Source organism: Lissotriton vulgaris, chromosome 8 (genome assembly GCF_964263255.1).
Source record: "Lissotriton vulgaris chromosome 8, aLisVul1.2, whole genome shotgun sequence".
NCBI lineage: Eukaryota > Metazoa > Chordata > Amphibia > Caudata > Salamandridae > Lissotriton > Lissotriton vulgaris.
This window is the reverse complement of record NC_141696.1, coordinates 441,616,011-441,760,189: the sequence shown is the minus strand read 5'-3', so window position 1 is coordinate 441,760,189 and position 144,179 is coordinate 441,616,011. Positions and strand designations below refer to the sequence as shown.

At 47.2% G+C, this 144,179-nt stretch overlaps 1 protein-coding gene across 2 annotated transcripts; it reads right to left on the bottom strand.

Annotated features, from left to right (window-relative positions):
• Positions 1-70,288: 70,288 nt before the first annotated feature.
• LIPT1 (lipoyltransferase 1) lies at positions 70,289-102,636 on the bottom strand. 2 transcript variants are annotated; one of them, XM_086934228.1, is made up of 2 exons: positions 102,473-102,636; positions 70,289-71,436 (listed from the first exon to the last, which is right to left on the bottom strand). In XM_086934228.1, exon 2 carries the CDS (start codon positions 71,433-71,435, stop codon positions 70,314-70,316), a length of 1,122 nt encoding a protein of 373 aa, XP_086790354.1. In that variant the 5' UTR covers position 71,436; positions 102,473-102,636; the 3' UTR covers positions 70,289-70,313. The 2 variants fall into 2 exon arrangements, with proteins under 2 accessions (XP_086790354.1, XP_086790355.1); XM_086934229.1 differs by having other exon boundaries at positions 102,477-102,636.
• Positions 102,637-144,179: the final 41,543 nt, after the last annotated feature.

Below are 144,179 nucleotides of genomic sequence, written 5' to 3'. Positions count from 1 at the left end.
TATCCTGTAACAAAAGAGGAACAAGCATCTATCATCACAAAGTAAGGAACCTCTACAAGCACGTAAAGTAGCCCCACCAGTGCCGAACACACCAGGCAGCCCTGGCAAAAGCGTGCTGACAAGTCATCTTTAACAAGGTTTCTGGGTAGAAAATCTTCACTCAAGCTACCTAAGTGACGCAGATGAAACAACGTCTAACATAGTGCCTTGTAAGCAACAATCTATGTCTACTGAAGCAAGCAGTTTCAGCAAAGAACTTGTCCTTGAAACCAAGGTAATTGGTTATTTTCTGATTTAAGAGACTAGTGCTTTCAAAAGACTTTCTTTTTACTCCAAAAGACTTTCATTTACCTCAAGATGTTGGGTGTGTTACCATCTTCGTGTGCGAGTTCTTGTCTGTACTAGCGCTGACTGTCGCAGCAATTTGAACTGTGTGCCAGCACCCCTGCCGTTTCAAGAAATAAGCTATTTCTTGTGGAAAATGACTGTCTCTTTCAGTGGCCGTATTTGTTTGCTCAGCGGTAGAAAAGCGTAATATATTTTCAAGAGTGACGCTTTAAATATCGTGTATTGAGCTTGTACATGTTTCAGTCAGGCGGCTAACTGTTTTCTTTGAGCCGGTATTTCCGTTGCTGAGGAGCTCCTTTCTTCTCCTCTGACAGCTCGTAATGGTGACGCAATCGAACCTTGCAGGAGGGTTCAGTGAAGGGGATGCGTCATGTTTTCACGTCAGCACAGCAGCATGTTTCCACCGTGAGCCACTCGGAGCTACGTGATGAGCGTGCCGCCATCTTTACATTGGCAACGTAGTCTGTACTTTGAAATCGTCTCGGCACTGAGTGGAAGAGGCTGTTCTCACCGATCTTGCACGAGCGGGCTCACAACGTGTGGTGTTTTTGGTAATCGCTTTTCATTTTGGTGACAAGCTCTTCATTCTGCAGCTCTGGATTCTCCGCTTATTTCTGATGCGGTATTGACGGTCACGAATGGGAGCTTATGTCAAGTGTTTTCCTCACGATTTCAACTGCAGCGTTAGTAGGTCATCCCATGATGACCAGATGGATTATCTTGCTGAGGTTAGTGTTTGCTACCATCCGATGTCATATTGTACTTTTGGACATAATGAAGGAGTTTATGGAAGGTATTTATCGTTTGACAAAATACATTTTTGACGTTGTGAAGCTTTTTGGAGCCGATGTCATTTTTACATGTACTAAATTTCATTATTTCGATGCTCTTCACAATGGTTAAGTTGCCATCTAGTGTCCAAAGTTGGAATTTTTCTTTTGATTTTGTGATAATTTATCTTCTGTAGCTTTATTTCATCAGAGTTTCTCTCCTGCACTTCTTCAAGAAATGTTTCAAGCCACGCCTGTCTATCATCGCGGTGACAGGCACACCTATGACTGTGGTTAATTGACAAGCATATTTTTAACTTACAGTAAGTTCATTTTAGTAATGTGTAAGAAATGTGTCACTTTTCTTATGTTATGTTCTCTCACCCTCATGTCTACACTACAGATAACGCTGGTGTCACTTTTCTTATGTTGGGTTCTCTCACCCTCATGTCTGCACTACGGTTCATTTCTGTGCTTAAGTTTGGTACATGAGTTCTTATACTCATGTTTGTGCAACATGTTTTGTTTAAGGGTTCTCTCACCCTCATTTGTATCCCTGTTTATGGGATGGGTTTGGGTTGTAGTCCCATTTCCTCTTATGGTCTTTACCATTAGTTAACCCTCATGTTTGGGTTATAGGGTTAAAGTCTTTGTTTAGGACTTTATACCCTCTCTACCTGTGTTGGGCACCTTGTTGTACGTTGATTGCGTGCATGTCGCGCTGTGCGAATTTCTCTTTTGTGTCCAGTGTGTAAGACGCCCTGTGCATCACATTTTTCTCTATGTCTTGTGTAAGCTGGTTGTGCTTCACTTTTTACCTATGTGTTGGTTTGACACATTGTGCTGCACCTGTCCGTGCCGCGTGTGCGCTTGGGTCCTGTCCCTTGTTACACCTTCTTCTTTTTGGTTATGGGTAACCCCATATTTTCTCAGTTCTTTTCATGAGGAGTGGAAATTTTGCCACATTGTGTTGCACCTTCTTGTGCCGCGAGTGTTCTCAGGTCTGTCCTTTGTAACACCTTCGTCTATGGGTAGCCCCATATCTTCAGTGTTCCTCACATGAGGAGTGGAATTTTTGCCACATTGTGCTGCACTATCTTGTGCTGCGTGTGTTCTTAGGTATTTCCTCTGTTACACCTTCATTCATGGGTAGCGCCATATTTTCAGTGTTCCTCACTTGAGGAGTGGAATTGTTTTGCCACATTGTGCTGCACCTTCCCGTGCTGCGTGTGTTTTCTTGGGTTTGTCCCTCGTTACACCTTTGCTTATGGGTTAGTCCCATGTCTTCTTAGTTCCTCTCTTGAGGAGTGGCTTTTGGTTGCCACAGTCTACCTTCGTGAAGACGTTTTCTTCACGTTAGGTTTTGCTCACTTGTTGTTTGTGAGTTCGTCTTTTATTTCATTTTTCTTTTTCTTCAGTATTAAAGGAGGAGGATGGTGTCAGTGTTAGTGTTTACTGTCTCTTTCTTCCTTCTTTCTTGGCTTTTGTCTGTTTACCCTCTCGTGGTGTGTAGTCCTTCTCATCCCTGGGTTTACGGATAAATATTACGTTTGTATATTTTGATTGTGGATATTTTTCTTCTTCGCTCTCTGTTTCTCTTTTGTTTTCCAATTCGAGAGGGAGAGGATGTGTAGTATTCTGAGTTTAGTATTTATGTTACTGCACTTCTCTTCTTCTAGCTACTCAGCCCGTGTGAGTGTTCCAGTTTAGAATGTGAGTGTGATTGACATGAATGGAATGCTTGTGTGACTGGTATGAGGGTTGGCAGTTGGAGTATGGGCTGAGTAGCCAAGAGGCTGCTCCTGGTGGGGCTGCTTGTTCCTGAGTTATACTTCTTGTTAACCTAACTATGGCTGAATAAACCTACTTTACAACTCATCTACATCTGCCTCGGCTACATCATTGCATGTATGTATGGACCAACATACTACATTATTCTTGGCGACGAACTGGAGACTTTCCTGCGCAGAGCATGCCATTTAAAAGAGTTGGGAGTATCCTGTAACAAAAGAGGAACAAGCATCTATCATCACAAAGTAAGGAACCTCTACAAGCACGTAAAGTAGCCCCACCAGTGCCGAACACACCAGGCAGCCCTGGCAAAAGCGTGCTGTCAAGTCATCTTTAACAAGGTTTCTGGGTAGAAAATCTTCACTCAAGCTACCTAAGTGACGCAGATGAAACAACGTCTAACATAGTGCCTTGTAAGCAACAATCTATGTCTACTGAAGCAAGCAGTTTCAGCAAAGAACTTGTCCTTGAAACCAAGGTAATTGGTTATTTTCTGATTTAAGAGACTAGTGCTTTCAAAAGACTTTCTTTTTACTCCAAAAGACTTTCATTTACCTCAAGATGTTGGATGTGTTACCATCTTCGTGTGCGAGTTCTTGTCTGTACTAGCGCTGACTGTCGCAGAAATTTGAACTGTGTGCCAGCACCCCTGCCGTTTCAAGAAATAAGCTATTTCTTGTGGAAAATGACTGTCTCTTTCAGTGGCCGTATTTGTTTACTCAGCGGTAGAAAAGCGTAATATATTTTCAAGAGTGACGCTTTAAATATCGTGTACACAAGTATGGGAATGTCCTGCCCCATCAAGGTTTTTGTCCTTAATTTGTAATGTGACTTTTCTGTCTTTGTTCCCTTTTATTATCAGACATGGATTATTCAGGCAGCTCTAGAAAACAATTAAAAGTTATTTCTATTTCTATTTGCTGTTCAAAGTATGCACAGACAAGTGCTGAAAATTCAGCTTTAGGTGACTGCTTATATTTATATAATCTGTGACATCAAAATAATGTAGTATTCTGGGTTTAGTATTTATGTTACTGCACTTCTCTTCTTCTAGCTACTCAGCCAGTGTGAGTGTTCCAGTTTAGAATGTGAGTGTGATTGACATGAATGGAATGCTTGTGTGACTGGTATGAGGGTTGGCAGTTGGAGTATGGGCTGAGTAGACAAGAGGCTGCTCCTGGTGGGGCTGCTTGTTCCTGAGTTATACTTCTTGTTAACCTAACTATGGCTGAATAAACCTACTTTACAACTCATCTACATCTGCCTCGGCTACATCATTGCATGTATGTATGGACCAACATACTACATTATTCTTGGCGACGAACTGGAGACTTTCCTGCGCAGAGCATGCCATTTAAAAGAGTTGGGAGTATCCTGTAACAAAAGAGGAACAAGCATCTATCATCACAAAGTAAGGAACCTCTACAAGCACGTAAAGTAGCCCCACCAGTGCCGAACACACCAGGCAGCCCTGGCAAAAGCGTGCTGTCAAGTCATCTTTAACAAGGTTTCTGGGTAGAAAATCTTCACTCAAGCTACCTAAGTGACGCAGATGAAACAACGTCTAACATAGTGCCTTGTAAGCAACAATCTATGTCTACTGAAGCAAGCAGTTTCAGCAAAGAACTTGTCCTTGAAACCAAGGTAATTGGTTATTTTCTGATTTAAGAGACTAGTGCTTTCAAAAGACTTTCTTTTTACTCCAATAGACTTTCATTTACCTCAAGATGTTGGATGTGTTACTATCTTCGTGTGCGAGTTCTTGTCTGTACTAGCGCTGACTGTCGCAGAAATTTGAACTGTGTGCCAGCACCCCTGCCGTTTCAAGAAATAAGCTATTTCTTGTGGAAAATGACTGTCTCTTTCAGTGGCCGTATTTGTTTGCTCAGCGGTAGAAAAGCGTAATATATTTTCAAGAGTGACGCTTTAAATATCGTGTACACAAGTATGGGAATGTCCTGCCCCATCAAGGTTTTTGTCCTAAATTGCAAAAGGAGATATCTAAATGCAATTCAATCCAGCCTTCCAGGGGCCTCTTGATAGAGACAGTTCTGTTTTTGCCCTGATGGCCTGGAATAATTCCTAAACAGATTCTTGCAAATACTGTTTTGTTTAATTTTTTTTAATGTGATTGATGTGAGGGAGTCTAATACTATTTGCAGAGAAATGTGTTTGTTTCATGCAACAACCATAAAAAAGTTAACTATAAGAAAGTTAGATCCAAGCGGGTCCTCACATATGAGAATTTGGAGGATATAACAGATATTATTCTTTGTAAAATTAGTGGGCTGCTGCTTTGTTACAACAGTGAAAACACATCACTATCTCTGAATAATAGATGTAAGCGCTTTTAGAATTTCGACTACAGCGCCTGTGCACTGTTAGTAGCATGGCTAAATAGGGTATGGCAAAGCTGAAAGTAAATTATTTAAACTCAAATCTGTACTGAACAGGGGCCCCCAACATAGTTTTTGCCAAGGGCACCCAAAATCCCTAACAGACCAATGTTGTCTGTCAGACAACATTGGTCTGAAGTAAAATAGACAACATCATTAATTTATTATGTTTTATTTTTTTTAAACATAAGCCTGACATGTCCTAAACCCCCATTGCTTCAGGCAAGCAACTTACCATGAAGGAATTCTCAATTAGGTGTTCGTTCAGCGCCCTCTCTGCTGACTTTCAACTGTCTAGTGAAAACAATGTGGGCACAATTTATCTTGGAAAGTGGTGTGTTGAGCTGTGTAATAAGCCTCGGTCATTTCACCACACCCACTCACAAACCTGCAGTTTACTAAACACTCTCATTGTATTGAACACTATTTGCTGGATATGCCCGGAATATGCACGTGGGAGTAGATTCCAGACATTTCCGTCAGGTGGTGGGGGGCCCAACAGCTAAAAAAAATTCAGCTGGGGGGCTCAGCCTACAAAAGTTTGAAGACCTCTGGTTTAGGGGATGGACTAACTCTAAGGTCCCACCTATGGGAGGATCGGGGGAGGGGGTGGCTACACCCCTTACTCTTAGTCCAGTTTCATGCCAGAGCTGGGGCTGAGTGCCCCAGCAACCGGGTTGAACTGGGAAATGCACAGAGACACCTTGTGTGCCCCAGGCACTGTCTGAAAAGCATTCACTGAATGCACGCACCTTTCCCTAATAAACTAAAGCCCATCTGGGGAGGTGGCTACACCTCCCTGGACAGGAAACCTATTGTCCAGGCCTCCCCTACCAGAGTTTGGTCCAGCAGCAGGAGGTCAGACTCATGTCTGTGGTAGCAGCATCCATTTTGTGATGCTGGGGCTCTTTAAAACTATTAACGGGTAAGTAAAGTTGTACATGTCTTCTACCTCTAGAAGGGTGGAATTCTACCCCCGCTGCCAGGACGGGCTTGCGGGGTAGGATTCCAAAGTGTTTAACACTAAACACTACATGTTTTGATGCAGCCATTCCAAAGTTAGCATTTACAGCGAGGTCATAATGCACTTAAGTGTATATGGTATGGCTGTATCGCAGAACCACTATAAGGAAAGGATTCTGAAAGCTGCAGAGGGGCTCAGCTCATGCTTGGGCACCCTCTCACACAAAACCAAGCACTCTGCCTTCAGAACTGTGAAGGCCTGCCATAGGAGTGACTTAAAGGTTTATATGTGTCTGTATATATAGGTAGATAAAGGTATACTATATCTTTGTAAGGGGTGCTTACACCACCTTACCCAGGCTGCAGGAGCAGACCTGTGGTGCCATTTGTAAGGCTTCCCAGGGGTGGCATAATACATGCTTCAGCCTCTGGTAGGCCTCTGGGATACCTATGCTTTGGTACCCAAGGCACCATATACTAGGGACTCACAAGGGTAACCCAGTAACCAATTTGGAGTGTACCTAATGTACATGCAAGCAGGTTAGAGAGGAAGCAGCTAGGCTGGGGTCCTGGTTAGCAGGGACCCAGACAGACTGTTAGATTTGGGGGTCTAGTTGGCACAGGTAGGTACTTGTGACAAATAGGGACCCTTGCCTCTAGTCAGGGTAAGGGGGTACACTCCTAAAATAACCCCTGCTCTGCCCCTTGGTAGCTTGGCACGAGCAGACAGGCTTATCTCAGAGGCATTTGTGACCACATACAGTAACCAAGTGACAACACTACAGATGGACACCACACAGTTGTATATTAAAAATAAGTATTCTTTATATAGATTCACCACAAGACCATAAACGACAAAAATATACAATACTATACTTAAGATGGTAGTTTTAGCTTAGTTCTGTTCAGTTCTTAAGATGCAACACTTGGCGTCAATGTACCTTACGATGCGTTGCGCTTCCACAACAAGCAATGTTGCAGCGATGGAAATGCGGCAAAGTTCTGGTGCAAAGAAATAAAGACGTGAAGATCTTCCAGATGGGGCATGCTTCTCCGATGATGCAAGAAGCCTTGATTCGATGCATCAGCTGCAGCGGCGACACCCTTGTTCCGCGATGCGACGGCAATAGCTTCAGCTGTGACACTCTTCTCCGACGTTTATGAGAAGCTTCTGCATGATGGGACAACTACAGCGGCGACATCCAAGATGCGACGGCAGCAGCTCTGACGGCGGCGCGCTTCTCCGGGGGATGCGAGGCGCTTTCCTCGATGCGGTGCAATACGACATCTACAGTGTCGACATTCACGATGTGACGGCAGCAACAGCTACTATGGGCCTAAAACCTACCTTCCCGGTGTGAAGGAAACCCAAATGATGAACAGGGCGCCCAGGATCGACAACTGATGGGTATTTTTCCACACAGGAAAGATGCTCAACTTTTTGATTTAGTTCAAGCCTACCTTTGCAGACACATACTTGAGCCAACTGTTCAATAGACCCACTACTATTTTCTGTTGTAATAAGTTTGTACTAAGGGGTTATAGTAGTGTGGGGTCTTTAAACATCCCCTTGGGCCCTCCCCTCTCTCTCTTGTGTGTAACGGCAGCAACAGCGACACGCTTCTTCCTCGTTGCAAGACACTTCTCTTGACTACAGCTACAGCGGCGACACCCTCCCTTGGAGTTGTGACGGCAGCAGCAGCGACGGCGACACGCTTCCTCTTCGTTGTGAGACGCTTCTCTCGATGCGGTGCAATACGACAGCTACAGCGCCGATATTCACGATGCGACGGCAGCAGCAGCGACAGCGACACGCTTCTTCCTCGTTGAGTCGCGCTTCCAGCTCCTTGCGACACGCAGTCCCTCAGAAGGCTCAAAACAGCAGCAAGCACTTCCAAAGACCTCTGGGGAGCTGGGGGGTGAAGTCTGTTGACCCTGAGACTTCAGCAGGAGGCAAGCTCTTGGAGATGCTTCACAAGTTGAAAGCAAAGTACACAAAGTTCCTTTCTCCTTCCTTTGGCAGTCAGGCAACCACTGCAGGCCAATCCACCAAGCAGCACTTCAGCTTAGGGATAGTCTCTCCTCAGTTTCTTCAGGTTCCTCTCCTCAGCAAATGTTTCTTCTTGTTTGTCCAAAAAAGATCTAATTTCTTGGGATCAGGGTCCCAATATTTATACCCCAAAATCCTTTGTCCTCTGAGGGCAGGGGGGCCTTTGCCAAGTCCAAACCAGTTCTGGAGCACTCCGTTTACAGGACTCCCTCATTCCTTTCACAGTGCAGGGCCGAAACATCAGAAGCCCCACACGAGGTGGAGCCTGCATTGTGGAGGGAAAGCATAGCCTTGGAGCACTTTGTTGACAAGATTTTCTTCTCTTCATCCACTGTGCAGGGCAGAGACATCAGCCGCACCCCAGGAGGTAAAACCAGCATTGTGGAAGGCAGGCACAGCCCTATTCAGGTCCCAGGTGCAACCCCTCCCACCCATATAGTTTCAGATCTCTCTGCTGACCTTTTCTGTCTCTTGGAACCCCCCAGCCCTGTCACTCAAAAACACCAGACAAGGAATACACAACCTAGCAGAGGCAGGCTTTGGATAGTTAGACAAGAAAATACCTACTTTCTAAAAGTGGTATTTTCAAACACAGAATGTTAAAATCAACTTCACTAAAAGATGCATTTTATTATTCTGAGTCCAGGCATACTAAACTCGAATGTTCTCTGAGACAGTTAGTATTATATGATGTAATATTCTAACTGCCCATTCTGGCCTATGGAGAACAGGTAGCCTTACAATTGTGAAAAACGAAAATGGCTGTAATTCACTATTAGGACATTACACATACACCAGGGCATGTCCTACCTTATACTTACAATGCACCCTGCCCTTGGGCCTACCATAGTGGTGTCTGAAATGAAGAAAAGGGAAGGTGTAGGGACTGGCAAGTGGGTCCACTTGCCCAGTCAGTATGACAGTACCAGACTGCACGCAGGCTCTGCAATGGCAGGCCTTAGACACATTTTACAAGGCTGCTTCTGTGGGTGGCACAACCAGTGCTGCAGGGCCACCAGCAGCATTTGGATTTACATGGCCCGGGCACACTCAGTGGACTGTACTAGGGTCTGACAAGTAAACCAAAAAAGCCAATCATGGAATCACTAATCCATACATCAAGTTACAATAGGGAGCACTCGCACTGTGGCACTGGACAGCAGTGGCACAGTGCCCAAAGCATCTAACACCAGCGAAAACACATGAGGCAACAGCAAAAATGGAAGGGAGACCCACGCCAATGGTGCCAGGTCTAACACAGACTAAAGTCAATAAATCAGTGAAACACAGCAAAACGTGGGGGTAACCATAGTAAGCAGATCCTACTCTCCTACAAATTGTACTAATGTTAATTTTTGGATTCTTGTTGTGTGAACAGAAGTTACTAACAGATGTTGATGATCCAACAAATGCAAAGTCGGAGGAGGAGATTCGCGCGCATCCAAGATGGCTGCGTGAGCACAGGGCTCCCGAGACCCTCGTAGCCCCCCGAATAAATCCTGCCACTTATCCTGTCTGCCGTTGAATTCTCAGTGTAGCTCAACCACGGGAGAATCGAACGCTGTAACCCGTGTCCCGAACGGACCCCGGATGCCAGAGTTGTGAAGTTAGAGAGTTTGCGGCCTCTACCTCCCGGATGCCCGGCACTTGGGTTGGCAGAGTGCCCGAGGTGTAGTTCAACAACAACGGCACGGTTTACCGGAAGTGGCCGGTCTGGCTCTACTTTCGCTTTCGATTTCATTAATCGACATCGACTTTGGACCTGGGTGCATTTCACTAGCACGGACGACCCTATCGCTGTTAAAAGAGCTGGTTGACTGCACAGTCCGATGAGGGACAAATTCTTGCCTTGAGAGCTGGGTGTCTGGCCGACCATCGCTGGTGCTTTGCCTCGAGGCCTTCCTGTACCTTGCCTCTGTGGGAGCGGTGTGATCACGTTTCGCAGATCAGAAACTGAGGGATCGATCCTATCGGCTGGCGGGCATTCAGAAGTCTTAACCCCCCCCCCCCCTGAACTGTACGACAAGTTGGGGATTGTACCGAAATGGCGATCAAGCCGGAGGGGGATAAGCAGAAATTGAAGACCACTAGACGAGGTGGATACACCCAATCGAATGTTATGTACCGCTATGCCCAAGTTAAGGGATCGCCTAGTGGACCGGGTAGGTCACAGGATGAGGCGAGAGATTCCTCTGGTCTGGCAACTGAACCAACTTTACAAGATGTAATGGCCGCCATTGATGGGATCAAATACTCCCTTGGGAAGCAAATGGAGACCCTTGCTCATAAGCTGGACACAGTATCCATTGAGGTGAATTTGAGTCGCACAGGCCTCACGAAAACTAGCGAAAAGGTCAAGTCGTTGGACATTAAAACATCAAGTCTCACGGATGATGTCACATAATTGCAGACCGAGGTTCGGAATCTGAGGGCCTTGAATGACCTCGTCGTCCGTCGCCTGGAGGATATCGAATGGAGGGCCCGGAGGAACAACGTGCGCATCATCGGAGTGCCGGAAAAGGCGGAAGACCAGGCAGCAGACCTCTTTGTCGAGGATCTCATTGTCCAACATCTTGCACCCAAAGGCCTGAGCCAGTTCTTCACTGTCGAGCGGGCACCCAGGGTCCCTGGCGGGAGGCTGCGAGTGGGCGCCCCGCCTAGGCCTATGATAGCTCGGATATTTAATATTAGAGACAGAGATGCCAACCTCCAGGCCTCCCGAGCGGGTGAGCCCTTGAAGTATGAGAACTCGTCCATCAGTTTCTACCCGGATTTCACACAGACTGTTCAAAAACAGAGACTCAGTTTTCTGGGAGTGAAGAGAAGACTTCGGGACATGGGACTCAAATATGCGATGCTTTTCCCGGCTAGGCTGCGGATCGAACACAGTGAGCGGGCCTACTTCTTTGACAAGCCCGAGATCACGACTGACTGGTTGGACACTTTATCGGCCCAGCAAGAACCGGAGGGACAGAGTGGTGGTGCGGAGGGGGGGATCACAAGAGCAGCAATGAGCACTGTTGTTCTGGTATCTGGGGACACCTAGGGTGCTGATTATTGTGGTGGTTCTGATCTCATTATATTGATGCATACAGTAAGGTGGGGGTTAACGGGCAATCGGGGGGTCTCTCTCCTCCTCAGATCTACTTCTTGTAGTTTAGTTTAGATGTGGGGGCGACAGGCACGCTGCGAGTTGGGGTGGCTTTATAGTCAGAAGCAGGGGTGCAGGGAGGGGGTATTGTAACAGGAGGTTTGGGGGGTTGGGGGGGCATTGGTTCTTTGTTTTGTTCATGTTCCTGCAAGGCACCATATCGCAAGACTTTTTCATTGTTGTGCTGGACTCAGGGGAGGGTTGGGTCTTCTTTCTCTTTCATGATGGGGGTAGGGGGTTGAGGGTGATGAGCTGGAACGTAAATGGGTTGGGGGATAAGATTAAACGCAGTATAGTATTTCAACTACTTAAAAGACATTCTCCTGATGTGGTGCTGCTTCAAGAAACCCACTTGATAGGGAATACGTGCAAAGCGATGAATAGGAAGGGGTATCGCCTAGTGGCTCATGCTGGGTTTACGTCTGGATCCCGAGGAGTTGGCATCCTTCTTAAGAATTCTCTTCCATTAGAGGTGGAATCTATTGTTTTGGATGATAGGGGGCGCTATGTTGCTGTATAGGGACGCTGGGAGGGCTGTACGCTTTCTCTGGTGTCTATTTATGTTCCTCCTGGTTTGCAGTCTGTGACCTTTGCTGACCTGGGACGGGTTATACTGGATCCTCCAGGTTGTTTCTTGATCCTGGGTGGTGATTTTAATGCAGTGGTTTCCGGTGTGTTAGATAGATATCCACCTAGGGATGTCAGAAGGGCCCATGGATGGTTGCCTGACTTCATTGAGACAATGGGCCTGATGGTTGCTGGAGGTTGCTTCACTCCAATCAGCAGCAATATATATTCCTCTGGGGCGCCCATGGTAGTCTTTCGAGGATAGACTATGTTTTGGTACCTGCGGCCCAGGCGTCGTATGTCGCTGAGGTCAGGCATATGGCTAGAGGTGTCTCGGATCATTCCACGCTTTGGCTTATATTTGAACTGGCTCCTGGCTCAGGGGGGAGGATAGCCCCCATTAACCCTTGGTATCTGCGCAATCCTAAGGCTCAGAATGATTTGGTAAAAGTGTTGGAGCATTATTTCCAGGATAATGAAGGTTCAGTCTCCTCCTCGGTCTCGCTATGGGAGGCTTTTAAGACGGTGCTTAGGGGTCAGGCTTTGTCCCTTATTACAGGTGTCAAAAGGCAGAAGGAGGAAGTTGTGGTTAGGGTTGAGGCCGAAATCATCGACTTAGAATTGGAGCTTGAGCAAGAGGTGACCCATGCTAGACTACATGTCCTGCAGTTGAAGCAACTAGAATACAGAACGTTGTTTAAGAACGGGGCGAAGGCCCTTAGTCGAGAACAGCAAGGGCGTCTTTATGACGTTGGGGACAAGGCTGGTAAATTAATTGCCTGGCTGGACAAGAAAGATAGAGCTAGTCGCGTAGTTCCTGAGGTTGAGACGTGTGGTATTTGTATAACTGATCCGCAGGGGATAGTGGACTGCTCCGCCGATCACTTTTGTTCTATTTACTCTTCTGTATCTGATAGACCGGAGGAGGATTCTCGCTTATTGTTACGGGACATAGCGCTTCCGTGCCTATCTGTGGAGGATCGTGACCTCATGGACGGTAGGTTTACCGCGGATGAAGTGGCCTTAGCGGTACGCTCCCTGAACTCGGGTAAGGCGATGGGCCCCAACGGTCTCCCGATTGAACTTTACAAGCTTAGGCCAGACAAGATTGCTCCCTATCTGAGAGACATGTTCCTAGAATCTCAGGAGTGTGGTCTTCTCCCTAGAGATCAGAGACTGGCGTCGATAGTTGTGATTCATAAGGAATGAAGCCTAGGAATAGATGTGCTTCATATCGGCCGACCTCGTTGTTGGACGCGGAACCCAAGATTTTGGCTAAATTGTTAGCTACTAGATTGCTTAAGGTCATTAGTGAGCTTGTCCATCCAGATCAATCTGGCTTTATCCCGCACAGGAATACTGCATTGAATCTTAGGCGTCTGCATGTGGTTCTTGCGAGGGCCTCTACATTACGGGAGCCGGCCGTATTGGCGTCGTTAAACGCCACAATGGCTTTTGATACAGTTGAATGGCCGTATCTATGGGCAGTATTGGCTAAATTTGGTTTCGGCCTGGACTTCATCAGCTGGGTGCGTCTTCTCTATACAGCACCCCTCGCTCAAGTGGTGGTTAACGGTCGTGTTTCGGTGCCATTTTGTCTTGGGAGAGGCACCCGACAGGGCTGCCCACTTTCTCCTCTTTTGTTTTCTTTGGCCCATGAACTTTTCGCAGATTGGCTTCGCTGGGAGCCTTCGATCAAGGATATTTGATGGTCTCCGCAGTTCGAAGATCGCATTTCATTATATGCGGATGATATTTTATTGTATCTGACCTCTCCCAGGAAATCTTTGAATGTTCTCTGCGATGTGCTGGCTTCCTATGGTAGAAATTTGGGATTGATTATAAATTGGGCGAAATCTTATGTGTATGTCCTGTGTGGTGATGCACCTGTGTTGCCTCGTAATTGTCCGATTCAAATTACAAAGGACGGGTTCAAATATCTCGGGATATATGTCTCCATGGATCCCTTCGTAAGATACGAAAAGAACCTTCTCCCTCCGGTGATTCGGCTGAAGCGTGATGTTGCGTGCTGGCAGAAGATTCCGCTATCTATGTTGGGTCGGGCTGCCCTCTTTAAAATGATGTTGCTTCCTCGTTTTCTCTATGCCCTTCAAAATACTCTTGATATTGTTCCAGCTAGGTATTTTTGCGAATTGGAAGGTTTGTAACGGAAGTTGTTGTGGGATGGTAGACCGCGTATAGCGTTGGCTAAATTGACGCTCCCGTGGTATGATGGGGGGATTGCTCTCCCTGATATTAAAAGATATTATTGGGCATCGCAGTTGGGGGTTATTAATCATGGTACGCACAGGCCTGTGTCTGATCCCGGCTATGCCATGGATAGATGGATACTTCCTGGAGGCAATTGTAACAGAGCGTTGTATACTAGGTCTGTGGAGAAGAGTTTGACTGGGCCGACTAGGGCGGCAGTGCTGATATGGCATGACGCTACTAGCTCGCTTGGATGGAAAGACCGTTTGACTTTAGCGACCCCGCTTTTCGGCTCTGAAAGGTTCGGCAGACTGTGGAATACTAAGGGTTTTGACAAATGCCATCTCATTGGCATTTCCACAGTGGGCGACCTCTGCGTGAAGGGAAAGGTTAAATCATTTGTAGCCTTAGAGACTGAATACGAATTGGGAGAGACGGAATACTTTCGATATGCGCAGGTTCGTCATGCACTGACATCGGTTTTCCCGGAGGGGGTGGAGATACCGGAGCCAACCCCATTGGAGGACCGTATATTGGACGGTTATCTGCCTGACAGTACCATTTCCCTTGTCTATAAGAAGCTGATCAATTATAGAGCGAACGTTTTGACACAACTACGGGATAAGTGGACCCGAGACGGCCTAGAACTTGATGATGAGGACTGGCAATCGGCGATCTCCTCACCAAAGGAGGTCGCGATTCCTGCGCGATTGAGATTGATTCAGCTTAAAATACTACACAGTCTATGTCACGGGTCCCCGTTTGGTCCGAATGGGTTTCACGACGGAAGGTCTGTGTCCGCAGGGATGTGGTCACTTGGAGACGTTTCTGCATATCATATGGAAATTTCGATATGTGGTTGAATATTGGGGTAGGGTCCACGAGGTGATGCAGGAAGTGACAGGGGTGGCTCTCTTGCCAGAAGCTAGGCGATGTTTGTTGAATGTCTGGGAGCCGACTGATATCAATACGGCACAGACTCAATGGGTGACTTTGGGGGCCATGAATGCTAAACGAAACATAGCACAGCAGTGTGGGTCCCAGAGGACACCCGCTATTGAGGTGTGGATAGAAACATTTATTTATTTATTTTTTACATTTGTAAGGCGCACAGATACCCACAAAGGGTTTCCCGGCGCCGAGACTGTGATACTGAGCTGCACCTTTGAAGAGTGGAGGACAAACTGACAGTTATTTGTCAAAAAGCCAGGTCTTAATGCTTTTCCTGAAGCTGGAGAAATTTTCTTCCTTGCGGGTATGGGGGGGAAGAGAATTCCAAAGGGTAGGCCCCAAATAAGAAAAGGATCTTCCTCCAATTCTAGCCAATTTGAACCTGGGCACTGCAAAGTTCGCTGCAGTTAAAGATCGCAGGCTGCGTTTAGGAAGGTAGGGACTGGCAAGATCTTGTAAATATTTGGGAGCAGTGCCGGCTTTAATTTTAAACATGTAGCTCAGGGCTTTGACCCTAACTCGGTTCTCCACCCTGAGCCAATGCAGGTCCCTGAGGTGCTTTGAGATCCTTGCTGTTCTGGGGATTTTGCACAGCAACCTAGCAGCGGAATTTCAGACGAGTTGGAGTCGTCTTAACACTGCTTGGTTTGAGCCCAGGTAGAGGATGTTACCGTAGTCAAGCCAAGATGTAATAAGAGCATTGACTACGGTCTTCTCGGTGGCAGGAGGCAGCATCCATAAGATTTTACGCAACCATTTAAGAATGGTAAAACAAATGCCCGCCACTTTATTGGCCTGCTGCTTCATGGATAGTGAGTTGTCAATGGAGACCCCAAGGTTTCTGACCTGGGTAGCTGGTGTAGGAAGAGTGCCCAAAGACGGTGGCCAGTGGAGGGCACTCCAGAGGTCCTTATTCTTTCCTAGTAGGAGGATCTCCGTTTTCTCCCCATTAAGCTTCAGCTGGTTGTTTGACATCCAGCTGAAGATTTCCTGAAGACCTTGATTGAGCACAGATGGAGCTAGAGGGTCAGACTTTGAAAGTGAAAAAATAATCTGTGAATCATCTGCGTAGGTCATTAAGGCAAGACCGGATCTCTCCGCTAGATCGGCAAGTGGACGGAGATAAAGATTAAAAAACAGCGGACTCAAAATTGAGCCCTGTGGCACACCATGGGGGGAGTTAAATGTGTCAGAACAGGCCTGGGAGGAAGAAATCTGGAAGGTGTGATGGGACAGATATGACCTTATCCATTCCAGCGCTGCGCCACCGATACCATTTTCCCCCAGCCTGGCTAGCAGTCTGGAGTGAGAAATGGTATCGAAGGCCGCACTTAAGTCCAGCAAGATAAGTGCAACAGTTTGGCCATCGTCTAAGAGTTCCCCGATCTTCTCTGTTACTCCAAGAAGGGCAGTTTCTGTGGAGTACCCTGCCCTAAATCCGGACTGAGAGGAGTGGAGTAAACAGTTATTTTCTGTGAATGTTGTGAGAGCACCATGAATGTGTTTCTCGAGGATTTTAGAGAAAGCGGGAAGCAGGGAAATCGGGCGATAATTGGCCAAGACCTCCTTGTCGGCAGTGGGCTTTTTTAACAATGGACTCACAATGGCATGTTTCCATGCCGCTGGGACTGTAGCAAGTTGAATGGATGCATTGAGTGTCTCCGTGATGATTGATAAAGAAAAATCATCCATCTGATTTATGACACTCATTGGAATTGGGTCACGTGGGGAGCCTGATTTGATGGATTTCAGTAGTGGTTTCAGAGTGTCCAAGGTGATGAGGGGCCAAGATTCTAAACAATGTCCTCCTGTATTAGCTAGAGTAGTGCCTTCCTGACCATCCATAACTGTATTGTTTTTATTGATATTGGAGATAATAATTTCAATCTTATTAACAAAAAAAGAGGCCAAATCTTGGCATTTTTGAGTACTAAGAGGACAGGCCGCTGCCATAGATTTTTCCCGGCCAATTCCTTCACAGTATCAAAAAGCGCACGAGCTCTATTGGTGGCCGCATTGATGGTATCTGCAACATGGCAGGCTTTGGCTTTCATACAGGCCGAATGATAGATGTTCCTAGCCTTACGATAGGCCTCCTTTTTGCTCGGGTCATACTTTTTGCGCCATTGCCTTTCAAGTGCTTTGCATTTTGATTTTTCTAACTTCAAAGACTCGGAGTACCAAGGGGCAGGAGGGCGATGTGCCTTCCCTCTACAGCGGGATGTGGGAAGGCAAGCGTCAACTGCATCCTCAAGCCACTTATGTGTAGCGAGTGCAGTGCTTTCCATGTCTTGGTCTTGGACAGGGGGATTTTTCCTCAGTGCAGTATGCAGCTCGGTCATGTTTAATGTTTTCCAGTTCCTCATGAGGATCCCTGGGCGAACCGAGGAAGGGCGTGTGGGCTCCTTTAATGTAATACTGAAGAGTGTAAGATAATGGTCGGACCAAAAAATAGGGTCAGTCGTTAGCCATTTCAGTTCCTGCATATTAGAGATAATAGGGTCTAATAGGTGACCAGCTTTGTGTGTGGGGCCCTTATTAAGCAAAGTCATATTTGATGCTGCAAAATCCTCTAAAAGATACGTACAGGCAGTATTGGTTACATCCTCCAAATGGAGGTTGAGGTCCCCCAATACAGTAAGGTTTTGAGCATTAAGGTGGTAAGGTGAGATATGGTTAGCAAGATTTTCGGCTCATGAGGTACCAGTCCCAGGTGGCTGATAAATCAACACGCCGGAAAACGTGAAGTTGGGACTAAGAGCAATTTTGAAGAATGCCGCTTCGCAGTCGGGTATATCGACTGTTTCAATGTTGCACGTAAGCTCTCTACTATAGATAATTGCGATGCCCCCTCCCACTTGTCCCACTCGATCCCTTCTGACGATGGCATAATTCGGGGGAAAGGAGGTAGCCACATCAGGTCCTGCACTGTCATGTAGCCAAGTCTCTGTCAGGAATACAGCACTCGGCTTTTCATCTAATAAGAGGTGAAAGATATCAAGTTTGTGCTGCGGTAATGATCCGCAATTGACGGTGTAGAACCTAAATTCCTTTGGGTTCTTCTCAGGGGGGTGGGCTGTCTTACTGATACTATGCCTAACCCCAGGGTATGGCTGTAGATTGGTCAGAGTAAAAGCGCAGTGAGGGCAAGATAGCAGATCTGGGTGGGATGGGCTTAAAATAGAGCAGTTCCTATGTCTGCTGGGGCACAGAGCCCTTAGCTGGTCAGCAGATATCATACCTGCAGTGTCTTGGACTGAAATGAGCAGAGGTCCTTGCCTCGAGACCCGGCCTGGCCCGGACGGGCTGGTCTTAGGCTCGTCTTCGGCGCAGGATTGGCGGCACCCTGCGTGCCAACGCTGCGCGCTGGGGCCGACGAGGGGCTAAATAGCCCTGCAGCAGCGGAGGTCTAGAGCGCTAACCGCTCGACTCTCCGTGTGGCACCGCCTCTGCCCCGCCCTCCACACACAGTGATTGGCTGCAGTGCCGGTTTGAGTCAGGAAACAGAGAACAGCCCAGTAAAGTCTAGGATCCCTTAATGAGTGCAGGTAAGTGGTTATAATTGAACAGCGTGCATCTAAAAACACAGTTTAAAGCACAGAAGCCATATTAAAAATGGAACTACGAAATTAGTGACACAGTGAAAATATTTTTAAAACAAAACTCAAGATGCCTCGAGGAGAATCTGAATTAGCCCAGCGAGGCTGTTCAAGAGTGCAAGCTCAGCGCCAAGCGGGGAGTAGCTGCCACCAACTCTTACCAAGAGAACGCCAGCCTCCTCGCCGCCTAAATAGCCCTGCAGAAGCGGAGGTCTAGATTGCTAACCGCTCGACTCTCTGTGTGGCACCGCCTCTGCCCCGCACTCCACACACCGCGATTGGCTGCAGTGCCGGTTTGAGTCAGGAAACAGAGAACAGCCCAGTAAAGTCTAGGATCCCTTAATGAGTGCAGGTAAGTGGTTATAATTGAACACCGTGCATCTAAAAACACAGTTTAAAGCACAGAAGCAATATTAAAAACGGAACTACGAAATTAGTGACACTGTGAAAATATTTTTAAAACAAAATTCGAGATGCCTCGAGGAGAATCTGAATTAGCCCAGCGTGGCTGTTCAAGAGTGCAAGCTCAGCGCCAAGCGGGGAGTAGCTGCCACCAACTCTTATCGCAAGAACGCCAGCCTCCTCGCCGCCTAAATAGCCCTGCAGAAGCGGAGGTCTAGAGCGCTATATGGTACTAAGGTACCCAGGGCAAAGGTATACCAGAGGACTCCCATGACTGCAGCTTGTATTATGCCAGCCATGAGAGACCACTCAAACTGTGACTACATGCCTGCCATTGCAGCCAGTGTAAGCTGGTGCTAGCAACTCTTACGAAAGATATACGTTTCCTAATATCTCTGGTCACTACACTTAAAACATATAAGTCACCCCCTAGCACAGGCCTTTCAATCCTGAAGGCAAGGTGCTGGGTTATAAGTGTGAGGGCACCCTGCATGAGCAGGACACCCCGTATAAACCCTGGAGTCGATTTTCCAAGCTTTGTAAGTGCGGTCAGCCATTTTGATACATATAGTGGCCATGCATCACTACGCGATGGCTAACTATATATTAGCTGTGCTGAACCTGGGCAGGTCAAACATGTTGGAATCATACCCCAACACTATTACCGGTGTTGGAGGTATAATTCCATGCACTGTTGGGGGGGCTCCTCTGGGAAGTCCCCAGTACTCCAAATAACAGCCTTCCAGGGTCTGCCAGCAAGCTAAGGCTGCTGCCGACCCCAGGCATGAGTCTGTCTTCCCGCTGCCGAGCTGAGCTCGAGCAGGGGAGGGTAGAACATTAGGTTTCCTGGCATAGGGGGGTATGACCACCTCCCAGACAGGACTTTGTGTATTGAGGTGGGGTGGGGGCGCTTGCCAGCACCACCAGACTACTTTGAAGGGCACATTTGGTGCCTACTTACAAACTCCGGTTTTAGCCAGTTTAGGGAGCCCTTGGCTCCAGCTCTGGCATGAAACTGGATAAAGGACATGGGAGTATCTTCCCCTATGTGCTGCCCCTCCTCTGAGATGGACCCCTGAGCCATCCTAACCCCTTTCTTAGAGTACAAAAGGGCTTACCTATGGGTGGGTCCTCAGATTCGATGAAGGACAAGACTCAAGCCTGAAATGAAAGTCATTCTTCGACCATCTGGACAGTTGGACATCACTGGACTTCGCCCAGGACCGAGACTATATCAAGGAATACTCTTGCTGCTCCTGGTCTCGCTTCTCTGCAAGTCTTCGTCAACGTCTGTGTTTCATCCAGGATCTTCAACAGACCTGTGGGCATCAAGGATGCCCGAAGTAATCTCCCTTGGAGTGAAGGAGCCTCCCCTGTATCTGCAGGTACCATAAGAGGCTGACCGGTCAGCTGCTCCGGGCGTCCAAGAGGCTTGACCTGTCCTCTCTGCAATTTTGAGGCCAGTATCCTTCGTCGGAACCACTGGAACTGAACCCCTGTGCACTGCGTTGATTTGCTGTTGCCAAGGCTTGTTGACTCTGCACTCCAGAGATCTTCGGGCTACAATAAGCTTCGGCCTCCAGCATCTCTTTCTGCCAAGTTCTTCATCCTCAGCACCGTGGGCCTTCATCTTTGGTTAGCTGCTCAAGGTCCTCTTGCGACTCCTGTGCCTTTAGCCAGTGGGTCCTCTTGACTGTCTATTCTTGCTTAAGTGGGCTCCCCGGCTTGCTCTGACTCTCCCACATTTGGTGAGTCCCTTGGATCTTACTGGTCCTAATGTTGCTACTTTATCGTTTTCCACGTCTGTTCCTAAGGCATGTTGGTGCTCCCGCTGGACCTCGACCCCTTGGTTCTAAACTTTGGACGTAGGACAGCTCGTGAACAGCTCCTGGTCTTCCACAGGGTCCCCAGGTCCTCACCGCTGCAGTGTCAAAGTCACTGTCATCACTCCTGCATCTTCGTTCATCGGAGTTCATTGCTCTCCCACGCCTTCTGGTCACCTCCGAGCGGCATCTGTCCCCACTGCTTGTAGGTTCTTCTCTTCAAGAACCCACCCTAGGGGGGAGGAGCTTCGCGGGCAAGCAAGATGGCCGCGTAAGCTCGGAGCTCCGGAGACCCTCTGATCCTCCTCATAAATCCTGATGAGAATCCTGATCCACGATAGTGGAATGTTGTGGGTGAACGGTTGCTGAGGCGGGACTCGTTGTCCGATTAAAATCCGACACTCCTAGGTGGAGTTACACCGTGTAGAAGATTTGTGCCAGGGACGTGCTACTGCCCGTGCGGTGGTTGACGACGGCAACATTGTCGCACGGAAGCGGTGTGGTGTGTGAGTGACTACTCCGCTGGCCCAACGAAGCACGCGGAGTTGCGGAGTGGGACGGTGCTGATCAGCAACGGTGTTCGCGGCGCCCGATAGTCCCATCGAAGAGCCGGTGTGGCCCCGGTGTGTGATCCATTGTGCTTGTCCCCAAAACCATCATGGCGGGCAGAAGCGAGTCAGACAAGGCGAGGGTCCGTGGGAGTAGGAAAACTATGTATTCCCAATTGAACAATATGGATCGCTATGCCCAGCAGAAGAGCTCGCTGGGTGCAGCTGCCCGGCCTAAGGACTCAAATCGGGACGAGTCGCCAGACACGTCGGACCCGACACTCCGGGATGTCATGGGAGCCATTGCGGGCATCAAAACGGAGATGCATAAACAACATGAGGTCCTGATGCATAAAGTCGACACCCTGGCGATTGAGGTCAACTTGATTAGAGCCGATCTGGGCAAGACCAACGATAGGGTCAAATCGTTGGACATTAAAACCGCGAGCCTCACAACTGATGTATCGGACCTACAACAGAGGTCCAAGACTTGAGATCGGCCAACGATCTTTTCGCGAGACGGCTGGATGATTTTGAAGGACGTGCCAGGCGACAGAATGTCCGAATCATCGGCGTACCAGAAGGGGCAGAGGACTCAGCCACCGATCTTTTCGTGGAAGACCTGATACAAACTCATCTGGCCCCTGCGGGCCTCAGCCGTTTCTTCTCAGTGGAACGAGCTCATAGACTGCCAGGGGGATGCCCGAAAGTGGGTGCCCCGCCGAGGCCCATTATAGCACAGCTGTTTAACTTCAGGGATCGGGATGCTATCCTGCAGGCTTCAAGAAGAGACGGGCCGCTCAAGTTCCAAAATGCGGACATAAACTTCTATCCGGACTTTACTCCGTCGGTACAGCGGCGGCGACAAAGCTTCACGGGGGTTAAGAGGCGACTCGGAGAACTGGGAATGAAGTACTCGATGATGTTTCCCCGCGAAACTGCGCATTGAACATGATGGCCGTGCCATATTCTTTGATTTGCCTGAAGTGGTGAGCGAGTGGTTGGACACTTTGCCGCAGAGACATGATGAACGCGAGGAACAATCGGAGGGCGCCTCGGGAGGCCCTGAGCAACAGGAGTAGAGTCTATCTTCGGAACATTGTCGGACAATGGGACTGCTGGTGACAACCGGTATCACATTCTTGCACTTTATAATGAATATCCTTCACTTGGTTATGGAGGGTGGCGGGGGGCCTGTGTGATCTCCATTCTCCTCTAGGGTCTTTCTGTAGCGTAGTTTTCTGGGGCGACAGGCACACTGCTAGTTGGGGGGCTACTTAGTCTGATGCAGGGGTGCAGGGTGGGGGGTGGTTTGGTTGTTGGTTATATGTTTTCTCCTTTTTTCCCTTTCTCTTCTCCAAGGCAATGTAAAAACTGTAATTCTTCTGGTTCTGTAACTATGATGCCTGCCGGGACTAGCGAAGGCTCGCAATTCGACGAAAAGTATTGTGTTGGAATGTCAATGGGCTGGGGGATCGCATAAAGAGAGGTGTGGTTTTGCAACTGTTTAAAAGATGTATGCCCGACGTTATTTTGCTACAAGAGACACACTTGGTGGGGAACACGTGCCAAGCGCTTAACAGGAAGGGTTTCAAGATAGTGGCGCACTCAGGGTTCTCTTCGGGATCCCGGGGGGCGGGGATCATGGTGCGCGCGTCTCTCCCATTTGAGATTGACTCTAGTGTTGCCGATGAGAGGGGGCGGTACGTCGCCGTCTCGGGGAGATGGGAGGGACGGTCCCTGGTTCTGGTTTCGGTTTATGTTCCCCCTGGGTTGCAAAACAACACGTTTCAGGACATTGGGGGCGCCATTTTAGGTCTCCCTGAGGGTCTGCTTATTATAGGAGGGGATTTCAACGCAGTTTGTTCGGGGACCTGAGACAGACAGCCATCCAGAGAGCTCCGAGGTTCGCAATCCTGGCTTCCCGACTTCCTGGACACTATGAGACTTATTGACTGCTGGCGGCTCACGCACCCTACCCAGAGTCAATACTCATTCCACTCAGGGGCACAGGAAGCCTCTCCAGAATCGATTATGTTCTGGCTCTAGTGGCCCACGCGTCGGCAGTCTCTGAGGCCCGACTACTGGCGAGGGGCATCTCAGACCATTTTCCGGTCTGGGTGTCCTTTGACTTCGACATCGTGGCGACCGAGAGGGTGGTATCAGTTAATCTGTGGTACTTCCGCAACCCCAAGACTCGTGGACTCATGGCTAAGGCTATTGAGCTTTATTTCTCTGAAAACTCGGGGTCAGTTACATTGGCTATCTCCCTATGGGAGGCCTTTTAGACGGTCTTGAGGGGTGAGGCGTTCTCCCTTATAGCTGAGGTTCGGAGACGCAGGGATGCGGATGTGGTGCGGATTGAATCTGAAATTGAAGATCTGGACTCTCAATTGGAAGTCGACCCGACACCGGACTTACTCCATGTTCTCTCACTTAAACAGTCAGAGTATCGAGCTACTGTTACCGATGCTGCCAAGGTCATGGGTAGAGAGCAACAGGGTAGGATATATGATGTCGGGGACAAGGCGGGCAAACTCATTGCTTGGCTGGATAAAAAAGAGAGAGCCAGCCGTGTGGTCCCGGAGGTGCTGGGGGAGGACGGCGTGACTGTCACCGACCCGAGTGCCATAGTCATGGCATTTGCAGACTATTTCGAGACCGTTTACACCTCGGTCTCCGAAATTTCCGAGACTGACTCTGGGGAGCTCTTGGCTGAAGCGGAGCTCCCACCCCTGTCGGAAGCGGAGCGGGATGACATGGATAGGGATATTACCGCCGATGAGATTGCCCTCGCAATACGTTCCCTGAGATCTGGCAAAGCGCCCGGCCCCAATGGTATACCAGTGGAGTTTTACAAGATTAAGCCTAATGCCATCTCCCCGCCCCTGAGAAACATGTTCCTGGAGGCGCGGGAGACGGGCATGCTTCCCTTGGACCAGAGACTGGCCACCATTGTGGTCATTCATAAGGAAGGGAATCCCAGAGACATGTGTCGATCGTATCGTCCCATCTCTCTTTTGAATGCTGAACCCAAGATTTTGGCTAAACTGCTTGCCAACCGTTTGGTTGGAGCGATTAGCGACTTGGTTCACCCAGACCAGTCGGGCTTTATTCCACACCGCAACACTGCCCTTAACCTCAGGAGACTACATGGGGCCCTCGCGAGGGTCCACACGCTCAGGGAGCCTGCCGTCTTGGCGCCTTTGCATGCTACAATGGTGTTTGACTCCCTCGAGTGGAATTATCTGTGGGCAGTGTTGGCGAAGTTCGGATTTGGTCCGGAATTCATAGGATGGGTCAAGCTCCTGTACGCTAGCCCGCTTGCCAACGTAACGGTTAATGGTCGTGTATCTGCGTCCTTTGCTCTCCGCAGAGGCACCAGGCAGGGTTGCCCCCTGTCGCCCCTGTTGTTTGCATTGGCGCTTGAACCGCTGGCGGCGTGGCTGCGACTCCACCCGGATATAAACGGAATACGCTGGTCCCCTGGATTCGAGGACCGTGTGTCGCTGTATGCAGACGACATCTTGCTATATCTCACCTCTCCTTGTAAGTCACTCATCATGGTGTGTGATGTGCTACGTCTTTTTGGTCGGTACTCTGGCCTGGTTATTAATTGGTCGAAGTCACACCTATACGTGCTGAGAGGTGGGACACCTCGGCTTCCAAGGGAATGCAACATACAGGTCGCGCGGCAGGGATTCAAATAATTGGGGATCTATATCACAACGGATCCCAAGGTACGCTACATGAATAACTTGCTCCCCCCTCTCGCACGTCTCCGACGTGACGTAGAGGGATGGCGGAAGCTCCCGCTTTCCCTGCCCGGGCGTGCGGCACTGTTTAAAATGATGTCCCTGCCCAGATTCCTGTATGCTCTTCAAAATACCCAGGATCCGGTCCCATCCAGTTACTTTAGGGAGGTCGAGGGTTTGCAGCGGGCTCTTCTCCGGGATGGCAGGCCACGCATCGCTATTACGGAGCTTACGCTCCCATGGTATGACGGAGGCATAGCGTTGCCTGACATCCGGAGATATTATTGGGTTTCTCAGCTAGCGGCCCTTAATCACGGCCTCTACTGTCCAGCAGTAAGCCCAGGTTATGCCATGGATCGGTGGCTTCTGGACGATGGTAAGTATCATAGAGCGCTATACTCGAGATCTCTGGATGGTAGGATGTCGGGGCCGACGAAGACAGCTGTACATATATGGCGGGCAATCACAAAGGCACAGGGGTGGAAGGGTAGGCTTACAATGGCAACTCCTCTCTTTGAATCTGAAATACTGGGCAAATTATGGCACACGAAGGGATTCGACAGGTGGGACATGATAGGCATATCCAAGATGGAAGATATGATTGTGAAAGGGCAGATAAAGTCCTTTACTCTTTTACAGACAGAGTTCCAGTTGGGTGAAACGGAATATTTCCGGTACGCCCAACTGCGTCATGCCATTCTGGCAGTGATGCCGGAGGGCGAGAAGATCCCTGAGTCTTCCCCGTTGGAGGACAGGGTGCTGGACGGTCATATGCCGGACAGTGCCATTTCCTTAATATACAAAAAACTCATCAATGTCCGTACGGACCTCCTCCTTGGGGTGAGAGACAAGTGGGTGCGTGATGGGATTGAGCTGGATGATGAAGACTGGCAATATGCAGTGTCCTCTCCCAAGGAGGTGGCGATCCCGGCCAGGTTGCGGCTGGTTCAATTAAAGATTCTCCATAGAGTGTACGTGACGGGTCCCAGGCTGATATACATGGGTCATTCAGTGGACGGCCTCTGCAGGCATGGCTGTGGTGCATTGGCCACCTTCATGCATATTATCTGGGAGTGCCAGGTGGTCGCCTCCTACTGGAGGCGTGTACATATGATCATGAGCGAGGTGACTGGGGTAGGCGTGATGGCAGAGGCCCGGCGCTGCCTCCTGAATGTGTGGGGTCCTACTGATTATAATAGTGCACAAACACAATGGGTCACCTTGGGGAACATGGTCACGAAACGGGATATTGCTCAGATGTGGGGTGCTGTTACAGCCCCAAAGGTGGTACAGTGGAAGGCCAACATGGATTGGTGCATGTTCCGAGAAAAGACGGTGTACATGGCCAGGGTTAAACCCAAAAAGTGGCAAAAGATATGGGGGGCCTGGAACGAGTATAGGGGTGATATTTGCCTGCCGCCTGACACCGCCCCCCTGGAAGAACGAATGTCCCCGTAGCCTATGGCTCCAACATACGTCCTATTAGCTGATGTCTCCTGTATCCTCCCCCCCTCCATGGTCTTGCAATTGGTGCTGTTCACATTGTTTTTATGTTTTTGGGCCTAGCTTTTCCTATGATCGGGCTCTGTTACACAAATGTTTAATTGCCTTGTTTCCTAGCACTAGTTTGGTGCTTTTCCCTTTTTCATCTTAGTTATTTTTCAAAAAAGTTTTTAAAAAACCTTTGTACGATTTGGTAATATGCTCATTGTACACCAGCCGATTGACCGATAATATGCTGCCTAGCCTCCGGGATGTAAGGCTAAATAGCTGTGTGCACTGATTTGAAAATAAAGGTTTTCCCAAAAAAAAAAAAAAAAAAAGAACCCACCCTAGGATTCCACTGGACTCTTGCACAGTCTTCGTCAGCTGAAACTTCTGATTGTCCTCCATTGAGGTCCATAATGGTTTCCGCCTTCACTTCACACATATGCACCCGACTTCCCAGGTGTAGGTAACCTGGTTCCTGGGGTGTCCACGGGCGGGGCAACTCTCCAATATCCTGTCTTCCATGGGGTTTCTTTAAGGTCCACTGGGAAGGGTCCTTCATCTTTAAAACTGGAACCGCGACTTACCCGTTTAATTGTATTGAGCAAGCAGCTGTGTTTTCACTCTTCACACAGCCTCCGTGGAGTTCCTGGGTACTTACCTTCGGTGGTTCCTTTTGTCCCCAGCACTTCTGAGTCTCCTTGTCAAAGTCTCTACTTCGGTCCCAGTTCGCATTCCACTTTCTTAGTATATGGTTTGGTCTCCCCCCGGAGACCACTGTGTATTGTGCTTACTGACCTGTTACCAATTTAAGTATTGTGTGTATTTGTGTTAATATCTCCAGGTAGGAGATATACCAATGTGTTAATGAGTGCTGTAAAATAAATAGACATATTTTTATAAATACACTGTGTGGTTATTTTTCCTTTAATCTACACTATAGGATTAGAACTGGTAAAAAAAGCTGCTTAACACACCTTCTTTACTAAGTCTCAAGGCTGCTCTTCACAGGTACCACTTAGAGAGCTTTCTATGGTTGTCTAAGACCCCTAAAACCACCATAGGGATTGTCTGGATTAGTGCAAGGAGCTTCACTTAAATATGCGTGCACCATAAAATAAGCCAGCCTTCTATAATACACTATACCAAAGTAAGGACTAGTTTGCACAGAGTCCAGGTAATCCCTATAGGTTTAGCAGAGGCTAAATTGGAAATGTAGTAACAGGTCTCTTTGTGGTAGTGTGGGCAAGCAGTTAGGCTTATCAGGAGGGTGAGTTAAGCATTTATTGTATTTACTCAATCAAGGACTGATTACACACACTCAACCAGAATCCAGACCAATTGGGTAAGTATTGAAACTGCAATTTTTATAGATTTGTATTTGCTTTTAAAACCGTTACAAATACATAGAGATTACTATGGAATACTTTGAGATAACATCAACTACTCAGGTGATATGCCTAGATATCACACCGGTGATCCTACAATACAAATATAAGTAAGACACGTTTTGGTTTGAAGCACTGTTACTTGTCTTTCATACAAAACACAGTTCAACACAAAACAATTTTGGGAACAAAAACTCGTAACATTGGTATCTATGGGAAAAAGAGTGTTAACGGGTTACAGGTAAGTAAACAACCTGCAAGTATGGATTTTGAGGTTTATAATCAAGGTTCCCCCAGGTTCAGTTAGGCCCTCAAATTGCACAACCAGCAGGAACAGGGCAGCCGGGTGCAGAGTGTGGAGGCCCATTGTTAGCCAATGGGTCTAGGGAGCACTTCAGTTGGGGGCTGCTCATAGGCAGGCCACTCGGTCTTGGGAGCCAAGCTACTAGGGTTAAGGTCAGGACAAAGGGGGACCTAGGCTGACATGAAAACCACACCACCAGCAGCGCAGCGGCACATGGCACAGGGTGCATAGGAGGGGCGGGTGCCCCATGCAATCCTATGGAGGTTGCCGGTTTGAGATTTTGGCTGCAGGCTTGGTCAAGAAAGTCTTCCGGGAGGAACCATCAGCTGGGCAGGGAAGTTGGAGGGCTTTCGGAATGTAGGTGGACCCCAGGTCCTCTTCTCGAGGGCAGCCAGATGCAGGGGTGCCTTTTGAGGTCAGATTTCGCCTTACCGGGCCACTCTCGATTTGGGGGGGTCTCCTTGCAGAGGCTGAAGGCAACATTGGGGATTCCTGGTGGGGTCAACTCATAGTGCACTCGGACTCTGGAGCGCTGGGGGACCTTGCTGGGAATGGTGGGCTACTGGACTTGGGCAATAGGGGACGGGTGCAGTGGTGGTTCCAGGCATCAACTTTCTTCGTCCTCAGCAGGCGCAGAGTCTGTTTTTGGAGTTTTCTTCTGGGCAGACCTGCTGTTTGCAGGACCCGGCCTTTGGGGGAGGCAGTCAGTCCTCCCAGGGATTCTGGAGGTCGCTGGCTGCAAGACAAGTCGACTTTTAGGGCAGGATCTCTGGAAACCGCAGATGGACCAGTTGGGCTGCGGCCAAGTTAGTTCTTCTCTCCGGTCTCTTCTGCTGTGCGACTTCTTCCGTCCTTCTTCGTGGGTTGCAGGAATCTAAAGAGGCAAGGTTCGGGGGTTGCAGGAATCTAGAGAGGCAAGGTTCGGGGTCCCCCTAAATACTAAATGTAGAGGTGTTACAGGGATGTGCAGGTCTGGACCAATAGTTCCCTTCCTTGGGATGAGGGCAAATTGTTCTGGGCACCCCCTAACATGCCACCTTTCAGTGGGAGGGGGCATGAGCCTCTCTCTAATTGGCTGGGTTCCCTCATCTTCTAGATGGAGGGGACTGAGATGTGTGTTTTACCTCACCTCACCTCCCCTACCTGAGGGGTGGGGTTGGCAAAAGTGGGCATACCGCTCCACCTATCTTGGTTTTTCCAAAGTTCATCTCGCCCAAAGTGGGGGTCAAAACTGGTGGGAGACAGTTTCTGGGGGCAGCAAAAGGCAGGGACAGCTTACAAAGGCAGCAGGCCTTTGAAGCATCCCCTTCGCGAACCTAGCCCATCCTGGGGGAGGAGGCATGACACCTCTGCCCAGGTTGAGCTTTATTTCTGGACCCATAGAAAGGAGGCCTTCTGAGTGGCATCAGTGTGGGTTTAATGTGCAGAGACATTTGCTACAAACATCCCAGGTTTCAATAAAGCCATTATGGAGCTGTGGTGTTTGTAATGACCAGCTCCCAGACCATATACTCTTTATGGCTTTACTGCACTTTAAATGTCTAAGCATGGACTTAGACACTGTAGGGGTACAGTGCTCATGCAACTGTACACTCACCTGGGGTCTACTGCACCCTGCTAAAGGAGCAACTTACCTAGGCACCAGACAGAGGGTTGCAGGCATGGCACACAGCGAAGTGTGCAATGTCGATTCTTCACTTTTCTCTGCACCAAAACAAGCTGCCTATGGCAGTGTGTAGGTGTGAAAGTGCAAGGCCTCTAAGGGTGGAACAATAGGTGCTGTAGCCCTTAGAGGCCTTCCCTGGTCATGGTACCCATGGTACCTTTTACAAGGGGCTTACCTGTGGCCAGAGATATGCAAATTGTAGGTACAAAGGTACCGGTTTGGGAAAGAACACAGGCGCTCGGGATCTGATTGGAAGGGATCCAGGACACATCATGTCAAAGTGCATGAAGTGTCAGGCAAAAATCAGGGGGTTGGGAGGGGTGTGGCTAGCTACCGATGAAGATGGCTGCAGCTTAGGGAAGCTCCATGCTCCCCGTATCTACCCTGACGATCCGATCATAGATCCGGCAGCTCTGCTCACCCCTGACCGGGAGCTGCAGTGGCGAAAGCAACGGAGGACGGAACAAGCCGGTCCCGGGCTACGTGGAGAGGTCCCTGGGCCTGCTGTACCGTGGAAGACTCTGGGGCCTGGTACGGGACGGAGAGCTGGGGCCTCAATTTTTGTGATGACCTGGGGTCCTCCAGCTGATGTCTGGGCCGAGTACTGTTAGGTGAGCGGCGCCTGGCGATCGGTGCCCCCTGCAGCGCTGAACACGCTGCCCTGCCCTGACTCGCAACTTCACCTGTGAGCAACCGGCGGTGCCCACTACGGCTGTTCCGAGTGACCCCACACCACCGTGCCTTGACTACGGGCGCCGGCGGGACCAACACAGCGGACTGTGGCATATCCTTACATTCTGGCGCTGGGAGCCGCTGGGACGGGCACTGGCGCAGTTCTTGGTGAGAGGCTGAATACTTCGGCCCAGAGGAACGCGCATGACTCGGCTGAAAGTGCGGGAATGGTGAGGCATGATGCAGCGTGGTGAGCCGAGGACTTGAGTTTGGTGGCTGATTAGGAACCAGTGGTTTAAAGGAGCAGCTGGATTATATTAAACCATTGGGGATCAGCAGTGCACTTGATTACTGACAGTGTGGTAAATATTTCAGTAATTTACCTTGATCGGAATTTCTATAATATCAATAAGGTCAAGCATGAAGAGCACAGTCCATGGTGGTTAGAATTCAGGGTCTTTATTCAGTAACTCGAGTTAAGGGAGAGCTCCGTCACCTAAGGAGGCTCGGGAATAGGCTCTACTTTAATCAAAGAAAAAATGGTATTTATACATTCTTGACATAGAAAAGAGGAAGAAGCTTCGCTTGAGCAAATTTCAGTTATTCATGTTGTAATCATACAGAAGTCATGGCAGGAGGCAGCGTAACTGTGTCATAATCATGAGGAAGTCACGGCAGAAGCAGAGTGTTGAGAAATAACCGTAGGCTGGTTCCTTAGATGAGAGAGAGAGAGAGAAATGATCGTGACAGGATGTCTGGTGTCGTGTCTTAGCAAACAGGTGCTGGTTTCTCGGAATTGGTCGTTGTGTTTTGGCAAACGGGGGCTTATTTCTCGGAATCGGCCTGACCATAAGAGTGCGTGGTTGCAACGGGGCTCGTTTCTCGGAATCGGCTTGGACATAAGAATGGGTGGTTGCAGTTAAAGGAAGAAGTGCGTTGTGTGCAACCTTACGTTTATGTGCTCGGGTTTTCTAGTCTCCATCATGATGAGCTAGGGACGTGAAAGAGAGGGTGTATAATGGGACATAATATAACAAAAAAATATTAATTTTCCACATTCCCTCCTTGTCCCATAATATACCCCTTTAAGATTGTCTTTCTTAATCTATCTCTATGTTCATTAGGTTGTCCACTTGTTCCTGTAACATGATCTCTTCCTTCTTTTTTTTTCTAGTTTGGAGTCTGGAAATGCAGGTAGTGATACAGAAACTACAGAGTGCTGGGCCACATTGAATACAGAGGCAACAGGTGAAGAGAATGGCTAGAGAGAGACCTATGACTGTAAGTGCCTTCCATCACCATGAGGACAGGAGGCCCCTGAGCCATCCCGTCAGGGACCAGGCATCAGTGTCTGCATCTAGTTTTCTGGAAAGTATATGAAGGCAGGAAATAGCAGAATACACCGAGGGTGCATTATCTGGAATATATATACAGCAGCTGTACCCGATCAGTTCGCATACGCCACCACGGTCGGACAATAAAATATCTAGAACCATACGGTTCTGCAACGTCATGAGTCTGTTGGCAGCCATCTCAGCCGTGATGTTGCTTAATGCACTGGCGGTTTCGTTTATGGCTCCCTGGACTACACGAGTCAGTTGTCTTATGTGGCGGCTGTTGATCATAGGCCCCCAGAAAGGGATGATTCCTTTAAAGAAATTGCCAGCCTCTTGGTCCGCTGTATCTTCAGCATCTATGACCCCCCTTCGCGGTCTATTAATTACGGGCAGAAGGTCACTTAGATGGTAATCTGCTGGGGCGGTGTAGGTAGGGGGGAGGAGGAATGCAATGTAGCACTTCCCGGACCAGCCTTGAGGTAGTAAGTACGTGCGTGAGGTCCACAGATAAAATAGGTGTTGGGGGCAGTGGCCATCGTTGGGAAATTTAGGTCAGGTAGGGTGTATGTCTTATTACACTCGCTGTCTCCCATTTTCTGACCCTTGCCCTTTCCTCTTACACAAAATAGGCCCTTATGGGGCACGGCCCATCCTCCCTGTTCTGTCTGTCTTTTTTGGGATGAAAAACATCTCCCTAAAGGAGGTAGTGTCGTTAAAAAAGGAATAACTGGTATTTTCATTATTATCTGCTCATCCCCATGTCGCGGTGAAATTTATCATCTTTTCAACGGCTCGTACTGTCTTTGTTTTTATTTCGTTCCAGGTACTAGTGTTCTTGGTCTTGATCTCAGGAATGTTTCTAACAGAAGTGGAGATTATCATGGAGAATGCATAGGTAGAATCAGCATAGCCAAAAGGGAGAGGAATAAAAAGGCATTCCTCCGTGTACGGAATGTGGCATTAAACCACAGACCCAACAGTTGGTTTTATTAATAACCATTTGGTGTTGGTGGAGTGTGGAGATGAATGTGTTATTGAAAAATTCTTTACTTCTATTTTCGAGATGTGGAGGGAGATCTACATGTGAATGCATAGCTGTGTTATTGAAAAGCGTGGGGGAAGAAGGTGGGAAAGCTAGATGAAGGAACCAACCTAGGCAAGCCGTGATACAAAAAATAAGAATCATCATAGAGAGTAAAATTGAAACTTTGTTATGCAATAATTTTACGATTTTAAACATATTTTCCATGATTTGTTGCTAGTCTGAGTCAATTATGCATACGTGACTGGACACTTCCCAGCAACCGCTTCACCAAAACTGCGTTCTGGACTTAATTAGCCACCGGTAGTCGAGGTCAGATGCAATGTCTCTACCTTGTTTCCAATGGGATCGCAGCCGCGATCTGTACTCTCCTTGAGGGGAAAGTTCAGGAAGGGGTGAAATAAAGTCTGTCACTTCAGTGTCTATATTCTCGGGGTTAGCAAAAATGTCAGTAGGAGTTGGTCCCAAGAATTTCTTGCAGTGGCTAACATGGAGCCATCCTTTTCTTCCTTCGACCTTGACTGCAGTCCTCGTCGTGAGTAGCACCAACTTGGGAGACGTCCACCTTCTTTCCAGGGGACTGGCACGGTCGAAATTCCTAATGAGAACCCAGTCCCCGGGTTGGATGGCGTGTTTCTCGGGCGTTGTTTTGTCTGGAAAGGCTGCAGCCACCTGTGAATGACAAGAACTTAGTGCAGACATCAAGGAAGCTAGGTAATCCGTCAAAACATTTGAATCAATATCAGTTAACTTTCTAGGGGATGGGACGCCCAAGATATTCGGAGGTCTCCCATATGTGACTTAGAAGGGGGACAGACCCGTCCGGGAATGTGCCACCATTCGCATGTAGAAGAGAGCAACCGGAAGAGCTGTAACCCAGTCTATTTGTTTGTCAGCACATATTTTAGCTAGCTTAGTCTTTAGAGTCTGATTATGTCGTTCGAATAAGCCTGCTGCATGGGGGTGTCAAACACAGTGGAATTTCCAGGTATATCCTAACAGTAAGGAAACAGCCTCCATTAGTTTAGAGGAAAATGGTTGTCCGTTGTCAGAGTATATGACTCTTGGCAACCCATATCGGGGGAAAAATTCCCTCACCAATTGTTTAGCTGTCATTTGGGCACCGTAGTCTGGGACGGGGTATGCTTCAGTCCATCGGGTCAAGGTACAGACTACTACGAGGACATACTTATGTCCTCGACATCTCTCCATTTGTATGTAGTCCATTTGGAGGACTTCAAAGGGGTGATTTGGGGGATGGAACCCTCCTTGTTCAACCGAGACACTTTTCCCTGGATTGAACTGACAGCAAATCATACAGGTTCGTACTTTTTGTTTGGCTGCTGAGCGCAGATGCTTGTTATGCCATACCGAATTTAGGCTGTCCAACATTCCTTTTTCTCCTAGGTGTGCAGGACCATGGGCAGTTTCTATGATTACAGGAACCATTATGTCAGGGAGAAACCATTTGGATTTATCTTAAGTTACCCAGCCCTGATCTGTGTGAGAACCTCCCTCTTCTTCCCATTTCCTCTTTTCGGTCTCTGTAGCTTGGTTTTGGATGTCTACTACATCTTTGGTAGGATCGATAACTGGATAAACAGTCTTAATGGTAGTGTCAGTATTCAGTGTTCCTGTCTGAGCAGCGTGTTTAGCTGTGGCATCCGCCAGAGCATTACCTCGGGTGATGGAGTCCATGACTTTTGTGTGTGCCTTGCATTTCAGTATAGCTACTTCTGTGGGTCTGTGTATTGATTCTAGTAGCTGAAGAATAAGATCCCCATGTTGTATTTTAGTTCCATGAGAGGTCAGAAAACCTCTCTCCTTCCACAGAATTCCAAAGTTGTGGACTACCCCGAACGCATATTGCAAATCGGTGTAGATGTTAACCAGTTTCCCTTTGGACCACTTGCGTGCTTGTGTAAGGGCTATGAGTTCTGCTGCTTGGGCTGAATGCACGGGTATTCTGGCTGCTAGGAGGACCGTATTTTCTGTAGTGACAGCATAAGCTGCTGAAAGTTCACCTGTTTGGAGGCGCATGCAGGAACCATCTACGAACAGTGTGTGTTCGGGTACACTTAGAGATACGTCTACAAGATCAGACCGGAGCTTTGTGACTAGTTCGACTATCTCTAAGCAGTCGTGGGTTTGGTTGTCTTCTGGAACAGTGGGTAGCAGTGTAGCTGGGTTGAGGATATTGCATCGTTTGATGATAATGTGGGGTTGGAATAATGTGACTTCATAACCTATGAGACGAGCTATGGTCAAGTGTTGTGTCTATGTCCTATTCAAAAGTAATTCTACCGCATGTGGGACTTGTACCTCAAGAGGATGTCCTAGCACTATGGAATCACTTTGTCGAATTGCCAGAGCCGTAGCTGCAACGGATTTTAAACAGGCAGGCAAACCTTGTGCAACAGGGTCAAGAGTACTGGAGAAATAAGTTCAGGGACGACGTTTATTGGCCTGTGTTTGTGTGAGTACTGACAAGGCTGTACCTTCCCGTTCCGTGACGAAGAGGACAAAAGGTTTGACATAATCGGGTGTAGCTAGGACAGGTGCAGAGCATAATGCTTGTTCGAGAGTGTCAAAAGCAAAGGTATGGTCGGGTGTCCATGGCAATGGAGAAGAGGTGGCAAAATCGGAGGTCGTTAATTGTATCAGGGGTTTGGCCAAATAGGCGAACTGGGGAATCCACTGCCTACAATAGGAGGTGAGGCCAATAAAGGCACGGACTTCTTTCTGTGTCTTGGGGACAGGAATGTTAAAAATTAGTTGGATTCTTTCAGGTGTGAGTGCCCTACCCTCCTTTGACAGCAGGTGTCCTAAGTATGCCACCTGCTGTAAACACAATTGCAATTTAGAGGGTGAAACTTTGTGGCCATGTTTTGCAAGAAACATGAGGACTGTTCGTGAGGCTTGTTTGAATTCTGGTTCAGAACGTGCAGTGATCAGTAAGTCATCGACATATTGTAACAATGTCGTATTGGAGGGCAGAATAATGTCATCCAACTGTCTTTAAAGTGCCTGACTGTAGATACTGGGACTTTCTGTGTACCCTTGAGGAGCTCTTGTGAAACAAAAACTACGACCTTGTAGTGAAAATCCGAATAGATATTGACTGTCTGGATGAATTGCTATACTGAAGAAAGCATTTTTAAGGTCAATAACTGTAAAATGTGTGGCATCAGGATCTATAGCTGTCAGCAGAGTACTGATGTCTGAGACCACAGGGTACTGTGGTACCACACATTTATTGAGTTCACGTAAGTCAACCACAAGTCTGTAAACTGGTGGTGCACCGTCATCTGTCTTCTTTCGCACTGGTAAAACTGGTGAATTACATATGTTGGAAGGTACCTCTCTGACTACTCCTTTTTGTATCAAGCCATCGATAATCTGAATAAGGGCTTGTTCCGCATCTGGAGGTAACTTGTATTGGCGGACACGAGGTAGGACAACACCTTCCTTCAACGTGACTATGTGTGGCGTAATATCCATGAACCCTACGTCAGTTGGATCCGTAGCCCGTAATGTAGTAGGAATGTCCCTTAATCTGACATCTTACTCTCGTGTCTTGAAATGATCGTTGAAATCTCGAAGGAATAGTGGGATTCCTTCCGGAGAACAGCATATCACAGCACCCAGTTCCTTTAATGTCTGGATGCCAAGAAGATTTTCGGGACAGGACTTAGTAAGTTCCAAATCGGTGGAAGCTGTAAGAGGGCCAACCTGAAGTGATACTGGTTCAGAAACTTTGTTAATGACTGGTGTACCTGAAAAACCCAAGGAAATACTATTTGAGCCAGAGAGGGGTACCTTGGGAACTTCGTTGTGTTGTACTGTCGTCCTACTGGCCCCGGTGTCAATTAGAAATTTTGTTCTTTACCTAGGAGCTTAGCATGTACATAGGGACCCTTTTGGTCGACCGGGAACGGGATCAGTGGACAACTATCGTGTTCCTCCCAGCTGTCTCATGAAATTGTAGGGAATTCAGGATAGGATGCCACTGGATACTGATAGAGTTGTGTGGCTAATTTAGTATCAGCTGGGGAAGTTGATGTTGGAGCAGAGGGACGAGTGGTATAGGTGTGAGGCTGTGTCTTTCCAGTAGCAATATTGTGTTGTAAGACTGGACAGTCACGTACAAAATGTCCAGGCTTTTTGCAATAATTACAGGTAACCTTTTCTTGTGTTTCTGGACGTTGCTTATGAGTCTGAGGGATTGTATTGGTCTGTGCTACCAATACCTTAATTTTAGTATCTTTTGTCCTCTTTTTCTCCTGTTCCTGTTCATCTCTAATTCTGTTCTGATGGTACTGGAGCATCTGAAGTGCTTGTGAAGAGGAACTCGCTTGCCAAGTGCTTTCAATCTTTAATACCCTATCTTTGATCTGAGGTAAGGCATTTTCTACAAATTTTGAGACAAACAACCGGCTATAGGCGTCTCCACCTGAGGAGAGACCGCTATTGATAAGAAATCATTTCTCTAATCTTGTATAATAGTCCCCTATATCCTCATCTGGTTTTTGTTTGCATGCAGAGATAGCATCCCAGTCTTCCTTTTTGGTGGCCAATAACTGGGAGAGTATTTTCGGGAGAAGGCGAGGGAGTTCCAGGACTAAAGGTCCCAAGCCTTGTCCAGGAGTACTGTCTCTAAAGCTGCCCATGCTATCTTTTTCCCTTCCACCTCCCAATCTTTCCCTTTTAGTTTGTCGTATGTTCCTTGAGGCAGTAGGACTTTGAGGAGAATATTGAGGTCCTTATAAGTAAAGGAACCCATTTGAAGAATATCTTTGAGTTCCCTATGGAAACCCGTAGGATCTTTTTCATGGGAAGGGACCATTTTCTTCATTTCTAATATCTCTAGTTTTGTCAGACAAATGTTTGTTGTAGCTTTCCTGCAGAATCTACAGCGAGATGTACTTCTCGAAGAGGAAATTGACCTTGGCCTTACTGAGGGGGATTTGAGTGATAAACATTAGAAAGGTATTGGACGTAGCGTTGTCGTTGATCTAGGAAAATGTTTAGGAATGCTTGTCCCCTTGTCACCCACTTCCCTTCTAGACAGTCTCGTAAGAGAGGATGTAACATTTTGGGCGGGTAGCTAGTGTCTTCATACAATGTAATGAGGTGTTGAACCATATAGATACTGGCTAGTCTTTGAGATGTCATGGGGAGTGATAAAAACATTTGAGCGACTATGTCAGGGCCGTATATAGAGTATTGGGACACCCAATGGGTGCTTGATCGAGCGAGTTCTTTTACTTGTGTGGTGAGTGGAGGTTCGTCGTCCATCCAATCATCCAAAGCTTCTTGTGTTAGTTAGAACAATCTATCTGAAGAAGCTGGCAATTTTTTAGTCTTATTTCTGAGTTGTCCGCTACTTTGGGAACGAGGGATACGGGAACGTACTGCTCCTTGAAAAGCAGTTCCTTCTTCCCTGTCTTCGTCTGTACCCCATTCTCGGTCTCTTGGGTAGGGGCATTTTTCTGGTGAGTGTCGGAAACCTTACTGGTAAAGAGAGGGATGAAGAAATCCATTTCTTTTATTTTATTATAATTCCCCGCTACCACTGCTTGATCTAGCTGAAGTAAGTCGTCAGGAACCTTTTTTCCAGCACTTGAGATCATACGGATCAAACAGGTAATCATAAATTGTGAGAGACATTTTTTATGAGCGATATGTCTATTTTTAATAGCTTCTTGTAGGACTTCTAAATTTTCTCCTGTTAGGAGAGCTTCGTAAATTTTATTTAGGCAATTTGTGATATTTGGTACCTCCCGTATGCCTTCTAAAGCTTCCCGTAAGCGATAGGAGACATCTGCTTGTGGACCTTCCCCTTGAGTCGGGTCGTATTCACATTCTAACATAGGTAGAACACATCTGAAGTGTTAGGGATGGGTTCCGTCTGGGTAACTATCCGTCTGACTGCTGTTTGATTAGTATAAGCAGGAGGTGGTTCCATTAAATAGGTGGTAATGAAGTCTTCGGATACGGAAGGAACTTTTAGGACATGGAGGTGCTCTGGGAATGCTAGGGTCTGAACTACCATCGGACTCTGTCCTTTGTGGAAGGGCGGGATATATACCCGTCACGGAGGCTGAGACCTCCCTTTTTCTTTGTTCGAAATTAATATCATCATTCTGATCCTGTAACTTTCTCATCTTACTTTCTTCTGACATTCTGTTTGCTTTCTCTACTTTCCTTTGCTCCTTCGGTTCCCTTCGATGTGCTTCCTTTCGCCATATTTCGATACTCTCTAACAGCGAGGGTCTTGCTTTCTTTTCCCAACATTTATTTTCAACTGCCATGATACAATTTAAATCCCATGTGCCACTCTTTGGCCATCTAATCGCAATTTCTAAATCTTGAGTGTAATCTTCCCAAAGATCTAAGTTCAAAACGGCACCAATTCCATATTTCGTATATATGAAGAAACCAGGAGTATCCTTTGGGGGGACTGGTACATCTTGTTCCAGTAACCCCTTCCGGGTACCCAGTTTACATAACTTAGAGAACAAAGGCATTGCATCAACAAACAATAAAATTTACACTTGATATACCCTGAGTATCAGAGTACAAACATACCGTTTTCTAGAAACCTAGAACCCGTCTTGACCGTGCTCTGAAAAATCAGAACCCGTCTTGATACACCCCCAGCAGTACTCACCGAGGTGCAGAGAACTTGAAGACCTTGACGATCTGGACACTGGACTAGTTACCCTGCGCTCTTGATCAGGGACTTGTCGGGGTTCTGAAGACCTCGGACTCTGCAACTTCACAAGATTCGGGCTCTGGGTCGAGATTTCCGCTGTCGTCCTCACCGCCTCGTATGGATGGCTAGGCCGCGGCTTGGTCCCTCTTTGACACGAAGGAGTTCATGCAGGAACACCCTGCAGTGTGCACTTTGAAGTCCGTCGGTATCTGGAGAGACAGGTTCGGGTCTGCATCACCGACGTGTGGGGAGAAAGGGAAGACCCTGTTCGGGCGCCAATTTACTGTGGTAAATATTTTAGTAATTTACCTTGATCGGAATTTCTATAATATCAATAAGCTCAAGCATGAAGAGCAGAGTCCCTGGTGGTTAGAATTCAGGGTCTTTATTCAGTAACTCGAGTTAAGGGAGAGCTCCGTCACCTAAGGAGGCTCGGGAATAGTCTCTACTTTAATCAAAGAAAACATGGTATTTATACATTCTTGACATAGAAAAGAGGAAGGAGCTTCCCTTGAGAAAATTTCAGTTATTCGTGTTGTAATCATACAGAAGTAATGGCAGGAGGCAGAGTAACTGTGTCATAATCATGAGGAAGTCACGGCAGAAGCAGAGTGTTGAGAAATAACCCTAGGCTAGTTCCTTAGATGAGAGAGAGAGAGAAATGGTTGTGACAGGATGTCTGGTGTCGTGTCTTAGCAAACAGGCGCTGGTTTCTCTGAATTGGTCGTTGTGTCTTGGCAAACAGGGGCTTATTTCTCTGAATTGGCCTGACCATAAGAGTGTGTGGTTGCAAAGGGGCTCGTTTCTCGGAATCGGCTTGGACATAAGAATGTGTGGTTGCAGTTAGAGGAAGAAGTGCGTTGTGTGCAACCTTACGTTTATGTGCCCGGGTTTTCTAGTCTCCATCATGATGAGCTCGGGACGTGAAAGAGAGGGTGTATAATGAAACATAATATAACAAAAATATATTCATTTTCCACAACGGGGTGCTCCTGTATTGTTACGCCTGCTCTGGAGAGATAGGGGGGCCATATGTGTGGAAAGGGAAGATCAACTGCGGCACCATAGTATCACTGGGAGCGGCGCCATACTGCATGCCTGGCAGACGCTGAGGAGCAGGTGTATTGCATAAAGTTCCATTGCCCGGAGTGTGTGTTCTTCCCTGTACTTGCGGCTGGGAGCTTTACTTGATCTGCAAAATCCGCTGGCCTGGAAGAAGCCAACTGCTAGTGGACGCAGCTAGTGGCCATACCACTGGACTTGACACGGGCGCAAGTAATTTGCTACAATGAGCGGCCGGAACAGCAAGGGCTCTGCCTGCCAAAGCTGGACACGTTTGCTTATGCCAAGGAACTGACAGCAACACCAGATAAGGACACCCCCACCTTCGAAGGGCGAGACAGCCGGCGAGAAACAGGAGGTGACACTGCGCGTCATTATGGCAACACTAAACAAGGTAGACTCCCGCATTGAGACTCTTGCAGTGGACCTGTCCCTAATCCGTGCCGATTTCAGTAAAATTTTGACGAGAATGTCTGAAGTTGCATCTGTCACGGAAACACAGACAACTGATACCACCACACTTAAAAAACAGGTGAATCACCTCATGGCTGAGAACAAAATACTAGCGGCCAAGCTGGAGGACCAGGAAGGGCGATCATGTTGGAACAATATCCACCTTATTAGTATGCCGGAACGGAACCGAGGGGTACAAAAGGGGGTGGTAATGGACGGAGCATCTGAACTAATCAAACACTCACACCCAGTCAAAAGATCTGGGTTTAATCCATCACCGTTCTTTAGCCCACTCTGCCACCCCAGTTCAGACATGGCTATATGCAAATCAGTGTGACCCTGTGCCTCATGGAACGGAACGGAGGACCAGCCCTTGATTTGTTTGTGGAGGATCTGATAACGAACCATCTTCAGCCATGAGGTTTGTCCAACTATTTTTCGGTGGAAAGCGCACATCGGGTTCCTGGTAACAGCCCTAAGCCTGGGGCACTGCCGCGACCTATTCTGGCCCGTATTTTTAATTTCCGGGTTAGAGACGCAATACTGCAGGCCGCACGTGCAGACTCCCCACTGAAAATCGACAATGGGACTGTGACACTCTTCCCTGATTACACCGCAGCCATCACATAGAAACAACAAGGTTTTCTGGAGGTCAAAAAGACGTTTCGGGACCAAGGCATCAAATACTCAATGACTTTTCCAGCCAAATTAAGGGTGGAGTCCGAAGTTAAGGCGTGGTTTTTCGCCTCCCCGGACGAAGCGCAGGAATGGCTAGAGGGGTGGCGGAAGGCTGGTCGACCCAGCAGACATGGTGACAATGGCAGCTGGCGCAGAGACCGCGCGTTGAGTGAGGAACGTGAGTGACCAGAGACCCACATTGCTATCTTGGTTATTGTATAATGTGTTGGTGATGCGATGGTGTGAATACCACTGCATGGACATTGATAGGAAATGAGGACAGTTCCAAGGATATCCTTAAGAGCAAGGGGGCTCTATTGGTATTTTACACTAAATTGGCTTCAAGGCCTAGTGACTTTTGATCAGTTTCTGTTGCTATATACTTCGTTTGATATATCTCTCCTTAAGATAGCCCTGTGGCTTGGACTGGGGGGGGATGGGCAGAGGTCTGCGATCCTATTGAGTTGGGTGGGGCTGGGGTTAAAGGTTGCTATCTGTCGCCCCTGTTTTCTAAGAATTGGGATGGGGAGTAAGCACTCTAGCGGGAGGCGGGTAGTTTTAAATCCGTCAGGCAGGGATGCACGAAGGGGGTCGGGGTGAAGGTACTGTTCTTATAGGTTTGTTTGTTTCTTCTTGCACAGTTTCTAAGGGCATACAGTTTGAAACGAATGGCTGCCAAAGTACTAGGGCTGTACTGTCATGCTGAGTTAAAAGTGCTGCAACTTATCTCTGAAACCTATGTCTGCACAAAACCACAGTGACAATAATCAACACATGGCTCAGCTTTCCCCGGGGACCCCAATGACTGTGCTCACCTGGAATGTGCGGGGATTGGGCGACAAGGTGAAAAGGGGTCTTGTATTGCACTACCTGAAAAGATGCGCGCCTGTAGTGGCTCTATTACAGGAGACACACTTGACGGACTCGGCGTGTAAGGCCTTGGATAGGTGAGGCTGCAAAATGGTGACACACTCCAAATTCTTCTCTGGGTCTAGGGGTGTGGGCATATTAATCAAGAAGCAATTCCCGCTAGTAATACAGCAGACGCGAATAGACGACCAGGGCCGCTTTGTGGCTGTTACATGCCAATGGGAAGGGAAATCGTTCAATCTAGTCTCAGTCTACATGCCACTGTCCTTACATGCTGTAGCACATCCAGCACTTAATGCATTCTTGATTGCTCTCCCGGAGGCAGAGATGGTGATTGGGGCGACTTTAATGACATAGTGGACGGATCCATTGACAGATACCCCGCTAAACCAAATGCTACCAGCAGTCTCCGCATGAGCGGGTTACTAGATGCCCTAGGACACACAGATGCATGGCTTAGGGGGGGGTGGTAGAGGTAGATATTCGCCCTAGGGGTATATCAGATCACTCACCTATACTGCTGTCATATAAACGCCATCAGATCGTAAAACGCCGCATCTTCCCCATTTATCCGAGTTATTTGCTCATACCCGAGGTGTTGAAAGGGCTTACGGAAACCACAAAAAAACATTTTCAAGAAAATGAGTCATCCATACCGCACAGAGGGTGCGCCTTAAACAAAGTGAATTTGTGGCGTATCAGAGAGAGATGGTCACTGCCAGACTCCAGGCCATGCAGCACAAGGTATATGAGTTAGGGGATAAGGCGGGCAAATTACTAGCCTGGCCAGATAAAAAGGAAACAGAAGATAGAACAATTGCACAGCTGCGTACAACCACAGACTCTCTGGTGGCTGCTCCAAGTGACATTGTGGAGACCCTGGCCGACCAATTTGAGCGTGTGTACGCCTCATGGTCAGTATTCACGATTGAGGAAGCACTGGAATATATTAAAGACCTGGCTATGCCGAAACTCACATCTGAGGAAGTACTACTTTTGGAAGCCGACCTCACAGTGTAGGAACTGCGGCGGCTATTGGCTCCCTAGCATCCGGTAAGGCGGTGGGGCCGAACGGGAGCCCCTTCGAACTTTATAAACAAACTGCAGGCATGACGGCCCCTTTCCTCTTGAATATGTTTCAAGACAGTCTCGAGACTGGAGAACTGCCACGAGATCAGCGGTTGGCTACAATCATAGCGATACCTAAGCCGGGCAAGCCCCGGAGGATTGCAGTTCCTATTGCCCGATATCGTTGATCAACGCTGAAGCCAAAATATTGGCCAAGCTACTGGCGCTGCGGCTTACCCCCCATCTATCGTCTCTGATACATCCCGATCAATCCGGGTTTATACCCCAGCGGAGCACAGCATTTAACCTACGGCGATTACAGGCGGTGTTGGCTCGGAGATCATCCATTGAGGAACCCGCAGTCATTCTCTCTCTGGACGCGAGTATGGCGTTTGATGTGATGGAATGGCCGTACTTATTTGCAGCCCTGTGACGCCTGGGCTGCCGGCCCAAACCTCTGTGCCTGGATTTGTCTGCTTTATACCAACCCGCTGGCACATGTGGTGGCTAACGGACACATATCAAGGGACTTCCCGCTGTCCCAGGGAACTAGACAGGGGTCCCCACCGTCCCCCTTATTGTTCGCGTTGGCTCTAGAGCCGCTGGCGGCGTGGGTCAGATGGGAACCCTCAATCCGGGGACTCCGGTGGACTGAGGCCTGGGAAGATCGCATATCGTTATATGCAGACGATATGCTACTATATTTAACCTCCCCGAGAAAATCCATCCTAGAGCTCCTGAATGTATGCGGAACATTTAGTAGAGTGTCAGGGTTCACTATTAATTGGTCCAAACCCATGCTGTATGTGCTGAAAGGTCTGCCACTATTGTTTCCTTCGGATTGCCCATTGCGGATTACTGACGAAGCCTTCCAATACTTAGGCATTTACCCAACACCTGACACTAACGAGTTCTATGTTAAAAATCTAAAGCCTCCACTGGAATGCTTTAGGTCTGGCGTAATCTTCTCCTCACGCTGCTGGGTAAGGCAGCACTTTACAAAATGATGACACTCCCCCGTTTTCTATATGTCCTCGAAAACACACCATTCCTAGTTCCACAGGCCTTCTTCAAAACCATAGCAGTTGAAGTCTCCGGTTTACTATGGGGGAACAAACCAGCACCGATCGCCCAGGACAAGTTGGTACATAGCTGGTACGATGGGGGGATAGCGTTTCCAAACGTGCAGCTGTATTACTGGGCGGCACATCTTAAAATAATTAACTACTGGATACATGCCCCACATGACGAACCTGCGTACCAAGCAGATAGGCAGGAATTAGAGGGGGTGGATTGCTGTCAGCCCTATATAGCAAACGTAGCAACCCCGGTTTGTTTGGTCCAGCGACACACACAATTCATATATGGTACCAAGCGCAGGCTCGATTAAAATGTGCAGGACTTATCCCACAAATGACGCCACTGTGGGACTCACAAAGGCTTGGATGGCTCCGGAACAGTAAAGGGTTCCAAAACTGGGATAATATTGGTATTTCCACACTGGGGGATCTCTGGAAGAGGGGTGCGGTGGCCGAATTCACATACTTGGAAGACCAATATGGCATGGCACAGATAGAGAAGTTCAGATATCTCCAAATCCGGCATGCACTCCAGGCGATCATAGCGCCGGACACCACCCTACCAGAGGCCAATCCATTGGAGGATAGACTCCTGACGGAGCACATGACGAAAAGGACGACTTCCTTTACATACCACAAATTAGTCAACAATTTGCCAGACCAGATGACCACGTTGCGACAAAAATGGTCACGGGATGTGGGCGACTTTGAAGAGTCGGAATGGCAAGAGGCACTATCATCGGCACGTGAATCGGCCATACCCTCACGGCTCAGACTCATCAAACTCAAAATATTACATTGCACATATGACACTAGAATGACACTTTATACAATAGGGAAAGCCCAACACCAATACTGTTTACGGAATTGTGGGGAGGAGGGTACATTTTTCCACACTATCTGGGACTGTCCCCACATTGCAGCGTACTGGGCCAAGGTAATGCGCACCATATCTCAGGTGGTGGAAATCTCAATATTGCCAGACCTCACTCACCAGGAGTAGGATTGGGTGATGCTAGGTATGACTGTCGCTAAACGTAACATTGCTATGAGGTGGGGGTCGGATGAAACGCCTACGCTACAGAACTGGTGTAAGGATATGGATGAGGCAATGGTGGCCGAAAAGGCTGTTTTTATCCACTGTGGTTGTCCCCGAAAATGGGAGAAGGTATGGGGAGGATGGAACAAGTTTAGGGGATATATCTGTGACCCACCAGAACTTGCAGCAGATGCTGTGTCACCATAATAGAACTGTAATGCTATTGGGATCCGGGAGGAGGGCCAGTGTAATGCTCTTTTCAATTTATTGATTTATTGATGCGGGACTGTGTAGCGTTGATTTAATGTCTAGCCCTGATTGCAGCCTTGTGTGAATCTTTTATGAATGTAAATTTGCCCTGATTTTCAAATCAATAAAAATAAAAAAATAAAAAAAGTCAGGGGGTTAATGTAACAGAAAACCCTCTTTCCAACTGAGACCGTGCTGCGATCCTTCTTAAACAAAAAGAACAGATGATTGACGGAATGCTGAACAAATTAAATATCTCCCGTCACAGATCTGGGGTTAGTCCATTGTTCTTTGCGCTCCACGCCACCCCAGTTTAGCCCAGCAATGTGCTAATCAGTCTTGACCCTGCTCTTCATGGAAACAGTCCAGCGTAAACTGCCAGGCCAGGTCTTCCCTGGACCGGAAACAAGCATCCTGTGACTAGTTTCAAGTTATTAGCTCCTCATCAGCCAGGCTAGCTTGAATCCAGTGACATAATGAGCATGGGACACACGTCTGGGCAGAGAGATCCTTTCCACTTAGGGGGACAAAAGTAAAAAGAACAGATAATGCACAGTGTGCTGAACAAATTAAACATTCAAACCCAGTCACAGATCTGGTTTAATCCATCATTTTTTTGCTCACTACTCCACCCCAGTTTAGACCCAGTCATATGCAATTCCTTCTTGACCCTGCTCCACAAGGGAACAGCCAGCCCGAACTGCCACGCCAGTCCTTCCTAGACCAGAAACAAGCAACTTGGGACTGGTTTTGGACTATAACCCCTCATCAGTCTGACTAGGTTGAGTCCAGTGGTACAGTGAGCAAGGGGCCCACGTCTGGGCATACCCTTCCAACGTAGGGCGACAAAAGCAAAAAGAACAGATGATAGATGGAAGGCTGAACAAATTTACATTCAACCCCAGTCCCAGATATGGGTTTAAACCATTGTTTTTTTGCTCACCACGCAACCCCAGTTTGGACCCAGCCATACGCAAATCAGTTATGACCCTGCTCTCCATGGGAACAGATCAGCGCGAACTGCCAGGCCAGGTTCTCCCTTAATGGAAACAATCATTGTCGGTCTGGTTTCGTCTATCTCCCCTCCTCAACCAGGCTAGCTTGAATCCAGTAGCACAGTGAGCACAGGTCCCACAATCCTTCTTAGGCATGGCCACCTATTGCTCCAGGTACATTTGTAAATTTGACACTGCGAGTGGACCTCTAACAGATCTAACAAAGCGAGATATTCCGTTTGAATGCTCATCTTAATGTGACCAAAGTTGCCAGAAAATAAAACATGCAATTAAAAATGCAACTGAAATGGCTTACTTTGATCCGAAATTGCAGACAAAGATTATGATAGATGCAAGCCTGGTAGGGTTGGGCACAATTCCTGCCCAACACAATGGACAGCCCGATGCTCAGATACATTGCGGCCTATGTTAGACAGAGTCTAGCTCAGACTGAACGTGCTTATTCTGAACCTGAAAAAGAAAGCTTAGCTGTAGTATGGGTAGTGTGAACCCTTTCATGTGTTTCTCTACAGAAAGCATTTCCCCCTTGTTACAGATCAGGCGTTGCTCACCATTTTCAGAAATCCGAAAGCCAAGATATCCCCTCACATCAACAAGCGGGGTTGCATCTGCAGCAGTATGATTACACTAATATGCCCAAATCAGGGAAGGCTACGGCATCAAATCACAACGTCCAAAGCAGCAGAGGCCTACATCAATTTCATAGTAAAGTCAAGTGCACTTGCAGCTCTTTCTATTGAACAGATTCTGACAGCTTCTAGTACTGACAAATACATGTTCAAGCTTAATGAAATCATTGCAACACAATCAGGAAGGAAACATACTCTACCTCTTACAGATGATGTTGAGTGCCAGAAATGCAAGAATGTCCGGGAAGAACTTTCTGTTACACATGATGGTGTCATACTAAGAAGGGCAAGAAGAGTTATCCCTGAAAACCTGAGGAAACAAGTTATTGGACTGGCACATGGAGGACATTTTGGCCTTGCTGCCACTAAAAGAGCCCTCAGGGCGAAAGTGTGGTTCCTGCGCCTTGATTAGCGAGTTGAAAGGGAACTAAAAGCTTGTCATCTGTGCAACTGTCTGTCTCCCAAGACGACTCAGCACCTGCAGAACATGTCTGAACTTCCTAAGCAGGCCTGGGTGAGGATTGCAGTTGACTTCTGCGGACACCTCAATAATGGACATCATCTCATGTTAGTTGTCAATGAGTACTCACATTTTCCTCTAGTGCAAGTCTTATCTCAACCACACATGACAAAGTCTTAAGGAAGCTGGATGACATTTTCCCAGCATGGGGTGCTCCTTCGATTCTCAAATCTGACAATGGTCCACCCTTCAATAGTAGAGTTCAAAGACTTTTGTAATAATTTCAACAATAACATCAGAAAAGTACACCTCTCTGGCCACAGGTAAATGGCGTTGTTGAACGATTTACAAGTACTTTGAAAAGGGTGGTTCAGTGTGCTCTGCCGAAGGGTAATCAATCTCAAGTCAGCTTTAGACCCAGCCCTCCATGCCTACCGTTACACTCCTCACTCCACAACAGGAGAAACTCCTGCCACCTTTCTGTTCGGGAGAGCTCTTGGAACGAAGATACCACAATGAACCACTAGTCGGTCAATAGACCTTGACGACATTTGTGTCACTGACACCTCTCACAAATGCAAAATAAAGGCTTACACCCATAAGCGCCAATACGCTCGAGATACGGTCTTCGAAGAAGGAGACCAAATTCTTGTCAAACAAAAACATGACTGACGCTCTGTTTGATATTGAACTGCTAAGACTTGTGGCGAGCAAAGGACATATGGTAACTGCCCAATGACCTGGAAAATCCATAACCAGAGACTCATCACACTTTATGCATTTACCTCGATGTTTGTCGGCTCCAGACCTCATGAATGAGACAAGTAAACCTGAGTGCCTAAATCAAGCATCTGACTTTTCTCCAGAGATGCCAGATGAAGGTGCCCCTCCTCTACCTCGTACAACTAGATTTGGGAGACTGATGCGAGCACCTCAACAGCTTATCGAGGAGTTATAATGTGTGTAGTGTGTATATTTTTTGTACTTTTTATTAACAAAAGGGGAGATATTGTGTCCTATGTTTGTGTAGGCGAGGCCTCTAGTGACCCTCGGCAGATTCCTTAAAAGTATTAGGTAATCTGTAGGGTGTAGTAATAAAGTTGTCATGCAGAGCGTTCACTTAATGGTTACATGCTGAAGGATAAAGAAGTGAAAACGTGAGCTCCGTCTGTGGAGTAGTCTGTTACATGTTCCTGGGCTGGGGAGGATGTCCTACCAGCCGCAGACCCAAATGTGAATGCCAGATTGGAGGCACTCTTCTGACACCATTGTGAATAGTTGAGCAACTCACTCACTAGCTCCAAGCAATTGTTTCTCTTCACATCTTTGAAGTTCACATTGCTCATTGACTTTCGATGATCTATGGCTCCCCTTCGTCTGTACCTGCTATTCACTGAACTCCAGTAAAGCTTTAGCATTAATAAACAAATGTGTTAATAGTTGTCAAGTTTTCATTTGCATATTTATGACACTTCCATGTTTTATTGTGTTAATGATGATGCTTTATAACGAATGAAGTAAAGCATGCATCTGTAGGTTATTAAATATTTCAGAAATGACACCATTTGGTTTGATCTAGGCATTCAACAGCTGATATGTTCCCCCACTCATAGCGCTGCTCATACCTTAGATGGAATATGTTCCAATTACCACTCTCTGAAAATCAACTCCCCACTACCAATGGCCTGGACGGACCACTGGTTTATTCCATTTGAGATAAATCACAAGTCCACCAACATCATACGGAACTGTGCCAGCTGCACACCCACCATGGTCCGGTAATGGAATAAAATGTTAATCCACTCTGATCTCAACACTATAGCTCCAGACCACAGACCCAATCTAACGGGTGACCTAGCGAGGTACTCACAACAATTTACCTCTTGGATGTCCCTACTCTCTAACACTCTAGCTCCCCCAGTCAACTTAAAAAGGAAAAACCCATTATCAAAACCTCCTCCCCTTGGTTTACACATAAATTGATAGATCAACATCTCCAATGTAGACAGCTCTAGCGTTGATGGCGAAGAAACTATAAATCAGAAGATCTTTCCCAGTTTAAACTAGACTTAAAAAAACCTATCATCGCCTGATCAGACTAGAAAAGAAAGTATACTATTCCAAAGTACTGGCCTCAGCTGACTATGACCAAAAAACTATTTTTAAGCTAGTGAAATCTTTCACGCATCCCAAAGCACTCGAACAAGAAAATCCCTTCTTCACAGTCTCTCTGTAATCAAATAGCCGATTTCTTTAAACAGAAAATTCAAAACATTCATGCCGATTTTAAGGATATACCTCCCCCATCACTAATCCAACATCTAAAACCCAGAATAAAGCACACCTCCTACATTCATTTCAAAGGATTGATATGGAACAATCCAGCCAAACTATCCTCTCCTGCAAATCAGGATCTCCTTTTGACCCCTGCCCTCCAAAAATCTTTCACGCCATAGTGGACACTGAATCCATTCATAAATAGTATAATCAATGCATCACTTTCACTAGCAGAGGTACCCTCAGACTGGAAAATAACAGCAGTTAAGCCCCTCCTGAAAAAACCGTTGGCAGACCCTACCACCCTCTTCAATCTCCGGCCTATTTCCTTACTACCCTGTCTCAGCAAAATTACTGAAAGAATTGCCAACAGTCAACTCACAACCTTTTTTAGAAACCGGAAACACCCTATCTCCAACGCAATCATGCTTTAGGCCATTACACTCCACAGAATCAACACTTCTACATACCGTGAGAGCCTTAAATCCGCCCTGTACGAAGGGACAAATGCAGTACCGATTTTATTAGACCTATCAGCTGCATTGGATACCATCTCCCATGAGATCCTGCTACATCGCCTCAACACATGTGGCATTTCCCATCTGGCTTTGGGCTGGATCAAATCATTTCTGACAGGCCTTCAGCAAGTAACCACGCTCGGGCCCTACGAGTCAGCCATGAAACCTCTGCAAAAAAACAACTGATGGAAGAAATGCTGGACAAAGCAAACATTCACCCCAGCCACAAAGATCTGGGTTAAATCAATCATTCTTTTGCTCACCACACCACCCCAGTTTGGACACAGCCATATGCAAATCAGTCTTGACCCTGTTCCTTGTGGGAACAGTCAGCCCGAACTGCCAAGCCAGGTCCTCCCTGGACCAGAAACAAGCATCCTGGGACCTGTTTCAGGGCATCAGCCTTCATTAGCCAGGCTAGCTTGAATTCAGTGGTGTAGTGAGCACAGGACCCACGTCTGGGCATATCCTTCCCACTTAGGGTGACATATGCAAAAAAAACAATTGAAGGACAGAATGCTGGACAATGCAAACATTCACCCCCAGTCACAAGAATCTGGGTTAAATCCATCATTCTTTTGCTCACCACACCACCCCAGTTTGGACACAGCCATATGCAAATCAGTCTTGACCCTGTTCCAGCCCAAACTGCCACGCCAGGTCCTCCCTGGACCGGATACAAGCATCCTGGGACCAGTTTCAGGGCACCACCCTTCAACAGCCAGGCTAGCTTGAATCCATTAAAGCTCTGCATACAGTTGTCCGCATGGATCTATATTGAGTCCAATCCAGTTTAACATCTATATGGCTCCACTTATAGAACTGATATCATTATTCAACATCGATACTACATCTTATGCAGACGATACTCCGCTGATTCTAACATTAGATAAACAATCTAGCAATGGTGAAGTAAACTTCCAACATTGTCTCGCAGAGGTCTTTCATTGGATGAAGCAGAACCACTTGAAGTGCAACTTGGAAAAAACTGAAATCATGCTCCTAGGCAAAGCCATCACTTTCATCCCCAGTCGCTGATGGCCACTAAATACCCCTCCTCCATCTAAAACGGTGGAAGTAGTAAAAAATCTTGGGGTAAAATGTGATTCTACCCTATCCTTTCGTCCGCAAGTACTATCTGTAGCTGGGAAGTGTTTTCAACTGATTAAATACCTGAAGTTTTTTTTGTTTACCTTCTGCCAACCTGCGCAAGAAAATCTGTTACAGCAGCCCTAATAACTTCTAGGCTTGACCAGATTTGACAAAAAAAATAACTGCTAGGCTTGACTACTGCAATAGCCTCTAATCAGGTACCAACAAAACTATCCTCACAAAACTTCAGACCGTTCAACACTCTGCAGTTTGCCTGGTATTCAAGCTGTCACATCGCTACTCGGCATCCGCAGCTTTAAAAGTGTTGCGTTACCCATACACAAAAGAGTGCTATTTAAGATACTCCTCATCACCTTTAGAGCTTTCAGGGCCCTATATCACCACACGCACCCTTAGATCTAACTCAGCTAATCTTTTTAAACCTGCCTGTTTCAAACTTGAAACTAGAGAAGGGAGATCAGTAACCATCCTAGGTGCAAAAGCATGGAATTCACTCCCCAGCCAGTTTCCTCTCATTCAATCTGAAACTTGGTTCAGGAAATCCCTAAAAACTTGGATTTTCGGAGTCCCTGACTCTCTATGCTTCTCTCTCATTTAACACCTTCAGTCTCCCCAAGGCAACTCAGACTACTCTGTACCTTCTCCATCTATTTCTGCACAGCGCCAAGATACTCCTTTCAGAGTGATAGTCGAACTTTAGAAATTCCAGTTGCAATAAAATACAATCAAGAACCAACTTTGAAATAAGTGCAAACTCCTTGAGTGTTTTTACAAAAGCACCTCGTTTTACTCGATCGTCTTGTAAGAAATTCTGCACTTGGAGATTAAGGTGAGGGTCAAAATCTGCCAGCTCTGCATAGATAACTGCCCTACTAATGCTGGACAATTTTATGTTTCTACCTATGTAGCATTCTTGTCAGCGCCAAATTGTTCTGTGTCATACGGTTGATGGTCTCATGTCAAGATGACCGATTGTGGAACGGCCTGGATGTCCCAGGCTGACCCCAAGACATTTGAGAACATTTGGGGCTCTGGATGAAGTGCAGCATTAAGTCGCAGATAGGGGGGAAGACTGGTTTCAAGTGCTATCGTCCATGAGAAGGTGGCATGAAAAGGTATGCAGCTAACACGGTGGTACTTTTTGGATGCACATCACTGTAGTAAATTAAGTATTGACACACAGATGATAGACGGACTGCAGAGCAAATCAAACATTCACCCCCAGTCAAGAGCACATGGTCGACTGATTTGCATATGCTGGGTTCAAACTGAATGGCATGGGGAGCAAAAAAACAATGGATTTAGGCCCAGATCTCTGTACTGGGGTGAATGTATGATATTGTTCTGCATTCTGTCCATCAATTGTTCTTTTTGCATCTGTCACCCCGAGTGGGACGAATATGCCCAGACGCGGGTCCCATGCTCTTCATGCCATTGGAGTCAAGCTATCCTGGTAGATGAGGGGTGAAATGCTGAAACAAGCCCGAGGATGCTTGTGTCCAGTCCTGGGAGGACCTGGCCTGGCATTTCGGGCTGGACTGTTCCCATTGGGTGCAGGGTTAAGACTGATTTGCATATGGCTGGGTTCAAACTGGAATTGCATGGGGAGCAAAAAAACAATGGATTTCGGCCCAGATCTCTGTGCTGGGGTGAATGTATGACATTGTTCTGCATTCTATCCATCAATTGTTCTTTTTGTAAATTAGGTATTGTACTGGACATGGACTGTAATATAAACTTCGTCCTTAGAACGTTAGGTATTGCTCCTACTGAGCCTCAGCAGAGTTATGTTTGATTCCGGACTGTTCAAACTTTCAGAAAAGACAAGAACTGGGGTAAGATACATGTTTCCTTGTTAATCCTCCCCGTTTGCCATTATGCTTCTGGGACGCGAGTGAGCGTTTCGCTCTGTTCTGATCCTGTGAGCCCTTCACTGGCTCTAATACGGGTGAGTGGTCTAACAAACAACAGTTGGTTATGTATACATATATGGAGAAGCGCTAAATGGCACACAGCCTTCTGTTTTCGAGCATGTGTGTACGCAAAGGTTACTTTTCGGATTTTTTTTCCCGGATCACAGACACGTTACTTTCACGATATTGGCACCATTCATGCATGAATATTAATGAATTTGAGCGCTGTACCATGCCTCTGCTGTTTTATAATAGAGAATCCGAACATATACAATCACTGATAGATGGTCATTATATTCAGAGGCACACAGTTCACGTTTGTGGCAGAAGGGGTTTGCGCAAGGTGGTGCTAAATGCGTGTTTCTCCACTTCGTCACCTTAACATACAACATGGGGCATGAAGTGAAAAAGGTGATACAAAGGGAACAACATCATGCATGAAATACAGAATCGAAAAAAAAGACATTTAAATATTATTTGTCTTGTCTGTTTCTTTTGTATTTCAGGTCAGGTCACAAAACAAGGTATAACAGTGCTTTGTTATTTATGGTGTGTAGGAGAGTAGGGTCTGCTATCCTATGGTCACCCCAATTTTTGCTTTTTGCTTCACTGGTTTTCGACCTATTAAGGCTGTGGGCCTGCTAATCAGACCCCCAGCCAGCGGTTCTCTCTCTAAATTCACATACATGTACTAGAGGTACATAACCCAATTGGAACTGGACTCCTTGTCAGCCCCTGTACCATGCACTATACGTGCTCAGGGCATAGGTGCCACCAAGGCCTACCCGGGGCTGCAGCATAGCTTTTGCCACCCCTGGCTGGTTCTTAAATTGACACAACTGGCTGATCACTCAGCTGGGGCAAGTTGGTGTAATCACCCCTTGCTTAGATATAGTATACCTATATCTGGACACATATAAACCTGTGAGGCACTCCTATGGAAGGCCTTATCAATCCTGGAGGCAGAGTGCGTGGTTTAATGTGAGATGGAGCTCGAGCATGAGCTGAGCCTGTCTGCAGCTGTCGGGAACAACTCCCTAAGCTGTTCCGGGATAATGCCATACCATATACTATTAAGTGCATTATAATCCTCGCGGTTATATGTTAACTTTGGTTTGGCTTTATCAAAACATGTCGTGTAAGGTGTCATATGATTTGGAATACTATCCCCTCGACAGTCCTGTCGACGGGGATAGCATTCCACCCCTCTAGAGGGAGAAGACATGTTACTTTACTGAAACGCAGTTGATTTTTAAAAGAGCCTCAGATCCACAAAATGGATGCTTCTGCCACAGACACAAGTCTGACCTCCTGCTGCTGACCGAAACTCAGCCGAGGAGGCCTGGACAAAGGCTTTCCTGTTGCAGGGAGATGTTACACCACCCCAGATAGGAGCTAGTGGATTGTAGCAGGGAGGTTTGAAAGAAACCAGACACTGCCTGGGGAGCACAAGGCTTCCCCTTGCATAATCCAGTCAAACCAGTTCTGGGGCACACCAGCCCCAGTCCCAGCGCGGCCTGGACAAAGGGAAAGGGGTGTATCCACCCCCTTCTTGGGTCCCATCCATAGGAGGGGACCTAGCAGGTAATCCAGCCCCCTAGATTGGTATAAGAATGGGAGCAGTGCCAACGCACTCAGATTATCCTGATGAAACATTTGAAATGCAACTCTGGACCATTCGACATCCTACTCGACGTAGAAGACTGAAGAATCTCCCTTGTGGACTGACCACCCTGTCCAAACAGGCACCATCCAGCACCTCGACGTCTGCTTTGTTGCAGGTCCCCCCGGAACTCGAGCGACAGAGATCAACCAGATCAAGCTTGCCTGCTTTCTACCAGCCCGATCCACAGTCCCTGCAGAGCTGAGACCCGTGGAGGCGACCGGAAGCGTGGGGCCCGCCATCTTGAAAAGACCACGAGACGCTGACCGTGCAGCCCACGAGTAAACCTCGAAGCTGTACAACGGGGTTTGAGAAGCCCCAGCCCTGAGCCACTTTTGCACCGAAGCTCACCCCTCTACACTCAACGAGTGCTGCGTGGGGCCCTTCTGCTTCTTTTGGCTCACCGCGTTGGCCCGGTCACTTGCCCGCTGGCTTGTGGCCCCTGTGCCAACGAAACTTGAAATCCGACTTGTGATTCTAGTTGCTCCAGACTTGCACCCGCTCCTCTGAAAACGAACACCCGCTCTGACCCTCCTGGTCCGAGTGAGAAGCAATCTTCCAGTCCTGCGTGGATTGCTCTTGCCAAGTGTTGTTTGCTCCAATCTTGAAGCCGACAGCGCCGACGGTGAGAGCCTTCGTGGGACAGCTCGTGACCCGCTCCTGGACATCCTGATGCCCCAGAGTCCATGTGGCAGCGGAGAGAAGCTCCTCGACAACCACCTGATTGCGCCCAACATTGCCTGGTTCCGTCCTGGCTCCACCCTGGTCACTGCTGAGTGACCCCGACTCTGTCCCCTCTGCTTTCAGGTACTTTACGACTCTGATCCACCCTTGGATCATACCGGACACTTCTCCTTCACATCGCCTGCAGCTTCTTCAGCTTCAAGCACCAACAACCTGCGTGACGAAACCCGACGCCACTTCGACCCTATGAACCCGCTTCCTGTGGGTGAGGTAACTCAGCAACGCGGGTGTTCCCACACTGGTACACACCTCTAGGGTCTGTGTCTAAAGTTTTATCCTTCTAGGTTGAGCGGAAGTATCCTTAAACTCTAACTTTGTAACTTTTATGCACCATTGACTTTGCATTGGTGCATGCGTGTGCTTCAAGCGCTGCACCCGAATCCCGCGGGCTTTTCCCGACTTCAGCATTGCTAGTCCCGACTGCTCCCAGCGATTCCCTAGGCCCTAGGCCTAACCACTGTTCGATTGGTATCTCTTATACCACTTTCTTAATATATGGTTTGAGTGGCCACCCGCCCTCATCCATAATTGTGCAACTTTCATATGTTATACTGTGTTTTTGTTTAAACGCTTGTGCCCCTTTGCTCATAAAGAGTACTGGGGATTATTTTAGCAATAAATACATATATTTTTATAATATATACTTGTGTGGTGTCCTTTCATTTGATATTACAGGATTGTGATTGGTAAAACAGCTCGCTTAACACGACCTCTTAAGTTTAGCCTTTCAGGCTGCTTAGTCCATGCTACCCCTAGGATAGCTTGTCTATAAGGTTGACTTACAACCAGACACCATAAGGGATTGTTTGGACTGATACAAGGTGGTTCCAGAATTGGAAACATCATATATCATTGGTGTGCAGCGGTGCGGATTTGAGCTTGCTGTTGTTTTACCATTGCAATCTTTTTATCAAATTGAAAGATCACATTAAGTACCTTAGGTACATATAAACAAAAGCTTAGCATATTTAAGTTCTACTGAACTTAGTAGTTGTAGATTAAAGGGATTAGCACACCCTGACTACAACTCACTAGCAAGGTACAGTAGGAAAACATTAGTGTAGGTAAGTGCACCACTTGCACCTCACTAGCAGTCATGTCTGGCACAGGAGAGGCTTCAGGCTCTGCCCTTGTGACAGTTGACCTCACCAAGGCAACTTCCAGCTATGACAAACTTAGCCATAAAGACTTGAGTGCCTTATGCATTACAAGAGGGCTAAAAAGGGGTCACAACCCCACAATTCCTTCCCTGATAGCCATCCTGGAAAAGGATGACTTAGATAAGGCGAGTGCAGTTCCCTTAGATACAGGAGATGGAGTGAACACCCCTGAGAATGAGAACACTCCTGAGGAGGAAGAAGAAGAGGAAGAAGAGGAGGAGGAAGGCTCAGAAGTAGATGAGTCTAATCAGAATCAGAGGGGTAACCAGGTTGTAGTTGCCAGGCTTAACCAGGCCAACTTAGACCTACATGGGAATGGAGAGGGCCAGCACCTCCCCAGATCCTATACCATAGTACCTTCAGGCAATAGAAGGCTGAGATCTCCCTCGGGGGACTCTCATATTTCTAGTGTCTCCAGGGAATCTCAAAGGGGAATGACTTCCCCCCCAGAGAAAAGAGCATAGGGCCAGAATGAGGGCTGTCCAACTCCAGATAGAGAGGGAAGAGATAGCCTTGGCTCAAGCTAAACTTGCTTTAGCAAGAGAACAAATGTTGTGTGGCTTAGATGCCACTGGTGGCAGCATAATTCCTAGAGAGAAAGACAGGGGCTATGATAATAGAAACCTGACAAAAATTGTGCCCCCATACAAGGAAGGGGATGATATCCACAAATGGATGACTGCTCTTGAGAGAGCCTGCATGGTACAGCAGGTTCCTCAGGATCAGTGGGCTGCAATTTTATGGTACTCCTTTTCTGAGAAAGGGAGGGATAGGCTCCTCACAGTTAGACCTGAGGATGCCAAAAACTACTCTGTCCTGAAGAGTGCTCTTATTGAAGGGTTTGGCCTATCCACTGAGCAATATAGGTTGTTGTTCAGAGACACCCAAAAAGCACAGAACCAGGACTGGACTAATTTTGTTGATTGTGCCACTAAGGCTCTGGAGGGTTGGCTACAGGGAAGTAAAGTCTCAGACTATACTGGATTGTACAATCTTATAATGAGAGAGCAGACCCGTTTCTTCTCCTGAGGCGGAAGCCGGGAGACACACATAGCCTCTGCACAAGCTTAACTGTATTACAGCATCGTTTTTTAAAATACTGTTAAAATTTGTGTTAACCCATTTCTTTGGCCTTGGTGGCATTTTTAACACCTTGGCTGCTAGGCGTTTTCCCCCCCTGTGCTGAAAATTGCACTTCTGCTGCTTTCATGACGAGCTCAGCTCGTCATCAGCACAGCTCAACTGTGCATCATGACGAGCTGAGCTCGTCATCAGCATCGAAAGGGTTAATTACATATTCCTCACTCGAGTGACTGTGCCGATTTAGAGCTCAGTCCGGCCTCGATCTTGGGAGGTGAAGTGGAAGGAACGCGGACATCTTAGGGAGGTATCTCCCAGGTTGGGTGCAGTCTAGCTGCTCAGGCGCAAGGCACTCGGCGCTAGTATTTAAACATACGTCCATGCCTCCACGCAGCGGACGCGCTTTGCGGACGTGCCAACATCGCGCCAAAGGAGCGCCTAAGGAAAGCCTGTCTGTGCCCATCCGGGCCAGTCCGGGACCAGGGGCCACGGACTTAACCTCTGCCTCACAGGTAGGACCCGCTATCATGTATAGCCGTAATGTCCTCCTTAAACTAAATAAGGGTGTAACCACTAATTGTATCACATTGGATTTTCACACCCGTGCCCCTAAATCCTGTACTGGATGCAGTTACAAACTTTTCCCTGATAAACTGTGTCGCGTAGGGGATGCTGTTGATAGGTATCGACTGGCGTTACTTAATTGTCTTCCTTACCAAAACATGCGACTGAGCTCGCTCTGCTCCTTGAGGAACGAGATTTAGATGTACTTTTCCTTACGGAAACCTGGACAAATGATGGCTCCCAGTCGAACATTGTCCGTGCTTTACCATCCAACTATGCCTTACTTAGACAAGACCGCCCTGACGGTCGAGGGGGGTGGGGTGGGGGGGGGGGCGGGGGGGGGATACCATCATTTTTTTAAACACCCTAGGATTCAGAACAGAAAACATTTTAATCTCTGGAGCTGAAAGTCTTAGGTTTGCCATCTCCTTTTCTCCCACCTGTACTTTCTCCGGAGTGCTGCTCTATAGACCCCCAGGCCCGTATGCTCAATTTTGTGAAGACCTTTCAAATATGGCAATAAATTACTCTAGCACTATCCCCAACTTTTCCATTCTGGGTGACTTTAACATCCATGCAGATGAACCAGACTTGCCGGCCTGCACTTATTTGACTGCCGGTCTGGAGGTTCTCCATCTGAAGCAGTTAGTCACATACTCCACGCACACTGCAGGATATATCCTGGACCATTGCTACACCAATGTAAACACCCTCAGTTACGACAACGCCATCAGGGTCCCCTGGTCTGATCTTTCACTACTGCTGTTTTCTATGCCCTCACAGAAGCAAGTTGAACATGCTATACTCGTGAAAAAAATTTGCTGAGTTTGGTCCAAACTTCCAATAGAAGCCTGGATTATCAATCTTAAAAACACTCTACCAAAAATAACCAATGACCCTCTGGAAGCCAATACGTCTTTCACCCAGTGGGTAGAGGCCTCGCTGGACCTCACACTCCCAAAAACTGAATTATCTCATAGAAGTGGTGAGAATAAGAAAGCTTGGTACACGCCTGATTTGAAAATACTGAAATTAGCATGTAACCAACATGAAAGACAGTGGAGGAAACATTATTCTGAAACTGATAAGGCCAGCTATAAACTTGCCTAAAAGAAGTATAAACAGGAGATTAAAACCACTCAATCTAATTATTTTCAGGGAAAAATCAGCATAGCCGCCAACTCCCCAAGAGAAATTTGTAACATTTTTAAATCCCTGGTCGCCCCTCCTTCCCCTATTGACGACCCAGCACTCGCACAGGTGCGATGTGAGGAACTTGCAACATTCTTTTTTAATAAGGTGGCCACTATATACTTATCCTTCCAAAACACACCTATTGAATTTCCTTCTTCCTCCTACATGGCTCTGACCCAATTGAAGGAATTTGATCCTGTAGACCTCCCTACTACTCAGCTTCTCCTAAACAATCTAAAGTCAGGCTCGCCGACTGATCCTGCACCTCCTACTATACTAAACCTGGTATCAGATACCGTTGCCCCAGTTATTTAGGAGGTGATTAATGCCTCTCAGGCCTCAGGCCTGGTTCCCTCTACCTGGAAACAGGCTAGAGTTAAGGCCCTGTTGAAGAAACCCAATCTCAACCCTGAAGATTGGGCAAATTACCGCCCCATCTCCCTCTTGCCCACTATCAGCAAACTTACGGAGAAATATGTTAATTCTCTACTTGCTGCTTTTCTGGAAGATAACAGCTCCTTACATTCCACACAGACAGGTTTCAGGAGAAACCAGGGCACTGAAACAGCCCTCATTACAATGGTTGAGGAAGCAAGGAAAATCGTAGACAACGGAAACCATGCAGCCATATTACTATTAGATCTTAGCGCGGCCTTTGACACCGTGAACCATTCCATCCTGTTACACAGGCTGGAGAAAGTTGGTGTCTCGGGCCGCGTGCTACAGTGGCTCCATTCCTTCCTGTCTAACAGGACCTTTGTGGTCTTTGAAAACAAGGCCTCCTCCCCCCAAATGTGTCTTCATTGCGGTGTTCCCCAGGGTTCGTCCCTCAGCCCCACCTTATTTAACATTTACATGAGGCCTTTGGCTGAGGTGGTGCTCCCCTGGGGAGTACAACTGGTAATGTATGCAGACGACACAGAACTTATTATTTCATTAACCACTCATGACGCCCCTTTTGAAAATCTCTCTACCTGTCTTAATAAAGTTCGGGAATGGATGGATGAATCCTTCCTAAAACTTAATGGGACAAAAACAGAGGTGATGATGTTGGGACACAAGGCACCTACCACGGTGGAGGATTGGTGGCCGGATAGTCTAGGCCAACCACCAAGCCCAAGACGCATATCAAGAGCCTTGGGGTGTGGTTGGACCCAGCTCTTAACTTTTCAGTACAGGCCCAGAAGGTAGCTGCTACATGTTATGCACTCATGAGGCTTCGGAGAAAAATTATCACCCTTCTTCCCTTCGAAGCTAGAAGGATCTTAGTTCAGGCGTTGATATTATCACGCCTGGACTCAAATGTACTATATTTAGGCATCCTTCAAGGGACAATCAAGATCCTGAAGACCGTGCAGAACTGTGCTGCACGTATGTTGCTGAACGTCCCACGGAGAACTTCTGCCAAGCCTGCACTCCGTCAGCTTCATTGGCTGCCAGTGCAACAGAGGATCGAATTTAAAGCTCTGGTTACGGTCCATAAAGCAGACAATAAATCAGGACCTGCATTGATGCAATCATTATTCTGTCCGTACTCCCCTGGTCGGGAATTAAGATCTTATAACAAAAATCTCTTGACAGTCCCCAAAATAATGAGAGTGCGTATGGGTGGCCGACGTTTCTCCCTACAGGCCTCAAAACTCTGGAACAATCTTTCACTTTCCATCACACTGGAAGGCAACCATTTTAGTTTCAGGAAGATGCTGAAAACCCTCCTGTTTATCTAGACTTGGTGAATGAACGTTGGTCTAAAGCGCTGGGATGCCTTCGGGTAGCCATGCGCGATACAAATACGTAATCATTCATTCATTCATCCTTAACCACATGGCTGCTGGGCGTTCCCCCCCCCCCCCCCCCCCCCCCGTGCTGGAAAAATGCCATTTTAGTGGCACCATGACGAGCTGAGCTCGTCATCAGCACACGACACCCGTGGGTGATGACGAGCTGAGCTCGTCATCAGCATCGAAAGGGTTAATAACTGTCAGAACCAGCTGTTGCATCAATACCTTATTGACTCTGATCTGACTTCTCCCCAAGAATTGGGAAAGAAGGCGGACAAATGGGTCAGAACAAGGATTAAGCAGAAACCCCAGAACCATGGTGGAGACCAGAAGAAAACAGACCAGAAGGGTGGGGATAAGAAAGATAAAGAAAAAGACCAGAAGTCTTCTTCAGGCCCACACAATTATAATAAGGAGGGTGGTTCCCAAAATGGTAACAAAAGGAAGAAGAATGATGGCCCAAAGAAACCTTGGTGTAATACCTGCAAATCAGTTTCACACTGGGGCAGTGAGTGCACCAAGAAAAATCCAGTTCCTACCACTGCAGCTCCTAAAGCACCTGCACCCCCTAGTACAGTCAGCAGTGGTGGTACACAACCCAAGGGTTTAGTAGGGTTGACCCTGGGTACTGAGATGGAATCTGGCCTAGTCAGAGTCCCTACTCAGGCTGTTCTTCTTTATGATGTGGACTTGTCTTTGTCCACTACTGTGAGCCCCAGTAACCTGGGCAAGTATAGGCAGACGCCTTTGATAAATGAGAAACTGGCTCAGGCCTACAGGGACACTTTTGCCAGTGTCACTATGGTGACACCTGACTTTGTGGACCCTGGACATATTGTACTAGGTGAGAATTACCTAGTGACCAATGCAAGCAACACCACTACTACACATAGTGTGGCTGTTGTGTACTTCTCCTGGGGAGGGGTAACTGGCCTAAAGAAAGTTGTTGTGAGTGCAGACCTCCCAGTAGACTGTCTGTTAGGCAATGATCTGGAAAGCTCAGTTTGGTCAGAAGTGGAGTACAGGACTCATGCAGAAATGCTAGGGATTTCAGCACATTTCCTTGCAGTGACAAGGACTCAGGCTAAGAAGTGCCTTCCTGAACCAGTGGTGGATCTTGGAACAATAGACCAACTACAACCCAAGAGAAAGAGCAAGAGGGTTAAGGCTGGGCCTTCCTACTTGCCCCAGGTTGAGGATCAGCCTCCACAGGGAGATGATCCTGCAGTCCAAGAGGAGACTGTCTCTGAGGAACTTGAGCCTGATCAGGTTGAGTTTCTGGGGACAGGAGGACCCTCAAGGGCAGACCTGGGGCAGGCCCAATTAGATTGCCCTTCCCTTGAACCCCTCAGACAGCAAGCTGCTGGTGAGGCTGCAGGGAATGCTCAAGGTACCCATAACGTGTATTGGGATGATGGGCTCCTTTATTTAGAGGCTAGAGACCCCAAGCCTGGTGCTACCAGGAGGCTGGTCATACCTTTGAAATCTAGGGGCTTCCTTCTTACCTTGGCCCATGATATTCCCCTTGCAGGACACTTAGGCCAGAACAAGACTTGGGACAGGCTTGTCCCTCACTTTCACTGGCCTCATATGTCAGAAAATGTCAAGGAGTTTTGTCGCTCCTGTGTCACTTGCCAAGCCAGTGGTAAGTCAGGTGGCACAACAAAGGCCCCCCTGATACCACTATCTGTGGTGGGGGTACCCTTTGAAAGAGTTGGAATAGACATTGTGGGTCCCATGGATCCTCAAACAGCATCTGGGCACAGATTTATACTGGTGGTAGTGGATCATGCCACCAGGTACCCAGAGGCAATTCCCCTGAGGACCACAACAGCACCTGTTGTGGCAAAAGCCCTCACTGCAGTTTTCTCAAGAGTGGGCTTTCCAAAGGAGGTTCTTTCAGACAGAGGTACCAACTTTATGTCTAGATACTTAAAAGCAATGTGGAAGGAGTGTGGAGTAAACTACAAGTTTACCACACCCTATCACCCACAGTGCAATGGGCTTGTGGGAAGATTCAACAAGACCCTCAAGGGAATGATAAAAGAATTACCAGAGAAGCTTAGGCGGAAATCGGACACCCTTTTACCCTGCTTGCTCTTTGCTTACAGAGAGGTCCCACAGAAGGGGGTTGGCTACAGCCCTTTTAAACTTTTGTTTGGCCGCCCTGTGAGGGGTCCACTTTGTTTGGTGAAGGAAGGATGGGAGTTACCTCTCAAAAAGCCTAAGCTAGATGTTGTGGACTATGTACTTGGTCTCCGCTCCAGGATGGCTGAGTATATGGAAAGAGCATCCAAAAACCTGGAGGCCAGTCAAGAATTACAGAAAGCTTGGCATGACCAAAAGGCTGTTCTGGTTGAGTTCCAGCCAGGGCAGAAGGTGTGGGTGTTGGAGCCAGTGGCCCCAGCAGCACTCCAGGACAAATGGACTGGACCCTACCCTATTGTTGAGAAAAAATGAGAAGTCACCTATGTGGTTGACTTTAGAACCCCTAGGAGCCCCCACAGGGTGCTCCATGTGAATCGTTTGAAAGCATTTGTGGACAGGGAGGAAATGAGCTTGCTCATGGCAACAGATGGGGATCAGGAGGAAGAGAGTGACCCTCTCCCAGACCTGCTTTCCCAGAACCCTGATGATGGTTCAGTTGATCAGACAGCCTCACTGAGCAGCAACAGGTGGACTGCAGACAGGTGTTGCAGGCCCACAGACACATGTTTTCACTCACACCCAGTCAAACTAACTGGTGCACCCATGAGGTGGACACTGGTGACAGTCTGCCTGTGAAGAATAAAATCTACAGGCAACCTGACCATGTCAGGGATTGTATAAAGGCTGAGGTGCAAAAGATGTTGGAGCTTGGAGTGATTGAGCTATCAGTAGTCCTGGTGCCAAAACCTCATACCAAAGATGGAAAGAGAGAAAAGAGGTTTTGTGTGGGCTACAGAGGTCTCAATGCTGTCACTAGGACAGATGCACATCCCATTCCAAGAGCAGATGAGCTCATTGATAAATTGGCTTCTGCCAAGTTTCTGAGCACATTTGATTTGACAGCTGGCTAATGGCAGATCAGACTAGCTGAAGAGTCAAAAGCCAAAACAGCATTCTCTACCCCTAGTGGACATTATCAGTTTGTGGTGATGCCCTTTGGTTTGAAGAATGCACCTGCCACCTTCCAAAGGTTGGTGAATCAAGTCCTTGCTGGGTTGGATGACATTTGTGCAGCATATCTAGATGATGTTGCTGTCTTTAGCTCCACCTGGGAGGATCACCTGATCCACCTGAAGAAGGTTCTGGAGGCCCTGCAAAAGGCAGGCCTGACTATCAAGGCTACTAAGTGCCAGATAGGGCAGAGCAAGGTTGTGTACCTGGGCCACCTAGTAGGGGGGGGGGGGGGGTCAGGTTCAACCATTGGGGAGCAAGATCCAGACCATACAGGACTGGGCTCCTCCAACTACCCAGACACAAGTCAGAGCCTTCTTGGGCCTGACTGGGTACTACAGAAAATTTGTAAAGAACTATGGGTCCATTGTGACACCATTAAATGACTTGACATCCAAGAAGATGCCCAAAAAGGTTCAGTGGACAGTTAGCTGTCAAAAGGCATTTGATGACCTGAAGAAGGCCATGTGCTCTGCACCTATCCTGAAGAGTCCTGACTACTCCAAACAGTTCATTGTACAGACAGATGCTTCTGAGTTGGGGGTGGGAGCTGTGCTTTCACAACTGAATACAGATGGTCAAGACCAGCCCATTGCTTTTATTAGCAGAAGGCTGACCCCCAGGGAGAAACGTTGGTCAGCTATTGAGAGGGAGGCCTTTGCTGTGGTTTGGGCCCTGAAGAAGTTGAGGCCATACTTGTTTGGAACTCACTTCCTAATTCAGACAGACCATAAGCCCCTCTTGTGGCTAAATCAGATGAAGGGTGAAAACCCCAAACTACTCAGGTGGTCCATTTCCCTACAGGGTATGGACTTTACAGTGGAGCACCGCCCGGGGACTGACCATGGTAATGCAGATGGTCTCTCTAGGTACTTCCACTTAGAACATGAAGACTTATCTGGTCAAGGTTAAGTTTAATGTCCCTGCGTTTGAGGGGGGGGGGGGGTTGTGTAGGAGAGTAGGGTCTGCTATCCTATGGTCACCCCAATTTTTGCTTTTTGCTTCACTGGTTTTCGACTTATTGAGGCTGTGGGCCTGCTAAGCAGACCCCCAGCCTGCTGTTCTCTCTCTAAATTCACATACATGTACTATAGGTACATAACCCAATTGGAACTGGACTCCTTGTCAGCCCCTGTACCATGCACTATAGGTGCTCAGGGCATAGGTGCCACCAAGGCCTACCAGGGGCTGCAGCATAGCTTTTGCCACCCCTGGCTGGTTCTTAAATTGACACAACTGGCTGATCACTCAGCTGGGGCAAGTTGGTGTAATCACCATTGCTTAGATATAGTATACCTATATCTAAACCTATATCTGGACACATATAAACCTGTGAGCCACTCCTATGGAATGCCTTATCAATCCTGGAGGCAGAGTGTGTGGTTTAATGTGAGACGGAGCTCGAGCATGAGCTGAGCCTGTCTACAGCTGTCGGGAACAACTCCCTAAGCTGTTCCGGGATAATGCCATACCATATACTATTAAGTGCATTATAATCCTCGTGGTTATATGTCAACTTTGGTTTGGCTTTATCAAAACATGTCGTGTAAGGTGTCATACGATTTGGAATACTATCCCCTCGACAGTCCTGTCGACGGGGATAGCATTCCACCCCTTTAGAGGGAGAAGACATGTTACTTTACTGAAACGCGGTTGATTTTTAAAAGAGCCTCAGATCCACAAAATGGATGCTTCTGCCACTGACACAAGGCTGACCTCCTGCTGCTGATCGAAACTCAGCCGAAGAGGCCTGGACAAAGGCTTTCCTGTCGCAGGGAGGTGTTACACCACCCGAGAAGGAGATAGGGGGTTGTAGCAGGGAGGTTTGAAAGAAACCAGACACTGCCTGGGGAGCACAAGGCTTCCCCTTGCATAATCCGGTCAAACCGGTTCTGAGGCACACCAGCCCCAGTCCCAGCGTGGCCTGGACAAAGGGAAAGGGGTGTATCCACCCCCTTCCTGGGTCCCACCCACAGGAGGGGACCTAGCAGGTAATCCAGCCCCTTAGATTGGTATAAGAATGGGAGCAGTGTCAACGCACTCAGATTATCCTGATGAAACATTTGAAACGAAACTCTGAACCCTTCGACATCCTACTCGACGTAGAAGACTGAAGAAACTCCCTTGTGGTCAAGGAGTGACCACCCTGTGCAAACAGCACCATCGACGTCTGCTTTGTTGCAGTTCCCGCCGGAACTCGAGCGACAGAGATCGACAAGATCAAGCTTGCCTGCCTTCTACCAGCCCGATCCACAGTCCCTGCAGAGCTGAGACCCGTGAAGGCGACCGGAAGCGTGGGGCCCGCCATCTTGAAAAGACCACGAGATGCTGACCGTGCAGCCCACGAGTGATCCTTGAAGCTGTACAACGGGGTTTGAGAAGCCCCAGCCCTGAGCCACTTTTGCACCGAAGCTCACCCCTCTACACTCAACGAGTGCTGCGTGGGGCCCTTCTGCTTCTTTTGGCTCACCGCGTTGGCCCGGTCACTTGCCCGCTGGCTTGTGGCCCCTGTGCCGACGAAACTTGAAATCCGACTTGTGATTCTGGTTGCTCCAGACTTGCACCCGCTCCTCTGAAAAGGAGCACCCGCTCTGACCCTCCTGGTCCGAGTGAGAAGCAATCTTCCAGTCCTGCGTGGATTGCTCTTGCCAACTGTTGTTTGCTCCAATCTTGAAGCCAACAGCGCTGACGGTGAGAGCCTTCGTGGGACAGCTTGTGACCCGCTCCTGGACGTCGCAGATGCCCCAGAGCCCATGTGGCAGCGGGGAGAAGCTCCTCGACAACCACCTGATTGCGCCTGACATTGCCTGGTTCCGTCCTGGTTCCACCCTGGTCACTGCTGAGTGACCCCGACTCTGTCCCCTCTGCTTTCAGGTACTTTACGACTCTGATCCACCCTTGGATCACACCGACACTTCTCCTTCACATCGCCTGCAGCATCTTCAGCTTCAAGCACCAACAACCTGCGTGACGAAACTATGCACCCGCTTCCTGTGGGTGAGGTAACTCAGCAACGCCGGTGTTCCCACACTGATACACACCTCTAGGGTCTGTGTCTAAAGTTTTATCCTTCTAGGTTGAGCGGAAGTATCCTTAAACTCTAACTTTGTAACTTTTACGCACCATTGACTTTGCATTGGTGCATGCGTGTGCTTTAAGCGCTGCACCCGAATCCCGCGGGCTTTTCCCGACTTCAGCATTGCTAGTCCCGACTGCTCCCAGCGATTCCCTAGGCCTAACCACTGTTCGATCGGTATCTCTTATACCACTTTCTTAATATATGGTTTGAGTGGCCACCCACCCTCATCCATAATTGTGCAACTTTCATATGTTATACTGTGCTTTTGTTTAAACGCTTGTGCCCCTTTGCTCATAAAGAGTACTGGGGATTATTTTAGCAATAAATACATATATTTTTATAATATATACTTGTGTGGTGTCCTTTCATTTGATATTACAGGATTGTGATTGGTAAAACAGCTCGCTTAACACGACCTCTTGAGTTTAGCCTTTCAGGCTGCTTAGTCTATGCTACCCCTAGGATAGCTTGTCTATAAGGTTGACTTACAACCAGACACCATAAGGGATTGTTTGGACTGATACAAGGTGGTTCCAGAATTGGAAACATCATATATCAGGCCAACTTCTCACATGGTGTGACTGATTACTTGGCTGCTCACTACACATTGTGAAATCAGTCACCTAGTAGTGTAGGTTACATTATTTCGGTCCTGATGAATTGCCATTAGATCCCCCGTGGAATGGACTAGGCAAGACACATTTTGCCCTCACATTTTAAAAAATGATCAGGATTGCTATCCAGGTCCATAGAATCACACATGAGCAACACAGTTTTTAATTAGGTTAGTGAGCTTCACCAGTAACGTTTCCTCAAACCCAGCATCACTAGACCTATTTAATTCACTTTTTTCAATCACACTACACATTCTTCACAACCCACAGACCCACACACCATCATACGGTAAAATTAAAAGATCACCAGCAAAGAGCCCCTTCGCGTTTGCCTGTCAGCATTGCAGCGCCAGTCCGACGAGGAGCATGCCCAGATGATGAAGCATGACACCTTTTGGGATGTGTGAGGGCACTTCCTCCTATTAGAGCTTATTCCACCGACCTGACAATTCACTAGTTCTCAATCCTTCATTTCTCCTAACTTTGTCCAAGGAACTGAACACTCTTGTATTTATATCTAGATGCCCGCCACCCCCTACCCTTCCAGCCTCGCCAACTCCCACTCCCAAGTGGCAGCTCTAAAAGCATCCATTCGGTATCAGTACTTTACCTATGTGGACGACACACAAATCTTTCTTGCATTGTTGTTTACTTTAATGTAACAGATAACAGAATGCAGTTTAGGACTACCTGCATCCATCTGCTGACTACACCGTGGCAAACATTTTCAAATTAAATACTAACAGAGCACACACTGACTGCAGCTGGGAGACAGAAAGGACCGCTGCACCTCCAACGTTAGGCTGTGAAAACACTCAGTAAGACTAATTCTTTTTTCCATATTTTGTGTTTTCTAACCAATGAAAACAACTCAAGGAGTCAAGTTTCTAAATATAGCTTTTTATTCAAAATCACATGACCGACATGATTTTTTCACATACAACATTCCAATTGCTATGCAGATCAGAATCTTGAGGACACGTCCTTAATAGAGCACTTGTTAGCAACGTGGTTTCGTTTGGGCAAAATCTACTACCAATGAGATTGTTCTGCAACACAACACACATATCAGCAGGAAGAAAATAATCTGGCACATCAATGCTGCAGGCTTCGATTCTACCACTTTTTATATCCAGGTTTAGTTTCACTTCCAGGTAGGTTTGCTTGTGAACTACATCAAAACTGGTGCTAACACTAAATCTTGGTGTTTTCCCATAAATCCAATCCCATGTCTGAAGCTCCTTCGTTTTTTTACGAATTCCAGGGAACAAATCCTCATCTTTTGGATCTATTAGTTTAACATTGATGTCAGTATGATGATGCATAGCGTACTCTCCAGCCACATAATCCATTATCTCTTGGCAGGATAAAGTTGGATCCACATCCCAGAGACTTTTTACCATAGCAGGAACGCTAGGAGTAGCATTACTATGTATACCCTGAAAAGGACTTTTCAGAATAACGGGTATCAGATGACTGTCTGCATTGCAAAGCAGTGTACAATGATGATAAGCCACAGTCCTTCCAAGTTTTGCTGCAGTACCTGAAATTTTAAATTTACCATCTAACATGAGATCGTATCGTTTAGTGTCTTCCACGTTTAGATGGGGTCTTAACCTTTTCAATGCTCTGATAATTAGTTTTAGGTTTTCCATTCGGTCATATTCCTTTTTAGATGTGAAAAAGGTAAAGTTGATGTTGCCTTGGTCATGATAAACGGTTCCACCGCCACTTCTCCTTCTGGCTAAACAAACCCCTTTTTCTCTCATTAGGTTGAGATTACACTCTTTCCATGGATTTTGGTGCCGGCCAATGACAACAGCTGGGTTATTTATCCACAAGAAAAGGATGTGTTTGTCCTCTAAATTCATGTTATCATGAACCCAATCTTCCACTGCCAGGTTTCTATATACATCATTGGACACAGACTGCAGAACAAGACCACTTTTGGTGGTGCTCCAGAAAGAAGACGCTGGAACTCTGTGTGTCGAAAGGAATTGGAAGCAGTTCATCAATGAGGATCTGCACAACATCCTGCAGAAAAAAATAAAACAATGTTGTTTCTGGCTACTTCTGTCTTACAGCATTATGCCAACAAGAAATTGAACGTTTTCTTCACAGTCTCTACATTTCAGAACAAGCTCCAACCAAGTGAACAAGGTTTGGAATTAATGCATGTCTACAATGAAGAACTAAGAACACTGATCAGCTCCAATTATGTCAAATCAAATCAAAATCAGCTTTATTCGATTTCATGTTAAAAATATAAAAGCATACAAAATATAAAACATTATTGCACAATATCAGCCTACACTAACAAGAATATAAAATGTGATCGACCAACCAGAAATGTTAGGTGCAGAGTATATTTAGTGAAAGTTCAGTTATTCGATTTCATGTTAATAAATCATAAAAGAAAACAAAATATAAAACGTTATTGCACCTTCTCAATCTACATTTACAGAAATATAAAATGTGCACAACTAGCCAGACATGTTAAGTGCAAAGTGAGAAAAAAGTGCAGATATGTGCCACCATCTTAAAACCAATCTAGGCAATCAAGTTTTTCCTGTGTTGTAAAACTACACAAGTAACTGGCCACATAATAACAGATCGGTAAGGTCAGTAATGATTTTAAGAACATGTAGGCGAAGCGACATTGCTTAAAATTAAAACCACATAAAATGGGTCATAGTAGGAAAGTGGGTTACTGTTGCAGTTGAGGTTCTGAAGATTACGAATTCGTTCGTGCTCAGCCACCATTTTGAGATCGCCGCCATTTTGTGTTGTCCTCACTCAGGCAGCTCGGCGAACACAATGTTTTTGTCGTTTCTGCTTTGCGTGTCAGGTGGCTTTCTCGCCTATGTTTGCTAACGAGTGTCAGGGTCTGGCCGAGTACACTAATTCCGGTCTGAGCTGATTAATCCCAGTCCGGACTACATGTCATTTCACACCATTGTTTCCTTCAAGTTATCTTATCTGCTGCCCTTCGCTACATGTCTCATGCATTCTACTGTTTCTCGATTGTCCTTCTACGACACGCAGCTGTGTTTTCTCTGCTTGTAAACCGAATTGTGTGGATTCACTTGTGATTTACTTAAGGGGTCGAATGACAAACAGAACCGGGAACTTGAGTTACTTTGGTCTTAAAACATTGACTATAACATTTGCCTATAGCTCATGCTCGTGTTTGATTGCATTTTGCATTGTGTTGTATCATATATAAACCTGTGTGCCACGGAGTTAAGTGGCAGTCTCTTTTGAACTTCGTTGTACTGACGACTTCTAAAACCACTGTACTAGCTGCACCTAATAAATGCCATCTTCTACGCCAGACGGAGAGTCTGTGTCTCTGTTTTGACAAGGCAGGTGAATCCCGGGGATTTAGGCGTACCCTGCGCCACCGGGCCTTAAGGCTGCGGTTCTCCACAGTAACTCCCCCAGTTTTTGCCAGGTTTCTGATGCACTTTGACTTGATGTGCCCTGGGTCCCTGACATTAACGTTCCCAGGGCATGGGCTCTTTCCCCAAAACTGCATCTTTGTACCCTGAATTGCCACATCTCTGGCCACAGGTAATCCCCTTGTAAAAGGTACCATCGGTACCAAGGGCACTGTGACCAGGGAAGGTCTCTAAGGGCTGCAGCACCTATTGTGCCATCCTTAGAGACTGCACCTTGACACCCACACACTGCCATTGTCTTTTGGTGCAGAGAAAAGTGAAGAGTCGACATGGCACATTGTGTGCCATACCTGCAACCCACTGCCTGTGGCCTAGGTAAGTCAACACTCGAGCAGGGTGCACTAGACCACAGGTGTGGGTACAGTTGCATGAGCAGTGCACCCCTACAGTATCTATGTCAATCCTTGGGCATTGTAAGTGCAGTAAAGCCATAAAGAGTATATGGTCTGGGAGTTGGTCATAACGAACTCCACAGCTCCGTAATGGCTGTACTGAATCCTGGGAAGTTTGGCAGCAAACTTCTCAGCACAATACCTCCCACACTGGCATCAGTGTGGGTTTAATGTAAAATGCACTCAGAGGGCATCTTAGAGATGTCCCCTGAAAAATGTCCAGCCCTGGTGTGGTTCCTTACTTGTTGCCCACCATTTGCCACCACCAGACAGGTTTCTGGGTAGTTAGCTACTGCTCTCTGGGTCCAAAATCAAAGCACATCCTGGGCAGAGGTGTCGTGCCTCCTTCCCCAGGACGGGCTGGGTGTTGGAAAGTGGGTTTCTGTTGCAGTAACCCCCCCCCAATTTTTGTCAGATTTCTGATGCACTTTGACTTGAGGTGCCCTGGGCCCCTGCCAATCAGGTTCCCAGGTCCTGTGTTCTTTCCCAAAACTGTACCTGTGTACCCTCAGTTGGCACTTCTCTGGCCACACGTAAGTCCCATGTAAATGATACCATGGGTACCAAGGGCCCTGTGACCAGGGAAGGCCCTTAAGGGCTGCAACACATATTGTGCCACTCTTAGAGGTCCTGTACTTAACACACACACACACACTTTTATTGCAGGCTGTATGTTTTGGTACAGAGAAAAGTGAAGTCTCGACATGGCACACATACCTGTGTGCTATGCCTGCAACCCACTGCCTATGGTATAGGTTAGACACCCATCGAGCTGGGCGCACTATACCACTGGTGAGTGTACAGTTGCATGAGCACTGTACCCCTACAGTGTCTACGTCCATTCTTAGATATTGTAATGCAGTAAAGCCATAAAGAGTATATGGTCTGGGAGTTTGTCTTTATGAACTCCACAGCAACATAATGGCGTTACTAAATTCTGGGAAGTTTGGTAGTAAACACTGGCAGCATTATAAACCCACACTGATGCCAGGGTGGTATTTATTATACAATGCAGTCAGAAGGCATCTTAGAGATGCCCCCTGAAAGATAACCAGCCTCTGATGGGTTCCCTGACTGTTAAACTGCCATCACAAGACAAGTTTCTGGACTCCTGGGGTGGGAGCCTTCCCTCCTGAGCCCAGAAACAAAGACTTTACTGGGCAGAGCTGTTCACATCTCCCCCAGGTCAGGAAGGGCTATCTGTGAGAGGGGAGCTTCAAAGGCCTTGCTGCCTTTGCAACGTGACCACCAGCCTCCCCTGCTATCAGGAGTAGGCCTCCTTCCGGTCTCACCCCCTTTTGGCAGGAAGGCAAGTGGGTAAGAGTAGAAAAGCCCAGAAGGTGGGCCCACCTCTGCCAATCCCACCGCTCAGGTGGGGGAGGCGAGGTGAAGCCCACGCTTCAGTGCCCGCCATCTTGCAGATGGCAGGCACTCTCCAAATCAGGATTAGGGATTGTGTTCAGTCACCCACGTGGGGTGAGCACACAAAGGATGTAGTCACACTAAGGTCAGTAGCCCATTGGCTACTAATCTGAGACCCCTAAAATGCCTCTAAATACAGTATTTAGGGGGCAGCCCTGAACCCAGAAGGGAGATTCCCGCAACCTACGAAGGACAAAAGGACAAAAGAAGATGCACAGCAGAGGAGACTGCAGAGAAGAACTGACTTGGCCCCGGCCCAACCGGCCTTCTGCCTTCAACAAAGACCGGCTCTCCTATGAACAGCAGCTCTGTTCAAAAGAATATCCAAAGAAAGACTCAGAGCCTGCTGGAGAAAAGAAACCCAATGCCTGGAACCACCATTGCACCAGTCGCCTACGGGCTGGGTCCAAGTGTCCCACCGGTACCAGCGAGGTCCCGAAGTGCTGCAGAATCCGAGTCCACTGTGGGTTGACTTCCCGCCCCAGGGCTCTCTGATGCCGCCTCCAGCCTCTGAACAGAGACACCACTAACAGCAAGTGGCCCAGAAAGGTGAAATCTGACCTCAGAAGGTACCCACATCTGCAGCCACGCAGAGGATGGACAGCTTGCGTGGCTCAGTGGCTGGGCTGGACAGGACATGGCTGCGCACCTCATCTGTAGCCACGAAAGGCAGACTAAGGTGGATGGTAGGTAGCTGTGAGGCCAAAGGATCTGGCCATAGCTTGAAAATCCTCAAATCGCTCAAGCGAGGAGTCTGCCTTGTCCCCAAAAAAGGCGAGTGTCCCCAAAGGGCATGTCCACCCCGAGAAGCCAGAAGTCCTCAACCAGGCTTAGCGTCTGAGAGCTACAGATGTGGCAATCGTTCTGCCCAGTGAGTCGGTGATAACCAGTCCACAACGGATGGTGAATTTGCCTGCGTCTCTCCCGTCTGCAATTTCTTCAGAGAGAACAGCACGGGCCTCCTCCAGCCACTGAGGCAGCACCTGCGTGACTGTTTCCCAGATAGTATGGGAGTATCGGCCCAAGAGGCAAGTGGTATTCAACTACTGCAATGCGAAGCTGGACGAAGAAAACATCCTCTTCCCAAGGTGGTCTAGCTTCTTGGATTACCTGTCTTGGGGAACAGAAGGGAATGCGCCTTTTGAGGATGAAGCTTGGACGATCAAGCTCTCAGGGGCGGATGTTGAGTCAGGAATGCTGGATCGCCCAGAGTGGCGATCGCCCTATCTACAGGAGCCCCTGTGCTGGGCTTGGACCAGATTGCCCAGATTGCTGTTTGTTAGGGCCTCATTGAAAGACAAAAGGGGTTCAGAAGTGGAAGCAGCAGGCTGAAGCACATCTGTCAGGAGGCTATTGCTGACTGCCACCGAAGGGAGCTCGAAGTCAAGGACCTCGGCTGCAGCATCAATTTGCTTCTGTTTTGCCCTATCATGCCGATACTTTATCCCCTCCCAGATGGCCGCCTAGTCTAGCGATGCGGGTCTACTGAGGTCCCGCTAGTCTTGCAGCCCATGTCACTTCCGATAACCGCCAAGAGGCGGGTACGCCAAATATTTGAATAACTCTGCTCCCGTACTTATACAGGCCACCGCCAGTCGCACCTCCTCCGGCAGCAAGCGGCTCTGGGCAAGTATGCCATTAAGCAGAAGGTCAAAGGGAGTACATTCTCTCCATTTAGCTCTTTTCTGTTACTGAGGAGTGAGATCTTACCGCTCTAGCCACTGAAGAGGTGAGGGTACCTTGCACTAGCTTTTTCACTTACATTCTTTTTCGCCTGAGGTAACCTACTGAGACTTTTGCTTATGCCATTGAGGCATCCCCGGATACTATTTGGGGTAAGCGCTGTGCTCTTTGTCACCAGTGTCTTAAACCTACTGAAAGACGATCATTGCCGATTAAAAAAGATAATAGCAACCACAGAAAAAACACTCTCCGATCTCCCCACAGAAGTGACAGAACTGCAGAAATCCCTCAGGGACATTAAAGCCAAGGTATGGGTCCTAGAAATGAGAGCAGAAAACAGCGAAGGCAGGTTTTGTAGGAACAACATAAGCATAGTGGGGATGCCGGAGAGGGAAGAAGGAACGAACATGGTGCAGTTGATAGAGGACTGGATCAGGAGAGTGGTAGTGTAGGAAGGTGGATACCTGACTATGGTAACCCCCAACTTTTTGCCTGGTGTTTTGCTGGTTTTTCGACTTAGTTGACCTGGGACCCTGCTATTCAGGGCCCCAGGCCTACTGCTCTCTCTGTAAAATGGATTCCATGTACCTTAGGTACATATCTAATTAGTACTGGGCCACCTTCTCAGTCCCCGTACCCAGGGCATAGGTATACCCAGGGCCTACCAGGGGCTGCAGCATGTATTATGCCACCCCTGGCTGGCCATCTAAATCTGACACAACTGGCTGCACGACAGCTGGGGCAAAGTGATGTACTCACCCTTTGCTGTAGATATAGTATACCTGTATCTAACCCTAAAATGGACACATGTATTCCTATCAGTCACTCCTATGGCAGCCCTTAACAATCCTGAAGGCAGAGTGCTTGGAATTATGTGAGATGGTGCTCTGGCATGAGCTGAGCCCGTCTGCAGCTTGCGGAACCAAGTCCTAATAGCTGTTCTATGATAACGCGTACCATAAACTCTTAAGTGCATTATAATCCTCGCGGTTATTTGCTATCTTTGGTATCGCTTTATCAAAACATGTCGAGTAAGGTGTCATACGAATTGGAATACTAACCCCTCGCCAATTCTGGCGACGGGGTTAGCATTCCACCCTTCTAGAGGGACACGACATGTATGTAACTGTGAACCCCGGTTAAAGTTAACTCGAGCCTCAGCATCACAAAATGGATGCTGCCACCACAGACACAAGTCTGACCCCCTGCAGCTGGGAGTCCTTCCAGCGAGGGGAGCTTGGACAAAGGGTTTCCTGTCAGGGGGCGGTGCTAGCACCATCCCAGACAGGGTTTTGTGTATCCTAGGTAGGCAGGGCTGAATAGGAAGGTGACTGCAAGTGGCACCCCGGTGCTCACTGTGCATCTGCCAGTTTGAACCAGTTCCAGGGGCACACCAGCCCCTGAGCTGGGGAAAGTCCGGCATGGGAGAGGGGTGTAACCACCCCCCTTCCTGGTCCCACCCATGGGCAGGACCTAGTCCCGTACCAGCCCCTTTCTTTAGAATAAAGGTGGGAGCGGGGACCCTTCCAAATTAGATCATCTTTGAATCCTGAAACTACTTATTGCGAAAGGAACTCAAGACTTCTTCCTAAGATTTCTCCCTTGTGACTAAGGAGTAGTCACCCTGCAGCAGCAGGCACAAACTAAGTATCTGCGGTTTGCTAAGACGTCCTTCCTCCGGAACCAGACTGACCAGCATGACGAGATCCGGACTCCCTGCACTCTCTGACCTCTACCTGCCTCTACAGCACAGCTGAGAACCGTGGGTGCGACATGACCAGTGGACCCGGCGACCATCAGAACCAGCACGACACTGACCCAGCACGACCGCCGAGGGACCCTCGAGTGGGTGCATTGGGGTAAGAGAAGCCCCAACCCCAAGCAGCACGAGCACCGAAGACCAGCCCCCCACCATCCACCAGATCTGCGTGGGGCGCTTTTGCTTCTGTGTCACTTGCCACGTTGTCCGGTCACTTGACCGTTGGCTAGTGACCCTCTCGACGACGTCCTACGTTTTCTTCACCGCTGGTCTAGCTCCTCTAGACTGGCTCTAGGCTCCTCCTGAAGGAGACCTTCCTCAGACCCTCCTGGTCCACCCAAGACGCCATTTTGTGTCGCCACGTGGGCTTGCCGTAGCCAAGGCTTGTTGCCTCCTTCACCGGATCCAGCATCGCCAGCAGCAGACATCCGACGTGGGACAGCTCGCAGACCTCCAGCCTTGTCGACATCAGCGCCCCTGGTCCGTGCAGCAGCAGAATCCAATGTCACCTCTTCGCCTGGCTGAGTGACCTTTTCCGGTGCCATCCTGGTGCCCACCTAATCACTGGCTAGTGATTCAGAACTCGGTCCCCTCTGCTTACAGGTACTCTTCTTCGCTGATCCGTCCCTGGATCAGCCCGGAACATCTTCACTGGTCGCCTGCCAGCAACTTCCACTTCAGGCTCCTGGTTCGTCAACGAGGATTCCCGACGACACTTGAACCCTATGCAGCCGCAGCCCCTGGGCTAGGTAAACCGAGTACCACGGTGCTTCAGCGTAGATCCACTCTCTAAGTGTCTAGATCCACTTTAGTTTTTGACCTACCTAGTCGGGTTCGCCCGAGAACACTAACTTTGCATTTACTAGCATCCATAGACTTTGTCCCGCATTGCGCGTGAGAGTTCCCACTCTGCACACGGCGCCCCTAGGCCTCCTGCTTCTAATCTAAGGGTTCAGCATTGTAGGCCTAGCGGTTCTAAAGTCTCTGAGAACTGTTACTTACCTGCTAGTGATTCGCATTCCACTTCCATAGTATATGGTTTTTCGTGCCCCTCGGGCATTTGTGTAAATTGTGCGACTTTCAGTATTTCTTTAACCGCATCCGTGCGGCGCGAATTCCCCGCCCATGCTGACTCCGCCTTGCGCGGGCGGAGTCATGATGGAACGGTTCCGTCATCAGCACAGCTCAACCGACGCTGATGACGGAACCGTTCCGTCATCAGCATCGAAGGGGTTAAGAGTTTTGTATTGTGCTTAGCGCCCTGTCCTCATAAAGAGTCCAGGGCTGTTGTGTTATAAATAAATATCCTTTTATTTTCATAACAACTTGTGTGGTGTCCTTTCACTTGGTGTTCAAGGGGTATATGTGATGGTATAACAGCTGGCTTAACACGCCCTCTAGAGTTTAGCCTAAAGACTGCTCTTGTCCATGCTACTAGGATAGCTGGTCTATAAGGTTGACTTACAACCAATCATCAATAAGGGTCGTTTGGAATGATACACAGTGCACAGTGATCACTAGAATAGTGAGCACTACATATCAGGCCAACTTCTCACAGGTAGCACCAGAAGGACTCACCATTTTATGCATTGGAGAGGGCGCACAGAGTTCCGGCAAAGATCACCAAACCGCTAGCCCTCCCATGACCCATAGTGGCACGACTTCTACAATTTAGGAGATCAAGATCATATCCTTAAGGAAGCTCGCCAAAAAAGTGACCTGCAAGTGGGCAACAGTAAGGTGATGGTGTTTCCCTACCTCACAAGAGAGGTGCAAAGACAAAAGGCTTCATTTTTAGCGGTTAAAAAGAAGCTGAGACAGCTGCAAGTCTCATACTCAATGCAGTTTCCTGCACGACAGAGTGGTTGCCAAGACGGGAGTGCAGTTTTTGTATACACCGCAAGAAGTCTGGGAATGGCTGCACTCTGGCTCAGAATGGGAAAGACAGGGAGTTTACCCGGGTCGGTGCGGAAGGAAAAAGACAGGGGACCTGGTATAACTGTCTGGGGCCGAAGATCCGGACATGCAAGAGTGGGAGATCCGGTGAGCGGAGTTCCTGGGCCCGGTTGGTAAACTCCACAACCCCAAAGTTACAAGGAACTTTACCTTCATTTCTACTTGTTTGGATGGGATCTGGACTACCTTTACCTGTCCTGGGGAGGGGGAGTTGGGGGGTTTATTGGGTTTGGGAGTTATTTACAGGGGGCAGGCGTGTCATGGGTGGGGTAGTAGATGGGGAGCAGAGAAGACCAATCCAGTGGCGTCCCCCTGGGCTATATAAGGATCACTCTTGATTCTACTAGACTTCTTTCACTTAAATTTGATCACACGAATCTCCCTCATTCTATTCACGGACGGCGGTTTTCATTTCACGAGGCATTTAGACTCACGCTTTCCCGTTTAAAGACTACTCACATTTATAATCTCACGCGCACTCACCCCTTCACTTTCTTCTTCCTCCATCTTCCTTTGGCATTACTTTTTGCTGGGATGTGTCTTTTGGACTTCCGTTTATTGTGGGAGCCTACTCCATCTTGTGCATGACATTTGGTTGTATCTTTGAGGTGTATCGTCACACAACTGAATGTATTTTATATGTGTACTCCTGTCTCACGAGGAAGTACATGAGTTTGTTTATGTATTTGTATCTACACAGCCTTGAAAAAGTTGTGGGACAAATTCCCATGTATGCGACGAAACACGTGTCGGCTGTTTTGCTGTTTGAAGATCTACAGAATAACAGGAGAAAAGAAGACAGAGAGAATCGGAATTCTTTTGTATAAATTTTGCTGATTTCATGCACTGTTGAGCCGTTCTCACAAATCGTCGACGTGTGCTGGGGAGTGTTCTTGCACTATGTAGGCTTAGGCCGAAACAATTGAGGAGGCTTGTGGTTCTCCTCACCTTGCCGCACCGTCATCAAAATAAGAAACTTTGGGATATTTTTTGTGGCTTTCTCCTGAGTGGCGCCAGTAAACCTGGACAACATACCACTTTTCGGTCTTCTTTGTTCTCCCCGCTAGTTGCAGCTACCAAGGCTTGTTGGTACTTCCAACGGACACTGACCACCTAGTCACCGACATCCGAAGTGGGACAGCTCAAGCACAGGTCCTGGTCTTCCTAACCATCGCCTGGTACTCACAGCTGCACTGACAAGGTCACCGTCAACAATATCGAACCGCCCGACATCAGTGGGTATTGCTCTTCTGTGCCTGCTGGTCACTCCTGATTGGCATGGACTCTGTCCCCTCTGCTTGCAGGTTCTTTACTTCAAGAATTCACCCATGGATTCCACCGGACTTCTTCACCTTCTTCTCCAGAGGCACTTTCCTCCAAGTCTTTCATTGTCATCTACAGAGGTTTCCGACTTCTCTTCAACTGGCTTCCCTGATGTAGGTAACCGGGTCTTTGGGGCATTCATAGGTGGGGTGGCTCTCCAACATTCTGCTGTCCAAGGAAATTCTTCGGGTCCTTTGGGAAGGGTCATTCTTCTGAGAAACTGCAACTTTGTCTTCTCTATCGACTTCCATTGGACAAATGGCTATGTTCCCACCTTGCACAAAGCCTCCGTGGGGTTCCTGGTACTTACCTTGGGTGGTTTCTTGTGTCCCAGGCTCCTCTGGGTCTTCTGGTCCAAGTCCCGTCCATGTTTGCAGTTCACACTTCACTTTATTAATATATGGTTTCGTTTCCCCCTGGAGACCATTATCTTTTATGATATTTATCTTGTTAGAATTGAAGTATTATTGTGTATTTTTGTTGATATCCCAGGGTAGGAGATATACCAATGTGCTAGTGAGTGTTGTGTGATAAACAGAAGTATTTTTATATGGACACTGTGTGGTTCTTTTTCGTTTAACCTACACTACATGATTAACGTGGTAGAACAAGCAGCTTAGCACTCCTTCAAGATAAGCCTGACGGCTGCTCTCCACAGCTACCACTTTGAGAGCTTTCTACGGTTATCAAAGAGCACTAAAATCACCATTAGGGTTGCCTGGATTAGTGAAAGATGCATCACTCAAATAAGTGTGCAATATATACTAAGCAATTCAGAAAAGGGGGTGGTGATGGACAGAGTACCTGAATTAAACAGAACACTCATACCCAGTCAACAGATCAGGGCTTGATCCATCACCGTTTTTTAGCTCACTGCACCATCCCAGCTCAGAACCTGGCTGCATGCAATTTAGTCTGTCCCTGGCCCAGTGCATCATGGGAACAGGGCAGACCAAACTACCAATCCAATTCTTATACTGGGAAGGAAACAAGCTTCCGGGGACCGGTTTCTGGCATTACAGCCGTCTTCGGCCCGGCTTGCTTGAATCCTGATGGTGCAGTGAGCAAGGGACTCACATCTGAGTATACCCTTCCAAACTTATGGTGGACAAAACGATTCAGAAAAGGGGGTGGTGATGGACAGAGTACCTGAATTAAACAGAACACTCATACCCAGTCAACAGATCAGGGCTTGATCCATCACCGTTTTTTAGCTCACTGCACCATCCCAGCTCAGAACCTGGCTACATGCAAATTAGTCTGTCCCTGGCCCAGTGCATCATGGGAACAGGGCAGACCAAACTACCAAGCCAATTCTTATACTGGGAAGGAAACAAGCTTCCGGGGACCGGTTTCTGGCATTACAGCCGTCTTCGGCCCGGCTTGCTTGAATCCTGATGGTGCAGTGAGCAAGGGGCCTGGTAGTTTAGTCTGCCCTGTTCCCATGATGCACTGGGCCAGGGACAGACTGATTTGCATATAGCCAGGTTCTGAGCTGGGATGGTGCAGTGAGCTAAATAACGGTGATGGATCAAGCCCTGATCTTTGGACTGGGTAAGAGTGGTCTGCTTAATTCAGACACTGTTCATCACCACCCCCTTTTCTGAATCGTTTTTGGCCACTATAGGTGTGGCAGGGTATACTCAGACATGAGTCCCTTGCTCACTGCACCATCAGGATTCAAGCAAGCCGGGCCGACGACGGCTGAAATGCCAGAAACCGGTCCCCGGAAGCTTGTCTCCTTTCTGGTGAAGAATTGGCTTGGTAGTATAGTCTGCCCTGTTCCCATGATGCACTGGGCCAGGGACAGACTGATTTGCATATAGCCAGGTTCTGAGCTGGGATGGTGCAGTGAGCTAAATAACGGTGATGGATCAAGCCCTGATCTTTGGACTGGGTAAGAGTGGTCTGCTTAATTCAGACACTGTTCATCACCACCCCCTTTTCTGAATCGTTTTTGGCCACTATAGGTGTGGCAGGGTATACTCAGACATGAGTCCCTTGCTCACTGCACCATCAGGATTCAAGCAAGCCGGGCCGACGACGGCTGAAATGCCAGAAACCGGTCCCCGGAAGCTTGTCTCCTTTCTGGTGAAGAATTGGCTTGGTAGTTTAGTCTGCCCTGTTCCCATGATGCACTGGGCCAGGGACAGACTGATTTGCATATAGCCAGGTTCTGAGCTGGGATGGTGCAGTGAGCTAAATAACGGTGATGGATCAAGCCCTGATCTTTGGACTGGGTAAGAGTGATCTGCTTAATTCAGACACTCTGTTCATCACCACCCCCTTTTCTGAATCGTTTTTGGCCACTATAGGTGTGGCAGGGTATACTCAGACATGAGTCCCTTGCTCACTGCACCTCAGGATTCAAGCAAGCCGGGCCGACGACGGCTGAAATGCCAGAAACCGGTCCCCGGAAGCTTGTCTCCTTTCTGGTGAAGAATTGGCTTGGTAGTTCAGTCTGCCCTGTTCCCATGATGCACTGGGCCAGGGACAGACTGATTTGCATATAGCCAGGTTCTGAGCAGGGATGGTGCAGTGAGCTAAATAACGGTGATGGATCAATCCCTGATCTTTGGACTGGGTAAGAGTGGTCTGCTTAATTCAGACACTCTGTTCATCACCACCCCCTTTTCTGAATCGTTTTTGGCCACTATAGGTGTGGCAGGGTGTGAACTGTTGGCCCGATATGCAACGTTCGCTATTCTAGCGACCGCTATGTATCGTTCCAACGACCCTTATGGTGTTTGGTTGTAAGTCAACCTATAGACCAGCTATCCTAGTAGCGTGGATACGAGCAGTCTAAGGCTAAAGACTCGAGAGGGCGCGTTAAGCCAGCTGTTTACCACACATGTACCCCTTGAACACCCAGTGAAAGGACACCACACAAGTGTTATGAAAATAAACAGTATATTTATTAAGAATCACAACAGCCCTGTACTCTTTATGAGGACAGGGTACTAAGCACAAACCAAATCTCTTAGGAGAATACTTCAAGTGCACAATTAAAACAAGTGTCCGAGGACACGGAAAGTTTAAGGTCTCGGGTGGACCCGATAAGGCAAGTCGGAAGCGAGGGATTTGGGACCCTAGAGTAAAGAGGCTATGCAGGCACCGAAATGCCTAGTTACCTAGCCACGAGGGCTGCGGCTGCACAAGTCTTACAGGCGTCGGGGTCTTCGCTGACGAGCCAGGAGCCGGAAGAAAAGGAGTTGCTGGCCGGCGACCAGTGATGAATAGTTCGTAGAGATCCAAGCCTGGATCAGAGATCGTTGACACCTGAAAGCAGAGGGGACCAAGTTCGTACTACTAGCCAGTAGTCAGAGGGTACCAGGAGGGCACCGGTTGGCCGTCACCTCGACCAGGTGAGTGGGCGACGCTAGGCTCTGCAGTCTCACGGACCAGGAGGCGTTGTCGGCGACCACGGTGGAGGTGCGAGCTGTCCCACGAAGGATGATGCTGTCGGCGTCGCTGGGCCCAGGATGGGGCAACAAGCCTTGGCAAATCTCAGGGCCACGTGGTGGGCCTAAGATGGCGTCTTGAGTGGACCAGGAGGGTCCGGGGTGCTTCTCGCAAAGATGGAAGCAAGGGCCAGTCTGGAGCAACCAGACCAGCAGAGTTGTTTGTCGGTCGTCGTCAAGGACGGGCACAAGCCAGCGGCTAGTGACCAGACAACGTGCTGAGCAGCGAGCAGAAGGGCCCCACGCAGATCGTGGAGATGCTGGGAGACTGCACTTCGGTGCTGGAGCGGCTCAGGGTCGGGGCTTCTCGGACCCCAGAGCCCTCACCAGAGAGTTACCTCGATGGTCGTGCTGGTTTAAGAGCGTGCAGGTTCTGATGATGGCCGGTCCCTCGAGGTCTCGTCGCACCCACAGATCACAGCTGAGCTGATGACGTGGGTAGAGGTCAGAGGTGCCAGGGAAGCCGGTTCTCGTCGAGCTGGGCCGTCGGATCCTTGAGGAAGGACTTGCAGCAAACCGCAGAGTTCTTAGATGGTGCCCGCTGATGCAGGGTGACTACTCCTTAGTCACAAGGGAGAAATCTTGAGAAGAGTCTTGAAGTCCTTTCGTAGAAAGTATTCTTGATTCAAAGATGATCTAATTTGGAAGGGTCCCCGCTCCGGCCTTTATTCTAAAGAAAGGGGTGGGTACATGACTAGGTCCTGCCCTAAGGGTGGGACCAGGAAGGGGGGTAGTTACGCCCCTCTCCCCTGCCGGACTTTCCCCAGGCCAGGGCTGTCGCCCCTGGAACTGGTTCTAACCGGCAGATGCGTAGTGAGCACCAGGGTGCCACTCCGCAGTCACCTTTTCGCAAAAGCCCTACCTACCCAGAATACACAAACCCTGTCTGGGACGGTGCGAACACCGCCCTCGACAGGAAACCCTTAGTCCAAGCTCTCCTCGCTGGAAGGACTCCCAGCAGCAGGAGGTCAGACTCGTGTCTGTGGTGGCAGCACCCATTTTGTGGAGCTGAGGCTTTAGTTAACTTTAACCGGGGTTCACAGTTACGTACATGTCGTGTCCCTCTAGAAGGGTGGAATGCTAACCTCATCGCCAGAATTGGTGAGAGGGCAGCACCCCGATTCGTATGACACCTTACTCGACATGCCTTGATAACGCGACACCGAAGTTACCGATATGGTACGCGTTATCATGGAACAGCCATTGGGTCTTGATTCCGCAAGCTGCAACCGGGCTCGGCTCGGGCCTGAACCTAGCTCACACGAGCCCACGCACTCTGCCTTCAGGATTGTTAAGGCCTGCCATAGGAGTGACTGATAGGGACTCGGGTGTCCATTGTATGGTTAGATATAGAACTACTATACCTAAAGCGAAGGGTGCTTACACGACTTCGTCCCAGCTGTCGTGCAGCCAGTTGTGTCAAATTTAGGAGGCCAGCCAGGGGTGGCATAATACATGCTGCAGCCCCTGGCGGCCCTGGGTACACCTATGCCCTGTGTTACGGGGTCTGATAAGGTGGCCCAGTACCAATTGGTAAATGCACCTAGGGTACATCTTGTAATTTAGAAAGAGAACAGCCAGGCTGTGGGTCTGATTGGCAGGCCCACAGCCAGAGAAAGTCGTAAACCAGTGAAACAAAAGCAAAAAATCTGGGTGATCATAGGATTGCAGACCCTACTCTCCTACATGACCCCCCCCCCAAACGTCGGAACAATAAGCTAACCTTGACCAGGTGAGTCTTCTTGTTCTAAGTGGAAATATCTGGAGAGCCCATCGGCATTGCCATGATCAGTACCAGGTCTATGTTCCACTGTAAAGTCCATCCCCTGTAGGGAAATGGACCACCTAAGCAGTTTGGGGTTTTCACCCTTCATCTGATTTAGCCACAAGAGGGGCTTATGGTCGGTCTGAATCTTGAAGTGAGTGCCAAACAAGTATGGCCTCAGCTTCTTCAGGGCCCAAACCACAGCAAAGGCCTCCCTCTCAATAGCTGACCAATTCTTCTCTCTAGGGGTCAGCCTTCTGCTTATAAAAGCAATGGGCTGGTCTTGACCATCAAAATTCAGTTGAGAAAGAACAGCTCCCACACCCAACTCAGAAGCATCTGTTTGGACAATGAATGGTTTGGAGTAGTCCGGACTCTTGAGGATAGGCGCCGTGCACACGGCCTGCTTTAGGTCATCGAATGCTTTTTGACAGCTCGCTGTCCACTGAACCTTTTTTGGCATTTTCTTGCTTGTCAGTTCGTTTAATGGTGTCACGATGGAACCATAGTTCCTGACAAACTTCCGGTAGTAACCAGTCAGGCCCAAGAAAGCTCGAACCTGAGTCTGGGTGGTTGGAGGAGCCCAGTCCCTGATTGACTGTATCTTGCTCTCCAGTGGCTGAACCTGGCCTCCACCTACAAGGTGGCCCAGGTATACAACCTGTGTCTGCCCTATCTGGCACTTGGTGGCCTTGATAGTGAGGCCTGCTGCTTGCAGCGCCTCTAACGTCTTCCGCAGGTGGACCAGGTGATCCTCCCAGGTGGAGCTAAAGACAGCAATATCGTCAAGATACGCCGCACAGAAGTCATCCAGCCCAGTAAGGACTTGATTCACCAACCTTTGGAAGGTGGCAAGTGCATTTTTCAGACCAAAGGGCATCACCACGAACTGATAATGCCCACCAGGGGTTGAAAATGCGGTTTTAGGCTTGGCGTCCTCAGCTAACCTGATTTGCCAATACCCAGCTGTCAGGTCAAACGTACTTAAGTAGTTGGCCGAAGCCAGCCTATCAATAAGCTCGTCTGCCCTTGGTATTGGGTGGGCGTCAGTCTTAGTGACTGCATTGAGACCCCTGTAGTCTACGCAGAACCTCATCTCTCTCTTACCGCCCTGGGTGTGAGGTTTCGGCACTAGAACTACGGGACTAGCCCAAGGGCTATCCGAGGGTTCAATGACTCCCAGCTCCAACATTTTCTGCACTTCACTCTTGATGCAGTCTCTAACGTGATCAGGCTGCCTGTAGATTTTACTCTTGACGGGCAAGCTGTCACCAGTGTCAACCTCATGGGTGCACCAATCGGTCTGACTGGGTGTTAGAGAAAACATATGTCTGAACGACTGAAGAACCTGTTTACAGTCGCTCTGTTGATGTTCGGAGAGGCTGCCACAAAAGACAACACTATCTACCGATCCATCGTCAGGATTCTGAGTGAGCAGGTCGGGGAGAGGGTCACTCTCTTCTTCCTGTCCCTCATCTAGGGCCATGAGCAAACTCATGTCCTTCCTGTCGACATATGCTTTTAGCCTGTTGACATGAAGCACCCTGTGGGGGCTCCGGGGAGTTCCCAGGTCGACCAGGTAGGTGACCTCTCCCTTTTTCTCCAGGATGGTGTAGGGCCCGGACCACTTGTCCTTGAGTGCTGCTGGGGCCACTGGCTCCAACACCCACACCTTCTGTCCGGGCTGGTAAACAGTCAAGACAGCCTTTTGGTCATGCCAAGCTTTTTGGAGTTCTTGGCTGGCCTTAAGGTTTTCAGATGCCTTTTCCATGTATTCAGCCATCCGCGAGCGGAGGCCAAGCACATAGTCCACTATGTTGGCTGCAGGCTTTTTGAGAGGTCTCTCCCATCCTTCCTTCACCAAACACAGGGGTCCTCTTACAGGATGCCCGTACAGAAGTTCAAAAGGGCTGTAGCCAACCCCCTTCTGTGGGACTTCTCTGTAGGCGAACAAGAGGCAGGGGATCAGGACGTCCCATCTATGCCGAAGCTTTTCCGGTAGTCCATGAATCATCCCTTTTAGGGTCCTGTTGAACCTCTCAACAAGCCCATTGCATTGTGGGTGATAGGGTGTAGTGAACTTGTAGTTGACACCACATTCCTTCCACATAGCAGTTAAGTAGCTCGACATAAAGTTTGCACCTCTGTCGGAGACGACCTCCTTAGGGAAGCCCACTCTGGAGAACACTCCAACTAGGGCTCTTGCCACAACAGGTGCTGTAGTGGTCCTAAGGGGAATAGCTTCAGGATACCTGGTGGCATGATCCACTACCACCAGTATAAACTTGTGCCCTGAGGCTGTCGGTGGTTCCATGGGACCGACGATGTCGATCCCCACCCGTTCAAAGGGCACCCCCACCACAGGCATTGGTATAAGGGGGGCCTTTGTCGTGCCACCTGACTTACCACTGGCTTGGCAAGTGACACAGGAGCGGCAAAACTCCTTGGTATCTTCGTTCATGTGGGGCCAGTGAAAGTGTGAGACAAGCCTGTCCCACGTTTTCGTCTGGCCTAAGTGACCTGCTAAGGGAATCTCGTGGGCCAAGGTAAGTAGGAAACCACGCTGAGACAAGGGTACAACCAGCCTCCTGGTCATGCCAGGCTTGGGGTCTCTTGACTCAGTGTACAGGAGTCCATCTTCCCAGTATACCTTGTGGGTACCTGTGGCATTCCCAGCAGCCTCAGCAGCAGCCTGCTGTCTGAGGGGTTCAAGAGAAGGGCAGTCTAACTGGTCCTTCCCCAGGTCCTCCCTTGAGGGTCCCCCTGAACCCAAGAATTCAACTTGATCAAGTTCGAACTCCCTAGGCTCAGTTTCCCTCAATTCCTGTAGGTCAGCCTCCTCTGAGACTTGATCCACGACCTGGGGCAAGGGGGAAGGCGCAGCCTTAACCCTACCGCTCTTTTTCTTGGGAGGTGTCTGGTCCGTTGTTCCAGGATCCAGCACCTGTTCAGTGGGGCATTTCCTGACCTGTGACCTGGTCACAGCGAACACATGTGCTGGCAAACCTAACATTTCCATGTGAGTCCGGTGCTCCACTTCTGACCATTGTGATGACTCCAAATCATTGCCCAACAAACAATCCACTGGGAGGTCTGGACTAACTACAACCTTCTTTTGGCCAGTTACCCCTCCCCAGGAGAAAGCTACAATTGCCATACTGTGATTGGTAGTGACATTGCTTGCATTGGTCACCAGGAATTCTGTACCTGGCATGATCTGTCCAGGGTCCACAAAGTTAGGCGTCACCATGGTGACGCTGGCACAAGTGTCCCTATAGGCCTGAGCCATCTTTCCATTTATGAAAGGCGTCTGTCGGTATTTGCCCAGAGTATTGGGACTTACGTCAGGGGACACGTCCGCGTCCCCTGTACTGACAAGGACAGCCTGAGTGAGTGTGCCAACTAAGTTGTCACGCCCCTCAGAACCCAGGGTTAACCCTACTAAACCCTTGGGAGGCGCACTACCACTGCTGACTGTACTAGGGGGCACAGGTGCCTTAGGGGCTGCAGTGGCAGGAGTCTGCCCTCCTCCTTTCTTGGTGCACTCACTAAACCAGTGAGATTTACTTTTACAGTACTGGCACCATCTTTTGGATTGGCCTTCTTTCTTCTTTTGGGGAGCCTGACCCCCACCCTCTTTGGGTTGTTGGGGACCTGTCGAAGACTTCTGGTCATTTTGTTCCCCCTTAGAATCTTTACCCTTCTGGTCTGCTTTCTTCTGACCACCTTGACTCTGGCCCTGGTTCTGTTTAACTCTCGTACGAACCCATCTGTCTGCCTTCTTTCCCAATTCTTGGGGAGAGGTCAGATCCGAGTCGACAAGATGCTGATGCAACAACTGGTTCTGACAATTGTTTAAAATTTGTTCTCTCATCATCAAATTATACAATCCTTTGTAATCAGTAACCTTACTGCCCAGCAACCAGCCCTCAAAAGCCTTAGTGGCACAATCGACAAAGTCAGACCAATCTTGAGACTGCGTTTTCTGGGTATCCCTGAACAGCACCCTGTACTGCTCAGTGGTTAGGCCGAACCCTTCAACGAGTGTATTTTTCAAGACTTGGTAATCGTTCGCATCCTCCACCCTTGTGGTGAGGAGCTTGTCTCTTCCTTTACCTTCAAAGGAGAGCCACAAGATAGCTGCCCACTGACTCTGGGGAACACCTTGCACCGTGCAGGCCCTCTCCAAAGCAGTAATCCATTTGTGGATGTCGTCCCCTTGTTTAAAGGGGGGCACTATCTTACCAAGGTGTTTCGTATCGAAACTCTTTTCCCTATTGCTAGGTACATTGCTGCCACCAGTGGGGACTACCCCACTTAACTGTTGCTCTCTAGCAAAGGCAAGCCTTTCTTTGCCCAGGGCAAGTTCTTCCCTTTCGATCCTCAGATTAGCTGCCCTTTCCTTAGCTTCGTACACTCTCCTCTGAGGGGACGTCATCCCTCTCTGAGAAGAGTTGTGAGAGCCATTGGTTCGAAGGGATCCGCCAGAGTCTCTTGACAGAGATCGGGCTCGTCCATTCCCAATGTTAAGCGGACCTGACAGTAGCGCCGGGGGTCCCCCAGTACCACTATCATGTTTGCTTAAGTTGGACCTGCTTAGTCTAACGACTTCTACCTGTCCCTTATCTGCCTCATCCCCAGAGGGATCCTCATCCTCATCATCCTCCACATCTTCGTTCTCAGTTGCGAGGTGGATGAGGTCAGGATCGTCTCTGGTTCCCTCGAGGGGAGGCATGTCTCCTTCTGGATTAGAAGAGCTAAGAAGTTTCTCAGCCCTTCTGGCATCATAAGTCTCCAAGAGACCAATCAGAAAGGACGTTGTGGGGTTAGACCCCTGCTTGATCTTCCTGGAGTGACACAGCTGTCGTAACTCCTTGAAGCTCAGCACAGTATATCCTGAAGGGATGACCTGTGGAAGGTCAACTGACACAAGGGGAGACCCAGAGTTTCCTCCTTTGTCCGACATACTGCTTCTAGTGTGGTGTAAGTGATGCACCTACCTACACTACGTGTTTACCTACTGTTCCCTTGCTAAGAGTTGTAGCCAAGGTGTGCTAAGCCTTGAGGAGCTACAACAGCTGGTTCAGTAGAACTCAGAGTATTCTAAGCTTTAGTTATATGTACTAATAGTACTTGTGCGATCTTTCAACAAGATATTCTTAGGATACGTGTGGTAAAACAACAGCAAGCTCAAATCCCAACCGCTGCTCACCAATGTGAGAAGTTGGCCCGATATGCAACGTTCGCTATTCTAGCGACCGCTATGTATCGTTCCAACGACCCTTATGGTGTTTGGTTGTAAGTCAACCTATAGACCAGCTATCCTAGTAGCGTGGATACGAGTAGTCTAAGGCTAAAGACTCGAGAGGGCGCGTTAAGCCAGCTGTTTACCACACATGTACCCCTTGAACACCCAGTGAAAGGACACCACACAAGTGTTATGAAAATAAACAGTATATTTATTAAGAATCACAACAGCCCTGTACTCTTTATGAGGACAGGGTACTAAGCACAAACCAAATCTCTTAGGAGAATACTTCAAGTGCACAATTAAAACAAGTGTCCGAGGACACGGAAAGTTTAAGGTCTCGGGTGGACCCGATAAGGCAAGTCGGAAGCGAGAGACTCGGGACCCTAGAGTAAAGAGGCTATGCAGGCACCGAAATGCCGAGTTACCTAGCCACGAGGGCTGCGGCTGCACAAGTCTTACAGGCGTCGGGGTCTTCTCTGACGAGCCAGGAGCCGGAAGAAAAGGAGTTGCTGGCCGGCGACCAGTGATGAATAGTTCGTAGAGATCCAAGCCTGGATCAGAGATCGTTGACACCTGAAAGCAGAGGGGACCAAGTTCGTACTACTAGCCAGTAGTCAGAGGGTACCAGGAGGGCACCGGTTGGCCGTCACCTCGACCAGGTGAGTGGGCGACGCTAGGCTCTGCAGTCTCACGGACCAGGAGGCGTTGTCGGCGACCACGGTGGAGGTGCGAGCTGTCCCACGAAGGATGATGCTGTCGGCGTCGCTGGGCCCAGGATGGGGCAACAAGCCTTGGCAAATCTCAGGGCCACGTGGTGGGCCTAAGATGGCGTCTTGAGTGGACCAGGAGGGTCCGGGATGCTTCTCGCAAAGATGGAAGCAAGGGCCAGTCTGGAGCAACCAGACCAGCAGAGTTGTTTGTCGGTCGTCGTCAAGGACGGGCACAAGCCAGCGGCTAGTGACCAGACAACGTGCTGAGCAGCGAGCAGAAGGGCCCCACGCAGATCGTGGAGATGCTGGGAGACTGCACTTCGGTGCTGGAGCGGCTCAGGGTCGGGGCTTCTCGGACCCCAGAGCACTCACCAGAGAGTTACCTCGATGGTCGTGCTGGTTTAAGAGCGTGCAGGTTCTGATGATGGCCGGTCCCTCGAGGTCTCGTCGCACCCACAGATCACAGCTGAGCTGATGACGTGGGTAGAGGTCAGAGGTGCCAGGGAAGCCGGTTCTCGTCGAGCTGGGCCGTCGGATCCTTGAGGAAGGACTTGCAGCAAACCGCAGAGTTCTTAGATGGTGCCCGCTGATGCAGGGTGACTACTCCTTAGTCACAAGGGAGAAATCTTGAGAAGAGTCTTGAAGTCCTTTCGTAGAAAGTATTCTTGATTCAAAGATGATCTAATTTGGAAGGGTCCCCGCTCCGGCCTTTATTCTAAAGAAAGGGGTGGGTACATGACTAGGTCCTGCCCTAAGGGTGGGACCAGGAAGGGGGGTAGTTACGCCCCTCTCCCCTGCCGGACTTTCCCCAGGCCAGGGCTGTCGCCCCTGGAACTGGTTCTAACCGGCAGATGCGTAGTGAGCACCGGGGTGCCACTCCGCAGTCACCTTCTCGCAAAAGCCCTACCTACCCAGAATACACAAACCCTGTCTGGGACGGTGCGAACACCGCCCTCGACAGGAAACCCTTTGTCCAAGCTCTCCTCGCTGGAAGGACTCCCAGCAGCAAGAGGTCAGACTCGTGTCTGTGGTGGCAGCACCCATTTTGTGGAGCTGAGGCTTTAGTTAACTTTAACCAGGGTTCACAGTTACGTACATGTCGTGTCCCTCTAGAAGGGTGGAATGCTAACCTCATCGCCAGAATTGGTGAGAGGGCAGCACCCCGATTCGTATGACACCTTACTCGACATGCCTTGATAACGCGACACCGAAGTTACCGATATGGTACGCGTTATCATGGAACAGCCATTGGGTCTTGATTCCGCAAGCTGCAACCGGGCTCGGCTCGGGCCTGAACCTAGCTCACACGAGCCCACGCACTCTGCCTTCAGGATTGTTAAGGCCTGCCATAGGAGTGACTGATAGGGACTCGGGTGTCCATTGTATGGTTAGATATAGAACTACTATACCTAAAGCGAAGGGTGCTTACACGACTTCGCCCCAGCTGTCGTGCAGCCAGTTGTGTCAAATTTAGGAGGCCAGCCAGGGGTGGCATAATACATGCTGCAGCCCCTGGCGGACCTGGGTACACCTATGCCCTGTGTTACGGGGTCTGATAAGGTGACCCAGTACCAATTGGTAAATGCACCTAGGGTACATCTCGTAATTTAGAAAGAGAACAGCCAGGCTGTGGGTCTGATTGGCAGGCCCACAGCCAGAGAAAGTCGTAAACCAGTGAAACAAAAGCAAAAAATCTGGGTGATCATAGGATTGCAGACCCTACTCTCCTACACAGGGTATACTCAGACATGAGTCCCTTGCTCACTGCACCATCAGGATTCAAGCAAGCCGGGCCGACGACGGCTGAAATGCCAGAAACCGGTCCCCGGAAGCTTGTCTCCTTTCTGGTGAAGAATTGGCTTGGTAGTTTAGTCTGCCCTGTTCCCATGATGCACTGGGCCAGGGACAGACTGATTTGCATATAGCCAGGTTCTGAGCTGGGATGGTGCAGTGAGGTAAATAACGGTGATGGATCAAGCCCTGATCTTTGGACTGGGTAAGAGTGGTCTGCTTAATTCAGACACTCTGTTCATCACCACCCCCTTTTCTGAATCGTTTTTGGCCACTACAGGTGTGGCAGGGTATACTCAGACATGAGTCCCTTGCTCACTGCACCATCAGGATTCAAGCAAGCTGGGCCGACGACGGCTGAAATGCCAGAAACCGGCCCCCGGAAGCTTGTCTCCTTTCTGGTGAAGAATTGGCTTGGTAGTTTAGTCTGCCCTGTTCCCATGATGCACTGGGCCAGGGACAGACTGATTTGCATATAGCCAGGTTCTGAGCTGGGATGGTGCAGTGAGCTAAATAACGGTGATGGATCAAGCCCTGATCTTTGGACTGGGTAAGAGTGGTCTGCTTAATTCAGACACTCTGTTCATCACCACTCCCTTTTCTGAATCGTTTTGGCCACTATAGGTGTGGCAGGGTATACTCAGACATGAGTCCCTTGCTCACTGCACCATCAGGATTCAAGCAAGCCGGGCCGACAACGGCTGAAATGCCAGAAACCGGTCCCCGGAAGCTTGTCTCCTTTCTGGTGAAGAATTGGCTTGGTAGTTTAGTCTGCCCTGTTCCCATGATGCACTGGGCCAGGGACAGACTGATTTGCATATAGCCAGGTTCTGAGCTGGGATGGTGCAGTGAGCTAAATAACGGTGATGGATCAAGCCCTGATCTTTGGACTGGGTAAGAGTGGTCTGCTTAATTCAGACACTCTGTTCATCACCACCCCCTTTTCTGAATAGTTTTTGACCACTATAGGTGTGGCAGGGTATACTCAGACATGAGTCCCTTGCTCACTGCACCATCAGGATTCAAGCAAGCCGGGCCGACGACGGCTGAAATGCCAGAAACCGGTCCCCGGAAGCTTGTCTCCTTTCTGGTGAAGAATTGGCTTGGTAGTTTAGTCTGCCCTGTTCCCATGATGCACTGGGCCAGGGACAGACTGATTTGCATATAGCCAGGTTCTGAGCTGGGATGGTGCAGTGAGCTAAATAACGGTGATGGATCAAGCCCTGATCTTTGGACTGGGTAAGAGTGGTCTGCTTAATTCAGACACTCTGTTCATCACCACCCCCTTTTCTGAATCGTTTTTGGCCACTATAGGTGTGGCAGGGTATACTCAGACATGAGTCCCTTGCTCACTGCACCATCAGGATTCAAGCAAGCCGGGCCGACGACGGCTGAAATGCCAGAAACCGGTCCCCGGAAGCTTGTCTCCTTTCTGGTGAAGAATTGGCTTGGTAGTTTAGTCTGCCCTGTTCCCATGATGCACTGGGCCAGGGACAGACTGATTTGCATATAGCCAGGTTCTGAGCTGGGATGGTGCAGTGAGCTAAATAACGGTGATGGATCAAGCCCTGATCTTTGGACTGGGTAAGAGTGGTCTGCTTAATTCAGACACTCTGTTCATCACCACCCCCTTTTCTGAATCATATATACTAAGCAAGCCTTCTACACACCCCAACTACCCGCTGCCGGCCCCAGGCTGCCTTCTAAGTCTCAAAATCAGAGACAGCCTTATTGCTCTGCTTCGCTCTGCTGCTTGCACGTCCTTTTGCTCTTCCATGGGTTTGCGCAATGCCACGCCTACCGGGCTTCTGCAAGTGTTCTACTATTTTGTGTTCCCACACTTGTCCTGATAAAAACGCAATGTGGAGACATCAAATGTTTGCCATTAAAATCGATCCATTTTAATAACGCGTTTAGCCGCCATATTTGGGCCTGGGCTCAGCCACCGCACAGGGACACCTACTAAACCCAGAGATTTCAGAAAACTAGACACCCACAGTCCGGGGAGATGTGACATGTGACCTGAACAGATCTCACTACATTATCTTATACAGAATGCCCTGCAACCCCTTAAACTTTGGATAAAAATGTCTATTTTCCTCATTTTTATGAGGGAAAGATCTGGAATCTTTGGAGATCTACAAAATAATCACTACCCAGCATTCTCACACTTCTCCCAATATAATCCGTTCCCTAACTGGATGGCTGGGTCTAGTGCCTGCGACAGGAAAGGCAACACAGCACAATGTGGAGACATCAAATTTTTGTCATCAAAATCAACCTATTTGGGTGATCTGGGTAGCAGCTGTATTTGGACTTGGACTCCGCCACAACCTATAGACACCTACCAAACCCAAACATTTCTGAAAACTAGACACTAAGGAAAGTCCAAGGTAGTGTGGCCTGCATGGATCCGACTACATTTTCTTATGCAGAACACCCTGCAATCCTCAACATCAGTTGAATACCAGCATTTCCTCATATCCCTGTGGGGAAGAGTTCCAGAATCTGCAGGGATCCCCAAAATTCCTACCACCGAACATTCCTACACTTCTTCCGATAAAAGCAGTACCCTGCTTGTACCTGGGCCTAGCGGCCACCAATATTATGCACATATGAAAGTGTTAGGTGTACCCATGCATTTAAACCCTACACACTATAGAACATGACTTCTGTATGTCATTCTCTCCAGGCGAGTGCCTGGAGACAATGACATACAGAAGCCATGTTACTATGCGCTCTATGGTCTTAGATTCTAGTAGGCATTTTTTCACAACCTCATTAAGTACAAGGAGTACTTCCACTATATTTTAGCTGAGTAAATATATGGAAATATGAGACCTAACGTTTCATCCAGCCCGTGTGAGACTAATGCAGAAATACAAGCAGTAAGAACCTACTGTCAAACTGAAAAAGTCGATTCTCAAGCACACTGTATTGAAAATGTTCCTTTATTCAGTTTGACTGAAAAGTAGCCAACTAAAGTATAGATGCGGGTTGACGGAAGGCGGAAAAGCAGTCACATTTGAGGAATCTACAAATAGGGCTATGCTAGACAATGGCATCACAGTGTGACATCAAGAATGACCTCCAACTGCTTCTCTGAACCTGAAAAGAACACTAGAGAAGGGCAGCCACAGTAATTTGGCACATTACTGCAGCCACCGACCAGATCTGGTCAGTTGTAGTGTTGGTTGGAGAGCAAGGAGTAAGGGCCCTCGCACACCCTGAAAGGTGTCATGCTTCATCATCGCGCAGCTCCTCGTTGGGCCTGTGCTGCAATGCCTAACGGGTCCCTCCGGGGGGCTCTTTGCCAAAGTTCTTTTCTTTTTAGTTGGCGTGAGGAGTGGGGTTGGATGTGGTGTGCAGGTGTGAGTAGAATGTGGGGAGGGTGCGTGTGTTAAAAATGACTAACTAGCTACTATTCGCCCTTGTACTGGACCCCCTGGCAGCCTGGATACGGAGAGACCCAAACATCCAAGGACTCTGATGGGTGGAGGGCTGGGAAGACAGCATATCCCTATATGCAGATGATGTACTCTTTTATATGGCATTCCCCGGACGTTCCATTAACTGTCTCCTCGATATCTTTGAAAGCTACGGGAAATATTCGGGGTACACCATCAATTTGGATGAAATCGATCCTCTACATTTTACAGGGTCCTCCGCTGCGACATGCCAAAGGGTGCAATCTCCAACTCACGGAAAAGGGCTTCAAATACCTAGGAATTTATATCACACCTATAAAAGGGGACTTTATGGGCAAGAACCTTCAGCCCCCTTTGAAGAGACTCTGCCAAGATGCAAAACATTGGCGATCCCTACCAAAATGATGGCGCTCCCCAGGCTCCTTTATGCCCTGCAAAATTCCCTGTTCCTGGTCCCCCCCCAGCTATTTTAGGGCAATCGAAGCAGAGGTGAGCAATCTGCTATGGGAGGGGAGCCCGGCCGGCATAGCCATGCATAAATTGATGAGGGGATGATACGTTGAGTGCATTGCCCTTCCAAATATACAAACTTACTATTGGGTGTTGCAACTGATCGTCATCAATGAATGGCTTCATGTTCCACGATCTGACCCTGCATTTAGTGCAGACAGACACAGCTTCGGAGAGGGAGGAATAATGAGGGCGCTTTACACCACGAAGCGGAACACATTGTTGCTAGGCCCTACAGCGCACACAATCAAAATTTGGCAGATATCCCGTAGGAATCTGGGTGGGGACGGGGTTAATACTCAGCTACCCTATTATGGGACACACCAAAATTGGTTAATCTTGGGAATAGTAAAGGCTTCAGGCGCTGAGACTCCATCGGAATCTCTACAGTGGGGGACTTGTGGAGCAAGGGCGATGTTGTCACATTCGCCCACTTTCGAACCCAATACGAGCTAGCTTCAACAGAGGCATTTAGATATACTCAAATTATGCAAGCAATGCAGGCAGCAATTCCAGCAGGAACTACTCTTCCTGAGGTCTCCCCATTGGAGGATAGGCTGTTGACGGAATACCTCCCTCACATATTGCAAAATTATAAATACGGCCAGATCCCACGGAATCTCTCCGCGAGAAGTGGCAGACGGAGGTGGGGGAATCAGAAGATACCGACTGGCAAGCGGCGCTCGTCTCTCCATGCGAAGTAGCAGTGTCTTCCAAATTAAGATTAGTACAATTAACGATCTTGCATGCATATATTACACGAGAGTGACATTGCGCAACATAGGAAAGGCCAAGAATACACTCTGCTTGAGGCAATATGGGGAGGTTGGCACATTCTACCACACGATATGCGGGTGCCCTATGATAACGACCTATTGGGAAACAATTATGCGAACCATCACGCAAGTTAGTAGCGTAACCGTCCTGCCGGAACCCAAGATGTGTCTTTTAAATGTCTAAATGTCTGGGAGCCGACTGACCTTAACCGTACGGCACAGGACTGGGCAACCCTAGGCATGATGTTCGCCAAAAGCAATATAGCTCGTCACTGGGGTGCCCAAACCTACCCGACATACCGAGAATGGTGCAGAGACATGGATGGGGCTATGGTAGTGGAAAGGGCAGTATATATCAATCGCAGATGCCCCAAAAAGTGGGAACGAATGTGGGGGATCATGGAACACCTACAGGGGAAACATCTGCACCCCACCCCTCCTGGAGTCACACACTGACTCAAGCTGAGTCTAATGAGTACGGGACCAATGCCAACTGAGGTTGTCAATTGAAAAAGAAATAACTGGATGATCTTTGATTAATGGGTTTATTGTGCCAAGAAGCGTGTAATGTGCAAAAGTAACGATATGTAATTGCATGGTTTTTGGATTTCACCTGTAATCAATAAAAATATATTTTTTTAAGAATGACTAACTGGATCCAAAAACTGTTTTCATTGCATTGCCGGGTCCTTTTGTCATGGTTAAAAACATGAGTTTGAGCTAATTATAGATATAATGGTCTATCTAGGTTCTGATTAAGATATGACAAGGGTCAACATTTCTCTAAAATCGATCCTTGTTTGGGTAGATGAAGTTGAAATGGTCCTGGTCCTTGTGGTCAGTAAGAGGCATGAAACATGTCGACCCTTGACTTATATTAATCAGAGCCTAGATAGACCATTATATCTATCATTAGCTCAAACTCACCTTTTTATCAATGACAAAAAGACCCAACAATTAAAACAGTTTTTGGATCCAGTCAGTAATTTTTTAACACACACACCCTCCTCTCAGGGCCGGCGCTAGGCATCAGCAGTGTGGGCAGCTGCCCAGGGCCTTGCACTCAGCCCACCAGAATGGGGCCCACACTACTGGTGGTGTGTCCTGTTTCCCTGACGATCCATTTTAAAGAAAGGTGTCGCCTTGCAAGTAGGTTCCATGGGATCCCTCCCAGGGCCTCTCAGGGATGTTATCTGGAGGCATAGGTGAGAAAGAGGCTTCCTCTTGTCCCAAATGCGAGGAGACCTATTCACAGACACTGCGGGACGCCCATTGTCGAGCATTCGTGCGCCCCCCACAGTTTTAAGTTTTAGCCCACCAGCAATTCTAACACCTGAGAATTGCTTGTGGGCTAATAGTTAAAAATGTGGGAGGCGCAAGAATGCTCGACAATGGGCGTCCAGCAGTGACTGTGAATGATCTCCTTGCAAGGGGACACTTATCGAAAATACATTCCCTTTTAGCCTAGGGCCCCGCAAATCCCAGAACCGGCCCTGCCTCCTCTCATTCTACTCACACCTGCACACCACATCCAAACACCCTGTTGTAAATGTTTTATCTTTCCTTTGTTGTTATTTATTCTAGAATGCTTGCACGCATTCTTGGTTCTTTACTGAGTGTTCCCTTCATGCGTGTTGGAGATGTGGGTCAGCTGGCGTGGGGACCTCTTCTGCCTGTGCTCATAATAAACTACTTCACTTACCTTCAAGAGCCTGACGTCCATCTATCTACAACAATTTGTGGCGACGATTTCGAGTACAGCTGACCTTGAAGACAACTGTAGACCAGGAATTTGCGGTGTATTCCTTCCAACTCCGCTATCCAGAGCTGAAGAGAGTCACCCACGAAACGAATCCACAAGGCGTTCCAGTTTTGTGGCATATTTTAGTGTGCATGTTCATCTATTTACAACAACCCCCCCACTCCTCACGTCAACTACAAAGAAAAGAGAACTTTGGCAAAGAGCCCCCTGAGGGGCCCGCTGGACATTGCAACACTGGCCCAAATACAAGCTGCCAGATGAAGCATGACACCTTTTGGGTTGGGTGAGGGCCCTTACTCCTGTTAGGAGCACTCCCCTGGATTCAAATCAACAGGAGACCTAGATCCCAACACAGGAAATGCACACTCCTTGTTTCGTGGTCGATTAAAAGGGTGTGTGTGCTGGACCTTAAGCCCTAGTCCCTCCCTTTTAGTATTGGCTGGAGAGTAAGACCATTGCTTCTTGTTGCAAGTCAGCACATATGGGAGTCGACCAGGAAGACTAGTTCCTCCATTCCTGACAGAGGTACCTATTGATAGGGCACAAGTCAGGGGTGGGTGCGAAGGAATCGGATCTCCCACTATTTTTAGGGAATGGCCGCCATTCTCCTGAGAGAGGGTAGGAGGTGTACGTGGCGTCACTTTGTCCCAAGTTCTGCTGACGTTTGCATCTTATTGTACTGCTGCTGCTGCTGCTCAGCCTGGGTGACTGTGAGTGAGAATGCTGGTTATTGGAATGTTCGTGTGTAAGGCTACTCCTGTTGGGGCTCTGATCTGTACCATCATACTGGAATAAATTACCTGCGCTACTTTTATTACAACACATCTGCAAACACGACATAGCACCCTATTCTTAGGTAATCTGGCTTGAATGTGTTTCAACACCCTCCCTCTCGCAGCAGCGTCTTTATCACGGAGCATGCACCAGGAATGGGTCATTTTGAGATTTCTTAAATATAAGAGACCATGTGAACAAGACACCAGTAAACCTTCCAACCCCTTTACAAGGCATGAATGCGAGGCACTTTTATAGCTGGTGAAAGAACACCGGCAAGAAACAAATGCACAACAAATTATAAAATCTTAATTGACAGGTATTGTGTATGTGTATGTATCTGTGATTACTGAATGCGACTCGTGTTTAAAAAATGTCAACCGTGATAACAACTTGATAAGTTTCAAATACAAATATTTAAGAGCACATATTTTCTAAAACAGTACCTGCGTTCCTTTATTTGTACGCAAGAGCGTATGTCGACATTACTTCATGTTATACAATGCAAATAATTAAACATTTATCTGCATACATTAAGGTCCAAAAGTAGGCTCGCTTACTTTCTAAAATACTCACAATGTTGTATTTGTATAAAACAAGATGTACATGAACGTTTCGAAATAAACAATGAATTATTTGCCTGGTTTAGCTACGAATATCGAACTGCAGACATGTTTATATATCCATATGTTGCAAATGCTGTATGCTTATCTCAGCTTTATGAGTACGCTAAAATTGTAACATTACTTCCAGTGACGTCATTCAGACATGCCTTTGCAGATTTATCCCCTCCCCCACTGTTGTTTAGGTCTTCTGCACAGTCTGTGCTTCAGGCGCACAAAGTACCTGCCTGCTGCGTGCGTCCTTCTACATTAACTGGCTCCTGTCTCTTCACCGACCACTTTGGCGATCGGTGTCCCGAAGCAGCAGGAAGAACACTGTGAAACACGCAACAGGGACCGATGCTGGGGACTAACCTTCCGCAGACGAGAGCCACCCGACCTTTACTACTCTGTGTCAGTGCGTAGTTTCCTGTGGCCGCATCCAGCACTTCCTGTGCAGTGCATTATCTGCCCAGCTGAAAAAATAATTTTTCCAGGGAGTTTCCCGCAGTTTAATGGCTTCACTGGGGAATGGGGCAGTGCACCGGAGAGTGTGCCGTCGCCTTTCGGTATCTTTTTTTATGTGTCGTGCCGCCATGTAATGTACTGTGCCCTTGCACACGTACAGTTATATGAGAAGGTGCTCTGCAGGGCTAGGCAGAGGCTGCATACATCCTTTTGCTGCCACTGCTCGGCATGCTGCTCTTCGTTCTCCCGGCTCCTCGGTTGCGGGGCTGTGCTAACACCGCAAGGCGCAAACAGTGGTCATTAGAGCTCGGCCATAGGTTTATTTTATTTATGTATTTATTTTATTTTATTTAATGCGATTTTATATAGCGCGAACATTACCCGAAGGTGTCCGCGAGCGCTTTACATTAGAACCGGTTGCGATACCTAAGGATTTAGGATTACATGAGTTACATAAAAGATGCAAACAGAAAAAAATTGCAAATGTACAAGTGTTAAAGTCACAAGGAAGAGGTACAAGCAGAAAAAATTGTAAATGTAGAAGTTGTAGAGTCACACAAGGAAGAGATACAAACTGAAAGAAACATTTTTTTTAAATGTAGAAGTTTTAAAGTCACTCAACGAAGAGATACAAATGGATAAACTCTATAGGAATGGTAATGAGTACAAGGATCTACATATACTAGTGGTTCTAGTTATCTCTATATACATGTATATATATACAAATAGTACAATTTCTCAGGTCAAGACCACATAAAAAAAGAAAAAACAGGAGAGCAGAGTTCAATTAAGGGGGTCAGGGGGGACGTAGTCACAGCACCAAGGGAGGGATACAAGGGTATGGAAAAAAAGGCAAATCAGAGGATCGTCAAGGGGGAAAAGAGGGAAAAGGGTAAAGGACAGGGAGATGGCAAGAGGACGGGTCAGGGTCCAGAGAAAAACAGCCGAGAACAGCAGCAAAATGGCGGGCAGGACAAAAGTAGAGAAGTCCATGAGAGTGACCCAGTGAGTTCTTAAGGTGCAACGGAGTCAATGGAAACTGCTGGGACCTCGCTGCCGCAGCAGCAGTCAGTCATTACACTGGGCCCCCCTGCAGACTAGTCCGGCGGTCCGTTGGTTGATCCTGTCGCCCCTGAAGCTGAATCTCGATCTGCTCCGGAGCCCAGGGAATTTGTTGGGTCCTCGATGTCACAGTGGTCGGACCTTCCACTGGGCCCCCGCATACTAGTCCAGCGCTTTATCCTGTTCCCAAAGCCTTCTGGACACGACCCTGGATCGGACCCTGCATTGCACTCCCTGCACATTGGTCCGGCTGTCGATCTCGTACCCTAGACCTTCGGAACACGACCCCGGGCTTCCCTGAGTTGATGCTCCTGAAGCGCCCCTGAGACAACCGGGTGTTATTGTCTACGCCCCTGGAGCTGCAGCACGACGCTGACTGAGCACGCTGCGGTGAATGTAGCACACGGCTCGCCGTTTGGGAGTAAGCGAGAGGGAACTTAGGGGCATATGAGGAAGAACCTTGTTAAAATTATCGCCATTTGTAGCGTCAGGAAACTGCCGCTAAAATGCATTATAGAATTCCAATAGAAGCTCAGGTAGATGTGCAGGACATCTAACCTGGGCTTCTATTGGAATTCTATAAAGCATATTAGCAAGCCCATTATCGCCGTTTTATCGGCAGTTTCCTACAGCTAAAACGGCGATCATTTTAACGAGGTTCTTGCTAATAGCCCCCTCAAAGTCGTCCGAAATTGGTTTACACGTTAACTTGCATTTAGCCAAATTCTTTGTTTTTTTTATGGAATGTATTAAAACCGCTAATCAAAAGGGTACACTTCTTTTCGACGTGAAGGCCTCAAGACAAACAATTATTGGCCAAGTGATTATTTGTGCAGCACATTATCCTGGGTCCTGTGCCGCCATGGATTGAAGCATTGTCAGGCTTATCTGCACCACTTTTGTCCTTGTGGAATAGCTCATTGGGGATTTTTTGCAATCAGACTTTGCTGCCGGCCATTAGGGCAAAATGGAGAAAGTAATGCAATAAACATATGACACAGCTGTTTATAAAACGGCTCTGGTGTGTAATGTCATTTTAGCACAGACAAATTCTGGTCCATGCATAACTTGTGAAAAAGGGAATGAAACTAATTTGCCCACACATGCTGTTTGTTTAATAAGGAACGGGACAAACATTGGCAAGATTATGAGGTGTATATTAAAAAGGTCAGCAACAGATTCCGTGTACCGCCTAGTGGCGCAGTGTCACATGTGTGACTCCTTCAGCCTGTCATGGCATTTTAACCATCAGCAGTTTGCAGGCCAGGATTCACATGCCTAAACTGTGAACTGCAAGTCCCAGAATGCAACCAGCAGTGGAAGGAGGTTGGAATTTCCATTAATTGGAACCGCTCCTTGACTACTTGGATGACTCCTTCAGCCTGTCATGGCATTTTAACCATCAGCAGTTTGCAGGCCAGGATTCACATGCCTAAACTGTGAACTGCAAGTCCCAGAATGCTACCAGCAGTGGAAGGAGGTTGGAATTTCCATTAATTGGAACCGCTCCTTGACTACTTGGAAACTTTTGTTTTTGTTAACTTGGAACAAGGAGACTGCCCCAGCCATTCCGACTGAATTGTTATGTTAAGTTATGGACATTTATTCGGCGCACAGTTGCCCCAGCAAAGGGGCGTCCTGGCGCCTGACAAGGAAACCAACACAACACAACTAAAAAGACAGCAGAAAAAAAGGAACAGGCTTATGCAAATAAAAAAGTCTTGATGGCCCTACGAAATAAAAAGAGATTAACAGACGCACGTATCTCTAAAGGAAGAGAGTTCCAAAGGGCCGCAGCCCGGACTCGAAAAGAGCGGCCTCCAGCTCGGCTAAGCTTGAACCGAGGGACAACTGCAAGATCCTGGTTTAAGGACCTCAAGGAACGGGCAGGGACATAAGGCTTCAAGAGATTTGTAAGAATCGGGGCCGACGAGCCCTTAAAGATTTTGTAGGACAAACAGAGCACTTTAAACTGAATCCTCTGCTTGACAGGAAGCCAATGCAGAGACTTCAGAGTATTGGCAGCGGAGCAAAACCTGGGCAGACCAACCACAGCTCTGGCTGCCGCGTTCTGCACCCGTTGAAGACGTGTAATTTCAGCTTGGTTCACCCCTACCAAAAGAGAACTGGCATAGTCCAGCCAAGAGATCACCGTCGCCTGCAACACCAGTTGTCTGGTAGCGGCATCAAAAAACTTCAAGCCTAGTCTTAGTCCTCGCAAAATGCCAAAACAACTGGCAGCCGTTCTCTTGGTATGGGAGACAAAGCTAAGGGCGGGATCTAGCCACACTCCAAGATTTTTTGTCTCCATTGCCGGAGTCGGGGTAGGTCCCAATTCCGGAGGCCACCAAATGTCACCCCATAGTTCCGATTTCTTGCCGATGACCATAATCTCAGGTTTTTTTGCATTCAGCTGGAGATGGTTAGAATTCATCCAACTGGCAAGCGCCCTCAGCCCATTCTGGAACCTAGGGGCATCCAGATCAGAGTCCCCGCTGAGCGTGACCGCCAGATGAGTGTCGTCAGCATATGAGACCATAGTCAGGCCCCACTGTCTGACGACATCCGCCAGCGGCCTCACTTACAGATTGAATAACGTGGGTCTCAGCGAGGATCCCTGGGGGCCCCCTGGTCCAGCGGATGGAATTTGGACTGATGAGGTGGAATGGCTACGCAAAAAGTACGATCGGCAAGAAAGGAACGGAACCACTGGAGGGCAGTCCCTGTGATACCAGCTTCTTCCAGGCGCTGGAGAAGAATATTATGAGAGACGGTGTCAAAGGCGGCGCTAAGATTTAATAAAACAAGCGCCGCCGTTTGACCCGAATCTAACACCATGCGCAGAAGTTCCACCATGTAAAGAAGAGCTGTCTCCGTGCTGTGATCAGCACGGAAGCCATTCTGCGTAGGGTCTAAGATGTTTGCCCGCAAAAGGTGGTCAGAAAGGACTCTGTTCACATGTGCCTCCACGACTTTCGCCCGCCACGGGAGAAGCGATATCGGTCGGTGGTGAATTCATGGATGCAATGTGTGTCACCCTCACCCAGTCCTATGTTTTTGTTCCATTCTGAGACGTATAGTATGTAAGGGCTTCAGAACGAAAAGTACTATCTATTGACTTGGATCTAAAAGGCCATGGCCCGCTGAATGTGTCATGTGACACCTGTGCACTTTTGATCTGGATGTTGCACAGTATCGCACAGTGTCTTAGGTTAGCCACATAAAATCAATGCCAAGCAGAATAGATTTGCATTCCTTTTATAACGCGGCGCCTTTCTTCGTTGTTCTCGTGGAGTGGTATTTGGCGCGCTTTTTTCGTTCCAGGTTTTATAACCAAACAGACAAAATGGAACCCTTAAAACTGAACTTAATGCGGTGTGATTGGGCGATTGGGCTAGTGAAATGCGCCCGTATTTTAGCCCAGGATGTGCAGTCCAGTAGCCACATCTTCAGGTGTATTTCAGAGAGACCAATGCCCTCCAGTTAGGCTCAGTTAAGTACTTTACTGGTGACTAAGCAGGCATAGGCCGGCACCTTGTGGCCGGAGATGTTGAAGTGACGAGAACGCCCCAAAACGTAAGCAAATTAGTGAAGCGAGGCTTTGTTTTCTTTTGACAAGGGGTGTACGAGAAAATGCCAAAGCCTTGCTGGTCACATCTGATGGGCTGGAGGTGCTAGGTTCTGTATATTAGTACCATGCACTGAGTTCCGCTCTAGAGGAAGAAAGAGGCACAGGTGGTGTCTCAGCATCCGATGCCTAAGCTTCTGCAGCACCAGTAAAATTGCTTCTAGGCTCCACAGGTCTAGAAGGAGCATGCCTTTTTTGTCCCGAAACCATACCCCATGTTCAAGAGGGAAAACGCAGGAATCTCGGCGGTCCCTGTATGCCCTGTGTCCACAGAAGGCACTGCCACTAGGCTCGATCTAATAAAAAGGAATGAGGGAGAGAGGCGTGTCTATCAGAAAGGTTATTCAGTTTGAATGACAAGAGGACAGCTCTGTGTGCCTGTTCTCAAGGCGCCTTGTCCTGGTTTGGAAACCTGTGGAGACCTCGGTTCCGAAGCCGGCTTGTCAAAGAGACAACTGCGCATATATGCCGCGCGTCTCAGAACTCCTGCATATTCCAGTATTTAAAAAACAGTTACTGCCTGGCTAGAAAGAAATGTTAATTTTTGGCTTTCTTTTTTAGTGCCCTCCGTCATCACACCCTGGCCGAGCCCCTGGGCAAAGTGATGGAACAAAGGTCCGGCTGACCGGCTGCTCTTAAGGTGCTTTGGCCGGGAGCATGGCTGGCTTCACAGGGTCTCTACTGCCGGTGGACCGCAGAGGGCCCTTTGAAGGCAGTGCTTGAAAGTTCAAGGATTAACCCGCAGACGAGGGAAGCTTGTCTGCGCTCGATGCAAAGCATGTCTGTCTAAACTCTGTCTCTTGTACCTCTGTAAATGTAAGGTGACCTGATGCCTCAGTGTAACCACGGACGCAAAGCTCCAGGACTGACTTTTTCTTTTTACAAATTATCGCATTCAGATGTGTTAATCCAAGGGATGCAACCAGGACAACAACTCCCAGAATTCCGTAGGTTAAATAAACAAGCACTGACGAGGGCAAAGGCGTTGGAAGCATGTTGTTGCGCCTAACATAGGAAAAACTGTATACAGGAAATAGTACAGGTACTGTGTAACAACCAAGTAAAGAGGCCAGTATCCATGGGAGGTTACAAATGACGACATTGACTTCACTAAGGAGGGACTAATAAGCCTATTAAGGAATCAGACGCCAGCATTTACAAAGGACAAAGACACAAGCCAATGAAAAATAAGGGCGGTGAGTGGGCGGTGGCTTCTCTCCCGTACTGAACTACAACAGATCATTCGCAGAGCAGCGCTTGCGCGCTGGCTCAGCCTCGACCTAAAATATGCTCATGAACATTGCTTCACATTTGAAATGACCATAAAAAGTTGAAGCAACAGCTACATCTATTTGTTTTTTCCTAGTAAACAACCTGCAACCAAACAACCCCAAGTATTGAACTTTAAAAATACAGGAGTCAAACAAAACCTTGCATGCAAAAATAATAATAGGCAGCAAGATACCAAGTGTGTTATAGTTGTTGACTCCATAATACTTATAATTTTTATGGATGCTAATTCACCGGCATGTGAGAAATTTTGGTATCATATATTTGACTAATAACATTAAGGAAAAGGCTCTTTTTTAGGTCTTGTCTAGGCAGCACTTGCGTTGTCTCTTCGAGACATGCTGTATTCAGCATATGGACATTAAGCTCCGCCCATCTTTTTAATTGGCTCCTGTTACTTCCCTTTGTAAATGGGTGCTTTTCATTGGTCAATAGGCTTAGTAGTTCCTCCTTAGTACCGCCTTTTCTCTTGTTGTAAACTCCCATGAAGACTGCCAGTTACTTGTGTTGTTACTCTACATGTTTTAATTACAGCCTTTGAGTATTATTTTAGTAATGACTTTCTCCTAGTTGCTGTTGTAGGCAGGACACACTCTCTCGCTTCTGCAACCTAGCCTGCAGTTTAACTGCAGTTTTTTTTTAAGTAGCGCGGCATGCCCTTAATCTTAAACAATGGCGGCCTCGCGCCTCTGTTTTGTCAATATTCTTTTTTTAAGCAGCGCGGCACGCCTTCTACTCAGCAACATAGGCGGCCGCACATTACTTTGATTCTGGGCGGCTTTAAAGCATGAAGTGGAGGCACTGGCGCAAGTGACTGATGGTAGCCTTGTGTCATGCCTTTTTCTTTTTCAATATCTTTACTTTTTTACTTTTGCTACAAAACCCGGGATCTGCGCTTTTTCCAAAGTAAATAGATAGAAGAAATGCGGCTACTTTCCTTTTCTTTTCCTATTTCTATACTTTTGTTGCAATCGCGGCACCCACGCTTTTACTTAAGTCCCGCAATTGTAACAAAAGTAAATACATTTTTCAAAAAAGCACGGCCGCCATTTGCTGCACCTACGCTTTAGCTTAAAACAGCTTAAACTAAAGTGCGGGTGCCACGATTGTTTCCAAAGTCAATAAATAGAAGAAAAAAAATGCAGCCACGCACTTTTTTTCTATTGCTTTACTTTTGTTACAATCGAGCCACCCATGCTTCAGCTTTAAAGCACAGGTGCTTTGATCGCTTCAATAGTAAAGATATAGAAAAACAAGCATTTGAAAAACAATAGGTCTCGCATTACTAAAGGTTTGAGCTATTAGCGTTGCATTATTATTAGCAATGCCAATACCTCAAACTTTCAGTAATGCAAGACCTATTACATTGCAAATCCTTGTTTTAGGTCTCATCTAGGCAGCGCTTGCGCTCTCTCTTCGAGACATGTATTCAGAATATGGGCTTTATGCTCTGCCCAGCGCTTTTGGTTGGTTGGTTGGCCTGCCTTTTAGAAATTCCTTTACTGTGGTTGGTCAACGGTGTCCATCTGTCGCGCCTTTAGGTATTTGGTTCCCTCTTACGGGACATCACTGATTGTTTCTTTTGGTTGGCCATCTGTTGCCTCCTTGCTGGCAGACACACCCCATCCCTCGTGTCATTAATGCAGTCGTTCCTAGTTTTCTTTCTAGTGCTTTTCTCACTTCATTCCGGTGTTCCCACTTCACTGCGCTCAGATTAGTTGTTCTAGATTTTAATAAGATAAGTTAGCGGTGACCTTGTTTTTTGTTGTTGTTTATAGCTGGCACTGTAGGGAGTGTTTCTTTATATAATAAACAGAGCTTGTTGGCTAATTGTTTAACATGTACCAGGGCATTTTTTTTTACGTTGCCTCTGTGCGCTTACGTTACTTTTTAGGTCAACGTGTTCAGCTCCTGGCACATCGTGCGATGACTCCGTCTCCTATATGGGCATCACAGCCTCAGGGTTCCTTATGGTTGTCCATCTTTAGAACTTAATGTGACCCACGCCTCCCTGCATCATGCAGACACCTTTGGTCCGGGTACCACGTGCAGCAAGAAATCTGCATTTTTTAAAATGATTGTATTGCCTCGTGGAGCAGAGGGCTTTGCACTCCCCAGAAGTGGACGGGCTGCTTTGCAGCAATGTGATTTATGCACCGCGGCAAACCACGCTTGGTCAACAACAATGGCTCCAGCTCGCCTTTCTTTTATCTTGCTCTGCACGCCGTGCAGCCTTCTAGGTACACCTCTTCAGCCCCCTCCAGAGTTCTATTGTCTGGGAATGAGGGGTGTCTCCCCTCGTAGCTCCCTCCAACTATCTCCCAACAGTCAGATCGGGCTGTGCTCAAGAATGCTTGCTCGACAGCAGTTTGAATACATGATGGAAATGAAGGCATGACAGCCTCTCATTTCCCCCAGAAGCAGTTTGCAGTGGCATTATGCACTTGGGCTTTGCAGATGGACCATGAGCTTGTTTTTCCTTTCCGATCGGCTACGACCATGTTTTGAGTGGCTACTTGCGTGCATGCCTTTATCTAATTTTTTTTCTTTTCAGAATGTAGTTATTAGGTCGAGTCTAGCGCGGCGCACATGCGCTGCTCTAGGAGATGACCACTTGGAATCACTCTGGACTTCGAGCAAGCTCGTGCGTGTTGTAGTGACATTTCATTGGCATATGCGTGTGACTTTCAAAAATGAAAGCACGCAATTAGCCAAAGGCAGCTTTTTGTCCCACCTTTTCTTAAAATTTTGACGGCTTTGGCATCCACCTTGCGGTTAAGAGCAGCGGTACGCAGTGTGCCATCTGTTGAGTGTTATATTTCATAGGTTGTTTTTGTTCTGCTTCATGCGGCCCCGCTTGCGAAAGCCTCCTCCCCCACCCCTTCCCTCCCTCCCTCTTTTCTGCCTCTTCCAGGAGCCGGCTGAGACGGGAGGAGATGCGCTTGTTTTTGTGTTGCAGACTCTTCACACTTTCACTCGCTCTCCCTGCGCGAGTTTGATGCAGGTTCCGGCTATTGTGAGATGTTTAGTTTTAAAACCTTAGAAACCATTCAGAAAGGAAACATTTCTGCAAGTGTGTTACTCCTTTCTAACAAACATTGTGATATTGTGCAAACTGCTTCTCCCTGTTGCATGTTCCTTTTCAACGCCTTCTCCTCTCGGAGCCCGCTCCTTCTCTCAGCCCCATGCCCCCTTTCACACTCTGTCCTCCCATCTCTCACTTTCTTTCAGTGTACGCTGCCTCTTACTGCCCCATTCTCACCTTTCCAACCTGCTTTCTCCTTTAATTTTAACCAACACCCCCCAGGGTGGATGATGTCGAAGGAAGGAACGCTGCGCACCAAAAATAAACACATTTATGGAAAACTGTACCATTTAAAGGTCTGCTAAAAATGTAGCAGACAGGAGAATTGTGATAGCAAAAAACATTGTGGCAAAGCTGAATGTCATACACATACGTACTTAGAAATCATTCAGAATGGACACATTTCTGCAAGTGTGTTACTCCTTTCTAACAAAAATCGTGATATTGTGCAAACTGCTTTTACCTGTTGCATCTTCCCTTCCAACGCCTTCTCTTTTCGGTGCCCGCTCCTTCTCTCGGCCCTATGCCCCCTTCACACTCTGTCCTCCCATGTCTCCCTTTCTTTTATCCTATGCGGCCTCTTACTGCCCCGTTCTCGCCTTTCCAACCCTCTTTCTCCTTTAATTTTGACCAACGCCCCTAGGGTGGATGATGTTGAAGGAAGGAACGCTGCGCACCAAAAATAAACACATTATGTCAAACTGTACCATTTAAAGGTCTGCTAAAAATGTAGCAAACAAAAGGCTTGTGATAGCAAAAAATATTGTGGCAAAGCTGAGTGTCATACACTTGTGCACCTAGAAACTATTCAGAAAGGACACATTTCTGCAAGTGTGTTACTCCTTTCTGACAAACATTGTGATATTGTACAAACTGCTTTTCCCTGTTTCGTTTTCCTTTCCAATGCCTTCACCTCTCGGTGCCCGCTCCTTCTCTTGGCCCCATGCCCCTTTCACACTCTGTCCTCCCATGTCTCCCTTTCTTTCAGCCCACGCTGCCTCTTACTGCCCGGTTCTCGCCTTTCTGACCCACTTTCTCCTTTAATTTTGATCAACGCCACCTGGGTGGATAATGACGAAGAAAGGAACACTGCGCACTATAAATAAAGACATTGTGTAAAATGGTACCATTTGAAGGTCTGCTAAAAATGAAGCAAACAAAAGGCGTGTGATAGCAAAAAACATTGTGGCAAAGCTAAATGTCATACACGTACGTACTTAGAAACCATTCAGAATGGACACATTTCTGCAAGTGTGTTACTCCTTTCTACACCCATGGTGGCACCAGGGTACACTTGCCTGGACGGCATAATGAAATGAAATTTAGGTTTTATATAGCGCATGGCTGCCCGTGAGCGTCCCAGCGCTGAGATTGCAGAACCTCTGGGGGTGGAAGCCGGAGGTAGGGAGGAAAGTTATTGCGGAAAGAGATGCGTTTTAAGAAGCTTCCGAAATTTCATATGATTGGTCTCGGAACGAAGATGAGATGGCAGAGCGTTCCAGGTGGTAGCCGCTGTAACCGAGAAGCGATGTCCTCCAGTTCGGGCTTTTCTGGTTCTGTGGACTGTGGCCAGATGACCTTGGGCTGAGCGTAGGGGCCTGTTGGGTCTATATGGGAAGATCATATCTTTTAGCATTGGGGGCCCTTGATTTTGCATAGCTTTATGAGTGGTACAAAGGGCCTTAAATTTGACCCTTTCGCGGATCGGCAGCCAATGTAGTGCCTTAAGGGCGGGTTTGGCTGAGGCTCTACGGGAGGTCCCTGTAAGGATCCTTGCCGCAGCATTCTGTGTTCTTTGAAGAATGTTGATCGTAGATTCTGGGGCAGCCAGAAAGAGAGCATTGCAATAGTCCAGTCTTGATAAGACTAGACCTTGGACGAGCAATTTCTGTGAGGGTCCCGGAAGTAATGGGAGGATCTTTCTGGTGGAACGCAGTAGCCCCACACATGTACCAGCTGTTTTTTTTGCTTGCGTTTTCAGGGATAGGTCCTGTTCAAGCCAAAAACCCAGACTTTTTAATTCAGTCTTGGGTTGTGGGAGGGGGCCTAAGCATGCTGGCCACATGGCAGAGGGAAGAGATGGTATTTTGTTTCCCAGCAGCATGAGCTCAGTTTTCGAGCCATTGAGCTTGAGCCTTGAGGTGGACATCCAAGCATGAATTCCTTCTAAACAGTCATGGAGATTTTTGAGCTTGTCCTCTTCCAGTGAGAATGATACGATCATTTGGGTGTCGTCAGCATATGTGACGGCTTTTATCCCAAAAGGGGAGACCACATCTTCCAGGGGGGCCATGTATGTATTAAAAAGTGTAGGGCTCAATGAAGAGCCCTGGGGGACCCCACACTGGAGAGGGAGGATATCGGATCGCACATTCCCTTCGCAGACCTGAAATGTTCTGTCTTTTAGAAACGAAGAGAGCCAGCCAAGGGCTGTGCCCCTTATTCCCAAACTGAAGAGGCGCTTAATCAGAGTTTTGTGATCCACCGTATCGAATGCAGCGCTTAGATCCAGGAGGATCAGTAACACTGATCCTCCCGAATCCAAGATGCATCTGGCCTCTTCAACCACTTTCAGGAGGGCTGTCTCAGTCCCTTGACCTGGACGAAAGCCTGTCTGTGTGGGGCGAAGAAGATTGTTGGTTTCAAGGAAGGCAGACAATTGCTGGTTGACCACCTTCTCTGCAATCTTACTTAGGCCTGGTAGGAGGGAAATTGGGCGGAGGTTGGTCAGGTCTGCGGGGTCCATACCTGTTTTTTTCTGTAAAGCCTTGACAATGGCGTGTTTCCAATTGGGGGGGACCACTCCTTGGTTGAGAGAAGCATTGATGAGGCTGGTGGCCAGATGCGAGATGGTAGGTCCGACTTGTTTAAGGATACGAATAGGTGCTGGATCGTTAGGGGAGCCACTTTTCAAGTCTGAGAGGACTTTCAGAAAGTCGTCATTAGACAGTTGGTTGAAGCTGTCTAGAGTTGGACTGGTGACGAGGGCTGATGGAACGGCCAGGGGATTGTAGTCGTTTAAAGGTGGAAGTGACTGTAAAATATGAGTGATTTTATTTTGAAAACAACAAGCTACTTGGTTGCATCTGGCAACTGTGGGTTGTTGGTTTGAGGGGGGATTGGGTATTGTGAGGAGCTCTTTGACTATTTTATAAGTCTCACGAGAAGAATTGGAGGCAGCTTTGATTTTTTTATCAAAGAAGGAGGCTTGTGCTGCTTTCCGCGCAGCTTTATATGTCCTCATCGCTAATTTGTATTCTTCCTTGATGGTAGGGTCCCATTTTTTCCTCCATTTGCGCTCATGAATTTTGCAGATTTTCCTTAGGTTCCTGAGTTCCTGTGAATACACTTAACGCTTACACTTAACTTTCACCAGCTTAGCACGAGGGCGTAATGTAGGCCCCTGCAGTGGGCTTAATTTAAGCCGGTATCTGCCGGTAGGCACATGGGCAAATTAAAAAATAAAACTGATACTTTGTGGAAAATATATAAAAACGCATTCATAAAAAACACGGAACATCCTGGCTGTTATTTCTAACAAGGCACAACTTTAAGAAAGATGTAATCAGGTCCTCAGGCGCTTCCTCGCACTTAAATTAAAATGTTGGTGACAACTCTTAACGAGAAGCAGACCATCGCCGCCAAGGTAACAGCAGTCAGACACAGCACTCCTTCCCCACTCCCAAAAAACGACTCTGTAGTAAACATTATCTCCCTTCATTTTCTCCTCACCTGCTTCCTTTTAATGTTCCCCTATCTCCCTCCCACTCACTCCTCTACAAAATATAAGGTGCAACAAGCATAAATGTTTTGGGTGTGTTAATATGCACTAACGTTCATATCCTTACAAGGCCCATGCCAAAACCATTCAACTGTCAGGTGCTTGCTATCAAAATAAAGGACACCAAGCATTAAAAGATGCATTTTTTTAATTGACAAATTACTAAATGCTCTTACCAACTGCACTATCCAAACACACGGGACCAGTCCAGAAAGCAAGCACAATTTATTCTACAGGAGGTCTACAAATAAGCCGCTGTTTACCGTGCAATTGTACAACATAGCCTAAACACATTGGCAAAGCCAATAGGTCTTGGCAAAACACTAATAAGGTCCCGAAGGCGAGACCTATTGGCTACGCCAATGCTTGTTTGAAGTGGGACTCCTAGTTTAGTGATGGTCTGATTTCAGTTGCACTACACTTGATTGGAGTCCAGCGTTTCAGACTCTAAGGAAGGGCCTTTCATCATGTATCTGCAGGCTTTTGTTTAGTTGTAAAAGTAATGGGTTATACTCGCTTTTTCCACCAAAACTCTTGCACCAATGGACCACTGAGCAAAGAAGCTGAATGTCCCTCCAATTTTTGTCTCGATAAGTATCCAGTTTTCGATTATTGTAGCGGTGCTTGATGGTAAATGTGCAAATCGCAGTCGTTGCATCTCTAATACTGACATGCATGCTTAACCCGTTTACTCCCTCAGTTGCAGTGTTAGCAGTTCAAAAACACTGAACCACGCATCTTTACGTGTTATGCTTCACGTTTAACCCCTTCACTGCGGCGGCTATTCCGGCGCAGTGCTAAGGGGGCGGGGCGGCCGCGCGGCGGCCGCATGCTGGTGACGGAACCGCTCCGTCACCAGCGTCGGTTGCGCTGTGCTTATGACGGAGCGGTACGTCATGGCCCGCCCCGCTCAAAGGAACGCTCAGCGCAGGCGCGGAATTCCCGCCGCGCAGGAGTGCTGGGCAGGCCATGACGGAACCGCTCCATCATCAGCACAGCGCCACCGCAGCTGATGACGGAGCGGTTCCGTCATCAGCAGGCAAGGGGTTAAACAACAATGTTGAGTTTGTAACTTTAAAGAACACGGATAAACAGGGAGGGTATATTCGCTTACAGCCAATGCTGCCCACTTTGGAACTTTATAACCAAGTTCGAGGCCCGGCACCATCCTGTGATTCCTGGGAAAGCACCTAATTTCTCATGATTTTAAACAAAATCTGACATTGTGTAACATAATCTGGTGCTCGTTTAGAGCACACAAATGCTCTTGGACAAAGTTCATGCCATAGAGTCACTAGCAGTTTGCATAATTATCATGACAGCTGTTGAGATTTCGTACTTCGGATGAGTTGGGCGACACCCTGTACTTTGCAGACTTCTGTAAATGCTGCTACATTCACGAGGCAGTTTATTTTTTTTTTTCAATTAGTACGTTTTGGTTTCCTGTTTAGGGAGGACCTTTACTTCAGCTTTCTGAAGGCCTGGGTTGTGCTTGTGCAACCATCTGTTGCTTGTCAAGCTGTCAGGGAGAGGTAATGATTAGGCCATGGGAGGAGGGAATGTGTGAAGTCTCTCGCCTCACCCTCTTTAGTGACATGTCGTGCCATAGACAGGGAAATTAGCTGTGAGTGACTAATGATGTTAGTGTGATACAAAAAATATTACAGCTCAAGTTTCCTTTAATGCACTTCCACAGTTTATGAATTGGCAATCTGTCATTGGTTACAGCATTGACATATCCCTGAATTCCCTACAGCGACTAGTTGTGTTTCAAAATTGGCCACATCGTCCATATTGAGTGTGCGTGTTCAGTATTTTGTGTTCGACACATAACTAATTTAGGAAACACCATTCTCTTTCATGTTCATCCACTTTCCGTTAATTTTCCGCGATTAGCCTTTACATAAATACGGGGACCTAGTATAAGAAGATTGTTTGCCTTTTCTAGATTGCACCTATCACATCTGGTCACTTCATTAGTGAATTTAGTCTCAAGGGTCCAGTATATCTTGTGAAGGGTTAAAAAGTGATTCCTTTTTGGGGCAGACGATTTTATATCGGAAACTCAAAGATACTTACCATACATTTTCTAGATCCGGTCTTTGCAAACATCTTTCCCATTTTGAGTGTGGTTGAATTTACTTTGTATCCTCTGCATTGAACAGTTCCCAGTACCAGATAGAGACTTCGTATTTTAATTTGATGCCACCCTCAATCATGTCTTTGTAGTGCCAGTTATCTTGCAGTGTCAACGATTGGTTTGACCACGCTGATTGTAGCAGATAGTACTTAAATCGTGCCAGCTTTCCAGGTGTAACCTCAGATATGGTCCCCATCTTACACAGTTTAGTTCACCTTTTAAGTCCCCCCAACACCTTATACCTGCATCTTTTAGTGGTAAACTAACTTAATTCAGTACCAGGATGGTTTGCAGGGTGAATTCCATAGAGGGGCAGCTTGAGTATCCTCCTCTCCCTGAAGAACGCGACCCGCCAACAGAACCCACCCACCATTCTGGTGCACCCTAGTAATAACACCTGCCTCCCACCGCGAGACACCACCTCCAACACTACCAGAGAGAACCAAACTCCTCTATCCCCCTCCAGCAACCACCCTCTCCCAACCCCCTTCCCTCCCTACCCACTTCGAATGACCTCAACACACTGTTCGTGACTCCCAATCCCCTCACCAGTCCCTCATGCAATTTAACATCTACGCTCCAACATGGCACCCGCCTCCCCGCACCACTAACCCTGCCTAGATTCCGCACGGACACCTCACCCGCTAAAGGGTAACTTAACAGTGTTAGGCTCTCCCCCCCAGGTTTAACTTTCCCTCACAGAACACCCACACTGACATACAGACTGGGCAGCGGCTCACCCTGCTTGAAAACCCAATAACCACCATAATCCAGGGTCTTAGTGAAATCCTTACCAACCTCGCCGCACCCCTAAAGCCTCACCATTACCTTAGTAAAATCCTTACCAACCTCGCCGCACTCCTAAAGCCACACCATTACCCTTCCTTCCTCTCTCTTTCTCAACAGAGGCTTCCCAATACTCCCCATCCAGAAGGGATCTCTACCCCCTCTCTCATCAGACACAGAGACCGAAAAGAACTAGAGATAACACTTCTGCGAGTGAAGCGACATCTCTCGCTTCCTCAAACGACAATCTTATTACTGCCACCCTCAAATCCAAAATACAGGTGATCACGGGACTGGGAAGGGAACAGGCCCCTTCGAAATCCCCTAGACCCCCGGCCACACGCACCATCATCCCCAAGGTCCCCTGAATGATAAAACACACAACAGAGAATTCCCCCACTAACTGCATGCTCATAAACTGCAGATCAACCACCAAGCATGCCACAGAGCTAGCGGAATCCATCCTCACCCACGACATAGACATATCATTCATCACTGAGACATGTTTAAGTGACTCCTCATGTCCACTAATGGATACTCTTGTCCCCCTGGTTTTGCTATCACCAACAAAGATAGGAAAGATCAAAGAGTTGGAGGCATAGCCATCATCCACAAAAACAATATTTCTGTTACGGAAATAGACTTGTTCATCTACAACACCTTTGAATGCCTAACTGTCGACATTAACACTAGTAACAATAAAACACTCATCTTCCACCTCATTTACCACCACCCCCAGGCAACACCACCACATTCACTGAACACCTGTCCGACCTGATTGCCCACTGCTCTCTGCGAGATATGAACAACCTTATTCTGGGCGACCTCAATCTTCACTGGCATGAAGAAAACAACCTGCTAATCCAGAACCTGAAGGAGCTGCTGCACGGCAAAAACCTTACCCAACACTGCTTAGAGGAAACCCACAACAAAGGAGCAATCCTAGAGGCCATTATCACCCAGCACGGCACTGTCACGATAGACCACACCCTGCCCATAGATTGGTCCGACCACCACTTAATCCTTTTCTATCTCACTCAGCCTATCACACCTAAACCCCCACCCAAGACCCTCCAAAATGGACTAGAAACTTCACCCAGATTAACATGACTGACCTAGAGGGAAGGGTTAACTCTCACCTCACTGCCTCCACGGATGATCTATCCACAACAGAACTCACCGCCAACTACAACACAAACATGACATCCATTCTAGATCAAGTAGCCCCCTTGAAACTAAAAAAAAACAGGAACATCCCATCCAGATCTTGGTTCAACACGGACATTGACAACAAAAGAAGACAACTAAGAGCTACAGAAAGACTATGGAGGAGCAACCCCGCCTCAAGCCTACTCGTACAACTCAAAGCAGAATGAAAGAAATACAAAAAACACATCAGCTGCGAAAATTCCACCTTCCGCGACGCCCTGGACAATGCAAATAACAGGCCCAACAAACTGTTCAAAATCATCAGACAACATACCCCCGGAATACTCCCTACAGGCCTCCAAAGACTTGTGTGAAAACTTTGCCAACTTCTTCGAAGAAAAAATCACCAGGATTGAGCTCTCACTGGACATCAACGTCAACACCGTCTGCAAATACCTGCCTCCAGTGACAGTAGATAGCTCGCCCAAGCACCCCACAACAACTTGTAAGTACTTCAACCCATCCCGGACACCGAGATCCCCAAACTGATCTCCACCTCCAAACCAGCCTCTCACGTCCTTGACCCGATTCACACCGAACTGACCAACAAACTGAGATTCTCCAGAGCGCTGTTCTGATGCAAGATCATTAACAGCTCCCTGAGAACCGGCATCATACCTGAATGCCTCAAAGTTGGCCAAGTAACACCACTACTAAAAAAAACAGACCTTGACTTCAAGGAACTGAATAACTTCAGACTCGTCTGCAATCTCCCCCTCCTATCCAAAATCCTTGAAAATACGTCCTCCAACAACTGACTCAGCACATGGATAACATCAACCTTCTTGACCCCCACCAATTTGGTTTCAGAAAAGGCTACAGCACTGAAACCGCGATCCTTAACATCACAGACGACATCCACAAATCCCTCAATATCGACCAATGCTGCCTACTCATTCTCCTAGACCTATCGGCAGCTTTTGAAACGGTTCATCACCAACGTCTCATCAAGGCTTTACAAGGAATGGTAGGAGCTGATGAGGTGGTTCTACGCTGGTTCTCCTCCTTCTTACACAGCTGCTCACAAAGGATTTAAAAAAAAACTTTACCTCCGACCTACACCCTGTCAACAGGGGCGGCCCCCAAGGTTCAGTGCTCTCACCTTAACTGTTCAACATATACCTGGAACGCCTCACCACCCTACTCAAAAATTCTAACATCCCTTTCCACCTCTATGCAGATGACACCCAAATCTATCTAGAAACCTCCTCCATTGATGACATTCACAGACTAAATGTCACTCTAAAAGAAATCCAACATTGGCTGTTGCTTAATCACTTAAAACTCTACCAAGACAAAACCGAAATACTCATCTCCAAAAAAGAGGAGAACCCTCATATTTCAGAATGGCTAAAAGCTTTGGTTGCTCTTAACGGCAATCACACTCTGACCCACTCCGTTAAATCATTAGGAATTACTCTAGACTCAAAACTCGACCTGGCCAATCACATCAAGAACTCCGCAAAGATTGCCTTCATCAACCTGAAGTTACTTAACAAAATAAAACCATTCATCCCAAACAACGACCTCAAACAAGCCACCCAATCACTGGTGCTATCCAGACTCGACTATGGGAATGCCACCCTCACTGGTACAACAAAATCTCACCTAGCACCCCTCAAAACTACTCTCAACTCAGCCGCTAGAATGGTCACTGGAATCAGGAAATACGATCACATCCCACCAGCATTCAGAGAACTAAAATTGCTCCCAATCGAACCGCGTGCCAGTTACAGAACTGCCTTCTCACACACAAAGGCCTGCACACAAGAAAGCCTGAGTATTTGGCTGCCAAACTCAAGAGGGCTGTATGACAAGGAACCTCAGGAGCTCCAGCACCCTACTAATCATCCGCATAAAAAAACGCAAAAAAAAACTGCTGCACGGTCCTTTGCCGGAAATGCGACCAAAATCTGGAATGCCATCCCATTTGGCATCAGGACAATCTCGTCCTTCACAAAGTTAAAAAAACAACTTAAAGTCCTTTTCCTCAACCGCTCCCTCCCAAATGGATAGCCACCATCAATACGCTATTCCCTGCTCGTTGTCTTTTCCTGGCATTGTAGCCCTAAGACTCACTTCCTCCCTGCTATTCGTCCCCCAACTGCTTCTCCGCCCTTTGATTGGTTCAACCCCAAGACAACATGCTCTCTATGAGGTTATCTCAGGACTCATGGACTACCTCAATGCTGCTCAGAACACTTGGACTTCTGAACCTCTATGTAGAATCCTGCCTTATTGAATCAATCCCAAGACAACGTGCACTCCATGAAGTTATCTCAGGGCTCACGCACTACCTCAATGCTGCTCAGCACACTTGGACTGTCAAACCTATATGTAGAATACTGCTTATTGTATGAATCTTGCTCAAAAACTTGTGAAGCGCTCCGATACCCTTGGGTTATGCTAGCGCTATAGAAAACTTCTTAATAAATAAATAAGTATAATAATGAATCCTATCCTTAGTGTTTTTTCTGATGCTATGCTAGACTTGTAACATGGTTCTTACAATGTGTAAGGAAATCTGCTTGAAATATTTAGCTGCCCAGAATTTATATAAGAATTTATCATGGCCTACGCCTTTAGCTTTACACCTTGCATAATTCACCTGGGCTGTTTATCTGGTTGCATCAGCAACATCCTGCTGTTTTTAAAATGGAACTCATATACTTATAACTGTAAATCAGGTAAAGCCAGGCCATCTTTTCTCAGCATCCTCCTCAGTTTTTTCCATTTAGTCATGCACCCGTAGAGACCCAATAGAAACTACTGACCATATCCTATATTTTAGCTAAACTCGTTTTTAGGAATGAGTGGAATACTGTAAACTAAAAAAGTTAGTCTTGTTAGAATCATAAATTTGAAAAAATGGGGGCCCCTGCATACAAGAGAAACTTGCCAATCGCAGAGAAAAAACTAACAGTTGAGAAAAAACCCAGACAAGTGACAATATATATGACAGCATACGTGACTGCTTTGTTGGTATCAATGAAACATGTTTTTATAGTAATTTATCACATAAAAAAGATATAGTTTTCTACATAAAAAACAACATAATTTTATACAGTGTCCTATATTGCAATAAATACAGAGAATAGTGCATGTTTTGTTACACATTTAGTATTTTTTTTCCTTTCAGTTTTCCTTGTGTATTTAAGTATACATTACATTATTTAATCAAACCATGACATTATTGGAGAAGAAGTCCACAATGTGAATGGCTGAGATGGTATTGAAGGCTGGCTGTATGTTGACGCTCTACGCATGTTTCGGCTGAAATGCCTTCGTCAGGAAACCATCACAACATTCACTACATAGGACACAAAGGAATGCATAAATACTAAATATGTATGCCCGCAATTGTTATATTTTACTAACGTCTTACCAGAAGATCGTATTTGGTTTACGAGTATAGTTGGTGGGTTGGAACCCATGTGACCTTACTTTAGCTAATTTAGTGATAAAAGGAGAGTTAAGTGCAAGTGTAAAAGAAAACCTTAGTATCACACAGCGATAGAAGAAGGTACAACACCGAAATGTGAGCACAAAACAGTAGTTGGAATATCTAGCAATAACCTAATGTAGTTTAAAAAAAAAGAGAGCAGATGCCCCTGTACATCATCATGCATACACCTAACCGTAGAGAGATGTTTAAATATGGCAAATCCCAATATTGAATATGTTCCATAAAACCTGAAAGAAACAAGTCCAAGAAGGGTCATGCTTACTAAAGATATGCTGGCATGGACAAATTACCTGACGTATTAATGCGTCAATAAATCTCTTAGGGATAACTTATTTCTGATATTATGGCGAATCCTTGTAAAATCCTAAATACAACGGAAGATGGACGAAAAAGCTTTATTCATAGGGTAACTTGTCAGCCTATTAGTCTATTAGAATGCTGTCTCCAAGTAGAAACTGTCCCTTATGTGTGATTATGGGTCCAACAAATGTTTGTGGGGGTGGCCCACCGTAATAATTGCTCAGAAATCTTAGGTAGTGTCCACAACAGACTTCAGCAATGTGTACACTATAGCTGGAGCAAGCTGGTAATAGAAGGCAAAAAATTATAGAGAGTTCTCAGAACATATATCTTGTTAGAGAATATTATAAATGTTGTCAAAGAAAGATGTTAGAGTTAGATACCTGATTCAGAAACAGGCGAAATAAAAGAAGAGAGGCCTTGTTTCAAACATAGTGCTTATAGATATCCTTGACAGTGTGTCTAAAGCAGTAGTACACATCTCAATGTGTGGCCCTTAGTGCAGTATATCAAGGAACGGGAACTAGTAGCATAGAGAATATACAGACTAGAGCATCCGAAATCCGAATTGTGCATAATAATTGGCATCATACAGTACTCCAGCTGATCTAAATGGTTAATTGAATATTAAGGAATATACTTTGAATGAGTACGGCTGTTAGGTAGCCCTAAATATATTGCAGATGGATTCAATTCCTTTAGTTGAATGCCCCGCACCCACGTTCAGTGTCCACCACTTTTGTACCTTGGCCCAGTCGCGCTAACCGAGTCCTCCATTCTCCGTCTCCGAGAGACACAACAATCTAAGATATCGGGGGCAGGTTACCTCACGGAATTCCGAAGACAGCAGGGACAAAAAGGGCTGCCACAGCTCTGCATATTTGGCTCCCTCCCCAGCCGCCATCAGGGAGAGTTTTTCCATGCCAAGGACTAGCCTGAGGCGATGTAACCACCCTTGTAATGTAGGGCCAAGCGCCGTCCTCCAATGAGTGACAACGTTTTGTTTTGCAGAGCCCAAGGCGATTGCGATCAGGCGACCTCTACGGGAGCGCACCGGGTATGTCAGGGAATTTGGGAGTCCCAGGAGGACATATGATGGGAGACGGGGAATCTCTGTATCAAAGTGCGCGTCCACCTCATCCAGAACCTGTTTCTAATATCCCTGGAGGTGTGTAAAATCCCAAAGCAAATACACTAACGTTCCCACCTGCCCACAGCCCGCCAACACAATGCATCTCCTTGGTGTGATCCATTTCATGGAGACGTTCGGGGTGTAATGCCAATACGTCGCAATTTTTGTAAAGGTATCTGTAAGCCCCATAAAGTAAGCGAAGCGACGTGCTCTATAATAAATACCCTCCCATTCCTTACGGCTTAATGTCCTGCCCAATTCCCTCTCCCAGCGAGCCCTGCCAGCACTATAAACATAAATGTATTTAGCTAGTAGCATCTTGTATAGATCGGATATTAATTTCTTATCCGTCTTGCCATACTCATAGGGAGTGAGACGCCTATCAGCCCCCGAGCACACCTGCTCATTAAGAGCCCAATGCCGGGCCTGCAAGTATCTGAGCCTCTCCCCTTCCGGCAACTCATATTCCTGTCTAGAATGAGAGAAGGGAATTACCCCCTCAGTCGTGTAAAAATGATAGAGAAACAGGCATCCCGCTTGGCATAGGCCGCAGGGTCCAATCCTGGAGTGAAATCCGGATTGTTCAGAACGGGGGTAAGGGGGACGGGAAGGTGGTAAATTCATGGCTGATAGTCGTCCGGTCCCAAACCTCCAGAGAAACCCTGGTAATATATGAGGCGTAAAGATTAGGGGGTCTGTGCTGCTTACGAAGGAAAGGAATATCTTGTAGGGGCCTACCTGCCACCGCCCGGTCCTGAAACAGCCAGTGCTCTTCTGACTCTGCTCCACTCCACCAATGTGACCAATTTTCCCCTTTATAACACGTACATCTTTGCCTTGTAGACGCTGGATATTCCGAATTTTCAACTCAACTGCACTGGCATTGCTCTCATCTTCACCCTCTTGTCTAATTTGCAATGGACGTGCCCTTCGCCTATAAAACTGTTGAATTCTACAACGCCTGCCCTGCTGTCTTGGAATGCTTGCTGTTGTTTGAGCAGGCTGTTGGACTTGGACATGGTCATTTTGATATTCATCACTGTCAGACTGCTGCAGTGGTAGCACTCTGTGTCTTTGACTTCTAGGATGAGTAGTGGGTGAAGAATTTGCTGAATTGATTTCATTTGTGTTCAGATCTTCAAGAATATGTGACTCTGACAAATTATTTGTGTTATTGTCCTCCTCTGCATCTATGATTAAAATAGTGCAAAAGGTATGGTATTTTTACATTGTGTAATTTTTTGCAGCATGAACTCAAATAAAATTCAAAGTAAAAGAACATGTTGCATGGCTACTCTCCTATTCTAACATTGGTGATTGTTTTTTTAATAGGTATACACCACATTTATCAATAAGTGAACCTCTAACGGTAATTGGACTACAAAACCCATAATGCATTGCTTCTATCAGTTTGAATGTTAATAATTTCAGCTACCTTCCAAACAAAAAATAGTAATTAAAAGGGTTTTTGAATAGGCAGCTAGGAGAACATTAAGGGTGTCTTTCACTCACATTTAAATGTAAAAAAACATGTATGAATTCTTACCTTGAGATGGTCCAGCTTGCTCAGAGGTGTCAATATCTATGACTCCAATCACTGCCTCTGTTGTAAGGGTTGTTTCTAGAAATTAATATTAGGATGGGATGCACAGCTTGTGAGCGTAAATTCAGTGCGATTGGGTTCACCTAGGGTAGCGTTGATACCCCTAAAAACGCCGGTGATAAGTACATGGAATGTGATTCCAGTGAAACACTGGGACCATCCCCTTGGGAACACCTTAATTTCCTCTAATGGATAGAGGATTCCACAATGTTTAGTGTTTCAAGTTTTTCTTTTTATTGATCAAAAGTTCATTGAATGTTGATTCACAACGTATTGATTTAGTTCATATTTTCACTCATTGGAAAGCATGAGTGACATCATGATTACTCAGACATCATTAAAGTTCAAAAAGTCCAATGCATTTCGGGCTCTACTATACGCCCTTCATCAGGGAATAATGCTGTAACAAAAGAAATATTCTACATTACCATCTTCCATATAACATTAAACAGTTCATTCAATTAAGCATCTCCTAATTTCCAAAAACGTAACTCTATGCAGTTATATGAAACGAAAAGTACACGGTCAGTCAGATGTAAATAAATGAACAACTCACATGTCTGTTGGTTTGGTCACTGCTTAACTGATGTGTTAACGCTGTTGTAGAGAGAAAGAAACGTGGGTTGTAGTGTGTTGTGTCAACGCGAAATATACAGTGTGTCGTAGCTGCCATATGTTAATGAATACACTAACCTGATGATCGGTAAGTTCAAACGTGAGTCTGGCCGCTCGTCCGAGGGTCCGTGCTCACGGCGATTTGCGCTTTCTCAATGCAACAATGTTGCTGTTCGGTTCATCGTTTGAAACGCGATGCCGATCACGTGGGTAATGGAGTTGGAAAAAAGACTATCAAACTATTTGACTATGTGTGATTACTAATGTCATGGTAAATATGTACCAAAGGTCAGCGTCACAGATAAATGCAAGCCGATTTGGTGTGATGTAAAAATAGATACATAAAAATAAATAAAAAATGAAATGAGATAGATTGAACGACGTGGTATCGAACCGATGTGTATAAGAAAAGATTTCCCGGAACATGCTTCAGTGAGTGGTGCTATTGAAGAACTGGGTTTCAATGACTGTTAATGTGGATATGGTAAATGCTAGACAGGAGAACCAAGTTAACAAGACATAGGGGCAAATTTACATATTTACAGTGCGTATCATAAGTAACATGAGAATTCATTTCTATCATTCAAACCAAATGGCTTTTGCGTGCACAACTTGAAAATCCAATAATTCTCTCTTTGGAGAATGTATTTAGTATTGTCTCTTCCTTCTATTTTGTTGATGGTCTCTAGTATTATGAATTTGAGCTGGGCAATGCTGTGTTTAGCTTCCATGAAATGCATTGCAACTGTTGATTTTGCATTCTTTAAACGTACATTAGATTTGTGCTCAGTGAGTCTAATTTTCATCTTACGTTCTGTCTTCCCGATGTATAACTTGCCACACGGGCATTTGAGGGCATATATGATGTTTGATGAGTCACAAGTAGCATTCACTCTCAGTTTAATTTCTTGTCCTTTCATTGGATGGTTGATTTTGTTGCCTTTTATCACGTTATTGCAATGTCCGCAATTATAACATGGTATGGTTCCATGATAGATTTCAGAGACAGAAATTCTTGGTTGAATCATTTCTCCTAGATTTTTTGTTCTTGTAAATGCGAATACAGGAGGTTCCTTGAAACTCTGATTGAAATCAGGTTCTAACATGAGCATTTGCCAATGTTTGAGGATAGTCTTTTTGTATTTGTAACTTGAAGTTGAAAATTTGGAGATAGCAACAATTCTTGTTTGCTCTTTCTTTTGACTTGGTTGTAGAAGAGTGCTTCTGTCTTTTTGGTCAATTTTAGATTTTGATTGATCTAGAATGTGTTGTGGATATCCTCTTTGTTTGAACTTGTCTTCCATTTCTTTTAGTCTGTTTTGTAATGTGCTATGTTCAGATGTTATCCTTTTGACTCTAGCCATCTGAGAGAAAGGTAAGAATTTCTTTAGATTGTGCTCATGAAAACTGCTATAGTGGAGCATATTGTTGCGATCTGTACTTTTGATGTGTAGATCGGTTGTGAGGCCCTTGTCTGTGCGGATAATTTTGACATCCAGGAATGCAATAGTAGTCTGCAATGAACGATGGATCAAAAATCTAAAAACTTTCATTCGGTACATAGATGACATTTTTATTCTATGGTCTAGCTCAAAAGATGAACTACAAGAGGCTCTTATGCAATTCAATCAAATTGATGAGAGAATACAATTAACTTGGGAAATATCAGAGACTACTATTGCATTCCTGGATGTCAAAATTATCCGCACAGACAAGGGCCTCACAACCGATCTACACATCAAAAGTACAGATCGCAACAATATGCTCCACTATAGCAGTTTTCATGAGCACAATCTAAAGAAATTCTTACCTTTCTCTCAGATGGCTAGAGTCAAAAGGATAACATCTGAACATAGCACATTACAAAACAGACTAAAAGAAATGGAAGACAAGTTCAAACAAAGAGGATATCCACAACACATTCTAGATCAATCAAAATCTAAAATTGACCAAAAAGACAGAAGCACTCTTCTACAACCAAGTCAAAAGAAAGAGCAAACAAGAATTGTTGCTATCTCCAAATTTTCAACTTCAAGTTACAAATACAAAAAGACTATCCTCAAACATTGGCAAATGCTCATGTTAGAACCTGATTTCAATCAGAGTTTCAAGGAACCTCCTGTATTCGCATTTACAAGAACAAAAAATCTAGGAGAAATGATTCAACCAAGAATTTCTGTCTCTGAAATCTATCATGGAACCATACCATGTTATAATTGCGGACATTGCAATAACGTGATAAAAGGCAACAAAATCAACCATCCAATGAAAGGACAAGAAATTAAACTGAGAGTGAATGCTACTTGTGACTCATCAAACATCATATATGCCCTCAAATGCCCGTGTGGCAAGTTATACATCGGGAAGACAGAACGTAAGATGAAAATTAGACTCACTGAGCACAAATCTAATGTACGTTTAAAGAATGCAAAATCAACAGTTGCAATGCATTTCATGGAAGCTAAACACAGCATTGCCCAGCTCAAATTCATAATACTAGAGACCATCAACAAAATAGAAGGAAGAGACAATACTAAATACATTCTCCAAAGAGAGAATTATTGGATTTTCAAGTTGTGCACGCAAAAGCCATTTGGTTTGAATGATAGAAATGAATTCTCATGTTACTTATGATACGCACTGTAAATATGTAAATTTGCCCCTATGTCTTGTTAACTTGGTTCTCCTGTCTAGCATTTACCATATCCACATTAACAGTCATTGAAACCCAGTTCTTCAATAGCACCACTCACTGAAGCATGTTCCGGGAAATCTTTTCTTATACACATCGGTTCGATACCACGTCGTTCAATCTATCTCATTTCATTTTTTATTTATTTTTATGTATCTATTTTTACATCACACCAAATCGGCTTGCATTTATCTGTGATGCTGACCTTTGGTACATATTTACCATGACATTAGTAATCACACATAGTCAAATAGTTTGATAGTCTTTTTTCCAACTCCATTACCCACGTGATCGGCATCGCGTTTCAAACGATGAACCGAACAGCAACATTGTTGCATTGAGAAAGCGCAAATCGCCGTGAGCACGGACCCTCGGACGAGCGGCCAGACTCACGTTTGAACTTACCGATCATCAGGTTAGTGTATTCATTAACATATGGCAGCTACGACACACTGTATATTTCGCGTTGACACAACACACTACAACCCACGTTTCTTTCTCTCTACAACAGCGTTAACACATCAGTTAAGCAGTGACCAAACCAACAGACATGTGAGTTGTTCATTTATTTACATCTGACTGACCGTGTACTTTTCGTTTCATATAACTGCATAGAGTTACGTTTTTGGAAATTAGGAGATGCTTAATTGAATGAACTGTTTAATGTTATATGGAAGATGGTAATGTAGAATATTTCTTTTGTTACAGCATTATTCCCTGATGAAGGGCGTATAGTAGAGCCCGAAATACATTGGACTTTTTGAACTTTAATGATGTCTGAGTAATCATGATGTCACTCATGCTTTCCAATGAGTGAAAATATGAACTAAATCAATACGTTGTGAATCAACATTCAATGAACTTTTGATCAATAAAAAGAAAAACTTGAAACACTAAACATTGTGAAATCCTCTATCCATTAGAGGAAATTAAGGTGTTCCCAAGGGGATGGTCCCAGTGTTTCACTGGAATCACATTCCATGTAAGGGTTGTTTCTACCATGTCCTCAAGGGGGGTGTTAGGTCTATCCCTGGGGGTTCCACCACCAGTCTTTCTTGCTGCCTTAATCCGGTTAGCAATTCTTTCCTTGGCACGACTGCGCAGGTCACACCAGCGTTTCTGCAAATTATTTATGTCACGGTGTGCCACCGCAACCGCATTTACTTTGGCTTGTATGGCAAGCCACAGCTTCCTCTTTACTGCCTCAGGCACCTTCAAAGATTGCCTCCCAAAAAGCTGGTCCTGCCTCACAGTGACCTCCTCTATCAGTATTTCCAGCTCCTGGTCACTAAATTAATTTTTCCTTTTCCTGGCCTGCAGGTCTACTCCAGCATTTTCCAAAGCCATTTCCCCTTCTGCTGCACACCAAAAAAGTCCTCCAGTTCCTCAGAGCAGAGCTCCAACTGCCAACTGCCACTCCTTAAGCTCAAATTTGACTACAGGTGTGTTTAGTTAGTCTCATGACTTGCTTGGTAACAATGGTTACAGGTGTGTGTAAGCAGTCTCCTGGCTCCCTTGAAAAAAAATGGTACAGGTGTGTTCAATTACTCTCCAGGCTTCCAGTGTGTGATGTCTTTCTAATTCAGCAAATTGCAAATTCGCAATTTGCGAATTCGCAAATTGCAATTTCGCAATCAAGGAATCGCAAAAAACGTGCAATTCGGTAAAAATTGCGATTTTCGAAATTAAAGAATCGCAAATTAAAAGAATGATGCATGAGGCTGTAAGTCTTCAATACAGGCAGGCAGCGCGTCCTTAGGTTGAGACAACAAGATCAAGAAATCATCAGCATATAGGCTGATCTTATGTACATAGCCCCCAAATTTAATCCCCGTTACTGCTGGATTAAGCCTCCATTTCTGTGCCAACGGCTCCATGTAAAGGGCGAAAAAGGAGGGCCGACAATGGGCACCCCTGCCTCGTTCCCCTCCCGAAAGCAAACCGAGGGGAAGTATAACCGTTGACTCCGTTCACGAAAGACGGCGACCGGGAAACAACGGAGGAGGGATACCGCACTACCGCACACCGCGTTTGAGGAAACGTACCCGTTTTTCTAAAGTGCCTCAACAGATGGATCCCCTCCCGGTTACTGCCTGATACACACCCGTATTAAGTGCAAAACTTTGACAAACTTGACTCACCCTACTGGGCGGAACATAGCAGCAAGATTATTTTCTTGCGCCTAACCCACTAGATGTACCAGTCCCATTTATCAATATATATATACATATACACCCAGTGAATACCTCGACGATTACCAGACTATTCTCGACTCACTTGCTCGGAGTCGAGTCGAAAGCCCTGAAGAGTCGTGTTGACTCATCTGTACACAACGAAACACGTGTCGGCTTACTGTGACTGTTCCTCAAGTCTGGATACATTAAATCTTCATCTTGCTGTGACAAGAAATACACCAAAGAATCTGCTTCTATTTATTGTATTACATTTGTCATTGTACTAAGTTTTTACCACCCTATTGTAGTTGCGAGAGCACATCTGTTTATAACCGTTGACTCGCACCGTGAATTTATAACAGTTCAGGACATAGGTACAGAACTTCGGTCCCATTCCCGCCTTCTCGAGAACTCTCGCTAAGTAAGGCCAGTGGACCCTATCAAACGCCTTCTCGGCATCGATGGCTAGCATCATGTACTCCCCAGCCGTGCGTGATGCTTTCTCAATAAGATGTAGGGACGATTAGTATTGTCTGAGGTTTGACGTTCCGTGCTGAAGCCCGCCTGATCCGGGTCAATTAAGCCTCCCATGTGTGATCCAAGCCGGGCCGCCAAGATCCCCGTATATAGTTTGAGGTCAACATTAAGAAGTGAAATAGGGCGGTACGCCCCACACCGTGATCGGTCCTTTCCCGGCATCGGTATAACCGCAATGAAGGCCTCCAAGAGGTCACTCGGAATTGCTCCTGGTGCTGAAAAAGAGTTAAAGAGAGGCACCAGTAGCGGGACGATCTGCGCACAGAATGTTTAATAAAAACTCGCTGGGAATCCGTCAGGCCCCGGGGTCTTTGCCAGTTTTAGGCGGGAGATGGCAGCAATGACCTCCTCTGGTCTAAGGTCGCTCTCCAAGAGGTCCGCCTGATTCCTTGAAAGTGCAGGGAGGGGAATGGAGTCCAAAAAAGCATCTTCCTCCAGGTCGCCAATGGACTCACCGGAGTAAAGGCCGGTACAAAAATCTCGAAACTCTTCAGCTATATCATGGTCCTCCGTGACGCATCTCCCATCCCCTCTAACAATCTCCTGTACTGACTGCCGTTGTCTGGTCTCTCGTAACTTGTGTGCCAATAACATCCCACATCTGTCCCCTCCCGTGTAGTAAGCATGGCGTAGTCGCAGGGCTGCAAACTCTGCCCTATCCTGATCGATCGCCACTAGGTGCTGCCTATCCGCTTTCAGCTGCCTCCAAACTCTAGGCGCCCCCGTTCTCTGATGCATTTGCTCCAGCTCTCTGACTTGCTGGATGAGATCATCTTGCTTGCGTCGCCTTTCTACATTATCTGCAGCAGAGATCGCAATAAACTCTCCCCGTAGAACCGCATTTAAAGCTGCCCACTGTGTCGCAAGTGTAGTATCTGTGTTGCTATTATGGGAGAGGTAATCTGTGATGGCGCACTGTATTCATGTTGGCACGTCCTTACGGTGTTGTAATGTTTCTCTAAGGCGCCATATCCACTGCGCGTGCTGGAACGGGGAGAGAGCAAAGACAACAGTCACTGGAGTATGGTCAGACAAGGAGGCCACTCCAATCTCCACCTTCATGGCTAGGGCATGTGTAGGCAGGGTCGCAAGCAGGTAATCTAGACGAGCATATGTTTTATACGCATTTGAAAAATAAGAATATTCTCGATCTTGGGGGTGGAAGCTGCGCCAAAGGTCCCTAAAGCCTAACTCGCTCAAACAAGCCAGTCCCTCTTCGGATAGGGCTCCTGCTTGCGTGGTAGGCTGACAGGACCTATCCAAGACATTGTCAAAAACCAGATTGAGGTCACCCCCTAGAACTATGTGGCGGTCTGGTGTAGATGTAGCTTCTGTAAGCGCAGTGTGAAAAAACCTCTCCTGACCTTCATTGGGTGCATAGACGGAGCCAATGGTAAACACAGTGGGGCCTAAAGAGAACCTATAGATTAAGTACCTTCCCTTAATCTCCACCAGTTTATCCAGGACCTTACCCTTGAATCTCTGGGACACGAGTATAGCCACCCCGCTGTCTTAGTGGAGTTGGAAGAGAAAAACTGTAGGGGGAATTTCCGGGACCGGAGATGATGGCAGTCTCATTGCAAGAGATGCATCTCCTGTAGGAGGCAAATGTCGGCACAGGCTTGTTCTAGCAATACAGCCTTGCGCTTGACTGGGTTATTTAGCCCACTCACATTAGGTGTGAGTATTTTCCGTTCTGTGACTGGCATCTAACAACGTTGTATTGGGGCATCCATTGAGGCCCATTAACCAGAAAAGATCTGTGCGCCCTATGAGTGTCAAGTCCCACAGAGTGCCGACCCCGGATGCTCAATACCTACTTAAGCTCTTGGTCGACAAAGAACAGCAAACTCCCTCCCACACCCCCCATACCCCCAAAACCCCCAAAAAGATAAGAGAAATACTTTCAAACAAATTGTCCATCATCCGTAGATGCTTAGTAATACAGGTAACTCGTTAACTCCTGACCTACTCCCTCCCACCAACGGCTAGCGCAGAGAAAACTGCTAACTATACGCCATAGCATTGAAAAAGTCAGCCAGGTTGGGTCGAAGCTAATTCTGATGCCGCCCTCTCCACAGCAGCCCACTGACCCTCTTCAATCACCGCTAAAGGAGGCTTTCTCGCCCAACACCATTGTCTCTGCTGCCGCCACTGCGGTCTGGAATCATCGCCGTCCATGGCATGGTCGGTCGAGTCCCCCTCGTGCGTCGGGTGGATCGATGCCCAGTAGCCGGCACGCCTCTGACAGGGATCGTAGCTGATAAACTTTATTGTCCTATTTGAACACCAGGCGGAACGGGTGGCCCCAACTATAAGAGATGTTGCGTTGCTGCAATAATGCCGTAACTGGCTTGAAGGTCCTGCGTTTCTGCAAAGTGAGAGCGGACAAGTCCTGAAAGAGGGCTGGTGAGTGATCTCTGAAATTGAGAGGATGCATCTTGTGGGCCTTTTGAAGGATCTCCTCCTTAGTGCGATAGTCCTGCACACATACTAAAATGTCTGGGGGTGGAGCAGAGTCAGAGCACGGGGGACCCACCCCACAGCTGTTTCTGAAAGTGGAGCCTATGGGAAGTGCTTTTTAGGTTTCGCCTGGCGTCGGAGCTCCTAGCTCCGCCCAGGAGAAATCTTATGTCCCTACAGTGTAGGGCTTAGTCCCACCCTCTGTTCCATTGGCTAGCTCCATAAATGGAGGCTAGCCATTGGAACAGAGATCTGTCCGTCATGGCCGGACCAGATTCGTGGGCGTTCCTGCATTTTTTTCCCTCTCCACCCTTTTCGCATCGTCATCAAGGCCGTGGGCGGGGTTTATTTTTTTTTTGTCCGTTTCGTTTCGTCATTCTGCGGCCGACCTCCGCTAGAGGAAGTCCAGGTCCAGGTGAGTGCTGGCCGTTCCCGCCCCCCATCCCGCTGTCCGTGTGCCTCCCCGCCCCCCTCCCGCTGTCCGTGTGCTTTCCCGCCCCCCCCCCTCCCGCTGTCCATGTCTTTCCCGCCCCCCCTCCCGCTGTCCGTGCCTTTCCTTGTTTGTTTTGATAATCTGGTCACCCTAACAATGGGCCCTCCTCACTTATATTTTTTTAAACAAATTAAGCACTGCATTTTATTTTTTAATGTTAAGGGGTATTGATGCAGCACGAATAGTAAGTTGTGTGGACCACACAGTAGAACTGAACTGCACTAATGCTCTCCTGTCCGTAGTGCTCTGTCTATTCGCCTACTAATGCTCTCTATTGACCGTAGAAAGCGCTCTGTCTATTCGCCTGCTTGGGCGATCGCGCGTAGTCCTTCCTCTGTGTTTAGCGTTTCTCTCGCCGCTCTGTTGTTATGACGACACAGTCGTAAATCCGCCATTTTGTGCTTCGTTGCGACAGGCGAAGAGGCATGAGCGGAGCTGAGAGCGGGCTTACGGCAGCCGCAGGAACCGACCCCTGTTTGCGATGCGGAGGGTGAGAGTGCCCCGCGCACGCCGTGTTACTAAGGCTCCGGTTAGATGAGGGGAAGGGAAATGGTGGAAAACCGGGCCTTGGAGTAGAAATGTTTTGGTGTACAGTGGCCAGCAGGATGTGTGTCATGTGGAAGTGGGTGGAGCAGGGCTGCCCTCTTAAAGTAACAGCTGTGAAGTTTACCGGGGAACCGGAGAAGCCCTTCAATCCAGCTTTATCCTTAATTTCTACTAGTAGTTTGCTTCTCGTATAATGACTTTCACACTGCAATTAAAATAAAATCAGATTGGGCGAGCTGCTCCCAGACTGACAAATATGTGCCCCGTCCTCTCTCTGTCCCTCCTTCAATCACAGGCCAAATCATGGATTTGGTTTAGGAAGATAATTGTTTCCACGAGACTGACCCTGCTGAACCGCCCCATCTAAGAGAATTTTTGGCATCAATAATGACTGAAACCCGTATCTCCTTCTTCGTATAATTTCATTACCACCTGCTCTGTCTGTTTTCAACAAAGTTACTCGACCATAACCCTTGCAGATGGGATGATCTCTGCACTTGCACGCGATCAGTCTGAAATATTGTTATTGGGTATCCATTCTTTTGAAGTGCAGAGGGAAAAAGTATACCATTCCTTTGTTGAAACAGTATCGATCCGTTGAAACGATGTAAAGAAGTGTGGTTATTGATTCGGCATGTTGAATGAATTCCAGAGCCACAATGAGTTAATGTTGTTTCTGAAGTAGATACCAGTTAGTTTATGCATTGCAGTTTTTACGTTCTTTCTATAGGTGCTTGTTCCTGAAGTGCTGTCATTGCTAACCTCTCACGCTGCCCTCTCTCTGAAGTTGGTGGTTCTCTTACATTGTATTTTACCTATGGTACTCGACCCTTTTCCTATGCCACTTCTAGTTTAGTGGGACAGATCAGGCTTATCAGTTATTGTGTAGTGTTGCTAGGGCTATTCCGTGATTACAATCTTCAAAGGTTTTTTAAACACCAATTAAATTGCAATGCAATTGGTCTCACATTTGCGAAAGTTATAGCTTTTGGGGTTGTAAATGGCAATGTGTGGGTTTTTTTTTGCAATGGACTGAACATTTAGAAAATAAGTGCACGCTATGAAAAAAAGGAACCTTCTGAAAAAAAGTGGTTGCATAGGTTTCTGACTAATGGTAGCCCTTTGGGCGTGGGGAGGCTATTAAAAGCTGCAATTTGCAACCAGTTTTTTCTGCTTAACAGAAATAGTAGAATATATTTATGGAATGAAAGGTGGTAAGCATAGGGTGGCATGCTAATGTTCAGCACCACAGAGAGGAGCACTGGCATATAATAACAAGCATTTACAATGCAACGGTTTCGCCTTTGGAAAAGTTTGAGCTATTGGCATTGTGAATGACAATCTTTTTATTTATGTGTTGGTTTTGAAAACAGATAAATAAATGGCATTGTCATTTACAATGGCAATATCTCTAACTTTTCCAAAGGCGAAACCGTTGCATTGTAAATGCTTGTTACATATTGGAAGCAAATATCTTCCCTGTGCTCTTGGAAAAGATGTGTGAATTAGTGGTATTGATTAGGTCTTGTTTGCTTAGCTGTCTTCAAAGTCCCATTGTTACCCCTTCTTTAAAATATACATAGCACAAGCTTTTTATCCACCTACAAGAGTGGTTTTTTCTCAGAACATGCCATTGGCCATTTTGTGCTTCATTGCACCTTCTAGAAAGTGTTTCCATCGGAATGCATGAGGAATCTTAAAAGTGCATTACTACTAAAAAGTAAACTAAATCATTAGTTCTGTCATATTAAGTTCTTTATCTCCTAAATTATATGCAGAAAGCCATCCTTTTTTCCAGTATTGGCAAAGCCAAGTCTAGTTTTAATGTGCTAAATGGCATTTGTATATGTTTGTGCCTGTATTTGCTCATCAAAGCCAGTCAGTCCTATTGGTGTTGCCAATGCTTGTTTTTGGTTGTTTCTGCCACACTTAAGTTTGCAACCTCTTTGGTACTAGAATGGTGCTACAGAAGTCTTTACCCTTCCCCTGTGCTTCCCTCGTCCTCTTTTCCCCTCCCATAAAACAAAACAAGCATTTACAATGCAATGGTCTCTGCATTATTAAAGGTAGAGCTATTGGCATTGCTCATTTACAATGGCAATAGGTGAGCATTAGAGAGTAGTAGAGAGTATTCACAGAGCCACACACACACAGAGCTCCGCAAACACACACACACACAGAGCCACCCACACACACACAGAGCCACCCACACACACACACAGAGCCACCCACACACAGAGAGCCACCCACACACAGAGAGCCACCCACACACACACAGAGAGCCACCCACACACACACACACACAGAGCCACCCACACACTCAGAGAGCCACCCACACACACACACAGAGCCGCCCACCCACACACAGAGAGCCACCCACACACAGAGAGCCACCCACACACAGTCACCCACACACACAGCCACCCACCCACACACAGAGCCACCCAGCCACACAGAGCCACCCAGCCACACACAGAGCCACCCAGCCACACACAGAGCCACCCAGCCACACAGAGCCACCCACCCACACACAGAGCCACCCACACGCACACAGTCACACACACACTTAAACACCTCTAGCTAACACAAAGCCTTTCCACTTAGCATACATTAGCACGGACAGCGCACAGCGCACAGCCACAAACTGTCTCATCCTGCAGTAGATCAATGATACATGCCGCATCTGGAGCACCTTTCTATTCAACATGCAGGCACGCAGAATGCAACTGGGGAATTTCAACTGTAGCAAAGCATTGTACTGTACAGTACTAACGTATCGTACATGTTGAGTACTAAAACATACCCTCTGCCGAATAACTGGCAAATGTTAATGACTGCAAACAACTGATCCGATTTCAAACGGAACAAATGTTAATATAAAAACACCTGCAATGAAGGGAAGTAACAGACAATTTGTAAAAGTTGCCTGGTCATTTCTCAGCTGTTGATTAGTATATTAAACCGGGATTAATGAGGTGATTTTGTTTGTTAAGGCAGTTCTAATAGTTATTTCTTAGAGAATACTATTTTTAAAAGGATCTCGTGAACCTGTATACGTTTCCATTTTAAGATACCTTTGTAGGCTGCATAACATAGGGATCACTTCATCAATGTGTTCAGATAAAAAAACAGAGAACACTACCACTGAATTTACAACACACTGATGCATGACTTGACTTTTTATACCACATAATTTCCTACCTCTGTTACAAAATGGGGTTTCCCACGCTCTCTTAAGTCCAGTTGCTCTACCTGCACCAGATTAGATGAGATATACTGATACAGTGCAGACCAGGCAAGGGGAGGGAAAATGCCGCAGTTGTATCAAACTGGATGAGGCGAGACTGGGCAGCTACACCAGATCAGATGAAGTGTGTTTTGCAGCTGCTACCAGGGTGGATCAAGAGTACGATGGTATACACTCTATGAGATGGAATAAGGTGAGGAAGTGATGTACCATTTGAAGGCGGGAGAGGGAGGGTGTTGATGGGCCATCATTATGACTATGTTGGCGCTATACCATAGAATGGACTGTTGAAGGAGTGAAAGGGAAACTGCTCTCTTCCAGACCTGGTGTTAGGGGATGGTGGCCGTTTCTAGCACTGCATTTTATTGGTGGTTTCTGATCTCTTGAACCCACTCTCAAATGTTAATATAAAAACACCTGCAATAAAGGGAAGTAACAGACAATTTGTAAAAGTGGCCCGGTCATGTCTCAGCTGTTGATTAGTATATTAAACTGGGATTAATGAGGTGAATTATTTTGTTAAGGCAGTTCTAATAGTTATTTCTTAGAGAATACTATCTTCAAAAGGATCTGGTGAACCTGTATACGTTTCCATTTTAAGATACCTTTGTAGGCTGCATAACATAGGGATCACTTTTGTATCAATGTGTTCAGATGAAAAAACAGAGAACACTACCACTGAATTTACAACACACTGATGCATGACTTGACTTTTTATACCACATAATTTCCTAGCTCTGTCACAAAATGGGGTTTCCCACGCTCTCTTAAGTCCAGTTGCTCTAACTGCACCAGATTAGATGTGATATACTGATACAGTGCAGACCGGGCAAGGGGAGGGAAAATGCCACAGTTGTATCAAACTGGATGAGGCGAGACTGGGCGGCTGCACCAGATCAGATGAAGTGTGTTTTGCAGCTGCTACCAGGGTGTATCAAGAGTACGATGGTATACACTCTATGAGATGGAATAAGGTGAGGAAGTGATGTACCATTTGAAGGGGGGAGGGGGAGGGTGTTGATGGGCCATCATGACGGTTGTGTTGGCGCTATACCATATAATGGACTGTCGAAGGAGTGAAAGGGAAACTGCTCTCTCCCAGACCTGGTGTTAGGGGATGGTGGCCGTTTCTAGCACTACATTTTATTGGTGGTTTCTGATCTCTCGAACCCACTCTCCCAACTGCACCTGTAGGTTCCACTCAGCGCCCTCCAGGAAGAAGCACGCCCTCTCTTCCTCGGCCCCGGTCACTGCCACAAACTCCCGCACCCCCTCCTGCTGTAGCTGAGCCATCTTCAGGGTGCGCCGATCACAGCGCTCTGGCGAGGAACAACGGCATGCACTCTATGGTTCCCAGCACCGACTCTATGATTTCCGGCACAGATCGGCCACATCTCTATGGTTACTAACGTTAGAATGTGCCGGGCTCCAGATCTGACGGACAGCAGAGAATCACATCCGGGACAGGCGTTTTCTCTATGATCATCATGGCGAAATGTCCTGTTCGTCTCGAGGGCTTCAACTATAATAATATATGCGACCCGCTTCTGTCCAATTTAGCATCTTTATGCATTTGCATGCTGCTTCTCCGGCCGATTAATTCAATAGTTGTAATCCGGGGTAGGCTCTCGGTAAATTAAATAAATAAATAAAATCGGCAAACAGAGTACACTGAAGAAACAGCTGCCCCCGGTGAATTAAATAAATACACAAAACCGGCAGTGCGCGCAGGGCCAGGTTATCGAAGCGGAGAGAGGCGAGTAGCCCCCTGCCTCTGCCGCTCGCTGCATGACTGCCCCCAGCGAGGCCCTCTCGCGGAAAGCCCACTGCTGGAGAGACGGCTGGCTCCCGGTGAATTAAATAAATAAAGGAAAGCTAGAACAACGGCACAAACAGAGGTGCAGGAGCACTAAAAACGGCACAGGCAGAGGCAGAGTCTCGAGGCTCACCTTCACTGCGGGGGAAAGGAAATGGCGGCTGCAGGCTTCCGAATTTTTCAGAATCGGGGGCGTGGTTTTGCTTTTTTGAGTGACGCAGGACGTCACTGTCTAAAGAAGAGCAAAACTTACGCCCCCGAATCCGAAAAAGACGGGGCTAAATTGGAGTTACGCATCTCTCCTCCAATGGCTGGCCTCCGTTTGGGAAGCCAGCCAATGGAGGAGACACAGGGCAGGGAGGCGGGTTCTACAGCCCTACTAAGAAACATTAATTCTCCGACCCCAGACTGCGCAAGCGCAGCCTTTAGGTCCTCGACCTAAAAACCAAGGTTGCTGGGGCTGCAGCCGATGTCCTGGGGTGTTTTTACACTTTTTTATTTTTAAGGTCGTCTTTGTGAAAGGGCGCCTGCTGCCTGTAGACGAGTTTTTGTGTGAGCCTCTTAAGGGAGAACTCTTAGTACGAAGCAGCTAGGCCTTGGTCCCCTGAATTTCCCTGGTTATTGTTACCTGCCTCGTAGTCTGTTTCCACATTTTGGATAGTGTTTGTTTCCATTGTAGCTTTCAGTAGTGAGCTATTTATGAATGAATGCTAATAACAGAAGTAACCATGCATGCACAAAGCAACTTTCAGCCACATCACACTCAAAAGTGCACCATCATTCAAACTGCAAACGTGCTTGGCACCAAGCCTGATGATCTTTGCTCTCAAGCAGGGGCACCGGTGCATTTGACTGATGACATGCACATTTTATCATCATCCCGCTCTTTAGAAAAACGTCCGGAAATGGTTCTTCCTCGTCTTTGCATACAGCATCGCTGCAGAGCTCGGTATGGATCATTCATAACCAGTTAGAATTCAAGAGAGTGGTAAATACATGGCTGTTCTCCAACAGATAATTCAATGATGGACAGGTGGGATGAAAGGATGTATGTCTGTATCTGCAAGCCATACTCTATCTTACACTTCTCTGCAGGTGTGCTACGACCATTGGGCTCAAAAGTCTTCAAAGACCCCCCAACCCCCCCCCCCCCCCCCCCCCCCCTCTTGTCGGGCTGAGACAGCTTTCCGGGCAAACACACAGCCGCACGAGAGTACTTCACAGGTCTTTAAAAGACCCTTTACTTGTTAACTAGGCTTCGCTCTGTCACCCCTTCTTAGAGCCCCTGCATCTTCACCCTGCCGATTGCTGGAAGAATTAGCCCCCCCCTGCAATTTTTATCAGTCCTAACCCCCTCCTCTCGACCTTTCACTCTAGTTACGCCTCTGCTTCTCTGTCACTCTGTCACAGAGCATATGTAAGTTCGACCACATGAACGATGTGTCAGGGTCGGAGTGCCTGTTTTGGGCCTGTTCAAGATTCATTAAGGTTGATGGCACAGATCACATTTTCTCCCCTGCGTGCTACATTTCTGCAGAACATTCTGCTATCTCAGATTTGTACTGACTTTCTGTCCAGGGGAGAAATGAGCAGCTAATGCCCTGTATAATCCTCTCGGTCAGCAGGTTTGTAGTTGGAATACTTCCCTGGGCTTCTTTCTGCTTGGGGTGGAAAGACACAGCGCTCCAGGGTGCACTTGTTCATTGCTCTCCAAAGCTGCAGTGTGACGGCAGCAATATCAGATTTCACATAGCCATTTCTTTTGACAGTATTTTTCAGTTTCTACTTATAAATACAGACAAAGGAAAACAAGTTTTCCGTCAGTTTTTATATGTAGAAATCCGTTTGAACGGAAAACCGGGAGCCTTAATAATGATATCCAGAAACTCAATTTGGGTCTAGCTTGAGTTAGATGTGAAATGGATGTTACTATCACATAAATTCAACCATGTTAAAAATTCTGACGATCTCTACCGAGTCCATCCATATTAACAAAATGTCATCTATATGACGTGACCATATGGTCACTGACTCAAAAAATGGAGTCACTTCATTATAGATTAATTTCCTCTCAAATTGGGCCATGTAGATGTTAGCTACCATTGGTGCACATGATGCTCCCATTCTAACACCCTTTGTTTTGTTTATGCAATTGTCCATTGAATTCGAACAAATTCTCTTCGAGAACTATTTTAAGGCAGTCAGAATAAAGGTACTGGCACATCTAATCTTCATCTCTAAATGATCCAGTTTACTGCTTGTAGGACTCCTTGTATAAGTATATTACTATACTGGGCTTCTATATCCAATGTTTACAGCAGTTGTGATTCTGAATTGAATGTAATACCTTCTACGAGATTGATTATGTGTCTGATATCTTGGATGTATGCAGGTATTTCAGGGGATATGGGGTCAGAGTATGGATGGCAATGTATTTTGACGGCCTGTATGGTGAATCACTTTGGCTCTTATGTATTTAGGGCACTCCATAGATACTCGCCATCTTTGGATGCTGTACATTCAGGTGTGCATGTTCTTTTTCGCAAATGTGGCCATCCCTGAGTGCCTTGTTAGTAAGTCGTATTTTGTTTCTCGTCTTACTGGTGGGATCATTATTAATCATTATTTTTTTTATCTCCTAGCATTCCTCCCATCTTGGATATGTAGGTTGTTGTATCTAGTACCACAAAATGTCCTCCTTTACCACAATTTTAGAATTTGATTGCTGGAGATTGTTTCAAGTTCAACAAGGCTTTTTATTCCTCTTGGTCAATATTGTACGGTGTTTTTGGTACATGCCAGGTGGCTGAAATAAGTTTATGGTATACTTCCTGTTCAAAGACTGCAACTTCTTACGGTATTTGGTCCGCCGTGGGGATAAAGGTGGATGCTAGGGCCAGTCCACATTGATTACTCAATGTAGGTATAGTATCCTTATGGGCAAAAACGCTCTGAGGCGAATTTTCCTGAAAAAGCCATTAGATCTACAAACAGCTCAAATATATTGATTCCAGAGTGAGGGGCAAAATACAGCGCTCTAGATAGTAAAGAGTAGGTGAATGGGGTAGGCTAGAGGTACTAAGATTGAATATGGGTATTTTTTTTATTCTCTCCAATATTGGGCATTGCAAGTCACCAGATAATGAATGTAATCGGTCTGTTGATTGCCCCGGTATCTGAGTTGATATTGCGTCCGCCAGTTGCCTCTCCTCATATTGCACCTGGCTAAAAAAGGTTGGCTATTTTGTTCTGCTCTTGAGATATATCAATTACCTCTGGACTCAAACTGATTGGAAGGACCCTCATTGTCAGAATCTGAGGTTTCTGAGCAAGTTGTTACTGTACGATTATATTACCTATACGGATATTGTTTGTTTTGTACAGTGTCTATTTGACTTAAGTAATTCTCTGACAATTA

Bases quoted from the DNA above. Each gene is read 5' to 3' on its own strand.
- LIPT1 (XM_086934228.1), bottom strand. From the start codon at position 71,435: ATGTTGTGCAGATCCTCATTGATGAACTGCTTCCAATTCCTTTCGACA.